This window comes from Seriola aureovittata, chromosome 3 (assembly GCF_021018895.1).
Source record: "Seriola aureovittata isolate HTS-2021-v1 ecotype China chromosome 3, ASM2101889v1, whole genome shotgun sequence".
NCBI lineage: Eukaryota > Metazoa > Chordata > Actinopteri > Carangiformes > Carangidae > Seriola > Seriola aureovittata.
Window position 1 is genome coordinate 18298187 of NC_079366.1, and position 144179 is coordinate 18442365.

The 144179-nt window shown below is 39.7% G+C and overlaps 5 protein-coding genes and 1 long non-coding RNA gene across 7 annotated transcripts in view; 4 read left to right on the plus strand and 2 right to left on the minus strand.

The window, feature by feature from the left end:
* Positions 1-1711: 1711 nt before the first annotated feature.
* On the plus strand, positions 1712-45060 carry ndst3 (N-deacetylase/N-sulfotransferase (heparan glucosaminyl) 3). Of its 2 annotated transcripts, none has more exons than XM_056372762.1 (15): positions 1712-2153; positions 4023-5318; positions 13621-13708; positions 15319-15473; positions 18695-18880; positions 24089-24217; positions 33472-33654; positions 34970-35066; positions 36052-36175; positions 36752-36926; positions 37357-37527; positions 38353-38462; positions 41625-41727; positions 42775-42885; positions 43795-45060. In XM_056372762.1, the coding sequence occupies exons 2-15, from the start codon at positions 4320-4322 to the stop codon at positions 43801-43803; spliced, it is 2640 nt and encodes an 879-aa protein (XP_056228737.1). In that variant the 5' UTR covers positions 1712-2153; positions 4023-4319; the 3' UTR covers positions 43804-45060. The 2 variants fall into 2 exon arrangements, with proteins under 2 accessions (XP_056228737.1, XP_056228736.1); XM_056372761.1 differs by having other exon boundaries at positions 43800-45060.
* A 3706-nt stretch (positions 45061-48766) lies between these two features.
* Positions 48767-69801, minus strand: prss12 (serine protease 12). Its single transcript, XM_056367420.1, has 13 exons — positions 69321-69801; positions 67884-68022; positions 66708-66880; positions 66387-66534; positions 65583-65761; positions 64589-64730; positions 64245-64465; positions 60806-60947; positions 57804-58009; positions 57036-57114; positions 56241-56363; positions 52782-53077; positions 48767-50612 (listed from the first exon to the last, which is right to left on the minus strand). The coding sequence occupies exons 1-13, from the start codon at positions 69640-69642 to the stop codon at positions 50290-50292; spliced, it is 2493 nt and encodes an 830-aa protein (XP_056223395.1). The 5' UTR covers positions 69643-69801; the 3' UTR covers positions 48767-50289.
* Positions 69802-70985: 1184 nt separating this feature from the next.
* On the plus strand, positions 70986-77565 carry mettl14 (methyltransferase 14, N6-adenosine-methyltransferase subunit). The gene is made up of 11 exons (XM_056371900.1): positions 70986-71197; positions 71710-71798; positions 72196-72283; positions 72963-73040; positions 74113-74200; positions 74354-74444; positions 74552-74693; positions 75252-75344; positions 76362-76478; positions 76665-76875; positions 77037-77565. The coding sequence occupies exons 1-11, from the start codon at positions 71132-71134 to the stop codon at positions 77342-77344; spliced, it is 1371 nt and encodes a 456-aa protein (XP_056227875.1). The 5' UTR covers positions 70986-71131; the 3' UTR covers positions 77345-77565.
* A 34301-nt stretch (positions 77566-111866) lies between these two features.
* LOC130166679 (5-hydroxytryptamine receptor 4) lies at positions 111867-112943 on the plus strand. The gene has a single exon (XM_056372385.1). It carries the CDS (start codon positions 111867-111869, stop codon positions 112941-112943), a length of 1077 nt encoding a protein of 358 aa, XP_056228360.1.
* A 1874-nt stretch (positions 112944-114817) lies between these two features.
* LOC130166946 (uncharacterized) overlaps positions 114818-144179 on the plus strand; it is a 33947-nt gene continuing 4585 nt past the window's right edge. Inside the window, exons 1-4 of the long non-coding RNA XR_008827212.1 lie at positions 114818-115028; positions 119825-119879; positions 120102-120319; positions 139162-139270. This is a non-coding gene — a long non-coding RNA (uncharacterized LOC130166946). The remainder of the gene's footprint in view (positions 115029-119824; positions 119880-120101; positions 120320-139161; positions 139271-144179) is intronic.
* On the minus strand, positions 118836-127652 carry adra1d (adrenoceptor alpha 1D). The gene is made up of 2 exons (XM_056372811.1): positions 125922-127652; positions 118836-120305 (listed from the first exon to the last, which is right to left on the minus strand). Exons 1-2 carry the CDS (start codon positions 126880-126882, stop codon positions 119755-119757), a joined length of 1512 nt encoding a protein of 503 aa, XP_056228786.1. The 5' UTR covers positions 126883-127652; the 3' UTR covers positions 118836-119754.

A 144179-nucleotide genomic window follows, 5' to 3' on the forward strand; every position in this document is an offset into this window, starting at 1 on the left:
TGTGTGTGAGTGACTGCATCCTTGTTGTGTGTACCACAGGATTGCATGTGTCTCTGCACTTGCTTGCCAATGTTTGTGCTTTGTGTACTTGCACCACAGCCTGTGTCAGTACATGCTGTATGTGTGTGTGTGTGTGTGTGTCAGAGTGAGTGTACACTGACGTGTGTGTGTGTGTGTGTGTGTGTGTGTGTGCGCGTGTACTCTTTCTCCGCTTTCTCAGGAGCTGTTGTTCTGTTTGCGGCGATGAGCGTCTCAGTAATTATCTTTAGCTTTAACACACACGCATGCATGGAAACACACACACACACACACACACACACATTACACATTGTAGCCTACACTGTAGCCTATGCACGGCTGTCTAGTTTTCATTTCTGGGTTATTGTCTCCAACTAGCACCATAGCAGAAGAGGTTCTTAGCTTGTAATGTGGAGGAAATGGGTGAACAGCCTCTCTAATTACACTTCACCCACTGACACTAATTTACATACAAACACAATCGCACTCCAATCCAAACCTTCATTATCTCTGGATTCCATTCTGTAGGGCATGATATTCTGGCTGTTATATTTCATTCAAGCTCTGTTTCTCAGCATCACTGCTTAGTCATTACACTAACTGAGAGTCACAAATGGGGAAGTTTCCAGTGAGAATATGACCAAAGAATGTTGAAATTTCTCAAACTAAGTAACTAAAACGAACGTACCAGTATGAAAATGAGTTCTTTCTCCAAGCTCCGTGTCCATTGTGTGTCTGTGTGCATACTTTTTGTGTGTGTTTTCGCTCGGGGCCTATGTGTGCTTAAAGTTGCACACGGTCTCGACAACACCCTCTGTGAACTGAGAGCACAACTGCGCGTCTGTCTTTTCTCTGGGGTTCATACATTTTCCTCACACTTCTGGCTTGCGTTCTCTCTCAAACACAACCACACGCACCACATGCACACACACTAAATAAGCTCTATTGTAAGGCCATTACAATGTGAATGAGGGGCCCACCAGCTCCATTGAGATGTGTGTGAGTGAGTGTGTGTCAGTGCAAATAGGTTAGGGAGATTGATGAACTAGTAGGAAGGGGAAAAGGAACACCTAATCAAGTTAAAAGCACTCTATGATTGACATGCTGTTCCTGCTTGACTGACACTCTACACAAGTGGGCATAATGGGGCTGACTCATATGTGTGTGCCTGATAAACATGCATGCACCAGTGTGTTTTCAATAGTGAATGTCAAAGATGTGCTCTAGTCATTCTCAAGGCTGATGCCATCCCTGATTGTGTGAAAATGTGTTTTTTTGTTTTTTTTATTTTGTTTTTACACCAGCTACAGATCAGATAGTCCTCCTTCTTTTCCTTCCTTTCCCTCTTTTTATCCTTGAGTACAACAACTTGTGCAAGGAGCAAGAGAGAATCAGCAAGGCGCGCCATTAACTTGCACCGGTGCGTATCCGTCTGTGACATCCCTTATCCGACTAACACCAACTAACGGGCCGTGAGCTTTTAACGGGCCCGTGATCGCTGATGCCCGAGAAAAAGGCTGTTTGTGTCAATCAAACCGAGACCCCTCCCCTTCTTTATCTTCTCTCTCTCTCTGTCTCTCTGTCTCTCTCTCTCTCTCTTTCAGACACACACACACACACACACACACACACACACACCCTCCCTCTCTCTCTCTCTCTTTCTTTCTCTCTCCCTCGATCGCCTCCACTTGTGTAGGCACTCTTAAACCGGAGCATTTACGCACGGCAGTCAGTCGTTAACGGGCACCCCGATATCGGCGCTCCTTCGTCCACTCCGCCGCCTAATCTCCACCTTAAAGAACACAGATAAAGGGACAAGTGGGCATAGCGGGAGAGAGGAGAAGACAGTGGGGGAGACGAGAGTAAGAGAAATAGAAGAATGATGAAAGGGGGGAGGAGAGCGGATCATTCCGCCTGGCCGCCCCTGCTGATCTAGTGAAGGGGGAGAGAGAGAGAGAGAGAGAGAGAGAGAGAGGGAGGGAGAGGGGAGATGGCACAACGCTTCAGCATCCAAAACACACGGGAGTGGTGCGCCACCGAGACCTCAGCCCCGGACCCACCCGAAGCAGCATCATATTCGCCGCTCTCCCGTCACGCCTCCTCCCCGCTCGGCAGCGCCTCAGCCTCGGCTAGAGGTAAGTGGGCGAGTCGGTGTGCTTTTAATTCTTAAGGTAAACTTCAGCGGCAGGAGGCAGGATTGGGGAAACTCTCCGGATTTATCTGCTGTTAGTTTGAGCTCATCCCTCTGCCTGTTTGGAGTCAGTCAGGGATGTTTATGCTGCGGGTTTCTTTCTTTTTAATTATATTTTCACCGGAGATTTAACGACACAAACAGAATAGCAGACTGGATTTATTAGCCTACCGCTTTTGAGTTTTCCTCCAGTTTTCACGGTTTATCCTGTTTAACACACTGGACTTCATTGTTAATCTAATATAGGCTATTTAAAATTGCATGCTTTCTGTGGTTCCCAGAAACTGTTGCTATTATAAATAACATTTAGGTTATTATGATGAAACATTAAAATGACAAAACACTGGTTTTACATATTTAGGCCTACTTTTCAGTTTAAATGTGAATTTTAAAATGCTTCAGTAACTTTTTCATGTAGCATTTCACAAAATAGCCTACTGCATGAAACAGGACTTGGAGGAAATGCATCTTGAGGTTTTTTTTTTCATATCACATGGTTTATAATACCATTGGGAATTATAGTTATTCAAATGACAGGCTAAAACTTCCATGTGAAGTCTCCTGTGTCAATCCAATTCCAGCGCCCTCCTGTGGCTCCTAGTGAGACACATGCATACCTATAGTAAGAGGTTCAACCAGCTCTCACCTACAGTTGAGACACAGATTTAGTGCTTTCCCTTTACTTTGAATATCAAAACACTAGTTTGAAAAACCCTTTTTTATGACTGAGTAAGTGGCACATGAGACAATTTCCTCCACATCTTTATGGTGTCTAATAAAACTAATAAAACCCCAACTAAGCTATTTAACAGTCAGTATTCTTACAGAATTCCCAATTAGGATGACACACATTTCATAAAAGCAATGAATACAACTGCATTGGAAAAGGTAGAAAGTTAGTTCAGAGTTATCGTCCTCCTCGTTTTCATTTTCTGGTATCATATTTAAAGAATGTGACTGGAGTCTCTTCTCCATGACCTTCTCTTCGCGTGTGTTCTCTAAAGGCAAGGAACAAGGAGAGAAGGAACGTGAGGAAAGACTATTGATATTCAAACAGACAGAAGCAGAGAAAGAGGGGGTGTAGATAGACAGAGAAAGAAAGAGAGAGAGAGAGAGAAGGGGAGAGTGAGGCGGAGAGAGAAAAGAGAGAGAAAAAGATGCTGTGGGATCTTTTCTTCTCCCTGGCTCCCGGCACATACATTAAGATGCTAATCCTGGTCTTTTTTGTCTCTTTCTATAATTCATTGCATTTTGTTCCTCTCTCTGCTCTTTCTCTCTGACTTTTCTCTCGCTCGCCATTTCCTCTGTTCTGTCATGGGCTCCCCCCAGATTAGTGCTCCTGGCAAAAGGATTCCAACTCTAATTTTGTGGTATTTCAGATGATTAGGTTCAGAAATAGGACAGAAGTGCACAGAGTATGGTGCAATTAGAGGAATTCTCTGTAGAGCTTTATAGGACTGATTAGTTGAGGTCCCATCCACCTCTCCTCACTGCCATATTAACGCACAACCAGCTGTTGTTTATTTGTGAGGACTGACTTTTGAGCTGTGTTTGTGCTTTTAACTGTGATGTCACTTTATGTGTGTGTGTGCCAGAGGTTGGATAAGCCCTAAGGATGTAAGTTGTTTTCAATCAGCTCTGTAGTTACCAGCTGTGCCCTCACATTCCCCAGGGTGGCACAACCTAGGTACACACACACACACACATACACACACACCCGTGAGCATGCAGCTAGAGAACTAATGCATACTATTCAACCTTGCCCAACAGATTCACTCTTCCTTCTTTTTCTCCTTGTCCCCTTTCTCTGCAGACATTAATCATCACTCGCTCCATATCTGCGCGTGATACCTCCATGAGGTTTGGAAGAAGAGTACGTTGACTGCATTTCCTCAATGAAGACCTTTGTTCCCCATCATCCGGCGCAGCTCCCCTCTCCATCTGCCATGGTGACATGACGCACCCCTGAGTGGCTTCGCTCCTTTCTCCCACACACACAGACAATCTCTTGGGCTTGTCAAACACCAAAGCTCGTGCAGACACTCTCTAGCCACCAGCAAACAAAAAAAGACATCTCCTCCTGCTACGCACAACACCTCCCCGGCTTGCAATGACGGTGGCTGTGCGATTCCGTCGCCACTTACGTAGGCTCCTGCTCCTGCTGGCCTCCTGCTGTCTCCTCTCCCTCCTTCTCTCTGCATACTTCCTCTTTACCAACTCCTCCCCTTCCATGCAGCTTGGACAATCTCCTGAACCTGCCTGCTCCCAGCCGCTCTCCATGTCTCCGTACCGCCAACTCCCATACCCGTACCCACCGAACCCCCCTCACACACATGTCCACACTGATCCAGTGGTGCTGGTGCTGGTGGAGTCCCAATACTCGCAGCTGGGTCAGGACATTGTGGCTATATTAGAGTCAGCACACTTCCAGTTCCGCATGGAGATTGCCTCAGGGAAGGGCGACCTTCCGCCGCTGACAGAAAAGGGCCGTGGACGATACTCTCTAATCATTTATGAGAATCTGTTAAAGTATGCACATGCAGACACATGGAACAGACAGCTGTTGCATCAATACTGTACTGAGTACAGAGTGGGCATCATAGGTTTCTACCGCTCCACCGAGAACTCCCCACCTCTTCTCAAACTCAGAGGCCTCCCGCTGGTGCTAAGGACCAACCAGGCCCTTTGGGACTGCTGCGTGGTATCTAGCTCTCCCCTTCTCCACCTTACCAAGCCCGGCACAGATCGAGGGGCTTTACCTGGGGAGGACTGGACCTCCTTCTCCTCCAATCACTCCACGTACCAGGCTGTGCTGCATGCACGGGCCAAGGAGGGAGCAGGGGCAGGTAGTGGTGATAATCCAGGGCCTGGCTTCAGTTCAGGCCTCCAAGCCACTGTGGTACAGGATATGGGACTGTATGACGGAGTGAGGAGGGTACTGTTTGGCCAGGGGCTGGGCTACTGGCTCCACAGACTCATCCTGGTGGATGCCATATCCTACCTCACGGACAGGAAGCTTACGTTGGGCCTGGACCGGCACATACTGGTGGATATAGATGACATTTTCGTCGGGAAGGAAGGGACACGCATGAATGCCAAGGATGTGAAGGTATTGGAGGCGATGGGTGTGTGATAATGTGCATTAGAGAGAGACAGAGTGCAATAGAGGGAATGAATTCATGTTGGGTCAGTGCTGTTGGATTAGATTTTTCATTCTCTTATCAACTTCTAAAAAAACCAGTAACTGATGGCAGTGCAGTGGTGAAGAGATAAGAGGTGTGTACTTATTGCACTGTAAGTCTGCAGCAAAAGATTTTTACCAGGAGTGTGTTTCAAAGGTTGTTAGCTCAGGCACGGGTGCATCGAGGGGGTACTTGGGAAAGCTCATGCGTGTCTGTGTGCAATGTCTCTGTGTGTTGTGTACCAAGTGCATATGTGTTGGGGTATAGCGAGAGGGTATTTATCTCAAATAGAGGTTTAGCCAGAAGTAAAGAGGCCATTTAAGTGAACAAAGAAGTGAAGTGAAAGAGAGAGAGAGGAGGGGTGAGAGGGAGAAAGAGAGGTAGTGAATGAGCCAGTGAAAAGATGAATGGCACTTATTCCTCTTTTCCCACGTTCCTCCTCTTAGGGAAACTAAAGGAGAGTCAGCCGTGCAGCCCGCCTCTCAAGACATCTATTGTTTCAACACACACGCTTGCATGAGCAAACACACACACACACACACAGACACACACACACACCCACATAAAGACTGACGTGCACCACCTCCATGCATGTATTTATGTAATACATACAGAAATACAGTATGTGCACACTCTCATATGTATATAAACCACTCATTTATGTGGTATTATAGTATTTCTATGAGATAAAAAGAAACATCTCAGGTTTGCTGGAGGGAGGAATAAAATGGTACCGCACAAGGAATTTTGTTTGAAATCTGTGGTCACATTCTCCCACTGCGACCTCACCAGTAAAGGGCCATTCAAGGGAAACAAATTGTGTTTGGTGGGTTTCCATGTGTGGGAGCGTGTCTGCAAGACAGGTGAGATTTATGCTGCTCTGCGGTGATGTGCACGAGCTAAGACCAGAGGTGTCTGCCTGTCTCACTGCAGTCACAGGATACACATGACGGGAAACTGTGCGTCTGTGTGTGTTTTTCTGAATCAGTACTTTAGATTAGAATGTCACTTTCTGCCAGTGGCTGACACCTGTCTCATCAGACAATGGAAAAAAAAGAAAAAGAGGAGCCACCTGTCTGTGGCTGAAACTCGGGGAGATGAGAGGAATGGGGGGAGGCTGAGAAAACAGAAGTGCAGTGGGTGGTCAAGTGGAGAGGAATTCCACCCTTGAATATAAAAAAGAAGCTTGTATCCAAAAAGGATAAAGGAGTGCATATTCACACACAGTCACACACACTTTGCGCACACACCCGTGCACGTACAGATTCCCAAAATGAGCACACAAGCGCTCTCTCGTTGGAGTTTTCATTTCAAGTCTGCCTGACTCTTCAGCTTTGTAGCATAAATATACATGAGGATGAACCAGTGCCATAACAGAGGGGCAGGGAGATGTGGATGGAGGAAGCAGTGGAGAGAGGGAGATGGAGAGATAGATAGAGAGAGGGGCAGGAAAAAGAGAGGGTGATGCCACTTGAAAGGCCCACACTCTTTCCATATTTCTACTCTACTTTCTCCTTCAGGATGGTTGGTAATCACAGAGAGGAAGAACTAGAATAAGAAAAAAACAAGAAGAAAAAGTTGGAGAGAGAGAGGAAGGGAGGGGAAGGTGAAGTGTGGTGCCGAGGGGAAGAGCTAGCAGCTAACTTAGCGATTTCTGAGAAACAAAATGCTGAAGGGAAATGAGGAAGCGGAGGAGGGGAGGTGCAGGAGCAGGAATATGGTGATTTGTAGCAGCCCTCCTCTTAGAGATGAAGAGCCTCAGGTAGAGTTGTCAAATTACAGTTGGAACAAGGCTTATTTTAAGTGACGAGTGTGTATGCACGTGTAAGCCATGTATATTCATAATCATGTGCATCAAGCAGTTTATTTTACTGTTACCTTTTCTTAACGTCTCTCATCTTTGTTGTGATGCAGGGGTTGTTTGATCAGTAAAGTTTAGTTTTCAGGAGTCTTTCCCTTCCAGCAAAATGTCAGTGAAAAGCTGCTGAAAGGATGACTCATATTAGATGACCGTATGGCAAATATAGATCTAACATACATCTGAGGTCAAGGTGTCCGCTGAAAGGATGTCTCCTCATGTCATTAAAAAGAAGAATGCTTGTGGAATTCAAGGAATTATTAAATCAGGAAAGAGAGATGTTTCCTCAAGGTACAATTGAACCTGTGCAAAACTGTTTGGCTCTGACGATAGCTTTATGGAGTAGAACAAGTAAACTGTCATGGGTTAAATTCTGGTCAGACCAGACTGAAATGACATGACGATGACATTACAGACAAGGTTTATCCTGAAAATCGACATCTGGAGTGTTTGATAGGTTCATCTCTAAAGCTGCTATCGTAAATGTTCTAAATATTATTTAAAGTGTTCTGGCACCGCAAAAATATTTTTCTTACATTTAAATAGCAGTAACAAAACACCACAACACAAACATCCCGACGAATAATTATGAACGACGCACAAACTATGTGAAAATGTAAATCCTGTAGATCAAGAAAAGCTTATGTGTAACACCGCATCAAAGTGTGTAACAGGATGTGTTATTGACCAATTAGTAGGACAAGGCGTTTGCAGTTCCAATGTTAGAAATCCCTCCTTACCTCTGTAAAGCCAACATTCAGTCTCCTGCTCTCCCCGAGAGAAGAGGAGAGAGGAGGAAGACAGAGAGAGAGAGGGAGGCCAATTAAAATGCCACCCTCCTTCTCTCTGCACTCTTCATTAGACTCACCCCACGAGTTCATCTGGTGACAAACAATACCTACACCCCCTCTTGTCTGCACACACACTCACACACACAGCTGTATTTCCTCTATTAAAATGATTCACAGGGAGGCACCCCGTGGCTGACATTTCTCAAAATGAGGGATGATGCCAGTCAAAAACTCCCATCAATGATCCGCTCGTGCCGGTGCTTGTGTTTTTTAATTCATGCGTGTCGGGTTTCTCCTCTCTTCTGCCTTGGGAGAGTGGTCGTTAGGGAGGTGTCCGATTCTCATCTTCAGATCCCTCTTTATCACCCCCCTCTCTCCCTTTCCTCCCCCTCCACTCACCTTCCTCCTCACCCCCTCCTCAGCCGAGTCATTGATCACTATCTCTGGCCTATTTGTATTCCTCCCTAAACCTCTTGTTCAACTCATTCTCACTCTTTTCCTTCCCATGGTGCTTTCTAAAGCGGTGCCATCTAAGTTGAGAGGGCACACATTCATGTGAACACGTGTGAACTTACAAGCCAAGACAAAAATCTCTGTGCACATATTTAACATTTTTATGTATCTAGATGAAGTGTATAGTGGCTCAGTAAAAAGTACAGTTACCTCATATCAACTCAGAACCTTTCGGTGTTATGTGCAAATTGTCGGAGGAGATCCCCTGCATTTAGCCTGTTTTATATTACAACAATCCATCCCTTGTACTCCCGGAAATTAATAACAGGGCAATTTTTTAAATTTCATAAATTTGTTTGGGAAGTCAAATAATTACAACTTTCATGTGGTCTCATAAACCATAAAGTGCTATTTCGCCTTTAAGACAGAACAGGAAACATGTTTTAACATCTTAGCCAGCCAGAAGGTAGTTATTTTATGCCTTTCTTCATTGCACCGCAGAATGTACTATAATGGATAATAGCATGATACGTTTGAAATGAAGAGTGTAAATGTCAAGGCTAAAGTGTTTCTCTTCATGTGCTGATGATCACTTTGGTCTGGCAATGACCTAAAATTGAAAACAAAACAAAAAAAGGAATTACACAAAATGAGCAAAATTTAGACTTCACTGAGGGTTTTTGGCTCAGCAGCCTGCAATTTACTGTGCAGTCCTACTTAGAGTTAATCTTTAGACCTAATTAAGTATGATCCATATTTGCCACTTAAGTCAATGGAACTGAGCTCATTCCATATCCGTTTATTACTTTGCCAAATGCTATTACAAAAGTAATGAAGAAAAGACAAACAGTGGAGAAAAGATTTGAAAACCAATGAAGAGACACAAAGAAATAGGAGAAAGGGAGAGGCATACACGATTCTTTTTCTTTTTTAAATCGGTCAGACGACATCAAGGGCTGGCACCTTTGATAAGAAATCTTAGGTATTAGATCTTCATGGTTTTTAAAATGACAAAGTTGCAGGTGGGAAGGGAAAAAAAGAGATGACATATAGGATGGCAGAGGAGGACAGGATATTGCTTCCAGCATGATGCTTCCTGACATCTGCTCTCATTCGCCCCCCTGATCTGGACAAGTAGAATTATCACAGTCAGCCCTGCAGGGAAGGAGAAGTTTTACAGTTACGCTATTAGAAGGGGAAAAAAAGGCTGTTACATATTTATGTATTAGACGTTTTCATTTTAATGTTTTTTTTTTTAACATATGGTAGAAAAAACACACATTCATCGCTGTGCCGCTGTCATGAATACTCTGAAGAAAGCATCTGTCAACAACAAAATTGTCTTAATAACTTTTTTTTTGTTAGTTTAATTAACTAATTTTGTCAGCGCTCTTGTTTTTACTTCAAATTAACTCTGAGAACGTGGCAGCGCGCCATGCATTTTCTTTCACAAAATGAGGCAGGTTTTGCGGTCACAGCAATCACTGAAACTCAAAATCCTTGAGGGGCTGCCAAGTAGAATTTAGTGTAAGTATAGCAATGCCAAAGCAATCACAAGTACCTTGGATCCATAAATGCAAGTGAATAGATGATTTTGTAAAATGCTCCAATATAAAATGCTACACTGACTCGAATCTGACAAGCGAGACTGGAAGTGAGACAGAGAGGGGGGAAGAGTAAGCAAAAGGAAGACTGGCATTAACTGGAAAAGTGCTCTTCCTGCTCATCAAATAGAGATGCCTGACCCAGTTAAATTTGCTGGTCTAGTGTTCATATTACATGCACTGATACACACACAGACGCAAACACATGCACTGATGTAGATGAATCGAGAACTTTGACCTGCTTTTGTGCGAGACTTAAAACCCGTAAAATGTGCCTAATTTTCTTGTTCCTTTCAACCCACCTTCCAATCTGTTTGCGCATAAAATCCCACGCGCAAATAAGTTCTTTTATAACTACTTTTGTTATTTTAGATCTCCCAGCCAGGCTTAAGGCTGTGAAAAGAAAAGAAAACAAACAGTGCAAACGCAAGAATGACAGAATGGGGATATGGAGGAGAGGTGGTTGGTGTAAAGGGTTTGTGAAAGGCAGTGAATGCCAGCTGTCCAGATGCCTGTCTCCCATCTGTTTGAACCCCAACATCTAGCTGGCACCTCTTCCAGTTCTTACCACATACACATGCAAGTACACACAAACACACGCATACAGGCAAACACACACACTGTCGCTTTCACATACACAGAAACAAACTGGCAGTGCTTCTGACACTAGCAGTGTTAGGCAGCTGTGGGATTGGGCACAGAAAAGAGGGCTATCGCTAACGGCTAATCCCAGCGTGTGTTTACCTTCATCACTAGGATTGTCAAGATCTCTCACATGCTACATAGTCCCACCTCCCGCTAATCCAAATCCCCCCGTCTTTCTTATGAAGTATCTCTTATGGCCCGTTTTAAAACCATCTTCAGCTTTGAGCTCGGTATCCAGTGGACAGATTGGCTCCATATTGCTTAAAGCCCCCCCTCGCCCGTTCTCCCGGATCTGCTGCCGTTACCCTCAGAAAAACAGCAGGAGGGGACTTCATTGTATCACAGAGCCAGAGTTAGAGTTTTGCCATATGTTTCTGTCCTAGATGTCTGCTCCTTTATATTGCTGGGTGCAGTTTTTATCCACAGTTCTTCCTTCTCATGATGAAATACAGTTGTGCTCTCAGGCCTCCAGTTTGATGACTACACCACAATTTGCTTGACACAGTGTTTACTCTGTGGTTGACTTAGGTGTTAACAAAACAGCCTGTTACCATTTCTGTGGCTGACGTCATTTTTATACTCAAACTGCTTGTCTGGATACGTTTTGATTTCCAAACACATATTACAAACTAGGTCTGCTTGAGCATAATCTGACCTTCATCATAGTACAATGAGGCTTGGGAGGAAATGCACTCATAAACACACTCTTGCAAACAAAGGCAATGGTGTGTTACCCTAAGAAAAGATACAGTATGATAAAGAAAACATGGATATGGTGGGCTATGTCGAAGTCAACCAAAATTGGTGACAGAAATGATAAGCTACATTTGAAATATTTTGAAATGCTTCAAAGTAAGGTCATAATTTAAGTCAAATCTCATGAACATTATATTAATGTACTGTGTTTGAAATTGGAAAGTAATTTAAGTGTCAAGAAACTTTTTTTTGCTTTTTGTTGGGTTGTTTTTTTAATTTCTCAAAAAACATGGCTTATCAGTGAGATCCTCTTCAGGAGCATCTATGAATTCATCATTGAAGAAAGTTTTTTAAATGGTTCTTTGCTCATAACTACCAGTCAGAAATAGAGATAAAAATGATGAGTGTGATAGTTAAAGGGCGAAAAGTTACAAATACAGCTGTTTGGCCTCACAAGATACTGCTTGCTCTTCTGTTTTCTGCTATGGATGTTAGGTAGCAGAATACAAATGAGGTGTTTAAGCTAATATACTGCACACTTGGACACACACCTACGCCGACTCCCACAGATAGCAACACACGTTAATAATGCATTTCGACCAAGTGCATCGGGGAGTGTATATTGAGTTATAAATGCAAAGCACTCAGCTACAAACTTAATTTAATTCTTAAGTCTTTGTATCCACACATTTACTGTGTGTGTGTGTGTGTGTGTGTGTGTGTGTGTGTGTGTGTGTGTAAGATGTAGAGGATGTCATAACAGAGGAGACAGGGGATCAGATTAGGGGGCTGTGCACATCTGTCAGCATGCAGCCATCTTCAACACCATTAGATTAGCGATAATGAAGACACTGTGCATGTGTCTGTATATTTGTTAGTTTGGGAGACACACGGGAGGAAAAGGGTGAAGAAAGAGAGAGAGAGAGAGGGAGAGAATGAGACTGCCTGGAACCTATTCCTTGCTCTGACATCAGCTTCTCAGGTCTTGTAAATCAGGGAAGGTTCCTGGGGATCGATTAAAAGCAGCATGACAAAGACCAGTAATAGAGATGTGGCTCGTAGCTCAACAGAAAGGCCCAGCAGATTGAAATATACAGAGGATATACGAATTTCATAAATAAATAAAATATCTGTGTGGGAGCAAACAGAGGGACTTGCAATCATAGCAATAAGATGGGGTGGGAGAGCGTGAGGTAAAGAGCAAGGGGAGGGAGTTGTAAAAAGAGAGAGCGATCTTTCCTCCATGCTGCTTCAGCTTTCCTTTCAAATTAGAACAGCCCCGTCTCCTGAGAATGTGACATTTTCACGGAACGAGCGAGGGAGAGATGGAGGTTCAGAGAAGGGGTGGGGTGGGCGGACGGGGTGGTAGACAAATGGGGAAGGGGGGCAGAGAGGCGACTGCAGGTTCTCAGAAGCGGGAAGATGGAAGTGTAGAGAGCGAATCAGATTTAGCAGAGAAGGGAGAGAGAAGGGTGAGGTGGTGGTGGTGGTGTTGGTGGAGGTGGGGTTACAAGGTTTCACGGGGTAGTGTTAGGGATGGATGGAGGGAATGATGAGGAGGGAGGATTGTATGTGTGTGTGTACGTGTGTGGGAGGGGGCTGGGGTAGGGGTGGTTATTAGTCCACCCTCCAGAGGCTACTAATGCACTGACCTTCATTAACTCGCATTACTGTCGGTGTGTGTGACTGTGTGTGCGACTGTGCAACTCTCTTTAGTTAACACTCATTACTGAGTCTTTGTTTAAAGGCCAGTAAACTAATGAAGTCATCAAATAAGTAGAGAAAATCCCGATTCAAGTATTGAAACCAGAGACTGAGGTAACTTTAAGGACAGGAATAGCTTCTGGAGCAAAGCAGAAAGCAGAATAACGGCAGACAGTACAATCAAGCACACTGTTGTACTAGCATGTTGGTGAGTGCTGCCATTGGATAAGCACTGATGAGTACACACAGCCATCATGATGGTTCTCAGAGGGTTCACTTAAATATACAACAGAGAGACATTAAGACCTGTGTCAGACAGGTCGGGTGTTTATCTGTATGAGTACAGGCTGGGGGGAGATGAACCTGATATACAGTGAATGTGTTGACTGCGATTCTGTCACTAATGTTCATTCTTATGTTCTGTCTGTCTATCTATCTATCTATCTATTGATCTATCTATCTATCTATCTATCTATAGGCTCTCCTTGACATTCAGAAACAGCTGCGTTCTCAGATCTCCAACTTTACCTTCAATCTTGGCTTCTCTGGGAAGTTTTACCACACAGGTGTGTTTTGTTTATATGCTCTCCATTTTACAGAATATATAAGTGACAACTCACTATAATAAATATAATATGATGACTGACACAATAAAACTGTAAAAAAAAAAAAGAAAAAAAAGAAGTATTGTTTTATCATTTAGACTGAATGATTCCTACCGTATACCATTAATTTACTACGTGGGTTTTTTTTGTGTAGAAACTCAAAAGGTTTTGGATAAAGTACTTTGCTTTGTTACTGTAAATAAGAGCTATCCATGTGTTTCAAACTAAGCATACCGTTTATGGCAGTTTCATGTTAAAATGTGCCTGTTTTCACTTTTTACTTTCACTTCTACTTTCACGAAAACATTTTATCTCAAAGGTCATGCAAGGACCTTGTGGAGCTAAACATCTTCAACTGTTATTTGGTCTCATGAAGAAATGCAAGGATGGAATTTTTCTAAATGGAAATTTTCACATTATAATAACATTTGTTGGCACCCATCACAATCCATCAATTGAAAAATGGAATGGCCAATTACACGGTATTAACTGATTTTTATAAGTTATATTACTGTAAGATGCGACTCAGCATTGATCTGAGTCAGTAAGAGCAGTTATTAGGTCTGAATAACACTATTCTTATAACTGTGAGTAGTTGTGATAGAACTTGTGTGCCTTATATACTTGCGGTTTGACAAGTGGTAGCTCGCACTATAAGCAGTTGGATCAAACCTACCATTTCACAGTTTGATATAAACCAATTATGTTTACAGTGATGATTTCTGTTGTGCATCTAAACATACAGTACATAGCACACAAGCAATTGTTAACTGACTATTTACACTTTGATATTAAATACAAAATAAGGTAGAGAGGCAATGCATGTATAAAAAATATTATATTATTATTTATATATATATTTATTATATATATGTTATTTAATTATTATCATTGTTGTAAATTTAATGAATTCTTTTAAAGTAGAAAAAGTATTTAGATAAACCACGTATGGAGTATTAGACTTTAAGGCAGCAGTACAGTAATTGCCAAATATGATTGACTAAAGAAAAGATGAATATGCAGCACAGTGGTCTTAGTGGGAATAATCAGTCCCACTCAGTTATAAAGCTTATAGTGTGTAAGTTATGCTATTTTTTAATCACCACCTCTAGATTTTGAGGTATAGAGTAATATTTATACAGGCATATTTGTGAGGCTGTGACATACTGCTGCACATTTCTAAGCTCTCTTGTGGTTCCAAGGACGGATTTTATTGATTTCCTAGTTAAAGTGTCTAAATCTGCCGCAAGAGAACAAAGAAGCAGGATACACTGCAAAAGGAAAATAGAGTTGAAACTGAACATGATTATAATTAGAAGAAATATGATATTGAATGGGAGATATTATCATAGCATCTGTTATTGCTATGGCATCACTTTTCATCACTATGGTATCAGACTGTGCTTTAAGACAACCAAGTCGCTTGATGATATACTGTATACTCTTACCTTATACCAGTGAGGAGCTGTGTATGACAAACATTTTTAATATGCTCTTAATCTCCATGATGCATGTCTCCTTCTTTGTCCTTTTGTCCTTGTTCACATGTGTGTGTTTTTGTGTGTGTGCAGGGACAGCAGAGGAGGATGAGGGAGACGACTTACTGTTGAAGTATGTGGATGAGTTCTGGTGGTTCCCCCACATGTGGAGCCACATGCAGCCTCACCTCTTCCACAACGAGTCCTCGCTGCTGGAGCAGATGGTCCTCAACAAGGAGTTCGCTCTGGTGAGATGGATGTGTGCGCGCACTAACACTCGAGCACACACACGCACACACATGCACAGACACGCACACACATTTCCTGCAGCTGTCTATTTTGTTGTTGCTTTCTTCTTGCGTGTCCTTTTAATCATGCTTGCTCCCCATGATTGCATTTTCTTCAAGGTTGTCTGTTGCTGTTTAGTAAATATAACTATTTATTTGTCACAGCACATTACAGACATGATGCACATGTGAACTCTGAGACTAGGAATTCACATCCTATGTCTTAAGTGTTGTTAGGTTTTTGTTTGAAATGTTTTAATTTACATGTTTTGCAGTTGTGTTCAATGTAAATAGTATGTTGATTAAAAAAACAAAATGAGGGATGCATTACACTTCCCTCTGGGAATATATTGCAAATTGAAATCAGCTGCATATATGCAATTTATTTGGATGGAACACAACAGCAGGGCCAACCCTATAATCAGGAATGTCCCTGACTAATTGGCTGACTGAGTGATCATAATTCCACCACTGGCCAGCTGAGTGCCTCGTCACTGACTTGGAGTTTCTGGTGCAAACAGGTTCTTTTTGGGGGGTGTTTACAGTCTAGAGTGTTGCCAACTACGCATTGTCGCTAGATTCTGAGACTGTGTATTTTAAAAAAAAAGACTAGGTATGAACCTGCTAAATGGCTGGACCATGTATGGATGTCAACCAGGGGTTGTTAAGGCCAGTCTATGGAGCCACTCTGGTTTCCCTGCTGCTGGAAAGCTGCACACTGAGCATAACCTCTATTACAAAAAACTAACTACCTCCATTACATGTATCATTATTAGTATGGGAGGCAGAGGAATAACTAAACATAAGACACATCAAGCAGAGAGAGAGATGGAGAGAGCTCATCTGTAACTTCTGAAGAAACTAGCAGATTGAATAGCATGTAAAAAACACCAGCAACCACAAATGACACAATACGCTTACTGCAGCACAGCAATAAAAGCCCTGTTAAGAAATAAAGGGTTTATGTCCACTCAAACACCGGAGGGCTTTTAATCTGAAACGATTACAGGAAGTGTTGAGTTTGTATTATGCACATTGAGCAGTAAATTTAACACAACAGACAGGAGTCTGTTATGTTATGTTTGTTATAAATATTGCTGAAATCACAGCACAGTCTTTGTCTTTAATTTATGTGTTTGGTAATTTTGTCAGACGCCGTTGGGGTAATAAAATTAGGATTGGACCATTGCCAATATATAGTGTGTTTTGACCATGGTTTTGACCTAGATTTGGGGCTAGGAGCTATTTTTAATTTTAGCTTGCGGCTTCGTACCTAAGACCGAATCAGCGCTGTGCTGATATTCAGTACACCATCACAACCTAGAGTGTGATATTGCTTTTATACAACAGTTCTACGAGTGCCATATTAGTTAAATAAGCAACAACAGATTATGGTTTGTTTATTTCATCATTTCTTTGGCGACCCCAATACAAATAGTTTCGCAACTGGACTGTTGCTAGACTGTTGCTAAGTAACACATAAACATTTTCCTGACCTACACAGTGCACTCTAACTTTCTACTTTGTCTACACGTATCCAAGTACAAGTATCCTTTCCTTCCCTTCATCCTCCTTTGACGACCTTATATCATTTAATTCATATGTTATTTGTGGAAATATATATCTTTGCAAAGTTTGTTACAATCTAAGATAGATAACGACCGTTAACGCTGATTAATCGTTAATAGAACACCTGTGAAGCGGAGTGATACATACGTCCAACCAAAGTACTTTGTCGGAACTAGTTGTTGTGTAATGCTACATAGCCAACGTCAGGACGAACAGTTGTTTACTTACCAGTCTAGACGAAACGTAGTGAATTCAGCATCAAACTTCATTCCTTTACTCCCTAAGAGCTGTTTCCAGCAATGGAAAGCAACGTCAATGTTAACTTTTGTCTCTATCACGTCTTTTCTTCTACTGAAGTTAGCATGCTAATCTGCTAACCCCAGCCAATCTCGCCACTTTCCGGTAGCGGCTCACTGTAGCCTCCAGTCTGCCCGGAAGATGTAGCGCTGCTCACAGCGTGTAGTATTGTAACCACTCGTAGGCTATCATAAAGACAAAAATTGGCTGAAGCTCTTGTAACCAAGTCCGGCGGCAGAGAAAACTTAAAAATATCCCCTGAGCCAGAATACAGTAGGATAATAATTTTACTTGAAATGCATTTCATAGTGTACTGCTCATTTAATGCGCATGAGAGAGTTGCAAGTTTAATCTGTTGTTTATAGCTAATATAACTGTTTTGACATATGTACACAGTACCATATATTGGCTTGCTTTGTCTTGGGTCTTTAGGTAATGTAAGTATTGTGTTGTAAGCACATGTGGGCTGGGCAGGTGTTCAGGTGTTTGACATTTGACTAATGAAACAAACAACAACATTCACACTTCTGTCAGCACAAACAGTGAGAATGCTTTTACAAATTGTAGTGTCATGTACTCATTTTCTATAACAAAACAAACAAAGAAAAATATCCCAGTTGGGAATGATGCACTTTATTTTGATGGGCACATCTGAGCCCTTTTTAATCTGAAGTCCACAAGGTCGAGTGCTTTTGTTGCTCTGCTCTGCTTGGTTTTCCTCTGCATTGCTGGTATGTGTGTGTGAGTGGGTGGCAATGATTTGTATGACCGTGCTGTGTCGCACGTACAATACAGTGAAGTGTGGAGGGGTCGGTTCATGTTGTTGAAGGTGAATGTGATCATAAAGTGTGATCCCTAACCTCTATTGTAGACACACATACATATGCCACTCCCTCATCCCCTGGCCACTGATGCTTAGCTTTGACAGTGTGTGTAGGTGTGTGTCAGAGCCAAGGACAACACCATCAGTCTGTGAGATGCACCCAGCAACCATCCACCCTCACACTCACACACATACACATACACATGCTCACACAAACCATGTATTTTTTTAAATTTCTAACCTGAAGGCCAGCATCGTAACAAACAAAACACAAACCAAGTGCTTCTTATAGAAGGTCAGGCTGTCGGGCTCTGTGTGTTTATGTGCTGTCATGTCTTTTGCCGTAGTTGTAAATGTACTGTAACTTTTGTGTTTATGTAAATAACCTTCATGTATGTGTCCTTGTGTGTGTGTGTGTGTGTGTGTGTGTGTGTGTGTGTGTGTGTGTGTGTGTGTGTGTGTGTGTGTGTGTGTGTGTATATGCCCCCCCCAGGAGCACAACATCCCAGTGGACATGGGCTACGCTGTGGCCCCTCACCACTCAGGTGTATACCCGGTGCACTTGCAGCTGTATGAGGCATGGAGACGTGTGTGGAACATCCGGGTGACCAGCACCGAAGAGTACCCCCACCTCAAGCCTGCTCGCTATCGCAAGGGCTTCATCCACAGCAACATCATGGTGAGGAGACATAGCCGTTAATTACACGTCTGTGAAAAGCCTTGGGAGTGCACCCGCATCGCCGCAAGCTCACACACGCAAATATGCTCATCCATATTCACATCCATGTATACACTTTGATCAGCTGACATGTTTCTGCACATACATGAACCTTAATAACTACCTGTTTGTTGGATTTTATTTAATGGGCAAATATCTTTATGATTATTTCGTATTTTCTCTACTGTGAGGCGAAGTTCATCTTTTACAGGGTTAGAGGTAAATTTCATTAAGCTTGTTGTTCCACAGCTGTTGATTGTCATTGTCACTAGATACAAGCCAGTGATGTTGCTGTGTGTAGACACATTTTTATAAAATATCTTGGCCTGGCAGACGGAGGACAGATGTGTGTGTTTGGAAAAAAAAAAGAGGTGAGTCGGGTTGGTCAGATAAACATGATAGATATCACAGCCAAGTGTTTTTTTTTTTTTAAGTTATCATGTGTGTTTCATAACATAACATCATTGATCGTGCATGGGTCATGAATCAAACCTAACACTCAATGCACATTACGTAGTGTCCTTGCCCGCCAGGGGGAAAAATTGTTTGCGTAATTCATCTGACTGAAATTAAAACAATGAATTATAAATTGTTATAAATCAATGCAGAGTCATTTAGTCACAAGAGTCGGTTTGGATATGTTGCTTCACTGCTCTGCTCTCTTATCTTACTTTGAAAAACATTTTTTATCTGCTGTCTCTTTGTGCAAATAGGTGTTTGTGGAATAGTAAATTGCATGCTGATTGTTTCTTGCAGTCTTAAACAAAAAAATCAATGATGCTGTTCGTGGTGTGTAACCTCTGCGTATAAGTGTGATATGAATTCTATGACCTCGTCTCACCACGGCATGCTCAGCTCCACGTTGATTCAATATTTAATGGCTTCCCTATGTGGCTGAAGGGGTGAACTTATTTTTTTTTCTCTTCCGTGTGTATGCGAGTGTGCATTTGTATATGTGCAGGATGTGTATAACAGAATGCCCATTTCTCTTAAGTAAGTTGTCTTCATCCCTCCCTCTTTCTGTCCTCCTCCTCCACTTCATTCACTTGTCAGTCAGGCTCTTTGTCAGTGTGCACAATTGCTCCCTTATTGACAAAAGAACCAATCACATCTGACACCAAAATTACCAGTCCACATTGTTCTGCTGTATTTGGGTCTTGAGCAAACAATTTGCACAGACAGCTACGTCAATTTCCTAATCAGTCCTAGAAGTCTGCTTTTATTTCTTGTCATCTTGTCACAGAGTCATAAAAGAAAGCCACTTCCTTCCAATACAATGCCAAGCTTACAGTTTGACAGGCTATAATGTAATATTATACATTATCAATACAAAGGTATTGAGAAGCATCAGTGAATCACTGGATTAAGTAAGAAGCCACTAAACAAAAATACACATCTAACATTTTAGTACACAATATATCACAGAGATAGACAGAAAAAAAACAACAAAGAAAAACTTTCAGAAAACAACTTATTTTCCATCAGGAGAATAGAGGAAGTGGAAGTAGAGAGGAAGTAGAGACTGAAATGAAATCCCCAACAATAATTACTGTCAAGTTACCATCAACCTCAGCGATGGATGCAGCTTGTTCTATGAAGCCTCTTTTCCTATCATCTTTCAAAAAGAGCTATCAATACATTTTCTTTTGGCTGGAATAAACTTCTTTTCTCTTTTTCCTGTTGGGAATTTTGCTCATGAACTGAAATCACACTGATAGAGGAGCAAGAATACATGCAAATCAGATTCATTGTTGAAAGCTGGTGATCACTTAGCATGAGCTGAACTGTCCTCATGTCTCAGGTCTGTCACGAAAGGAAGTAATGGCTTGTTGATCATGTCGCTTTACTATAAAGACTCCAGAGTCTCAGACTCTTCAGTCTGGGGCCATCCTGCACTTGTGTCAGATATTTAGGTCAGAGGTCTGCTAAAGGAGTCACATGTAACGTGTTATGAAATTAGTGGAGGTTTTGATTTTATCACATAATCTTCAACAGCATGTGGAGTCCTCAAATTAAGATCATGTGAAGTGACCAGAAGTTGAGGTGACATTATGCTGTCAACAGCTGTTTCTAAGGTTGAGAATGACATGGTTGAGCATGACATGATGGAAAAGTCCTCTAAGTCTTCAGACTAAAGTAACAGAAATGAAAACATCTGCAATTCCGTAACAACTAAGCAATCATCCATCTGCAAACAAAGATCATGTGATCTGATCAAAAGATACAGTTACTAAATAGACCTTCAGATCACATTGTTCTGTCTAATGCTATTTACAAAACTGTATATATGCAAAAATATGTATTAGTAGCCATTATTAAATATTTAAAACTGAGGAGCAATGTGAAAGCGGTGCAGGAAAATAGAGAAAGGCCCATCTCTTGCTCCAAGACATTGCATGCTGCACTGACTAAATAGCAAAGGGAGGCTAGGAAAAAGGAAAAACAAACTCGAAGCTTAGCTCATGGAGGCGGAACATTTTTCTGAGAGGCAGTTTTTGTGTGATGATTTGTTCATGTGTCTGTATGTGCACCTCAGTCCATGCTGAATTTAAATTTTAAATGACTTCATCATAAACCGGCTGGGGAGCTTTCAGGTTCTGATAATTCATCTAGCCTCCTGACCTCTCGTAAAGTTACTGAGACATTCATTCACATCCTCCCTGTTTTCTCTGGCTTTCCCGTTTTTTCACTTCCAATTTTTCTTGCAATTTCTGTCTATTAATCTCTTTCTCCTCTGCCTCTCACTCCATCTTTGTTTGCTCCAAGGAGGACAGGACGTTGTCTTAAGGCTGTAAAATTGGCGTTTGTGTGTCTCTGTCAGCAGATTGAGAGCCACCCACTGGACCCACAGTATCAGAACAAATCAGACTGAGATATGGGATTGTGCCATGTGTGTGCGTGCATGCATGCGCGTGTGTGCATGCACTTGCGCAAACATGCATACTTGTGTGTGTGTATTTCTTTTTAAAATGTACTATATCAGTTTGAGCTATAGCTCTGTGGATAATTGGTTTGGTGAAATAGTGCTGAGTGTCTGTGGCTCTGGTGGCCTTCTCTCTCGCTCTTGCTCTCTCTCTCTCTCTCTCTCGCTCTCTCTCCCTCTCTCTCTCCCTCCCTCTCTCCCTCTTTCCCTCTCTCCCTCTCTCCCCTCTCTCTCTGTCCTTCTCCCTCGTGTGTGTGTGAGTGTGAACGAGTCTGGGGTGTTTTATAGATAAACCAATATCTACGCTTCCAGCCTTTACTCTCTATTTCACACAGAGAAGTGCTCCACAAGGAGTTCACAATAAAGACTTCTCTTCTCTTCTCTTCTCTTCTCTTCTCTTCTCTTCTCTTCTCTTCTCTTCTCTTCTCTTCTCTTCTCTTCTCTTCTCTTCTCTTCTCTTAATGATCCAATGAAAAAGCAATTTATTCATCAGCTATTGGACACTTGATCCTGCACCCTACTGGTCTTTTATGGTTGTTTATATATCATTTGTGGGTTTAAGCATAAAATAATTAAATATTTATATATTTATATTGGCCTTGACTTGTTTGGAGCATGCTATATTACAGTTGAAGTAAGCTATGAAGTCTCCCTGATAGTTCATTCAACATTAGATCTTAGAGTTAAAGCCAAAAACAATGATACTAGTGTTGACTCAGTTGTTGCTGTCGCTTATCCAGCCATAACATTGTTAGATTCACTTGTAGCGATAAAGAGAATCTGAGAAATTGACATCTGGGAACCTGCTTTCGTCAATCAAGATACAGAGTATGCAACTCACAGAGAAGGCGTGCCAGTGTACTTTAAGTATTTTCATGGCCAAGAGTGCGCAGTGCACCTGTTCGAGGAGGGATTAGAAGTAATCCATTATCATCTCCTCCTGCTTCGGTAAACAGTGAGTCACTAAAATACCAAACAGGTGTAGGTGAGGAAAAAAAAAAATTAACAGTGCCCTAGGAAGATTGAACTTCACCAGTGCAAATCAATGCGTTGTGCTATGCACCTGCATGAAAATAGGGTCTCTGCTGCTGTAGTGAAGTAATCTCAGCTGGGCAGCTCTTCAGGACTAATGCTATAGCTCAAGCACACTGGAGGCAGGAAATGGTGCGTCCTTTGACAACCCTAATTTGACACTTACAGGCCTTTTTCACAGCAGACATGTTGACTTGTCATAAGAGGAAAGCACAGGTGGAACTAATGACATTTAATGACAGCTCCTTTCTATTTAAGTGTCCCAGTAAGCTGTGTCAGTGAGCCACATGCACAATAGAAGAGTCCTAGAACTGGAACACCTAAATGGAACAGAGCCATCAATTGTGTTATTAATTACACTCATGCTTTTTATCCTATGACAAGTCCAAATGCCAGCTGTGAAAAAGGTCTGTTACACGCTGCAAGAATGTGACTTGAACCATCTGCAGAACTGACACCTGTGCTTCTTCACTGTGATAATTAACATTACCATATGCTGTATGACATGACACATCACAGTACCCCTGACCTGCTCTGCTGCCCGCTTCTCATATTTATTAACTGCCGTGTAGAAGAGCTTAACTCTACAGATGTATGCTTCAGCCATACATCTGTCATATTTTAAGCGGCTAGCTAAATTACTTTTGTTGTTTTACATCTTTGTAGCTGGTTTGTTTGTACTTTGGCCTTGAAATAGGTGATTGATCAGGAACCACCTGCTTTAGTTTCCTTTTTAATCTAAAATCGTTGTTTCATGGTGATTTCATATGCCACTTAAAGGGAAACACCACTTATTTTACATATTAAAGTCTGCTTACAGGTCTTTGCAGTACTCGTGCATAACTGGGAAAAGCTGTATGAAGTTTTTTGTGGCTCCAGAGGGAGCTGAGTGAAGTCTGATTAAAATGCCAGTGTTATAGTGTTATAGGAGTGCAATACAAAATCAGTGGAGTACTCTTTGATGGGTCATTGAAAACAACAGATTCTCATTTTGTCCTAGAAATTAGTACCTGCTGTTATCATAAGCTATTTGTTTGTCAGCACCTGTAAACTGAAGATGTGAAAGATATTAACAACTCCTCCCTTTGGTGTGTGTGTGTGTGTGTGTGTGTGTGTGTGTGTGTGTGTGTGTGTGTGTGTGTGTGTGTGTGTGTGTGTGTGTGTGTGTGTGTGTGTGTGTGTGTGTGTGTGTGTGTGTGTGTGTGTGTGTGTAGGTGCTGCCTCGCCAGACATGCGGCTTGTTTACTCACACCATCTACTATAAGGAATACCCTGGTGGACCTAAGGAACTGGACAAAAGCATCCATGGGGGAGAACTGTTTCTCACCGTGCTGCTCAACCCAGTGAGTCACAGAAACCACATACACAGTCAAACACACACTCTTACACATGCAAGCGGATATACAGAGAGGGAGGACTGTTGCTTTCTATTTTGATTTTTGCACCTTAAAGAGGCACCAACTGGGTTCCCCGCTCTCTCTCTCTGTAAAGGTAACTTCTTCTCTGTCTGGTTCATTCTTTTTCATTTTTACTTTGTGTGTGTATGTATGTGCGTGCGTGTGTGTGCGCATCTGTCTCTTTTCCTGTCAGGGGCTGCTTCTCACTGTGGAGCTGTGTTCATCTCCCCACTTTAAATTAGGTCTCACCACAGGGGGGTTGCTGTCACACACACATGCACACACACACACACACAAACACTGACACACACCCTTCCGCTCGTGCTTACCCCCGCTGTGTATGTCAGCTCAACTTGATTCTGCTTTGAATTAAGGAACAGAATTAGGGTTTGGTGGCGGTTAAGATGCTCGTCCACGTGCACATGCTCACAAGCGCATTATCCCCAAACAATCTCTCTCTGAGTTGAACCACACTCGTTCCATGCACATGCACAAACACACACAAAAATGCTCCTGGAGCAGCAGTAGGCTGTATTGAAGTGTCAGGTAGGGGAGTGCTGAACTAGAGGAGCTGTCAGAACTCAGGGAACATCATAGAGTCGTGCAGCTTCGCACAACAACCCAATCCAACCCTTTCTTCTCTCTCTGCACCACTTTGTCTCTGTCTGTCTTTCTTTTTGTTACTACATTTTATTTCTTTCTTATTTTGGCTCTTTTTCCTGATGCCTTTCTTTTGTTTCTTTCTTTGATTCATTCTTTCTTTGCTTTTTTCGTTGTGTTTTTCTTTCTGTGTTTATTTTGTCTTCCATTCTTTTGTTTCTGTTCATTTGATTTATTTAAATGTTTTTTTTTCTTTTTTTCATTCTGTCTGTTTCTGTGTCTCTGCCTGTATCCCTGTGTTTACTCTTTCAAAATGATAATAATATATAACATTTGCATAGAAACACAGTATACGCTTGCACTCCTCTCAAATGACAGTTGATATCACAAATTAGGAATCAGTTTATATTCGGTTCAAAATAACTCTAAAATTGCGCTGTTCCTAACTTCTCTGAATTAGGTAACACGAAAAGTGTTTTTGCATTTCCCCTAACAGCAGTAATTGTTTTCTAATAATAGGCAAAGAACTAGGTGGTTGGTATAGAGTAAAAATTAGAGCGAGTTTAATTTACCGTTTCCTGTCTAACGGGTGGAGTGATTTTGGGGGCTGAATTGCTTGTTATGTATTGTTACACTAAGTGAGACAAATTGTATGAATACAAGGAGTCAGCAGGGAGATTTTTGCAAACAAACAGTCACCTGTTCATATAAAGTCCTATTCGCAGCCAATTTGACCATGCTCCATTGAATGAATATTAGTAGGGAGTGATAATTATGTGGCCCTTAGCAATTAAATCTCTGTTGCACTTAGCATGAGCAGCACAAGCCAGCATACTTTTAGGAAGACCAGCAGTTTTATATTTGTATTTATATTTATATTTAAGGGTTTAATTTCCAATAGGGCTCTATAACCTGATTTTTTTTGTAATTTTATTTTAACCATTTAAAAGGAGGTAAATGATTCTTTACAGGTATGCAAGCAAGTAGTCTGTAAAAATGACTGACATGGCCAGTTTGAATGGTATTATCAAGCTTGCTCTTACAAAATTTACATTAACCCACCTCGAACTTTAAAACTACAAATAATAACACAGTACACACAGGCTGCCTTTTGGTTCCTAAAATCACCTGAATGGACCCAGAAGATGGCTGGACTGAGTAAACATTCCTTGCCCATAAACTCGAGGTAACTCCAGCCTATTTATTTGGCTTTTATTTTGATGTTTCTAAAATTTTGTCAAGTTTTTTCATTTCAGTTTGGAGATGTATAAATATATCCCAATATCTTACCAAGGAAGTACCACTTGAGAATAAAAAGCGTTATTGCAAAACATATATAGACCTTAATTATGATGTGGTACTTTCTCACATAAAGCCCCAGCAGACAGGAATGCATGACTGATGATGTACTAATCTATCCTGGCAGTGTTAACAATTATCTGACATGCTGTGTTTTTCAGTGCAGCTACTATAATGTTAAAGAATGACAATTATAATTATAATAGTGTAATGCTATAACAGCATTATACAGTATAACAATATAAACACAGTTTTCGTAACTGGGTTATAAAATGCAATTAAAACAACAACAAAGCGGCTTTAGAAAAATTAGAGTGAATTAAATTAATTGGAAAACATTGCTTTTTAATAATAATATTAATGCTCAGTTTCCTAACTGTTATCTGGGCTTCGGTTAGAAAGAGTCTATTTTTTGTGTGGTGCTCATTTTCTTTGAAAAATCTCATGATGTTTTTTTGTTATCATTATGTTTCTGGTGTGACTTAGCTGTGTGTTCCTGAGGTGGCGATTAGTGCCAGAAACATTTCTACAGATAATTTAATGTGTGTGTGTGTGCTTGTGTACCTATGCAACAGGGGACCTGTTAGCCATCAGGGGACAGACCACTGTTGATTGTGCTGTAAATCATGCTACAACTCTATTTTGAATTTAATCATAGCCAAGAGTTGACCTGAAGGTATTTGAATTGTGAAGTTCACACTCTCCACATTGGACATTTGAATTCCCGAATTTAGTGAGCATCTCAATAATTGAATCCTTAACCTCAAAACCTCTTAGTAGGCCTCTGAGTCCTTGAGCCAGTTGGTCAGGGCCATTTCAGCAGTGTTTCTTAAAGCTTTTGTGTCTGTTCTTTGGAAGTCAGACATCAAAATTCAATAAGTTACCGGAGAATTGAACCCATAGCCTCAAAATTTCAGACAGATTTCAGTAACACCCTGAACTCTTTGGTCCAACACATAACTGTATTTCTTAGAGCCTTTGCTTCTTCACTTTGGGTGTTGGACTTATAATCTCATAAAAACTGAACATCAGAACTTCCAAGCAGTCCAACACTTGTCTGAGGAGACATCCAAAGGCTCAGGGAAACAAAGGTCAAATGTCTGACCAGAAAGCTCATGCTGTTGGAGGACTGCATGGAAGGTTTGAGGTTGTGAGTTCAATCCTTATGATACTTATGAATTTTGAAGTGCACCAACCAAAGTAAAGGCTGAAAAGCACTCGGAGAAAAGCTCCCAGTATGAAGGGGATTCAGAGGCGTGATGGGTTTGTTCATGACCATGTGTCTGGTTTTAATCCTGTCTGTTGTCAGTACCTGGACCATCAGATCCAATCCTGCTGGAAAAGGTGGGTGGGGGGCTTTAAATGAAAACTACCTTTATCTTCATATGACCCTTTTAATTCCAACTTTATCCTCATTGTTTTTCTTATTATTAGATTCTAAAAATAATTTTATTCCCCTGCCTCCTTCATTTTAATACACTGAAGCTTGAAACTGTTTTTTTGTTTGTTTTTTTTACAGAAAGATACCAAAAAATAGTGTTGAAGGAGACTTATTCTTTCAGTATGCAGTCTGTTAAACAGCCAGCCTGTCTTCTGAAAGCCTGCCTGGGGCTACAAACCATTCACACTGTGGAGGTGTGTGTGAATGAGTCGTTAAAATCCCTGCTTCAGCCTGAAGACGCAGTGCTGAGTGTGAACTTTAACACTCAAACACCTGCAGGTCAATTCTTTGCTATGATTAAAATAAATTCAAAATGGAGTTTTAGACTTAATTTTAGCATGATTTATGGCATGACCAACAGTGGACCTCCAAATTGTCCTCTGATGGACAACAACTGGAAGATCCACTGTTGGATATACATACACAGACACATACACACACACAGGCATACCGGTACATATATATTACATAAAGGTTTGACATTCTTCTTGAGAGCCAGAAACACACGGAGGCTAATTACATTTTCCCACTTTTTCTGCAATCTTTTGTCTTTCTCTCTCACTCCATCCCTTTCTTAATCAGTTTAACAAAAGATGAAACTCTCCTCTCGTTGTATCTCTTAATGAAGAGACCTATTAAACATAAAAGCAATTTAAACACTAAATGAGAGCTATCTGCCATGACGTACCTCCACACACACACACAAACACACACACAAACACACATGCTTACGCATTCATACAGGCGGATGATTCATTTTCACTTCTGCCTGCTGTTTCCATTTGCAGACACACAAGCTTTCATTAGTGTGTGCACTTTGTGTGTGTAATCAATAGTGCTCTGTAGCTCACTGCTTTAGTCCCCTGGGGATTTCCTATTGTTTGATGATCTGCACATTGGTAACATTGTCACTTCCCATTCAGTGACTTTAAATCACATTTGGCCTGTGGGGCCAGTTTACCATTGACAGCAACCCACATACTAGATGTGTGTGGTGCATGTGCTATATGTGTGTGTGCATGCATGTGTGCATGTGTCTATGTGCATTTGGATACTTTCACAGTATTCTGGGCTGCATCAGCAGTCACTGAGCTCCCCAACTCACACATAAGCTCGACAATCGATTGGACGACCTAGACTCTGCAAACAGCCAATAGGGCACAAGTCATTCCCCAATAAATGGCCAGGGAGATGGTGAGAGAGAGGGAGAGGGGGAGGGGGTGCTGGGTGAGAAGGTGGCAGACAGATTGAGATTTAATTTTCAGGTCACGGCATCTTGTGTCACTTGTGAATCCAGACACATTCAGAGAGGAAGTGATGCACATACGGACCCGCGCACATAGATACACACATACACAAACACATGCACTGGCGTGTGATTGTGTGTCAGAATCCAAGTATCTGCATAGGTGTGCATGTGTATGTTTGTATAAATGTGTGTCCAGCTGACATAAGCAGAGCTGTAGACATATATCAGGGCTGACATTTAGCGCTTAGCTCTGCCACTAAGCTTATTAGCCAAACACCAAATATCAGCACAATCTCCCTCCTTCAGCCTTCTGTTTTACCCAGTACGCACCCTCACATCCCTCACCCTTCCTCTCCTTTCCGTGTGTTCTATCTTTCTCTGTCATCTTTTCTGTTTTTTTTTTAATATATATACTTTTCAACTTGTGCATGTTGACTGTGCTCACACGTGAATCTTTCAACACTTCTTTTTGTCTCATTTCCACTCCTTCCTTCCCTTTCTTGGTAGTCCTGCTGATTGCTACTGAAGGCTTTGGCAGCTCATCAACACATACAGATTCTCAAACACACACACACACACACTCTCAGTCACACACACACACACACACACACACACACACACACACACACACACACACACACACACACATACTTGCACACAATAAGCTACAATCCAAACAGGAGGAGAAATTAGAAAGTGAGAGTAAAGCAATGAAAGACAGCAGAAAGGACAGGGCTAGTGGATGCTGACTGGAGCTGGCAAAATAAATTGAATCGAAATCATTTGCTTTATTGACGTTCAGCTTTCAATTATCCACTGATGAGACAGAGACAGCGAGATGGACTGTAAGAAAGAAAGAGAGAAGAGAGCCGAGACAGGGGGAGAGGACAATGAAGGTAGGAGGGAGGAGGAAGAATGAAAATGGAGAGTGGGGGGGTGTGTGTAGGCTTCTCTTTAGTAGTAATAACAATCAGGAGAAATGTATGTGGAACTAAGTGGTCTGTAATGGGAAACAGGCAGCTACAGCTACACATTCAAGGAGAGGAAGCAGCAGAGAAGGCAGGGACAGACAGGGTGAGGTAGAAGAAGGGGGGCTATAGATAGATAGATAGATAGATAGATAGATAGCAATTAACATACTCCCACTTATTGTTAATATAAACAGAGCAAAATGTGGTTTATTTAAGAGAGTTTCTGTAGCTGTTTCACCACGATCCGTAGTTAGTTTTAATTTCCAGCTGTGAGCAGCTTCTGCATTTTCTGTTTTAGCAGTTGGCATACAAAAAAGTCAACACACTCAACTGTTATTCTGGCAGGAAATTATGCCATATATGCAACATCAGACATCGATCAAACTATGACTCTGGAGTGCAACAGTCAATTAAATTTCACATAGTAAAAGAAAAATGTCTTCCTCAACACCCACAATTAGTTTTATTTTTTTCAAGCTGTGACCAGCTCCTCCATATCATTTGTGCACTGCATTGTGGCAGAAAAATCATTGACCATATTTAGTATGTATATTGTCTTCTGAGACTTTTGATTCCCCAATGTCAAAGGTACTGCCACAATTAATATGTACTGGGAAAAAAAACGATATAATATAACACTAATAGCAATGCAATCATTTCAAATTGCTTTTAGAAAATAACTCTTTGAAATGACTCTTTGTATTCAGTATTAGACAAGAACAAAAATTTAAGACAGATCTTTTGCAATAAACCATATAGACAGACAGACAGAGAGAGAGAGACTGACAAACAGACAGACCGAGAGAGAGACAGACAGACAAGTGGAAAAAAAACATCCTCAACCAAAAGCCAGTAAAACAAGTAATTTCTTTTAAAATTAAATCATGTTCAAGGGGATTGGAACATGTCACAAACTCAAATACATGACTGATGTTCTCTTAATCTTCCAAGACATGGCATTTGTGTTTTTATGTGAGTGTTTGTGTGCCTGTGTGTTCATGTGTGTATGTATTTTGAAGAACATCACTCCATGTTGGACTGACATGCTTCATCAGAGCATCTAGGTCAGCATGAGATTGGAGAGAGGAGGAAAAAAAAAAACATGAAGTGACTTTTTGAAGCAGACGAGAGAGTGAGAGCAAGACATTAAAAGCAAAGAATAAGAAGGAGGAAATGAAGCTGAATAGGAGCAAAGAGAGAAAGACAAGGGACAAAGATTAGAAGAGGGAGGCTGTGGGGTTGGATTTATTTCTCTTATTTCTACATTTCTCTCCCAGTCCAGTTCCAAGTATGATTTGAGCCCAATTCTGGTGTTAAATTATTAGCGCAGTATTCTTTATTAAAGGCACATAGGGGACTCAGAGCAATCCAATATTCAGGGAATGAGACGTGGCACTAGATGCTGAGAAAAGGTTTATATGGTTCAGTTAATTGAATCCTTAGCCACCAAAAGTGTTTGGGGCTTGCACATAGTCTGGAGATTAACACTCTCTCTTTTTGTTTTTTCATTCAGACTCACCTGCCAAGGTTACTCTCTCATCTTCCCCTTTGTTAACCCACTCTCTGTGATTTTTTCCCTTTCTTTTCTGCAGTTCTCCAATTACAAACACAAATCATCTTCCCACTCTGCCTTTGTTTAATTTGGCAGCCAGTGCTTAAGCTCCATAATGAATGTTTCCATGTTCAATAACACTCAGATTTTCTCTCTCAATCTCTCTCCCTCTCTCTCCTTTTCTCTCTGTCTTTCCTGCACACACATCTGAAAAAATACACCACGCACATACCTACAGTATACCCTGTCTCCTCACAGCCTCACAGTCAGACATCATAGGGTATTGAGTGGTTTGAAGGGAACATAAATCACTTTTTGATCACTTTGCCTGCTTTCAAAGAAAGCACAAAACAACACAAAAAGGGAGAGGTGGGAGACTTGAACGTAGTTTATAGCATCTTATTTACTCAGGTCAGATTTGTCTGCATTCACTGTATTTCACTACAAGAGCTTTTAATTTTGTAATATTCACATCAGACCCTATCTCCTCAGTCCCAAATGTGAATAGTTGTTTCCAGTGAAACGCTGTCAAATTTAATTTGACACTTCTCTAAGAATAGTGCTTCAAGTTCTCCATTCATGCTTCGAAGAGGGAGCTTTTGGGTTTTTTGACATTACGATTCATTGGACAGGAGGAGCACGCCAACAGTTTTCACTGCCATGTATTTCTGTTGCTCCTGGTTGAGTGCTTGTTGATGCCTCGACAGTGGTTCCACATTGTTGCTCTAACATCAGCTAGATTGATATGAAGCAGGCAAGGCTGGATGGTGCGCTGCTGGTTTGCTTAGAGTGAGCACAAGATAAGAAGGCAGTGGCAGATGCACGCAATTGCGCTGGCATACACAAACGCACAAATGCATAAACAATTACGCTGACATGCACAGACACTCGCATACACATAAAAAATCACTCAGACATGCATACCCCTGCTCCCCTCTCCTCTTTCACTGTTGCTTTCTTTGTGACAAAGACACACACAAGTGGCGACACACATGTCTGTTCCTCTTTCTCCCTCCCACAGTGTCTCTCTCACACACACACACACACACACACATTCTTCCCATCAGTATTCGGAGGTGATCAGTATTCTGAACAGCTTTCCAGGTCGGCCGGACGCTGATCCATCAAACCCCGACACTGAGTCGCTTTGTATCTACGGCAACCTTCAGCGTTAAAGAGGAGCACCGACAGTCCTCTGTCACCAGGAAATTCACTGTGTTTGTCTGTGTTCGTACATTCATGGGCATGCTACCAAATATACTGACACACAATCGTTCATGCACATACAGACACACACATGCTCACATCCACCAAATAATTCATATCTTAATGGCTGGTGTTACCCTTTCATCCAGACTCTTCACGTTCCCAAGCTCCCTCCAATCACAAAAGAAGCATGTGCGTATATGTGTGTGTGGTGTGTGTGTGTGCGCATTTGGTTGTAGCAGCTATCTTGGCTTGTCTCTTTGATCAGCCTATAAAAGCACTGAGGCGTAGACAGATAGCCTGGACCAACACTCTATCGCTCCTTCACTCCTTCCGAGTCTCTCCTTCTCCCTCACACACATTAACCATCATGAACACACTCCGACACACTCTGAAACCCCCCCCCCCCCCCCCCCCTTGTGTGTAAGCTGCATCTCTCCCATCACCCAGTGGCTATGAGGAGTATTGTGCTGCCTCCTCAACTTTATCTGTTAGGAGTGGTGAATACATCGGTTTCAGTTTATCTGTTTTCCTCTTTATACTTGAAACTGTAATGCCCTGAAAGTTAATTTACAATCTTACATAACAAAAGTGAGTGTGTCACTTTGCAAAGTGATAGCAAATATTGATACCCGGTGGACAGCTGCTCTGTTAGTGACTTTAAAACCATCACACACTGAGAAATAATCTGTTTGCTTTCCACTGCAGCCACAACAACAGTAATTAGATTTACTGCGCTGCCTCCGTTTTTCACAAACATTGGAACTTGGGAAATGAGATTTTGACTTTATCACAATTTTGCACAATACAATAAGTATGTATTTCCTTCTCCCCATTCCTTTCCCCTTCCATCCCCCACTCCTTCTCTGTTCTCCACTCTAGATCAGTATATTCATGACCCACCTGTCTAACTACGGCAATGATCGACTAGGTCTGTACACGTTCGTCCACCTGGCCTCTTTTCTTCGCTCATGGACAAACCTGAGACTCCACACACTCCCTCCCCTGCAGCTCGCACACAAGTACTTCCAGCTTTTCCCTGAACAAAGGAACCCTCTCTGGCAGGTGTGTTTGTGTGGGTATTTATCCACATGTATGGGCTTGTGTGTTTCATGTCTGTACATATTTTACTGTGCACTTGTATGCAGTAAGATAATTTATTTCTCACTGTAAAATATTAAGGCGATAAACAGACATGTCGGATTTAGCTGAGGAGGAGAAAAAATAATTCATTTTCCATGAAATGACTCAGCAAAACCCTGAAATATATTGATGCACAGATGATCAAAAATTGGATTGGTACTTAAAGTTTGCCAACTTTGTTTCAAAAACCTGGAAGAGCAGATGGATTATGTAACCAGAATTTACTCTGAATTGTTAAAGAAATTGTTTTTGGTTGGGATTTGTAAATTTTGTCATAAACAACAAAAATATGAAGTCAAGTCAACTCTATTGTCACTCATACAAATCCACATACAAAGTATACAGCTGAACAAAATGTCATTCCTCGCAGATCAAAGTGCTAAAAACAATGCACCATAACATACAGTTTAAACACAGAACAGAACTACGAAGGCAGCTGTGTTGTATATGACTACTGGTTTAAGGTGTTGTGTGAACACCCAAATGTAACCACAGTAAAAAGTAGCCATGATTGAGATAATAAATAATAGATACTAAGCAGATTAAAAGCGGCAGAAGCAAAATAAAACAGTTGCTCACAATGTAGTTATCCCAATATGGTTATATTGAATAATTATAGAATATAAATAAAATATATAATATACAAATAATGCTTTGCCACCGTGGTTGTTACTATGCCACTATATAAAAACTGTAAGAGTATATGAATAAAAATAATTGTATATTATTATTATTATTATTATTTTTATTATTATTATAATAGTAGTAATACATAATACAAGTATATATTATAATAGTATAATATAACAATAGTGATACTATAAAAGTAATAATGATATAGATAAAAAAAAGTGCCTAAGAATATGTAGCCAATGGTAATTATACATAGCATAAATAAATAAATAATAGGAGGCACAGCAATGATGATAGGCCGGTATAATATATATGTGACAGTGCAGGGTTATTCATTGAAATGAAGATTTGACCGTGATAGATTTGAAGTTGGTTTTTATATTTTTTTTACCTTTTTTATTGTTTGAAAATGTGTATGCTGGCTTTTAAGGCTTTGTTGTGTCTTGTTAGCCCATGCACGCTGGGAATGGTGGTATGCATGACACAATAACAAAACCTTAGTTCAGTCATTCTATGTAGTAAATCTTATGTGCACTTAATGTCTTTGTATGCTTTACTTTGCATCATTACTTTAACCTCTAATTCTTTGCCTCTGCTCCTGCAGAACCCATGTGATGACAAACGACATAAAGACATCTGGTCTAAAGAGAAAACCTGTGACAGGTTACCCAAGTTCATGGTCATAGGACCACAGAAAACAGGTAAGCTGCAAATAAACACGCACATGCACATCCACATGCAACAAAGAGGCTCCTTCTGTGTGCCCAGGTGCTTAGATACTCCACATCAGAGCCCATTCATTTAATCCCCCTCATTCCTTTGGTCCTGTCAGAGGGAGACAAAGGAGGAGGCTCTCACTTCCTTTCTTCCACCCACATACAATCTACTTTAAATGCACAGATATACAGTACTGAGCTACCACCCCTTTCCCTCTTTCTTTTTCTTACTCTTGTCTCTGTTAGAGGGACAAAAAAAAGGGGAGATTATTAACAATCTGTATACGTATATGGCTCCCGAGTGTTGCCTTGTGTGATTTCAGGAATTCTAATTACTGGTGTTTGGTGTGAGAGGTGAGGAGAGTCGGTAGTGCTGCTAATTAACCAGGTGATAATTTTCTAAATGGGAGGAAGGGTCATTATAGTTACATTAGCAGCCCAACAACAATTACAGTAAAATAATTTCTCATTTTATTGAAGGGTGTGCCTCGCATGTCAGAGATATTGAAGCAAATAGGCAACATAGTAAGGGGAGATGTAACATGTAGGATGTGTGGGAGTAAGTGTTCGGGGAACAGGGCAACAAGACAGCTGCTGAGGGTGAAACAGAGGGCACAACCAAAGCCCCAGTGCTGATTGGTGTCAAACGGTTTTCAATCATTTGACAGGGAGGACTGTGATCATTGCACACCACAACTCTCTCTCCCCCCCCCCCCCCCCCCCCCCACACACACACACACACACACACACACACACACACACACATTGTATTCTCAACAAGATATAAATCTTGTGGAGGGAAAAGTCATCCAGAATGGATCAGTGGGTGACAGCTCTCGCACATACCGACACACACAAGCACATACTGACACACAGACACACACACTTACACACACATACACACACCACTCTACTACTCTCTGCTGAGCTGAATTAACGAGCCAGTTATGAATTATGCCCTTTCTTCCAGGAACGACAGCACTTTATCTTTTCCTACTCATGCATCCCTCCATCTCCAGTAACTTCCCCAGTCCAAAGACTTATGAGGAGGTCCAGTTCTTCAACACCAACAACTACCACAAAGGAATTGACTGGTGAGAATACACACATTTACCTCTGTCTTTCGTTCTTCTCCATGCCTTTTATTAGTTAGAACATAAAGTGAAATGACGGATTATAAAAAACCCTAATTTATTTTGTGAGGTTCTTACAGGCTGTCATGTGTCCTGCAGACATCAGTGATACATTACGCAGTTCAAAACAGTTCAACAATGTCTTTTAAATGATCTTTTAAGCCTGGGAATGTAAGCCAACAGACATATGGCTGCCTAAATTGACCCATAAATGGGTTACTTAGCTGACAGATACACAGCTGGTGCATTCTCCGAAGTCATCCAGAAAAGACTTGTCACTGAAATTCTTCATTAAACACTGTTCAAATTATGTCATCAAGTTTATTTTGGGGTCATTGTCAACGCACAGATAAGAGGCTATAACTTTCTGACTTTAGAAGTTGTCTGTGACTTTGAAAAGAATGTGTAAGAATGTAGTAAATTTTTGACTTAGTCTCCAGTAAAGCTGTTGTGTGTCTTGTGTATGAGGCGTACATCGTGAGTGTACCCATGTGTATATATATTTTCTCTTACTTTTCTGTGTGTCTTTTGCCTCAGGTACATGGAGTTTTTCCCTGTGCCCTCTAATGTTAGCACGGACTTCCTGTTTGAGAAGAGCGCTAACTATTTCCCCTCAGAGGAGTCCCCGAGGCGAGCTGCTGCCCTGCTGCCCAAGGCCAAGATCATCACCCTGCTCATCAACCCCTCTGACAGGGCCTACAGCTGGTATCAGGTACGAGCACAAACACACGCAGAATATATTAGATGCCAGCGTATGTATTTAACTCTCTACAGCGGCCTACTTCATTATATGACGTGCTTCATCTCTGTATTGATTAGAATTGAGTTCTTTTACAAGATTGTGTTTGGAGTCTTATTTCGCATTGTGCGTGGGAAGTTAATGAGCATGATTTATCTATACATCTCAGTATGTGAAATGTGACACAAGCTTCAAATCTTCTGCTTAAGCCTGTTTGATTAATGAGACATGAATGTCAGCAACATGCCAGCTTAAATGTTATGTCGTCGTCCATAATATAAAGTCTGTCTCATGCGAGGTTGTGAATAATATCGCTTGATGTTTAAGAGATTGAATGAGAGCAATTGTACCATCAGAGCGAGTTCTTTGAAGCTCATCTGGCTGTATCTGTTAACCTCCCCAGCATCAAAGAGCTCATGAGGACCACGCTGCCCTGCGGTTCACCTTTTATGATGTCATCAGTGCAAAACCAGGAGCACCAGCCGAGCTGCGCTCCCTACAGAGCCGCTGTCTCATCCCCGGTCTCTATTCCACACACCTAGAGAGATGGCTCACCTACTACCCTGCTAACCAGGTATGCACAGGCACAGATACAGGATTATAGGTACATGTACACAGATAATTGCAATATATTGCACTGTAATCCCAAACACCTGCACAGACCAGTAATGGTCAGTATGCTCAAAGCTTTTGAAGATGTTTGAAGATTTATTGCTGAGATTAACTTCTTTTATTTTATTGTTAACTGCGATAAGGGACACAACTGAAGGAATGGTAACTATGTATACTCTCAGTGCCCACTTTATTAGGTACTCCTGTGCAGTCTAATGTAATCCAATACAACTGTTATGCCATAAAGTCTATTGTATTATATTCAGAGATGTTTGTTATATTCTGCTCCCCTCATATATATAAATAGGGAGAACATACCGTTGAGTATAATGTAGTGCAGTATTAAACCACCTTTAACCATGACTTCAATAATTAAGATCTAATTGAATTTATACTCAACAAAAACCGAACATTAAGAACTCAGAGAAGGTTAAATTCACAACAGAACTGAATTGCTAAAGATTGTATAGGTGACCCTAATCGAGTGGCCACTGAGTGTATTTTGGATTGTTTAAACTACATACAGTAACACCTCCCTGCACATAGCCTGCAGGAACTGCTAACTGTTCAGCCTGGCAGGGCACTACACCATAAAAGGAACCAGAGTGAAGTGATATATTACATCTGCTTCCAGCTTTTGTGGCAGCCGTTAAAGTGGATCAAGTTGCACTGAAGAAGCTGTCTCTGCGCTTTTATTTTTACCCAACACCTGAACGGGTTGTAATGCACTAACCAGTTAGGTAAATAGTGGGAGCCAGTGTTACAGTGTGAATGTAACTGTGTGTAGGTGATGATCATAGATGGCCATCAGCTGAGAACTGACCCTGCAGCAGTGATGGATGAAGTGCAGAAGTTCCTGGGCGTCACTCCTCATTTCAACTACTCCCAGGCCCTGACGTAAGTCTCTCACGCAGAATGACGATCTCTGCTTCTCTCTCTTGCTTTCTGTCTTTGATACCTGGCGTCCTGGGGTACGGGGACCTTTCACCTGGTGCACACTGTAACAGAAATGATTGTACAGATTCAAGCAGTAACAGGACCCCAAAACCCAAATCTGTGTGAAGCCTGACATCTACTGGTGAACAGCAGGGAACTAAACTGGCCATCTCCTGTTTCCCAGTCTGTGGTGCCAGGTGGTGTCACTCTCTGAATAACACAACAGACAGTGACATCACCTGGCACCAAAGATCAGCCAATAGCAGATGGTCAGTTCGCTACTTGCTTTGAGCCATGAAATGTCCAGCTTTACACAGATTTAGCTTTGAGGTTTTGTCAGTACTTTTAGGAAAGGAAAAAAGGATGTCTGTGCAGGATGGCCAAAAAATTATGAGACAGAAAAAGCCAAAATTAACAGCAAAGAAGAAAGAAAGTATAGGCAATTGTTTCACTTGCAATTTGCCACATATAAGTAAAGACATCGTGGCATAAATTCTTGGGTATAATGGCAAATTAATGAAAAAAAGGCAGTGTCAAGTTAATGTTTGTAATGCATTATTTAGTTGAGGAATGACTTGATGAATCTTATTTATTCTGATTGCAATTACATTTGCCTCACACTCACATTTTAGTCATCACAACCAAACGTTTCATAAATATGTATCATTTTCACAAATGATATTTGTATTATGTAATGAGGACATCGAGACACATAAAGACACAAAGTCTCAGCCTCCTGAGCTGCTGGCCTGGGATCAAATCCCAACAGAGAGTGGACTGTCCTCTCGCTTACACATCCTGCCTGTCGGTGTCACAGCTGTCTAAAACAAAAAATAAGAAAAGGTTAGTGCACTGCACAGTGTCAATCCAGAAGAAGTAAAACTGCAAAGACATCACTGCCAGAAGAAAAGTCACTAATGCAACTTTTATGAACTAAACTTATTCTTTGCTGTTTGTTCACAGTAGACAAAAGGGCATAGAGTGTAAGCCATATTCCTTGTTTGCAACCACAAATGGAGCATGTGCTGTTAGTGAACTCCAAATTTACCTTAAGAAGTTATGTGGAAATACAGTTGCTTTAAACATTCTTATGTCACTTAAAGCAAATGGCATTGACCAATACTTATTGACCATTGTCCTCAATAGTGATTAATACAACTCAAAAACAAGATTATATGCTTAGTGTGTAATTCAGATATTAATATTTGTAATATATTGAAAGGGATTCCTAAAATATGCATATCAACCAAATTATTATTTTTTTAATAGTACAACTCAAGAGAATTAGCTTTCGCCTCGTGACGGTCTGTTTCAACTCATTCTTCATTAGAGATGTTGCATGTGACCTTTAAGTTTGGGAGAAGTGGTATAGTGTTTATTTCTCAAGCACCACTCATCAAAATGCAATCTGCCTGCGAGCCCTCAAATCTCCAGACAGGGACATCTAGAATTTGTAGCTCCGATTGGGACAGAGAGCGCCTCTGTCTTGAATCACGAGCCCACTTGCATACAAATAATTTGTAAAGAGATGCATTTTGACAGAATAATAAGGAGGCTGTGTGTGTGTGTGCGCGCGTGTGTGTGTGTGTGTGTGTGTGTGTGCTAGTGGTGTGTCATTGTGAGTGTGTGTTTTTGAGTGAAGAACGAGTTATACAAAAGCCTAATCTTTCTTTTCTCCTTCTCATTCTTTTGACGTTGCAGCAGTCTGACAGATCCTCAACACTGGAGCCTATTTATTTAATCCCCCCCTCTCCTTTCGTCCTCCTGTCCTGTCAGAGAAAAACTGAAGGAGAACCACTTAACTCTTTTTTTCACTTTTATTCACCCACTGATGCATGCAGATAAAGAACAATATTTGCATCTTTCAGTCACATCCACATTAACACAAATGGCATTTAATGGATATCTTTGTATATCTTTGCTAATACTGCAAAAGGAAGGGGCATAAATGTGTACATACAATCATATTATTAAAAAAAATAATAATTATATATGAAGTAGATAAACATAAATGTACACTTGGTTAAATATAGATTATGCATGCATACTGTATACACACATAACATGCTGCTATTTTTTACAGTTAGTCATGAATTTAAACTCATCCTCAGGTACAATTACTCCCCTGTAATCATACTTCTTTTCAGGGCCACATTTTCTGATATCTGCTCTCTCTAATGGGGAGGTTGTCATCATTCTCATTAACTGGTCATGTGCAGTCCCTTTCACTTTTTTTGTCTTTCCCAAACACCATAGAAAGTCTTGATCATGAAACATACTGCATACATTGTATTTGTATTTCATGTCTAGATAAAATAGAATACAGTACATGAATAAAAATGAAAACATGTATGTATAAAAATGTAATGTAGTGTAGACACAGAAAAAGGCCAGTGAATAAGTGCTTCTGGTTTCCCCTGCACCCACTGCTGCTCTTAGAGGGGGAAAATGACATTTAAAAAAAGGACATAATATGCTCTCATTCATTGGTATAAAGAATCCAATTCCAGGCACTTGACTGGACAGACAGTTGCCTTCCTCAGGGTGTCTTTATACACAATGAACCCATACCAATAAAAGTAAAGTAGGCACATTTTTAAATTAGATTTGAATAGAGTGGAGTAAACAAAACAAACTATAGTCTATGCATATTTCATCTCATCTCAAGAACTACCAGTGCGAGTGGTTAACTGTACTAACACAGAAATAAACTATACTCATGTGTGCAGTCATTGTGGGTCTGCATTGAAATAAAGAGAGAGAGAGAGGCAGCACAATGGAGGGGAGGGACACGGAGAGGGAGGGCGAGAGGTAGAGACAGAGAGAGATGAACCAGGACAGCGCGACAGTCAGAGAGACACCGATAGCAAAAGAGTAAGAGACAAACAGAGAGTGTTGAATGCGTAGTGACATTTATGTCTGGTTTAAGATGGCCCACTTTTTCAGGCCTATTTTTCAAAAGAAGAAATGCTTCCAAATATTATGGCCAATGTGGCAGCACTGAGGTTTATTTTCAAAGCCAGCTATTAAACTTTCTTTTTTCTTTTCTTTTTTTTTTTTTATTAATACTCTCCCCCTGTCTCTGTCTTTCTGACTATATTTTCTTCTATTCTCTTCTGTCAGGTTTGACCCTCAGAAGGGCTTTTGGTGCCAGCTCCTTGAGGGAGGAAAGACAAAATGTTTGGGAAAGAGCAAAGGGAGGAAGTACCCTCCTATGGAGCCAGAGGTAAACTCACACATTTTAATTAAAACAGCTTTATGCTCAGGGAAAAAATATTTATATGTGCATTGAATTAAAATTTTGAGGAGGAGACAAACAAAAAAGAAAACACAGCAGCCTGACTGACAGTGACAGCCCCACAATCCCTTCCATCGCAGTGGCAAAATTTCCCACAGGACCCAGCATAGGGGTGGAAACTGTCAGCCAATCAGATCCAGCCAGAAAGTTACAACCTAATTATGAGGACTCAATAGTGACAGAACACCCATGAGAGAGAGGATGGAGGGAGGGGGAAGGGTAGAAGGAGAAAATCCAGTCCATAAATCTTTGTCCTGGCTGCTGATTCCACAGAGGAGATAGCAGAACTGCAGACAACGATTCACACATTTGCTCTCACATGAAGACAAACACACATATCTACAAATTGTCTTCCCTCATGTGCTCACACATGGCTAATGGCAGTGTCACCTGTAATTAAACTGCATTTGAGTTTCCACCAGGGGAAAGAGGGAGACGACAGACGAGGAGGGCGGAGAGCACCAGGGAGGAGAGAGAGGGATGCACACAGGGAGGGAGAGGGATAATGGAGCTCATGCATCCTTCATGTAATTTTTCCTGTCCCTCTAACCTCTCTTTTCTTAGCTCTGTTCATAACACTCTGCACCTATTGGCCCTAAAGTCCTATTGAGGAGAAATAAACCAATCTGGCACATCATTAATACAGTCTATTTCTTATTTGCCCCCCTTTCTCCCATGATGTCTTTCTTATTTTCCTTTTTTTAATATCCCTTTTTTCCCCCACTCCTTGCATTTCTATCCTTCCCTTTTTGCCCATTTGCTCATGCCTCTCCCCCCTTTCTTGCCTTTACCCACATGCCCTTATATACTTCCTTACTTCCCTGTTTACCACCTCTAATTCTCACTCACTACCTTTTATTCTCTCTCTACTTGTTTTTTTTTTCTCTCCTCATTCCATTTCCGTCACTCCCCCATCTATGTCTTGTCATCACACTTCTACTTCTTCCATCCTTTCTTCCCTCCTTCTCTCCTCAGGCACGTGCATATCTCTCCAGGTACTATAGGGAGCACAACGTGGAGCTGTCAAAGCTGCTGCATCGCCTCGGACAGCCCCTTCCCTCCTGGCTAAGAGAGGAGCTGCAGAAGGTCAGCAGCTTTAAACTCCCTGACACTCATCTCACTAGCTCAGTAGCATGGAACTGCAAGTTAAAATCTGTAAAACAATTTTCACCAGTGGATTGGGTTGGACTGAATAGTTGAAAAAAAATTTTCTTGAAGCCCCAGGAAGTAGCTCTTTGTAACATTAAATTTCCATTCCTAAATAAACAACAATTAAAGTTAAAGTATAAGGGAAAAAATGTACTTATTATTTATTAGGACTATCTAGCTGTTTCTGTAGCTGAAGTTAATCTGCTACATCAGGACTGCATGGTTGTGGTTTGGTTGGATTTGATTAGCTGTGCGGGCAACATAAGCAAACAGCCCCTTAAATCATTAAATTTCTGAAGTTCTGATTGGTGCATGGAAATATATGACATAACCTTTTCAGCAAATGTAATTTAAGGATACTTTACGCAAAGCAACCAACAGAAGCAGAAATGTGCATCAATGGATGATGCAACACACAAAAGAAACACAAATATCAATGGCTTACAATAAAGAAGATACTTTCTGAAGTTGATTAAATCTTGTCAAGGTTTTCAAAGTATGCACATCATACTATGACGTTTCATAGTGTAAGTGCTTTTTCTAGCATCAGTCTCACCTTGATCTCTGATATCTTTTTATTCTGCAGTGCTCAACAATGTCTTCTTGTCTCTGGATTTGTCTTTGCTGCTGTGTCACTGTGTATGAATCAGAGGGAGTCACTTGACAAGTCCGCTTAGGTTTTCCAGTCCATTCACAGCCCCACCATGTTTTCTTTCTTATTTTCACGGTTGGCATTTGAATCAGTAAACAAACAAAATGTAATTAAATTACTTCTCCCCCTCTCTTTTCCCTCCTCTCTGTGTTTCCCTCTCAAACCCCTTCCTCTCTCTCCACATCTTTCTTAAGGTTAGATAACCTTTGCATCCATGAGCCAGGGTTAAAGGTCAAGGGGTCAAAGACCAGGAAGCGACCGGGAGCACCTGACCTTCAGAAGCACTGTCTGTGGCCTTTTAGTGAACCCTGAGGTGAAGGCGAGGACAGGGTGCCTTGTTTCTCCTAAGGACTGTGACACTGCTGAAGGGAGCAGAAGTCATGAAGTGCTTAGAAGCTCTGTGGGCTGAAACTGAACTCATGGATGGATGGATGGATGCATGAATGAACGAATGGATGGATGGATGGATACATGAATGAATGAATGAACGAATGGATGGATGGATGGATGGATGGATGGATGGATGGATGGATGGATGGACGCACGAACAGTTTCAGGGGACTCAGACAGCTCAGAGGAAAGTGGGACTAAAAAGGAAAATCCACATTATGACTGAACTATAGGAGACAAGGAATATTTGGCAAGTCTTTGATGCCTAAACCCTGTCCTGAACTGTGGTGAACTCTTGTGCAGACCTGCAGTGACTTTGATGGTTATTTCTTTTTGTTTTATTTTCACCTTTTAATTTATAATGCCAGAACAGCGCTGGTCAGCTGTGCGTGGTTCCCATAGAGATGACTTTGCACTAAGTTCTGTTCCTTGTATCTCCAAGACAAAAAAAAATGCACCCTATGTGATTTGGTTTTACTTTTTATAGGTTTTTCTTGGCACACTGAGAAAAAAATAAGCAGGGAGGATGAGTGCATAGACTCAGGGTGAGTGACAGCCTGTTACTTCCCATGATAGGTTCTCATTGTTTTTCGTGAGTTTTTTTTGTTTGTTTGTTTTTTTAAGAGAAGCTAGTTTCTGGTAGATCTGGTAGCTTTGTTCACCCTTGGAGATGTCATTTTGAGGCTTTCACCGGAAAGTGTGGACTGGAAATGAGTCACTGAACCAAGATGCATTGCCTGCTCATTATTTTCCTGTGACAAGCCATGCAGAAGAATGCTGTGTCCATTTAGCAGAGCATGAGCGCTGATGATTTCAGCGCTAAGGACCGAGGAGACATGAGTTTGTGGGAAGAAAACCGACCAAACTGAGCCTAATAGATGGGACACTTAATTCCAAGACTCTTTAAGTAGCTACTGTAACTGCTTTTGTTTTGTCAATGTCTCATTTAAGTCTCAACCTCCTTTTATTTCCTTTTTAATACCTGTGGCCTAAATTGTTTAGCTTCAATTTGAATGCAAAAACCCCCTAAATGTCAAACACAAAAACCAAAATTAAAGAAATGGATATGACTGACAGTATAAGATGTTTTTTTTTTAAATGAGGTTACACACATGAACTGCACTGAGCAGTGAAGTTTGTGAAGTCACGCAGTCTTTGGTTTGAACGGTTGACTGTTTGTCCTCTAAGGTAAGTGAAAATTAAATGCATTACAGTTTGCTGTTCAAAGAATTTGTGCCTGTCAGTTGCTGTTTCAATCACTGCTAAGTCACCTGCAATACAATAATGTTCGGTTCAAAACACAATGATGCAGAGCTGCAGTAGTGGAAACTTAAGTGCAATAACTCAAGTACTGTACATAAGTACAACTTTGAGGTACTTTACTTAAGTATTTCCATTTTCTACTACATTCTATTTTTCCCCCACTACAACTCAGAAGCAAGAATTGAACTTTGTATTTCTGTATTTATATGATAAACTGCAGTGACAAGTTATTTTGCAGATTCACATTAATAATACAAAATGTAATCTATAATAAAGTTAATCATATTGATATATAATATTGTATTATTATCAGCTAGGGTAAGACTTTATTGATTGATCAGGGGGTAAATTTATAAGCTGCCCAGCGGTATATAAAGTGACTTAAGTAGCCCCTCACCAGCTGCAGTATTAAAGTGATTTACACATTAATGGATCAGTAATTATAATCCATTAATATAAGATACTGAAATGCTCCGTTATGCCAACACTACAGTACTTTTACATAAGTAAAGTTTTGAATGCATGACTATTAACCTATTTGTAACAATATTTTTATGTTGTGGTATTTCTGCTTTTAATTAAATAAGAGTGTTTCTACCTTCTTCTCTACTCCACAGTAGAGCAGGCACCATCATGTCAGACTGCAACGTGTAGACATTATTTATTTTTTGTAAATTCCAGTTATTAGCTGCATCCTATTTACTTTAAATATTGATTAAACTTTTGGGAACCACACTGTGTTTCTGCTTGTTAAAAATGATACATTATACCGGGATGCATATGATTCAGAAAAAAAGCAGAATAATAGAATAGAATAAAAATCTACCACACTGTGTTAATGTTAATGGATAGGTTCACAGTGTTCCAAGTCTGTCTCGGATCATTCCAGCACAACAGAGAAACACAAACAGGGTATTTTGCACTAAAAGGGCTGTAACTTTGGAAGATATCCACTTGACTAACTGCTGAAATCTCATATCAGCTTCAGACAAACATTTCATATGGGCACCTGACTATTGTTGATAGACTCAAAGAAAAATGTGCACCTGTCCTTGAAGGCAGAACATGGTAATCATATCAGTCAAGTCAGTTCGTTTTTGTCCATCTGTTGTTGAGCTATTTTTTATTCTCATCGTACGACACAGAACATTTGTAATAAACCTTGAATACGATGGAGGACTTTGAGATGATCGAATCGATTAGATTAAATGTTTAGCCCTGACATCACAAAAGGAAGCCACCATCAGACTTCTGTCTTGTGAAGCTAAACATTGTCAGTAAGGCAGGAATGAAAGATGAATCCACAGAATGTGAGAGAGAAAAAAAACAATTGCTTGTTCACTCTTTCTGGTGACCCTTTAACAAATTTTACACTCATAGAACCCCTTTTTGGCGAAAATTGAAGCATACAGAATACAATATCACTTCCCAAATATCATTATCTGTATCTACAGTAGCTGTATTTGCCCACTGTGTTTGTAAGGAGCCACAGCTGACAGAGAAAAATAAATAAATAATTTCAGGTAACTCAGTTAAGGCTCATTTACACTAGGTAACAGCAGCAAAGCAGTCTATGTTTTTCCTAATTAAGTGTATAGTGCAATTATTTGAAAAAGTATATTTTTTGGAGATGATATTATATGGTTGTAATGTTGACATGTTTGTTCCAATATATGTGTAGATCTGTTGTCCCAAACAATGTTTTCAGATTATATTATGGCCCTGTTAAAAAAAAAAAAGCCATGCTTCAGATAAAAGAAGTACACCCAAACATTGCAGATATAGACAATCTAAAAATAACACAAATCCCAAATCTATGAAGGTATTTTCAGCCACTTTCAAAAGCAGCTGGTTGAGCAGGGAGTTTCTAGGAGCCAATTTGATGTGCATGAGATCACTCTTATTCAGGTTTAATCACTATCCTTAGATCTTTCCCTGCTGGTTTTCCCAAGTGTTGCCAGGGTTTAAGGAATGGAAACAGATATGAGTAGAAAGAAATTATCCATGTATAATGAGACCTTCTGTTTCTGCACCACCCCTGGTGACATCTAATATAAACTCATTAGTGCTTCTGTAAAGCTAGAGGTTCAGTGGGAATAACAAAAAGTGAAAGGAAAAAAAAGCTGCCTGGTTCCTCTATTTATCATTTTACTTGAATGGTTATGCACAATATTTTGATTTTGATCAGTAAAAGTAAAAATTGTTTTGAAAAATAAAATAATCAGGCATTATAACAGTACATTGATGACATGTAACATCAAAGCCAAGACAGGAACCAAAAAATTAGAAAAAAGGAAAAGGTTTCTATATTCAGTCTACAGAGAAATTCAATGAAAACTTACATTCAGTTCAACCACGTGTTCATTTATATTTGTGTTTTAATTGTTCTATCACTTTATTTTTTCATATTTTATGTTTCATTTTGTATGATTTATCCTAGGCCTAGGAATAAAAGAAAACCCCTATGACTAGTGAAAATTTTTAATGTTTAATAATGATTTAGCTTAGTGTCTGTACACTGTACACTGAATATATGAAAAGTTGTGATTTTCTATATTTACCATAGAAAAAAAATAGTTCCAATGTCTGTTTTGCAATGTGTGATAATGACCACAGGGTGGTGCTTTCAGACAATAAGGACAACTACAGTATGTTGTAGCTGAGAGCAGTTCTTCATTTAACAAATGTAAAACAAAATAGATTATGATAGTGTTGCATATTTACTCCCATAAACACCCAACTGCAGCATGTGGAGCCTTCTGGGCTCATTATTTCAACAAACTATCTGCCTCTGTGTTCATCTGTGTGCAAAATACCTTTACATAACGACCATTGTGGAACGGTCGAGTCTGGTTGACACACATGAGATCATTGATCAAAAACTATTGTATAACTCTATTAGGCTCTAGCAGAGGCAGAGGGCAGGTTCGGTGATAATGTATGATGACATTTTGTTTTCAGCATGTCCCATAAATTGCTCATAAATTAAACATTTCAAAAATCGAGGAAAAGATCCTCTAAAAAGCAGAGCCAGGGCAGGAATCACATCAATCTCTGCGTCCTAGGCCAGACAACTCCATTCTTTTATATGATGGATGTCAACAACCTTTGAAACTAAATCTTGATATATTGTGGACAATGCGATTTAGTTTTCAAATGTATTTGACAGCAAATAAGAACTTACAGTTGTTTTCACTGTGTCTTTAAAAATTATTTCAGTAGAAAAGTTTTTTTTTAATCCTAAGCTTTTTAAGTAGATGAGAAGTAAATACAATTTATCATAATCATTCAAAGGAAAATAACATTTGGAGACGGCTCCAGCTGCTCTGCATCATGGGAAAACCAGCTCTTCTGTTAGATACAAAAACACAATATATGTACTGACAAGACTATTTGTCTTATGAAGAAACCAAACTATACCACAATTACATAAAAAAATAAGCTTTCGAAAATTTAATAATTCCACTTAACATATTTGTGGAGCACTTCAAGATTAAAAACAAACAAAAAGTACCAAGTTCTGGACATATTTTTATTTGTGTTGCCAAGAATCCATGCAGCTTCTCACTGGAACAGTTGGTCCCAGTCCTTGAATAATGCACGTTAACTCAACACGTGTTTAACTTGTAAATGAGGACAAGTCAGAAAATGGGTGCCATTCCTGTAGACACTGTGTGACATACCAGCGACACTGTGTGTGGGTGTGTGTGCATACACATTGTCTGACATGGTGGTGCTCACTTTGACAGTTTGCGGTCAGAAAAAAAAAAAAACCCTGAAAGAACTCTGTTGTTCCAACTGATGTTCAACTTTCAGGCTTCGTGGGAATGACAGAAAACGTTGTCACAACCACTCAGACCTAAACAGATTATGGTCACTGTCACTCAAGTATTTAAAGTTTCTGATTAAACACAATACACTCAGACTTTTCTTTTTTTTTTTTTTTACAAAACCTTAGTTTATGAAGAAATGTTACAGTACATTAAAACATAACACACAGTCAGTAAACACCCAAAACGAGAAGGCAGTGTAGTGTCTGTTTTTGTTTTTCAAGTGTACCAGATTGTCTTCCCTCAGTGTCATCAAAACCATGACGACACTCAACTATCCCACCAGGATAAAAGAACACGAAATTGTCAATATAACACATCAACGCTTAGAAACACTGTTTTGTGATTTGACTCAGAAACACTTTAGTCTGTTCCTTTCTCTGCAAACATTAAGCAGCACTGAGACAAGGACAAATACTGATTGGATACAAATGATAAATGCCCGAGTCATTACTAAGACCTGAAATCTGCTTTTTACACAAAGGAAAAACAAAGAGCACAATGGAGAAACTTTACATATCAAGATGGAAGTGAGGTTTAAAGACGTAATTCACTTTGGCAAATATGGCCAATATGACTGGTGTGCTAAACGCAAAAGCACTGAATATCATGCTTTAAGTACCTAATGAGAGTTCTTCGTGCAAGTCTGCAAATTCATGCCATGCCATAACTTACTGTGTATGCATGAGGGCATGCTTGTATATTGTGTGTACATGGTCCCTTATCGACATTTATACTCACATAATTTATATCATAAATTACAATAAAACTTTGTAACAAAAGCAAGAAAAGAAAACATGGGGGAAGAAAACAGAACAAAGCATTATAGTGTGGTATGCAATGTCGCAAGTAATAACAAAAAGATATTTAAGTTACGGCATATTCTTGAGTTGAGATTTAATACCATCCAAAATCTTGCAGCTCATGAGAATATTAAATCATTAAAATAAGTGCTAATGACTTAGATGAGAGAAAATATATGCCCTCCTCTCTCCAAAATAAAAAAAGCCCAGCGTTGCCTTCTTTTCCTCTCCATTTGAAAGTCAAGTTATAACTTACATCACTGGATAATCAGGCCATAACATCATGACATCAATTATTCATGACTGATAATGTCGTATCAGCTGTCACCTGACCAATCGAGTGAGTCTCGAGAGTCATTCATTCTGATCGAGAGGTCAGCTGTTTCAGTTTGATGTTCTCCTTTCACCTTTTTTTCTCATCATGTCCGATGACTTTGCGTATCCAGGAGCTGAAGGCAGAGACTTTGGTGTAGACACCAGGCGACTGTTGTGTCCTGCAGGCATGACCCCAGGACGTGACCCCATAAACCACCCAACCCCCTCCCGGACGCTCGCACACCAGCGGACCTCCACTGTCACCACGGCAACTGTCCACACGCCTGTCCGACTGGATGCTGCCGGCGCAGAGCATGCGGCTCGTGAAGGCGCCGTGGAAATGCTGCTGGCAGTGGCGGCGGGGCAGCAGGGAGAGGGGGGCCTGCTGAAGGGTCTTGGAGTATGAGCGACCTGAGAGAAATGAAGAGGTTAGAGTTTAATGTGAGAGGTTTGGAAGAGTGTGTGTGAGCATCTGTGTTTATTAGTGTCAAGGTCAGATACTGGAAGTGAAGACCAGAGGGAATGGCAATGGTTCAAGTGGCAGAAGCCTCAAATCTTATTTTTTTCTGCTGACCTTTATAGTGTCTGCTGCCTTTCAGTCATTGAATATTTGTCTTTTATCTATGCTAGCAGATTGAAATGTCTCCACAAGTGCTGGATGAATTGCCATAATAAAATTTTATGCAGCTATTTAGAGTCCATAAATTGTAATAATTTTAGTGATCCTCTGACTTCTCATATAGCGCCACCATCTGATCAAAATGTTCAATTATTCAGTGAAAAATCTACATCTACATCTACAGTACTCCCTGGACTGGCACCGAATTTTGTTTCAATTTTTATACTGTTTTCAAATTGTCGTGAGATTTGTGGATGTGAAGCACGCAGCTTTCCACATGGGCATGACCTGTTTTGTTCTAAAGTCTGCCTTGCCAGTGGTCAGCAGACTCCACTTGACTCGAGCTTATTTATCACATTCTTACCAAAGGCTCTCTGACGTTCTTCAGGCATTAATGGGCTCTAATTTAGAGATAAATCAATTTCAAGGTTTCTGGCAGAGCATAAGAGAAATCATTTTCTCATTCCATATCTTTTTCTGTGTCTCTTAAAGAAATACTTTCTCTGTATGCTTACTTGGCCTGGGGAGGTTGTAAACAGCAGTTTGCGTCCTCTGATATACACACTGCAGCCGGATGCTTTTTTTAAACAAGGAGCTTCACCCTGTGGCCAAAATATTCAAACTACTAACCAGTAGTGACAAGGACATGATGCTTCCATGGTTTTCCACTCATGAGCACTGCCAGTTGTGTTTGCAGGAACATGCAACCAAGCTGGAGAGAGCCGCTGCTGAAAACTGAACTCAAGCCTCCACGGTGGTGTTTTTTTTTTTTCCTTCCCCTGACTCTCTCCATGACCACACAGTGTTATTTACTATCCATGGCAGCTTAGCAGTGGCATGCATGTGTAAAATTTGCTTGCATGTGCGTGTGTTTGATATCAAAGTGGCAGATAGCCAAGTGCAAACAGCTGTGCAAAGCAGACATTTATCCTCAAGTCAAACAGCCTTTACCCAACATCAGACCCTGTAAACAGTCTGTGTTGTCACCGCGCTTAAGTAAACTAATAAAAACACTCTCTCCCACCCACGAAAACAGATTTCATCCCACATGGATTCCACTGATATTACGGCAGAAAAGACACACAGCCCTCAGTAGGGAGCGCATGTTTCTGCATTAAGTGTGTACTGTGACCTTTCGTAGCCCTTTGTGACTATGTTGCTATGATTAATGACATCAGTATGTAATTTAAAGATCACTAACAGATGTGTGTCTGTGAACGCAGGCGAGTCTATGGACAGATGCAGAGCATGAACTCAAACAAGTGTAATCACGGGTGGAGGATTCTCTTCTATTTTATCTGCAATTTTCAGTTCACGTACAAAATGAGTTACATATGACAGGAATTATATAGTGGTTATGGCGTGTGACTGTTTCATTGTCTGTCAAAATGTACAGTTCACATCACCACAAATAGACCCAGGGTGATATTATTTACTTTTTTACTTCATTACCCTACTGATTTACACTACTGCAAGGTTTATTGATTGTCAAGTGTTTTTACACTTTCAGACACCTGATTTTATCTCATTATTTATTATAGTTATGATTTTTAAAAAACAATCTTTATTTTTCATTTTATTTGATGGACTTTATTCAGTCTGCATTGACTGAAGCCTGACTGGCCCAGGACAAATTGAACATCATGAAAAATATCCCCAGTCATGGAACATATTGGTAAAAACTGTTAATTAACATTAAACTGATGGAAAAGGTGTAAATAGTCCAGTCAACAAATCATCATATATCTGTCTTTTAAATCATCATTTGTTTCTGTATTGCCCTTTATTTAAGGGAATTTAAAGGTGTGAAGGCCCGACATGTTAAAATCATTCTGCATTTATTCATTTTGTGTTGTGATATTATGTTATGTTTTGCACCTCAAGGCCTCCGTATACAGCCCCCCTCTCTCCACACTCACACACACACACACACACACACACACACACACACACACACCCACCTGTGTCACCCCAGCCGGTAATGTGACAGTTGCTGGCTTGTTTGAGCACTCTCTCTTTCCTCACGGGCAGACAGGCGGGAAGGACATGACGGCTGAATGACACACACTCTCCCGGCACCTGGCCCACTGCCCCCGGTGACAGACGAACCAGGGCCAGGTCGTAGTCGTTGCTATGAGAGTGGTAGCTTGGATGGAGGACAATTTGATCAACGCCATACTCCTCTTCGTATTCCTCAGGGACTAGGGAGTGGTAGTCACCCACTCTGACTTTATACTGCTTGGTGCTGTTTCCATACCTGCAGAGAGAAATGGAGGGAAGAATTGAGAGAGGCCACTAGAGAAAGAGGGTGTGTGTGTGTATATAAGCAATCCCACTGCTAATACATAAACCATGAACAATAAAATTACGAGCTCTGGCAGTGGTTACCTCAGCAGTAGATTATGTAGAGCTGGAAAAAGTACAAGTGTGTTACGCTGAGCACACATAAAATCTGCACTAGATGCATATGATTAGTAGAATACATTAAAACCTTATTTCTAAATGTTTAAGGCTTCATAGTGTTATTATCTCAGCAATATTTTTGATATTTGAAGCGTAACCCTTACTTAGACACAGCACAGCATGGGGCAGGGGTTTCATGGGGTTGCCTTATTATGAAGGGTGATAGGTTTTTTCAGTCTTTCAGGCTTTCTTCAGTAATCAGTTGGTATTTTCATTTGACTATTTTTTCCCGAGTTTTCTTGTTGATTTTTGCTCAATCTTGTATTTCCTTTTGTGTCTGTGTTGATGCTTATGAATATTTTATGTTCTTAGTCAGACAGTCCGTCCTGAAAGCTTTTCTCAAGTAACTGATCAGCCATGTGGTCTTTTTTTCTCCACTGTGCCTCCTATCCACCCCCCGCAACATTCTTTAATGCTTTTATACATTCTATCAATTCACTATAAATTATAGCTAAGAAAGGATTTCACACTTCTAGGGGCTAAACACATGAAAACCTGGACACAAGAATGAGAAGGCAGGAATGATAACAGTAAATTTGTCATTGTCTCTGTGTTTATGCATTTAGCTGACTCATAGGCTGACATAATGAAGTGTTTTCTACACTTTCTGTTTACTTGTTGGAGATGTTTGGCCTTTTTGAAATGGAGGAGTGTAAGGCAGGGACAGAGACAGGAGCAAGGTAGAGGGAGGGATGGAATAGGAGGAAGAAGAGAAGAGTGAGAGAGGGAGGCCCTGCCACTGAGCCAAGTCTGTGTGTCCAGTTACAACTGGTAGAGCGTTTCCGGAAAGATCTCCTGACGTGGGAATGCCACAGCGTTCCTGGCAGAGCAGAGACAGTGCTGACCAGTCATCTATGTACAGTACACACACACACACAGGCACACGTTTTGATCTACACTAACTCACCATGTCCGCACAAAGCTAATGAGGATTGGTAGAAAACTAACAGGCTTGATCCTGTCCTTAAGCCATGGAAAAGATCTTGAATGTGACACCTGAGTTACCTTTCACACATTATTGTTGTTGCTAAAAGCAGTTAAAATGTGCTGGAGTTATATTACTGCTGGCAAGCCCCCAGCTGTTCAGCTACAAGGTATAAATAGGTTTAATATGTTGACGACATGTGACCACTGACCTGAGGTCAATTTTTATGAACCCACTAATCAGTAATGGAAGTGTAAGGGATCAGGTAATATGACCGTGTTAGTTACATTTGGTAATTGTACCTTGACATGACATTATAAAATTATCTATGCAAATTAGTACAGGCAGTAGTGCAGAAGCCAACTGGTTGAGGTATTTTTTGTGTATTGTATTAGCATAATACAATATGTGCATGGGTATTTGTTACTTACTGTGTGTGTAAGTGTGTATGTGTATGTGTGTGTGTGTGTGTCACACTCTATTTTCGTTACCATACATGAAAAATGACACTGTGAAGTCGGAAGTCCCTATCTTGGTCTCTGACTTGCATGCAGCAAATTACTTTTCAAAGCTGCCATAGCTGAAGCTCACATCTTGGAGCACGGAGGACGGATATGTGATCATGCAGGTGAGGTAAGCACTTGGTAGGGTGTGACCTTTCTTGTCAGCTTACACTGTTTATGATAACAAGAGTAAAGCTAAAAATATCTTTAATACGTTCTGTCGTTTCCTATGTGTGCTTTTTAGGTATGCACTTTTGTTCACCAGTAAGTAACTGTTATACTAGGTAGAAGTGCGGTGCCAATTTACAGCAGACAGCAGAGTGTTACTATGGTAGGATTGTCTGGCATATCATCAGGATTTCAGCCTGAGACAGTAGGTGAGCATGAACCTCTGTCATCAAGAACACACTAACATATAATTACTTTATTTATATTACTCTATGATTTATTTTCTTTTGTCTATCTGTTAAAGACAGTTTTGGCAACTATAATCCCGAGCATCAGTCATCAGTGAAGCACTGTATGAAAAGTGCTATATAAATGAAGTTTGATTGATTGATTGATACTGTACACTTTTTAAGTGACACTGTTCGTAGATCGTCAGAGTCAAAATCATCATTTCAGTCTGTGAATACACTGGTGGTCAACTGTTTACACTAATCAAGCCAAGAAGTCTTGATTTCAGCAGCACAGCTGTGTGCTTCCTGTGTGTGCCACTTTAAAGTAGAGGATGGAAAAGTCACATGGAAGAGTAGAGGTAACTTTATAAGGAGTACAACTCTGACAGGGAATTGGGCCTGGGAATGGTTTAAGAAATGGAACTGGAAAGGATTTTGCAAATAATGTCTATCTCTTTAATGTGGAAACATCAGGATTTACAGTGGTGGAGCTGCAGGGGCCAACACAGAGTTCTGGTTTTCCTACCAAACCCAAACACTGGAACCTGGTAACACAACCAAAAGATATTGCCCTTACAATTCAGTCTGACAACCTTGATGTACTGTAAAAGTATTAAATGCAGACCCTATGGTTAGTGCCGTCTCAACCCTCAACTTTCTAAGCCCTACACAGAAGTCTCTCTCTGGTCTATTCATTTTCTGTCTTGCTTCAGTCTTTCCGCTGCCCCTCTCTGCTGTATGCATTAGGTGATGGATATCAAGCTTGTGGCGCCATGTGGAGGCCCCCCAGACCAGATGTAGTGAACATGAAGTAACTCTGGCTGCCCCCCCACCACCACCTGCACCACAAACACAGCCAAACCACCATTGATTACAGCTCACTTTGTTGAGGTTCTCAGGCTTCTGTCAGATTTGAATATATTGAGGAAATGAGGAAATTGTGTGGCGGATGTAGTTGAGTTTGGGTCGAGTTCAAACAACAACATTTATAAGTCTGTCTGCAAATGTATGTATACGCACAACCTCATTTCCACAAATAAAGATAAGCGCAAGCGCACAATTCACATAGCGGATGTGCTTGTGTATATATGCATGAGTGTGAGTGGATGTGGGTGTGTGTGTGTGTTTGACCTCTTGAAGCAGTGTGCCGAGGTAAGGACCCAGCAGGAGTCAATGAGAGTCGCTCCACACACCAATCTCCCATCTCCTCGAGAGCCTCGCAAACGAATCGCGGCCTGCCATGGCCATCCACCTCTATGGACATGAACACACGGCCAAGCATGCACACACACACACACACACACACACACACACACACACACACACACACACACACGCACACATAAACACACAGAAGCAATTAGGAAAAGGCACAAATAACTTAAGATGTAAAAACAGACATAAAATCCACACTACAGCATTTTAAGAGGAGCAAATTGCTAAAAAAGGAATGACACTTAACTGTAAAGTCAGCACATGTAGTTATTTCACCTTGATTTGGGAAAAAAAAGAGCCTTAAACAGCCAACATAGCAACAATGTGCATATTCTATCAGAATATGATTTATGAGATTTTTTAGAGGACATTAATCATTAGAATATCTAGCAGAATTAGTTTACTTGCTGTTACGTGAAGTGCAAACTTATGGGAAGCCATCTAGACACTGTACACACACACACACACACACACACAGAAACACACAAACACACATACACACACACAAACAAACACACACACAATACCGAGTATGAAAAACATTTGCAAGCATGTACAGACATGCTGGACATTTCTTTGCTCGTAGCTTCAGATCAGCTGTTTTCTATCTAAGACGTTGACTGGAAAATGTGTCCAAAATTCTTTACTCTATATGTCTCTGGCAGGATTTCTCTGTGCTGTAATTAATCCCTCCTGTCCCTTCCAGCTTACCTCAGAGAGTTTTCTCCTCCTATGATCCGGCGCTGGCGAGTGTGTATGAGCCGCAGACCGCAAATTGAGTTGACAGGATCTGACAGAGACAAAAGAGGAGCCACTTGGATGTGTGTATATGTGAGTATGTGGGATGGTGATGATTGTTAAACCATACATTTAGTCTCAGATGTTGCTCTTATTAAATATTTAGACTGACTGAAAACATAATAATGTTTGAAATTCATCCTTTACTACTATATATGAACCTGAAATAAAGAAAATTAAATCAGATCATTTTGCGTAGCGTGTGTGTGTGTGTGTGTGTATGTATGTATGTATGTATGTTAAAATCTATAAACATAGCTTAAGTTCATTTTCGGAGGATGTCATTTATCACACTGAAGAGGCAAAACACCTTCCTGCACTGGGTAGACTTTCCACAGTATAGTGCATGTGCAGGTAACAGATAGCATCATGCGAGTCTGCCTTGATGTGTGACAGACAGGGTGAAGCAATAACATAGCTCTTACCATTTTACCATCTGGATATATATATATACACACCCACACACACACACACGTACTCACTGAAGTCCTCCTTGCTTTCCTTTCAAAATATCACCTGTTGACTTTTCGTTAGACATTTGTTCCTCATTATTTCTTCTGTGTATACGACATATTGGAACTGTTTGCTAAACACGTTACCTTAATGCTCCCAATAAGTCACAGAAGCGCCACTTGTTTTGAAAGCAACATGAAGTAAAACAGTCCTGACTAACTGACTGACCTTTGACCTCTTTGTAGCTGGGCTGTGAGTCACCATAGTCACAGATGACCCCAGCATCCTCACTGTGGCGACAGTTATGTGTGCCGGGCGCCTGTTTGATGCAGTCAGCTAACGAACGCTCCTCGCCGCTGCACTTCACGTTGTCCACATGGATGGGTCCTGTCCCTTCCCCGAAGTACGCCATCACACGGGCCTTCGCCGAGCCACTGAAGAGGACACACAGATACGAGACAGACACCGACGTTTCATTATTACCATCGCCTTCTAAATGACATTAAACTGAAAAAGAAGTGTCTAAAAATAAGGTCATGTAATTATGTAAGTATGTGTTGCGATTTATTTCTGATATAGCACTTCTCAAAACAAGATGCTCCGAGTGGAGTAATCTGCCCCCTGTGCATTGTTTTTCTAGAGTCTGATTATGAATGTGTAGGATGTGTAGGCCAGATTTAATTATATATTTTTGTTTTGTTGGATTTCGACGTGTCATTCTGTCTTAAATTTTCAACTACTTTGATGATAAAGTATTAGAAAGCGAGATAAATAGCCTTTAATCATTTCACAAATCAAAAATATTCAAGAGTTGAATGTTTGACTGTTTCATCTTGTGTGTGCGCAAGCATATAGGCATTGATGACATGTGAGTGTAGATGTTATGGTTTGACATTCTCAGGCTGTGACGCGAGCCAGGTCACACCACTGTTACCATCTGATAACAACCGTATTTGTATGACCATCTCACCTCTGACTTTAATTAGCACACAGCTAACACACAGAGGCCGGTAGGTGCTGGTTGTGTATGTTGTAACTGTGATTTTAATTAAGATTGATAGATAACAGAGAGTGAGGATCTCATGTTGCGTCCCTGAGGTTTGGTTGATAGCAGGTCTTGTATCCCCGCTCATCCATAGGGAATCTCATGTCTCTTATTGAGACATCTAGTGTTGTATCTGTGTCTCCAATAGCTCCCTGAGCTGTACTTAGCATGCAGAGGGTGAACCTCCAACCTTTGTGCAAATGCAAAGCAGTCTGCTTTGGATACTAACGGCTCCAGGTAGAAATTGAAGCCAGGCATGTTTGCAGGCATCATGTTTCATGTGCTGCCCATTTACCGTGAATAATCTGTAACTTTTTGGATACCTACTTTTCAAAGGATATTTTTGTTGGTGGATCAGTTTTAAATATTGCGACGGAGAAATGGAAAGCCAAGGTGAATGGGGTTGAATAAAGAGGGGCAGGCACAGGTGCTTTTTGGAAAAAAGAGTTTCCAACATGTCTTCGAGCTAAGAACCATCTCTTGCTGTGCCAGCTCTGTAACAGACACACAAGTGTGCTGACATTACAGGTTCTGAATACATTTGCTCATGGTGCAGCACTGTGGAAACAACATAACAAACGACTGGAGGTGGACTAAAAAGTTCTCTCTACCTTCAATTTAATTTTACTTATTATTTTTTTTAAGCTATTATAAATGGTTACTTGGAGGTGAAGTATGAAATAGTCGTACAACCTTCACTTCACATGTTCATTTAGACCATTAGCATTAAATTGTTGCCCAGTTATATTTTGCACTCAGTGTGTCCGTGTTTGTGTGTGAAATTTTGAGTTCTTCTGTTTCTGTCTAACTGTCTGACACTGAATATAATTTCCGTGAAAGTGTGTGTGTGTGTGTATGCAGACATATATGCAGTATATATATTTTCTCATCACCAGAGCAACCTCCAACCCTTAGGGACCTGCTGTGTATGTAATGAGCTCTCATCACACCCTGTGTGAGACACAATGATGATCCTAACATGGCTTTTACACGCCTCCACCACGCTTCGCCTCTCTCTCACGCTTATGCGCTCCAGATGTGGCTTTCATCTACAAACAGATGTGTCAGAGAAATTGGGTGGCTATGGGATGAGTATCCCTTGCCGAGGAGTGATGAGCGAGAAAATGAAGGCAGTTTGTTACGGTACAGTTTTCCCTCGCCATCTCATAGCCATTGTTTTGGAAAACGGGACAATGTCTCAGAGGGAAAACATAATGGGACACAGAGAGGGTGAGATGAGGTAGTTTGCTTCGCCTCGACATGTCTGTCACTGTGAATGTGTCTTTTGCACAATTGGCCTGCCCTTTAATTGGATGTTTATCTTGGCTCTGTGAAAAGGGCACAGCTAAACCCTCTATTAAAAGTAGTTGGCAGTACACCAGAGGCTCATACAAAGTGCTCAGGAACTTGTGCTCAACAATTTTTAAAGATTAATTAATGAAACATTGCTATTTTACTGTAGATTAACCCGAAACTCAAGACGTGTGTGATGAAGTGCAAAGTGGAAACAGAGAAGGACCGAAAGATGGACAGATGAAAGACAGACAGAGAAGGACGGAGGGGATTGTAAGACAGATGCCAAGTCGAAGTGGTGATTGATTTTGCACATGGAGCTGGCAGTCTGGAGTCACTCAAGTGAATATAATGTATAGAGCGATCACATTTCAATAGTACTGAGATTTTTTTTTTCCAAAATTTTACCTCCATTCCAACATCCTGACGTGTTGAAAAGGAAAGGATAAGAAGAAAAGATTTGTAACAGACTCCAAGAAAATATGTAAATACACAAGAGCTGAAACAATTAGTCTATTAATTAATAGGTCAGCTATTTTATTGGTTAATCATTTCTGTAATTTCTGGATGAAAAATGCCAAAAATTCATTGGTACCACTTTCTCAAAAGTGAATATCGGCTGCCTCTCATGACAGTAAACTGAGTATCTTTAGGTTGTTGGACTGTTAGTTGGACAAAAAACAAGGGTGTGTGTGGAATGAGCCACTTCCAACAGCTTTGTCTGCTCATGAGGGGAGCAAAAATTTCATCCTGCACATACTCCATGGAAGTCATCAATGCATCAATGTTTTCAGCATGTTACCCAGAAAAGCAAGTCTGTCAAAGAGACTGCTCCAACACACATGCACATTCATACATACATACATACATACATACATACATACATACATACCTGTATCCCAGCTGTCGACACACCACTTCTGCATCACGGTCAGTCCACCCATCATCGCACACTGTCCCCCACAGACCTGACAGATACAGCTCCACCCGGCCTTCCCTTGGGCTCTCTCCTCCCACAAGCCTTACTGGCAGACCTGAAGATCACACACACACACACAAACAAACACACACACACACACACACACACACACACACACACACACACACACAAACACACAAAATTTAGACCGACAATGCACAGACACACCTTAGTGCCACAGATTTATTTCTCTCTGTAGTTAACCAAAAACCTTTAAGTCTAGAATTACTTGAAGATGCTACACACACACATTCCCTAACAAACCTGATCCTGCAGGCTAACTTGTCTGGTGAATGGGGCATGTGTGCTCATGTTTTCTGCAAAGGAAGTAGCTGCAACACCTGTGAGTTTTCATGCGCGTAACCACTTGTGTGTCCAGAGGGGAGAAATTGTTAAGACTCCTATCACTATGAAAAGCTCATTTATTTTCATTGGCTCTGTTTTTCACACGGTGCCTTCCTTGCTCTTTGTCAAGTGGTATTCAACTCACGATGATAATCAAATCAGTCTGAACAATCCATCATCGTTTGTCTGCACACAGATACCTTTACATGCAAACACACACACGCACACACACTGATCTTGTTTAAGTTAATACTAATGTCTTTTCCACGTGTGGATGTTTTCGGGATCAGGTTACACTCTTGCCAAGTGTCAGGTCAATCTGTGTCTTTATTTGCCTTTGCTTAAGCTGCCAAAGACAGAGAGGGGTTTTAAGAATGACCAAATTTGTTTAAAGTTACATCTTTAAGCTATTGAGTATCCTCTCTGTTGACTGGTTGTTAGGTGAAATGTTTCACGTAAGCAGGAATCCTAGAATAAATCAGCAACAAGTTAGTTAAGCCTGAAATCATTTTCTGCGGCTGAGTTGAGTGACATGCCACATTCAAACATTGTGTGTGGGACATAAGAACTGCAGGAGGGGAAGATTGAGTTAAGTGGAGTTAATTGTGGGAATGTTTACCTCTTACTCTGTCTGCTATCGAGGAAATGCTCATCTTTATCCGTGTTCTTAGAAACACAAATTGTTTTCGTTTTTTTTCCTTCTGTCAAAACACACACATTACATTACTGTTCTGACACAAGCCTAATGTGACAGTCCCTGACAACAGAGAGTGAAAGAGAGGGAGAGAGTTCAAAGCACAGCCTGGCTTATCTGCTTTTGCTCCTTCTCCAAAAACAACACAGACCAATCTGCCTGTGGCATGTTACGGGGGGGGAAAGGGGGGATTTACACACTCACATAAACACTCAAATGGAAGCACACAATGTGCACACAAACTAACACACACAAACATACAAATGCTATGTAGTAATGACATCATTCTCTAGTGGGTGTTTGTGGGGTGAGAGTGTCCCTCAGGCTTTTGCCAAACAATATAATCTACCTAAACCAAAAAAAATGAAAGATTTATTTCGGTCTGCAGTATGTGCTCTCCGCCCAAAACAGCCACACTCCTCTAAACTTACATCACTTAGTATATAAAAAGCATGATGTATCCTTTCTGTGACTTATCAAGCTTATATCTGTTAACTTCAGCTTCAAAACAAATGGCAGAGAAATTGAACATGTTTGCTGCGAAATCTGCGACACAACTGGTACCATCCAGCTCTATCCTTACACATCTTTATTGGTGTCTGGAGGCTATAGACATAAGCTTGATAAATGGTGCTAGCATTCAACCCTTCCTCCCTCTGTCAGTGGTATTAACACCACTCAACCCATACCTGTCTTGTCATATAAAAATGCAGTTTTGGAGAAATGCCAGTCATGTGTTATGTGATGGTGTGACAACATGTTAGCCCACTGATGCCTGGTATTCACGATTTTGTAGTTAGTAACAGGGAAGAAGAGTGGCATGAGGGAGATTTACTTCAGTTTGTTGCAGTAGGTCCATATAATCATGATGAATTTACAAGCGACCCAGTTATTAAGACAGGACAATCCAACCGACAGCTGTGCCTATTAGAGTTAACATGACTTACATCACCCTCTATCCGTCTCTTGGAGAAGGATTTCCTTTTCTAAGAAAGATGAGATCTAATTGACTGCAGGTTCTCTTTGGCAGAGATCGTAGAAACAGATTTCAGATCAGCTGGTTTTATGAAGTGACGGAAATTACATAGAGATTTTCATCATTTGCTTTCTTGCTCCTCTGTGCCTGTAAAGAACTTGTGCAAAGCGGGGCTTCCTCTGGGTTAGATTAAATCAATGACATTTAATCTAACTAATAACACTACTACGAACTTTTCTAATAATAATAATAATGACAACGATAAATTCTCATTCTTATAAAGCACTTTACAAAATAAAAAAATACATATTGCTAATTGGCTAAATACACAGCCCAAACAGAGGTGAAATAAAATATTACTAACAAATGAATAGAAAGAACAATCAGAAATAAAACAGTAAGTAAGTCTAAAATAAAGTGTTATTAAGATTTAGCATAACATGAAGAAGTTGTTTGCCTGATGTAATACAGTTAGTCATTCCAGAGTCAAGGGGCCCAGATGGCGAAGCCTGATAGTTTATATTCTCCATCTAAAGGCCTAAAAGGAACTGCCAGAGGATCGGAGGCGGGACTCAGCTAATATGGGGTTGAAAGGTCAGTAGTAGTCTGGAGCTAATCCCATATGGGCTGGAAAAGTGATTAAAACTCACAACAAAGTCAGCTCTGAAATGCGAGTGCAAACAGTGTCGAGATGCTTAAGTAACGGTTTTATGCACTCTTCTGTTGGCTCTTGAAAGAAATTGGGCATCCTCACGTAATTAAATCTTATGAAGACGACATTGTCTTAAACAGGTCAAAATGACAGCGTCAGTAAGTAGTACTACTGGTAATATGTGTGCGATAATATTGGACAACAGTAAACCAATAAGAGATGAGATTCTAGCGAGAGATCAACTCGGACCTATGATAATGATTTCAGATTTATTGGAATTAACTACAATAACTTTTCAGACATCAACATTTTCAACTTCAAGGTACTGTATGTAAACTGAGGTCGGTGGAATCAAAAGAGAAATCTTGGTAAAATCTGCTCATAAAAATTGAAAACACAGCATGTTTGAGGACTGAACCCTGAGGCACCCCATGAAGCAAAGTGACTGGATGATTTGTATTCAGCAATGAGAGATAGCTAGGAGTGAAACCAATCTAAAACAGCAGCACAGATGCCCAGTTAAAAAATATCAAATAATATCAAAAGTCTTAATATGGACTAAAATAAATGATGGGTACCAGTATTTTAAACCATGTGCTATGGGACCTCTCTCACCCATTTGTGGTTTCTGTGTTATCTGCAACCTTTCAAGTAGGTCTTACAATAAGATAAGATTCTGTCTTACTAGTTGGAAGATTCTCTCCATTGCGCTCAGGGCTGCATGCGATATTAACATCTTCATGGTGTGTGCAGTCATGACTGAGCCACTCCCTCCTGTTGCACAGCAATAGGCTAGGCTCTTTCCCTGTGCAGCTCACATCATCCAAAAGAATGGGACCTGACCCCACCCCAAAGCGTGGGACTGGGGTGATGTCGAGCCCTTCAGAGAGCAGAGTCTCGCCTAACCTGCAAGGCAGACATGTACATGCACATCCACACACAAACAGTTAGGCTGTAATGTGACTTATAAATAAGAAATAAGTGTGTATGTGTATGTGCCTGTCTGGCGGCGTGCACACTTCACATTACCTGTAACCAAGCTGTTGACACACTACTTGTGTGTTAGAGTCTGTCCAGCCGTCATCACACACTGTCCCCCACTGACCACGGTAGAAGACTTCTAAACGTCCCTCGTGGCTCCCAATACCCCCTACCAACCTAACAGCACCGTCTGGAGATACAGACAGACAGACAGACAGACAGACAGACAGAGAGTTAGGTAATGTCCTCGCTCATGAAGATACGTGTGTATTTTATTTTCAAAGCTTTCCATCTGCATTAAACCAGCATTTTCTTTTTTTAAATTAAAGCTAGCAAATTTTCTTACGGCCTTGCATGTTTTAAATGATTGTAACTGATTTGTAATTATTCAGAAAACTACTATGCCTGTTTCTGTACCCACAGTTCAACTCTAAGACTTCTGCCTTTTCACATTGGTCGCCTGACAACACACTAGACTGCTATTCTTGTTTGTGGTGAAACTACACAGAACCTGTCTCCCATTGTTTGCACAGGCTGATCAATAGTTGAACTCTATATTTCCAGTATGCAGTCATCAAAAAGCAGCCTTCCAATGCTTCACAGGTTCCAGGGTGGAGCTCATGTGGAGATAGTGGCATTCTGGCATTTCTTCTCACTTGAAACCAATTTGCCCTACCTTTCTCAAAGCAGATATTTTGACAGGAAATTAACACATGTAACTGATGATGCTAATGAAAGACCTGTTCCATTTAGGTGTACCAGTAAACACAACAACAGCAACTAACTTAAATGGAATGCAGCCATTATTAATGTTATCAGTTACACCTGTGTTTGACTGGTCAAAATGTCTGCTTTGTGAAAGCCCTATTGTCTGCAGCAGCAAAGCCGGAGGGTGCAATGGGTACATGCAAACCACTCCACCATGATAAGGGAGGAATTCCGGGAAGGCCTTCCATATCTCTATATGTAAAATATACGTGCATTTCACTTGCATGTTTTTGTGACTGTTATGGAATACTGATGCTGGGAAGTGTTGGCCTACCTATAAGAGGGTTGCAGGATACTCCTGCATCCTCAGTGTGCAGACAGTTGTGTTCCCCCCATGCACTTTTTGGACACTGCTCCAGCGTGAGCTCATTGCCTGTGCAACGCACCTCATCCAGCCACACGCGGCCCGAACCCTTGCCAAAATATGCCTGGCCCCATGCCTTTGCTACACCGCTACAAAGAGAAGACAAGGCACAGAAGAATAGAAGGTTTGGTTCGCAGTAATACTTATATGATGAAAAACAGATGTACTGACTTACAGATTGCAGGGTGTAGGATGCTGTAGTTGTTTTATTTGAAAATTGAATGGAATAAACCTATTGTTTTTCAAATCTATTATTGAAAATTTTGTTTGCCATGCACATCCCTGCATATGTAAACATTGCAACACCAACAGTGGCATACACCAAAAATGCACACACGAACATTTGCAGAGAGTGTAGTGTTGCTAAATATGCATATCTCTGTGGTGCTAGAATTCATGCAGGAACAATGAGCCTGATTCACTATCTGACCCCCAGATGTTCTTTACTGCTCGCTCCTCTCTCTCTGTGTGTCCAAATGGAAAGAATACTTCTCATACTTTTGGAGACAGAGAGACAGACAGACAACTGGACACCCACATTTACGCATCTCAGCTTCCTACTCTATCTTTTTGTCATGTTTTTTCCCCACTTTCTCATACTCACAATGTACTTCCTTTATGGTAATTATTGGTTTGAATGAATGTGAATACAAACATTAATATCTGTGTGTGCGTGTGTGTGTGTGTGCGTGCGTGGTGCGTGTGCCCCTTCACCTCAGTCCCAGCTGTCGACAAACCACCTCTGCGTCACTGTCATCCCATTGGTCGTCACATATGGAACCCCACTGCCCTGCATGGAAGACCTCAACTGTGCCCTCCGACCCTGACTGACCTCCCACCAGCCGTATAGGGAGCGACACCACTGCACAAGCACAAACACACACATTTACACATTATCTACTAAATGTGGGAACTTTTTTCATTTTAACATATATACTGGGGACACCTGTTTGTACAGTAATAAAATGTCATTAGATTCATGCAAATCTCTGTCTGTCTATAACAGACCTGTGATTCCCCATTCAGTGGGCCTACCTTGCTGTTGGGTGCAGGTAACGGCTGCAACTAGAGAGCACTCCCCTCCATTCCAGGTAGCCTTGGGACACTGGAGGAGGTCTGGCTCTTCTCCCTGGCAATGGACCGCCCTCCAATGGAGTTTGGCCATGCCTGGACGAAACAGGGAAACTGCACGTGCACGACCTGAGGTCCTGGAAGGGGAAGGGGATTAATAAGCAGACAAGTTTGTTTTATTAATTTGAAATACTTTTGATTTGGTCAGACAACTGACATCAAACAGCAAACCCAGTCCAATCTGATACGAGATGTTAAGATGTTTAAAAACGATTTTTAATAACTGTCGCATGGTACTTATTTTATCTAAGTTAATACAGAGCAGCCCATCTCAGAGCAAAAAATTCAGTCAGCCATATTAGCCTGGCAGCAGTAACGTTGAGCCATCTGTATGTTCATGCTCTGCTATTCAGGGGCCAATACGGTCAGCAGTTTTACACCCAACAGCTTTCAGTAACTGGCCGCGTGAAAGTCATCACCAACGATTCCAGCTGACATATGGCTGACATTTGCCCTCTTTCCTTTCCGCTGTGGAGATTCATTGACTCCTGTGTGAATATGCACACACAGACATGCGTTTATGTCAGTGTGCGTGCCATCGCTGTTGTTAGTGTCAACATGTGTAGTAAGTGCACAGAGAGTCTCTGTTCTCCAGGGAAATCAGGCAACACCCCGACTTATGAACACTTTCGATATGTATGATCTGTCCACAGGCTCCCAGCAAATCAGTGGCTCTTCTAGCATGACAGCATCTCATAGTTATAGTGTGTGAGGGGGAGAGAGAGAGAGAGAGAGAGAGAGAGAGAGAGAGAGAAAGAAAGAGAGAGAGCTGGTAACAAGGTAAATAGCTGAGCACTAAAGGTATTTAAATACCACTGGGGAATGGGGGGGTTGGAATGCAAGGGCAACTCAAGAAAGGTACAAAGGCTGTGAAGAGAACAGAATACACAAATGTGTATGTGTTGTGAAACTCTCATACATTCCCAGCAATTTTCCACTTTATACACTTTTACACTTTATACGGTAGACGGCGATGGTAGTTGCGCATGTGTCGGAATACGTGTGTGAGAGGGAGAGGCAGACAGAGAGCACCATATAGTGCATATCTGAGCACATGTGTGCGCAAGTGTGCTCTCTCACCCTTTGCCCAGCTGTCTGCAAACCACTGCAGCGTCTTCGTCCCCCCAGTCATCGCCACAGACAGACCCCCACACTCCTCCCAGATAGACTTCCACCCTGCCATCTAGCTTGGAGCGACCTCCTTGCAGACGCACAGAGCCTAGGATGGAGAAAAGGGTGGGAGAACAATAGGTATATAAAAAATACAGCACATATTAAAAAGGGTGGTGGGGGAGAGTATTGCTATAATGCCCAGTTCCTATCTGCCATACAAATGATTGTATCATTGATTTCAATATTTTGATTCTAGGATCAAAATAGGATTTAGAACTGTGTTTTGAAGATGTTTCCCAGACCTAGATAGACACATAGATAGATACTTTATTAATCCCCTAGGGGAAATTCATGTAAATAATGTTGTTTGTCGCTTGGATAACCTGACTGATTTTTGTGAATCTATTTGAGGAGTTTTAAGGGTGCAAGCCCATCCTGACACACACACACACACACACACACACACACACACACACACACACAAACAAACAAACAAACAAACATATGTACAGGTGGATATTTATGTCATATCATAACTTGCATTAGGGAGAATATCTCATGTGTGGCTATCTTCTTTTAAAAAAGGTGATAAACACAGACGAACACAAACACAGATTGTGTCACTTCCTAAAGGCATGTTGTTGTCCAAATATCTTTATAAACTGGATCAAAGAATGTCAATTCAAAGTATAAATTACCAGAAGATAATTTACCAGTGCTGTGCCAACACACTCCAAGACTAAAAATACCAGGCCCTGCCTGTCTTGTGCCAGATGGAAATCCCACACTCTATTCCTTTCACCACCCTCTGTCTCTCTCTCTCATCAGTCCGAAGATGTAGGACCCACTTTGTCTCCAGTTCTTCATATTAGCAACACTTAGTAGTTCAAGCCCATGTGTATTTGGTGGGTCTTAACAATGTCATGTTCCTCATGTCGAACTATTTTAATATGAAAAGAGAGATATTATTTAGCCTACTCACTTTAATCATGCTGTCAAATCGCTTACACTGTTATTGCCACACACCTGCGCACTCATTACACAGTAAATGTGCTTCGACTTGCCAACTGCACACACAGTCACACCTGGGACACTGAAGGTGTGTCTTGTCTAATTACTGGATTATGGGCCTCCTGAGTTGAACAAAATTTGAGCTAAGTAATTGTTGACACAAATGCACACCGCTGCACAGTTCTCTGCTCCTCATCAGCCCAAATGAAAATGGATACAGCGTAGATAACATGCAACTGTATGTGGCTGAATGATTATATTAGCAACAAATTCGTTCTGGGATTTCAGCTTATACCAGGCTTATTATGTTTTCCTCACATTCCACAGATTCTAAGATTATGAATCCCTACAAAAATACAATATTGCTGCTGGTCAATAGGCCTGCGTGTTTACCTTGTTTACAGTCGCAGTACCCCCAGTCCACTCTGCCTCTGTGGTTCTTGAAAAAGCACCAGGGTCGGATCCTGCCGTCCGGGTTGCGACAGTGGTTGTGCTCTCCTATTCCTTTGCCCGGGTAGCGCTCCTTGAAGCCGGCCACCTCGGTCCAGTTCATGCACCGGGCGCCGGACTCGGTGACGTCTATCGCTCCCCGGTAAAAACCGTCTTTCCCACGGCTCTGGACGCAGTCGGTGAACGGCAGGATGAATGAAGGCACGCTGCTGGAATAACAGCAGCCGCTAATCGCGACTGTTAGAGCAAGAAATGCCAAATTCATGTTAGGTCTCTGACTGTAAGCAGTCGATGACGGGAGAGATTTCAGTAGCTTCTATCATCAGCTGAGGAGACGGTTTCCAGTCAGCCTCATCGCCCTGCTGTGGGACGAGAGTGAGAACCGAGAAAGGAACAACGAGGATCAATGAAAGTCCTATGTGCGTCGGACAGGCAGCCCCCTAACGAAAATTCAATATCATGAGCTATAAGTGCGGAGTACTTCCCCCCAATTTTACACCATTTAATTTTATAGTTTATGGTAATTTTATATCAATAATATCAATGCATTTCTATGTAGATTACGGCTAATTTACAAGGACAAGAATTATATATATATATATATATATATATATATATATATATAATATTACTATATAATGAAATAGTAGGCTATAATTCCAGATATATAGGTAGCTAGTAATCCCTATCCTTACCATACCTTTGAAATATGGCTTATTCCTGAGACATGGCCATAACCAAAACGCTTTGACTAGACTTATACTGTTGGTTTTTCTCAAAAGTTGTTTTTTATTAAGGCTTTTACTTTGCTTTATTTAAAATGACGGTGGTCATCATTTTACACACTTTCCTTACCCATCCTCCCTTACCCACGCAACTTCTTCGACTTATTCTTATCATACTCTTATGGTGATTGATAATTATACAACATAGTAGGTCTTAGTATGAGTGGAGATCTTAACAGGATCTTCCGTTTGGCGTCACATAAGTGAAGTTTAAAAGGATGCTGCAGTTTGTTACAGAACAGTAGCCTAGTGTATGTATGATTAAATATCAATGCACTCGCTCTCTCCATCTCATTCTTCCTAAGTATGTATGTGACGACAGACAGACTAAAATATGTTAAGAGATGATTATTATTGTGTGTGTGTGTGTGTGTGTGTGTGTGTGTGTGTGTGTGTGTGTGTGTGTTTCTGTGCACAAAAGAGAGGGCTCGTGGATACAGATGGACTACACAGCGCTTCTAGTGGCTACAATATAGTAGTCTCTGATTGGACAAGGAAAAATGGAAACGTCAAACTAAAGTGTCCTATCTGGTGACATCATCACGCGGCGCCCATTTAATCACAAACGTGTTTGTTTAACTTTAATACCCGTGTGCGCCAATACACACCGATTAGGCGGTGTCAGCACTCGATAAATCGATCCCTACGCTCGGTGAACGGCTCCAGGCGGGCTACCAAGACCGTCGCGCCTCAGTTTAGATGGAAATGACAAAGGCAGTTGAACAGTTGCAACTAAGTGTCTTAAACACTCTACTTTAGTAGCTACCCCCGCATTCACCAAGCGCCAAATCCAGACCGACCGCCCCGGTATTCAAAACGAGTGCATCCATTAGTTTTTTTTAGCGGCTGTTACACATTAGCGAATTGTTGGCTACCGTTATAGTAAGCTAATCATACCTATATGGACGGTTTTGTTAATAACGACCGACGGCATTTAATACTTACTTAGTAAACATTACGAGAGAAGAAATGAACAGTCGACTGCAAGAGATCCGAGAGCGACAAAAACTTAGGCGGCAGCTTTTAGCTCAACAGGCAAGTTGTGTTATTGTTGTTAGCAAGTAGCTAATCTACTAGCAGTTAAGCAGTACTAATCAACTGCTAGATAACAAAATGTTATTGTTGTGTAGAAAATGCGTTTTCGACTGTGTAGTGAACAAGGACAAAGAGTCAACGAGTCACGTAAATGTTGATATCTCGGTGATAACTTCGTTTACAGACCTCTTTCAAACATTTACATTGGTCGCCCTCGAGTGGACCCAAAACGCAAATAACTTAACTGGAAATGCAAATGAATCAAATCAACATGTTGAAGCTGTTTTAGACAGTTTGGTGCACAGAAATTGAAAATATACCACGGCTAAGTGAGTATATGCAAAAGATGTGCTAAACAGAAAATGTTGAGCATGATTAAATGCATATACTCTGTCATGAACCTCATGATTAAATAAATATGCACGACATGCTTTATATAATTAATTGAGAAAAAATTCCAGAAGTAGAAAATAAGAGTCTACAGTTATGTGCTCATTCATGTCTATCCACAGTTGGGAGCTGAAAGTGCAGACAGCATTGGCGCTGTCCTAAACAGTAAGGATGAACTAAAGGAGATCGAGGAGACAAGAGAAACATGCAGGTGAGCTGTCTTGGAGGGCTCTTCAAACAAGTCACAAATAACAGAGAAGAAATGAGGTGTGCAGCTGAAAGCAAAATAGTAAGAGCATTTGATATGCTCAATGTATGCACAAATACAGGGGGCTTAATGTCATGAAGAACACAAAATGACAGTCGAAGCCTTTTATGAGTTTTATACCTTTTAAGCTGCGTCTTTCATATTTAGCATTTTAAATTCGCAGATTTTTCCATGGTCCATAGCTTCCCTCCTTTCTTTTCTTTAACATCTTTTCTGCAAACATTTAGTCCATCATGCTTCCCAGTTTTGTCTCATCATTGTCAGTGCCAAAATATTGATCTTGTGCTTTAAGAGAAACATCAAATCTAGAAAATGTGTTCAGCTAATTTGTATTTTGCAGGGCTTCATTTGATAGTTCAGCCCTGCCTTCTAAAAGGAAGGCACAGACAGAAGGAGAGGACACAGAGGAAGATGTGGAGGAACAAAAGGTGAGTGTAATTATACCATAGTATTATGAATCTACATCTGTTAAAGATGCCCCCGTCCCATTGAATGTAATAATCAATCTGATTTACATAGCCCATGTTGAGTAAGTATGTATGAGGAAGTATTGAACACATAACACTGACTGAACAAACCGCATCTTCTCAGGCAGGTTGTTCCTGATCCTCAGGCCGCTCAAAGCAAAGGCGTGGTCCCTCCTGGTCTGGCCATTTAAAATGCCCCTTGCCTGAGGATCTTATACTATTAGTTGACTCTTTTCAAAGTAGTCTTAAGAGTATTGAGTTATGTATTGTTTTTAATTATTAGTTCCAAAGATTAATCAAAGAATGAGATGAATCTATAGGATATTGCCCTTAAATATTTTAGTATAGCGTGTGAAATATGAGGTCTACTTGTGGATGACTTTGTGGTCAATATGACACATCGGCAGAATAATGTGGTTCACAATGTGCCTGCTTACTCTTTGTTTTCTGGGTGACTGATTTAAAAATGAAAATGATACGCTGGTGTATTTCCTTAATTTACCTTATTTTATTTGTTATCCTAACTTCTCCTTTTATTCATTATTGTGATTTCACTCACCCCTCACATGCAGGTAAAGGTTCTGTTCATAGACAAAAATATGAATCTCATTGTGGTTGTTTTTGGGTGTATGTGTATTAGGATGAGGTGGAGGTGCAGCAGCCGGAAGAAAGCAACCCATATGAGGAAGTGTACAAGGACTCAAGTACTTTCCTTAAGGTTGGTCAAAGTTTCTTTTATACCTTGCCTCACAAATTATGTTTCTGTAGCCTGACAAACAGTGTTTTATTTTGAAGTGTTAATTAGAAAGCAACTTAAGTTGGTTTTCATTGCTTCACTGAGGTAAATAAACTAGTTTCCTGAGTGCAGAAAGCAGCTGTATGGTATTGTTTTATTTTACCAGTTGTTTGCCAAGACCTTATAGGCAGTCTACAGTAGCAGGGGTAACACTGGTGACATTTGTAGGAGAGTAGCAGGAAGAAGAGCCTGATTAATAGATACATTTCACAGGCAGGTTGAGCTGTAGTGCCTGGAAACTCAAAGCATTTCTTCAACAGGAACTAAATGAAACAGTGATTTATCTGATGTGCAATGTACATGCAATTCTTGATTGTGGCATAACTGCCAACTGTCACAAGCATTACCAAATCAACTGAAGTCTAGGTTTATCCACATTTTTAAAATGTTTTGAAAGTACTTGATGGCCAGATGCCATAAGGGCACCTGTAACATTTGGCTCACATAAAAAACAGTCCAAGTTGTTAGATAAAAATGCTTCTGTGTTATTATCAGGTGATCAACAGTGTAACAGTGAGGCAAACAAGTCATCCTTTAAACTTATGCAATGTCAGTGTATTGAGTTTCACAGCCTGTAATTACAGGTTAGAACCAGTTAAGTGATGCACAAACAGCAGGGTCTTTGATTTCACTATAAGGGAACAATTCATTGTAACAAACGGCAATGGCTAAAACTAAACATTTCAGTCACAAAGCACACACAGACATGTAATTACAATAAACACACTCTACTTTTATCAATGGAAAGTGTGTGTATAGAATGCAAATTAGTGATTAGATTTAAAAGCCCTGGTGTCATTATTTATTTAAGCAGAGGGATTACCATCCTTTATTTGACATTTATTTAGAAAACAATTTACTAGAACTTGCAGTTTCTATGAGGCGATTCCAATTTCATGCATCAGATGTATTTAAAAATACACAGACATCCGATTTTTGTCTCTTTTTATGCAAATATCATCTTATTAATCTTCATTCATTCATTTATTCTCAGGGTACCCAGAGTTTGAACCCTCACAATGACTACTGTCAGCACTTTGTGGACACAGGTCACAGACCACAAAACTTCATTAGAGATGTTGGTAAGTGTGTGCGTGTGTGTGTGTGTGTGTGTGTGTGTGTGTGTGTGTGTGTGTGTGTGTGTGTGTGTGTGTGTGTGTGTGTGTGTGTGTGTGTCTTAATGTACACGTGCATTCTTGTGTGTGGGTTTCACCTCTGTGTCTTATCTGGTTAAGGTTTGGCTGACCGATTCGAAGAATACCCAAAACTCAGAGAGCTGATCAGACTAAAGGATGAACTCATCTCCACCACCAACACCCCTCCCATGTATGTTAAATAATTATGTGTATGGAATACACTGGCCATTTCAAGTTGGCCGAGTCTGTTTTGAAAAGATTTGGCTCTATTAAAGTTGTGTGTGTCTGTCTGTGTAGGTATCTCCAGGCTGACCCAGAGCACTTTGACCTGCAGGATTTGAAGTGCAAGTTTGATGTTATTCTGCTTGAACCTCCCTTGGAAGAGTACTACAGAGAATCAGGCATCAGTCACACTGAACGTTTCTGGACCTGGGACGATGTATGTACACATCTTTTAGTATTTAGCAGTTTATGCTGGTAGGCAAATAAATACAGAATATTTTTATGACTTGATCACAGGCCACAAGTGAGACACACTCTAAACTTAACAATGATGAAGTAAGTTATAAATAAAAAACGCAGAGAGGAATGGAAGTCAAGTTGTGGGAGGATATCTTAATTTAGCCTGCATAATTTTACACTTGACCAGTGCTTAATTCTGATCATTAATATTTTGATCAAGTGGTCACACTGGAAGACCTCTAACAAAAAATTTGTGTGAGGTGTTTGATATTGATTTGGAAATCCCAAACAGTATTAGGAACTTGCCAGTGCAAATGAACAGTAGTGGGCTCCCAGAAGGGGGTGACAAAAGTCCAGAATGACCCCGCTCATGTAAAGATGGTAATCAAGTCAGCTGTGCTGTCTATAATGGCAGGACAGCCTAAGGACTGAAGAAGAGTGAAACAGTTTAATGAATGGTATATTCACTTGGCATGGATCATGCATTTGACATCATCTCACCCCCCTTTCCCTTCTCTACCCTCTGCTATTGTAGATCATGAAACTTGAAATTGAGGAGATATCAGCTCTACGTTCCTTTGTCTTTCTCTGGTGTGGCTCTGGTGAAGGCCTGGACTTGGGCAGAATGGTAACACGATCCCTCACACAGTCTAACGCACACATTAAATTATAGGCACACTTAGCTTTTGTCCAAACTTACCTTTTTTTTTTTTTTTTTTTTTTTTTTTTTTTACTGGTTATAGAAGGTTTTGTAAGGCATATGTGTTATTTATACTACTTGTTAGACAACACTGCACTCTTTGAGGCATTCAGAAGCTTGCTGGTTCAGTGCACATCTGACAGATGACTGTTATGTCAATACACTGAAATGTCTTCAGCTACCTTGAAGTATGTGTGTGTTCACATTCTGGAGTATTGAAGCCTTAAGCCCCTCTTCAGAGACACACTGGTTCATGTCCAGAGAGCTGTCAGACAAACAATTTTGTTTTCTTTGTTAAATGCTTGTTTGCTGGTGGTGACGCATATCCTTTAAGCTTGACAGTAACACTGAGTCACAGCTATCTCTGTTCGAAAATAGATGTTATTGTTGCCTTTACCAGAGCAGGTATGTTTATATTGCTGTTTTAAAAAAAACAAATTCAAGCAAACAAATGTCAACTTTAACATTTATCTTTTTATATATATTTTTATATGTATATGTGTGTGTGTGTGTGTATGTTTGACTGCAGATTGGGTGGTAGCAGAAGTTTGGTATATAAAAAGTTTTTCCAATTGCTTTGAACTTTTTTACTGATGCCATTATTAAACCCACTAAAAAGCTAAGTGTGGACAAACTTTAAGAAAGGACAGACAGATCTTGTCTATTGTAAGGTAACAATGTGTAACCTAGATGAGATTCTTTTTCAGAATTTACAGAATTTTGTAAATTTGAATTTACATTATTTATACTTGCTTATTTGATATAACACACAGTGGATGGATAGGGGAAGCCGTACTGTGTTAATGTTTTATTAATGCATTAATCATCTTAGATTAATCAAAGAAAAAAAAAACTGTGAATATCAGCAGCCCTAAATTGAGTGCTTGTTATCCCATGCAGTACGTAATCAGCATAAAACTTATTACACCTTATTACACATTTCAGTGTTTGAGGAAGTGGGGCTTTAGGCGGTGTGAAGATATCTGTTGGATCAAGACCAACAAGAATAACCCAGGGAAGACCAAGGCACTGGACCCAAAAGCAGTGTTCCAGCGGACCAAGGTACAGTATTATTCACACACACACACACATGCAATTACTCTGGGATTCATTTACTTTGAAAATCCGTAGATATAATGTTAGATACTCAATTTACAGTTTACAAGACCCATCCACACATGGTAAAGTTAAACCAGTGTAAATTGTATATTGTAATGAGCAGAGACAAATGCAACACTTTCCTTCCAGGAACACTGCCTAATGGGAATCAAGGGAACAGTGCGCAGGAGTACTGATGGTGACTTCATCCATGCCAACGTGGACATTGACCTGATCATCACTGAGGAGCCTGAGATGGGAAATGTAGAGAAGCCTGTAGAGATCTTCCACATCATTGAGCACTTCTGTCTGGGCCGCAGGAGGTTGCACCTGTTTGGGCGAGACTCAACCATCAGACCAGGTGAGGTGGACACATGCTTTCCATGGAAAAATAGATTCAGCGGGTGAATTTAGGTGATACCTGTATGTTGTATGTTTGGGTTTTAGCTAGCTTCTCTTCCTCTCTCTCTGCTTGTTTCTGAACACCCGTGCTGTTACTAACTTGCGGTCTTCTCCTTCTAGGCTGGTTGACAGTGGGTCCTACTTTGACAAACAGTAACTTTAACCCAGAGACCTACGCCTCACACTTTGCTTTGCCTAACTCCCACCTTTCTGGCTGCACCGAGGAGATAGAGAGGCTGCGGCCCAAATCTCCCCCTGCTAAGCTCAAGTCGGACCGTGGTGGTGGAGCACCCAGAGGTGGACGTGGTGGGCCAAATGCAGGAAGAGGTGGAGACAGAGGCCGTGAAAGAAACCGACCAAATTTCCGTGGGGACAGAGGAGGGTTCAGGGGCAGGGGAGGTCCGCACAGGGGTTTTCAACCTCGCTAGAACACAGACATGAAGCCAAGCAGACTGATGCTGGGAATTTTTTATCTGCATTAATTCATTAACATGATTGTTTGTAATGCAGTTTGTATGGTTAGTATGTGACAGCTGAGAAGTTAGCGAGTGTGTGATCACTGTGAATCTTTTTGGTTTGTTTATATTTTTTCATGGATATTCTTTTCTTTCCATTGAATGGGTTTTCTCTAAATAAACCGTTTTCACTATTTGTGTTTATGTATTGATTTACATAGTACATCTTGTTCCTGAATATCTATGCAATTGAATCTCAAACACATTCTGTATTGCTGTACAGAGATACAGCAACACATTTTGTATTGTCATTTTAAATAATGGTTGATTTTAATTCCTTGTCAAATGCTGATTACCAGAGTTCTTTTATAGGACAAAGTATTTGACATTTTGGTTAATGCGGCATCAGCATCAGTTCTCTGAAAGCTGACTGGCTGTTCTCTTCTGTGCGTGCTTTTCCTGCATGTTGTAAAGCATGTATGGAGACTGTCAACCGGACAGAGTTGAGGAGAAGTACATCAGTATATCTTCCTAAATGCAAGCGTACACTCCTTTTGAAGTAATCCTAGCGTGGGGTCTGGTATTGTTGCTTAACAGTTATCTATTTAATAATCTGAGAGGACAGAAGTCTATCATTTAGTTGATTTTCATTTTCTTTGGTTTCAAGGAACTACCTTATCTCTATGAGATGGATTGCCAAGAAATTTGGTACAGACATTGATGCCCACCTCAGGGCTAACTTTGAGGATCCTTTTGTCTGACTCTTTGTCTAGCGCCATCACCAGGTCAAATGTCCAATACTACTGTCTTGACCTCAGCTGAACTTTGTGAGTAATAATTAGCTTATGTTAGTATTCCAACACACTAAACTAAGATGGCAAAATATACCTGCTGAACAGTATGTTAAAATTGTCATTGTCATTAAGCATTTTGCTGCTTTAGATATCAGGAAGAGGCAAAATTAGGTGATCATGTGACTGTTTGACCAGATATTATTTACAGCAGCTTCACTATGCATTATTAATGTTAGTCAACACACCTCTGATCTAACTTCTTCATCAGTCAGTATACCTTTACTACTTTTTAATGCATCTTCATCCACTGAAAATGTCATAGTACACATATATTGAGTACAATCTCAAAAACAGCCAATGTGTACATCAATACAATGTGTACATCAATCAAAATTAATTCACCACTGTTCAAATTTACCTCGTTAATGAAACTGCACCAACAAACGATTACCTTGCTGCCAGTCAAGACATTTTCATTGCCAATTGCACATTTTTTCAAAAATGCTTGAGCATGTGATGTTCTCAAAAGGTTAAATACAAAACACACATCTATGTCATGAGTAACTTCAACAATAGTTGAATAGTTAGTATAATTCAGTGCAACATCCGTTGCAAAACTTTTAAACTCATCCAAACACTACAGTTAAAAAATGTCACAGATTCCAATTCACTTGTAGGAATGAATAAAAAGCACCCAGGTGAATGGATCATCAGCAGCACCAACAATTGCAACAACAGCTGCTGCTTTGGAAACAACTTCAACAGCTGCTCCACCACCAGAGGCAAAGATCAAGTTAGAATTTAAAATGCAGCAAAATTTTACAGAAGAACTTGGAAACAAATCTTCTTCACAATTCAAGAGTTTATCAGACAAAGTAACAACAGTGGTAAGTACATTGACAGTTCTTCCAAATAAGACTTTGAATTTCACATCAAAATGATTTCACAGTTATTATATACAGTATAAAAACTACAGGTCATAGATATATCTCACTTAAGCATGCGCCATATTATCAGGATGTTCCCTTCTTCCAGGATAATTTTTGGATAATATCTGAATTATTTTTGTTCTCCAGCTGGATCATGTCTACACAAGGGGATATGGTTTACACTTCATTAAATCTGTTGTCAACTCTTTCAGGTATACAGCATTGCTCTTTATTTTGCATTTAAAACAAAGTTTATATGTCATTTCTATACCAGCTGGTTTGAAAAACATCACACCAATTCAACCATCACATATTTTACATTTCTCAAGTAATCCAAGATAAGATGCTGCTGTATGCTTATTACATTTTCATCTCTTTTTCTACAGCAATTAAAAGATGCATTCAGTTTCTTGCATTCAGACATAACACATAATTAGAAATAACAATAATTCTAATACTATTTTATCTTACAGGGAAGGTTCAATTGCGGTAGATGCTGAACTGATATTTAATAATGCAAGCTCAGTGCCTGAACCTAGTGTTGTGGCAAAGGTTCTGGTGGACGACTGCATCCAACAGTTCCAACTTCTCTCTCCCAGTGAATGTGTCAAGCGCTGTTGCAAGAAGTAAGAGTTTTCTTAAATACATGGAACTCAAATCAACTGCTGCAACAGGGTTATTGTGTGATATAATGTTATGTATTTTATTATTACAGGCTTTCGTACGGCAACAATTGCACCAACAACTCTTCCTGCTACACCTCTTATTGCGGCTGCTGCCACTAATGCTACTACTGCTGCTCCGACTGGTCCTCCCAATGGTACAGCTGTTTCAACTGCTACACCTGCCCCCAGTACAACAGCTGCTTCCACTGATGCTACGGCTACTTCAATTATAAAAACCGCCACCACTGCATCAACAAATCCTCCTTCAGCGAGTGAGGGAACACTGGGTCTTCAGTTTACACTCAACCAAACATTTATATCAGATCTCTCCGACTCATCGTCTACAGCATTTCAGACTTTGTGGCAGTGGTCTCAGAGGTAAGATGGCCTTGTTTTGTAATTAGCTGAGATCTTTCAAACATATTTCAGAAATTAAAAGTGAACCAATTTTATTTTACTGAACAAATCGTCCCTGCAGACCAAAAAGTGCCATCCACTTTAAATGTAACACTAACTCATGTCACTCAACATGACAAAACAACAAAACCAACAGTTACAGCAAATTTATTCACCCAAGTGTATCACTAACAGTTTTGCTACAGTATGCATGCACAGTTCCCTTAAATCCAGTAGTGTCTGTGCATTAACCTAACATAACAGAGGGAAAAGTCCATCTAATGCGTTGCTATATAGTGAGCAGAGAATTTGGACTCCTGTACAGATGGAGATATTTGCCTAAATCCCAATCCCTAGATACAGAGTGGCAGATTCAGTTTTTTTACTTTTCAGTCTTTCCGATTGGCCTCCTTAAAAAAAAAGAAAATAAAAGGAAGATACCCAAATTTAGATTGGCACCAACTATGAGTAAAACTTAATTTATCTTAGCTACATCGTTCTTTCGGTGTTGCAGATAATTTAAAGTTAGTACATTCAAAGAAAGTGCCGTTAATTAAAAGTGAGTTATTTATGTTTGCCAGGTATTTGAGTCTTAAATCTGGTATTTCATCTTTATTTGATTAATATTATATTATGCAAAATTTAAGACTCTATTTTCACAGTCCAAAGCACATGGTCTAAAGCGCATGGCGTATGTCCATATTACTTTCGCTATTTTAATGACAGAAAAAACTTTCTCTGCGGCAGCCGCACGGTTCAAAAGGCTTGTACTTAGTTTTTACATAAATCATGGGTGTGTTTTGTGCAGGGTGCACGCACGCCTGGCGGATTGCCAGAGGTGCAGAGTGGCAGAGAAACAGAGTGGCAGATTCAGCTTTGCTGCCAGTCTTTTCCTTTGGCCAAATGAAGTACTGAAATAAAATAACTCATGAATTAAAAGAAAAACGTGAACAACAAATTTATAGTTTGTGACAGTGCATGTGTCCAAATCCCGATGCAAGCAGTCTTTGCCTGTGCTTAACGCTGGGTCATCATGTTTTGGGCTTATTCCCTGGCGGACTGCCAGCGGACTGTCATCTCTGGCAGATTGCCATGGTGCAAGCACGCCTGGCAGACGTGCTTGCACCTTAGCGGATTGCTGTTATAACGGTGCAGTCTTTCCAACAGAATTAGATTCTGTTTGTGGTGAGTTCATTACATATTGTGACTGGCCAGTGAGTCCAGGCCCAGCACACACACACACACACACACAGCAGCTCTGTGCAACCTGAGCACAAATCACAGCATTAGACATATATAATACAGTACTGTATAATATGCAGAGACAAAAAAACAAAAATACACAGGTTTAAGTTATACTATGAAAAATGTAAATAAACTTTTGGTTCATTATGAACTGTTGTGGGAAAAATGTACTCTCTGTGATGAATGTAGCAGATTTACCAGGTAGTAAGAAAGAACACTAAAATGCAGAGACTCGTTTACATCTAAAAGACATCCATGATGCATGGCAATGTTATGCAACGCACAATATGCCACAAATAATGCTCCAACCTTCTGATGGCTGTATTTTAATGTTCCACCTGACTTATCCAAAACATCTGTGTGCTGAAGTGCATTTTCAGCACACTGCTTGTGCTAACAGGCAGAGTGTATGCACATTGTGCACCTGCCTAAGCGGGCACTTATTACTATCTTAATAATGTGCTCTTAAAATAACAGTGAAATGTGCCTGACTACACCTCATTTAAAGACCACCACACCCATCGGCGCTCAAATGGGACACAAGTGTATTTGCTATTTAAACAAGTTAGGCGCTTACAATGTGTAAGATATGACCTTTGAGTTTATTCTTCTCATATTTATTTTTGACACTTCGCAGCATCTGCAATGATATGTTTTGAATTATTTAAAAGATTTTCTCGATTGTGGTGGTGCAGCAACTGAAACATTTTTAAACCCATACTGTATCTCTGCCAGGACTAAATTGCTAACTTAAGAGTTTAGTCACTTTTTTATGGCTGAAACTATAATGATTATATACATTTAACTAACACTCTTATCACTATCATCATTATCATTATTATTATTTATCTATTTAGTTATTAATTTATGAATAATTTGGAAGTAGTTTTTGATTGGTTTTGTAGACGAGGCAGCCTTTGACTCCATAACCTGTTGGGTTTCTATTGTAAGGTTTCGATTTATTATTTATTTATTTACATATTATGTGCAAAATCCTTTTGAGTCTAGAGGAGTTAACTTACTAATCCATTTACTTCTCTACTATTTTAGATCCATCAACATCAAGTAGTCCTCCTCGTCCTATACAGTGCTCTCACCGGCAGTCTTGTCCTTTACACTGCTGGCTGTAGCACAGGCTTATAAAGGATCCCAACACTTTCCCTGACTAAATAAATAGCTTCTGCTACAGTACATCAAAAGCAGACATGGATGAGCAAAATAATTTACAAATAGTGTCATAAGATATTACCTGCATAAAAAGTTAAACGTATTTTATTTTTCATTGTTGTATGGTTTTACAATACATTCTTTTGCATTTGTGAATCTCTTTGCAAAACACACAATGTATGAGCTCCTTCAACCACTGTAGCGCCAAAAAATTGCTGTTGTTATAGACTATGTTCTGACTTTTAACAAGCTTTGTTAAAAGTGCAATGCTTGATAATTGTTGTTTTTTTGTTTGTTTGTTTGTTTGTTTTTAACTTTTTAAGCATTTGCTGCTGAGTTGCCTTGAAAGATTATGTACCAGCTCCTATCATAAAGCAGCTATAAATACAGGTGATTAGGTGGATAAGTGAGGCAGGATGTGGGATTGAAAGTGTCCAGTAATTTAATTTTCTTTCCATGAAGTTTCTTGGTTCAAAACTGGTTATTAGAGGTTTAGTTCTGAAGGCCTGGCACCTCAACACCTGATGAAATCATCTTGGTTATCAACCTATTAATTCCTGGCATACACCATTTTATTATTGTATTTAAAATTTACTATACTTTTTGCTGCTATCATTTATATGGAATTTTATAGTCTGTGTTTCATTGTTTTTATATTGTTTTCCTTTTTTTGTTTTTTGACAATACCAATTTTTTTTTGTCTTTTTCAAATTTAACAAGTTGCAGACATTTTGTTTGTTTCTCCTGATGCGTGAACTGATAAAATGTCAAATTAGATATATTCTATCATTTACACTGAGAACTAAATACTATATATACAGTATATGTAGTTTTCAAATAAAAGCATTTTCTTTTCATAAGCTGTTGACTATTATTTTTAAAATGCCCCGTGCCCCATGTCAACAAGATTACAATGCATAGATGAAGTAATTGACCCAATATAAATGTGTAAAACTGTAATTTAGAGTACTGAACTATTTTAAAAGTTTTTTTTTTTTTTTTTTTTTTAATTTAAACCTTGTATCAATGAATGATATTTGTAACCTACCAGAATATGAGCAGTAGCACATGTCATAAAGATGTCATTTGGTCATCAAATTACCATTTCAGCTTTAAAAATAACTATAAATACATATAGGCCTACTGTAGAATTTGAAAAATAAGGTATGGAAATGTAAAAAGTGGCATTCTGTCCAAATTAAGTTAATCATAATAATTTGATCATGTACGCTCTATATTTTCTTAACTTAAAAGGAATAGTAAAAAGATGATTTGAGAAGATGAAGTGTGTGAACGTGTGTATCACGGCCAGAACATTATGAAGCCTCCACCTTTCACCATAAAAGTGCTACTATATGCAGTCGTCACTTTGAAGGCGCTGTTTCTCACTTTTGCTGTCTGGGAAAAGATGTCTTTCATAAACAAGGAGAGGAAGGGGACAGTTCTGAGACAGACAGACAGCGCTTACAATGTCTGCAGAGCTTCATATTTTTTTCAAAATAATACTGCTGACATGTTTTGGCCAGAGGCCCTCCTCAGAGCACTTGAGGCAATGACAATTCAACACAGGCAGACTGTAGACTACACCCAAAAGGAGAGCAAGCTCTAAGATAGCCAGAGACCCAGGACCAATAACGTGAATAATACATGGCTATCATAGAGTTGGGGCACCAAGCTAAGACCAAATGGTGCTTGTTTAAAATAATAAGCACGCTTTGATTACTGACTGTGCAATATTCTTTATATCTTTTAACTCACTCAATTCAATCAAACCCTTGTTTTACACAATACCTGAGGATCAGAGCTGCATCTGGATTTGTGAGCCGTGGATTGACCTTTAGACATGGGAATTCATGTACATCAATAGAGGAGGTCCTGCTAACTGTATAACAAGGTTGGCTTTGAGAAATGACAGCAAATCTTAACATTGGTGCAGTGATTTTGTTTTGTAATTTTAATAACAATTTTTGAAATAAAAGCTTTCTTTTTGTTTTTAGTTCAGCTTTAAAAGTGACCATTGTTCTCCTAACACCACAACTTCTAACTGACAAAATGTCTTATGTGAAAAACACAATAATGACAGGAATGCCTAAAATTCTCAAGGGCGTACCATTCACGGTGTGTATGTTGACACTCATAAATGACTGCCTTGCTTTTCAGGGCTCTAATAATGTGTTAGCTAGATACAAGTGTATAACTTTCTAAGCAGCTATGGTTGTCCTTTATGTATTTAAATGAATGTATCACTTGTAGAGACAAAACATTCATTTGACATATACAAATCAACAACATTTGCTACAAGAAAACATTAAAGTGGCCTCTAATTTGAAACTGTAATGGATAAAAAGCATAGAATAATTGTTTAGTTTAACTTTAATTTATTCAAAAGTCAGGTTGCTAATATATTAGGTAGATTGAAAAGGCCTACTTTATGAGCAACTTTCGGAGTATACAGAGGCTTGTACTTTTTATGGCTGCCATAAATATACATAAAACGTTGCTCAGCTTTTGACAGTCAACAGCAAGAACTAGCACACAGAAGTAGCCACCAAAATATCATTATAAGAAGAACTCATTCAATCTCATCCTGTTCCTCATTGTGCAGCAGATGGACTGCATTTGTGATGTGCATAACTGCTGAGCATCTGAAAAACAAAAGAAATGGTGAAATTCTCAACTATTCATGTGGGTGGATCATACGCAGGTACCTTTAGTTGGAATGTCTAAAAGTCCCTGAAGCTGTGAAACTGTCCCGGTAACCCAGACTTGTCTCCAGAATGTTGGCAAACCTGATTCAGTGTGGAGATAGCCTCCTGCACCTTTTGTGGCTGCCAAACTATGAGCATGTGTCGTGTGTGTGGTGCATCATATGGATGAAGAGGAGGACTGAAAAATATTAAGATGCTATGATGTGATATTAAGGACATCACTGCATGTTTTCTCACCCAAAAAAAAAAAACAACAGTGTAGTGTGTTTCTTCTTTTGCATAAATATGTTTACATTTTCATGACAACTGAGCTCTCGCTCGTAATCTCCCACGATCTTTCTACCTCACTCTTTCTCACTTTCAGAACAGTGGTATCTCTCAATTGGAAATTCTGCCGTCTAGGGACAACTCATTGTGTCCCCTCCCTTTTTCTCTCTATCTTTCTCTCTCACCCTGTCTAATTTGCAGGGTTGTGTATTGATTTGATTCTTGAGTTTAATTGTGTTTTAACACGTCCTGCCAGAACAATATTTTGCATGAATTGTGAATGGTTTTTCAAAGATGCATATATACTATTTTAAAAGTATTGCAGTTACCATGAATTCCTTAGTATATTACTTGACTCGTAGCTCACAACGATGGAAAGTTTGCAACAGTGAGCACATTACCATCAGTAATGTGATCAAATAATGCTAGATATCAGTGATAGAAAAATCAGGTAACCTGATTATTATTATTTATTGAATCCTTTTTTAAAACAGGTAGACTCATTGAGATTGGGATCTCTTTTTCAAAATAGCAAAATAGTATAGCATGCTCGCTAACATTTAGGCAACATAAGGAAAAGGTTTTTACATTTTACATTAGCATTATGCTGTGGCTATGCTTAATACAATCAAATTTAAATCATTATGAACATTTTTTTATTTCAGAGCAATATCCTTAAAATATTTGAACAGAAATAATAATTAAAATAAATAACAAATAGAAACAATAGCAAGAGATCATAAGGTTTTTCTTATATCATTATGATAATATTCTGAAGTATTTCTATACTTATCAAGAGTATCTGTTAATAAATATTGTAGATTAACTGATTTTATGACACTTAGTTTATCATATCTATCACACCAAGTAACTTTCTGTTGTGATTATATGTTGCCCACCACACACCCCGTTAAGTGGCACTCAAAAAAGATTTGTTTACCATTAGCTGTCAGAGGTTCAACAATGTAGTCAAACCTGTTTCACTCAACAGGAACACCTCATCTTACATACCGGAATAATGCTGCACAGCCCCCATGCTAATGTGACATTACATTACTTACTTGCCAACTTTCATCTTCATATAATAGACCAGAGCTTCAGTGAAAACATATCTTATCCATGAATAAATGCCTTTAAATCACATCCAGTATATTGCACACAAGGGTCCTTTTCTGAAGTAGCGCAAGGAAACAAAGTCTGAGTCACAGTCAGAGTGAGGTACAGCTCATGCGTCAGGGGGGCGAGTGAATTCAAAAAAAAAAAAAAAAAAAAGAGCTATCAATAATGCTAATAGCTGTAATTTTCCTGGTATGGCGTTCATAACAATTTTTGGCCTTCATTTCACTTCAAAATGTTTGGGGATCACTAGGTACATTGAAGGCAGGTTATCTTTATGTATTCTCTATGAATTCTAATCAGCCTTTTGCAAACATTGTGGCTGTCCATATGTACCCATATCTATTATATACTGAAAAATATACTGTATACTTCACTCAGTATACAACAATACATCACTACAACAGTCCTGTTTCAACACAAACTGAACATTATAACCATCATGAAGGTAGGATTTATTGCAGGATTACCTGCATAAAAGTAGTAGCTACTCTTTAAAGAAAAATTGAAATTTTCAGTGATGTTAGTGTAGCATACGGAATATCATTGATTAACATGACTGTGCTCAATGGTGTAGTTTTACAGTGAATTGCCACGGAAGCTAGGCTGCCTGTTAAACCTCAGTGTCTCATTTTCTCCTTCTACATGTGTTAAATACTGAAGATGTTTGTGAAGAAACATATCAATCGTTCTTTCAGAGTTAAATAATCTTCAAATCTTATCTGCTGCAGATACTTTTTTGTGTTAACTTTGAATTGCTAGTCAAACTCGTAATGTTAAACAAACAAATTTCACGTGCATGGAAACACGAGACAAACACTGTAACACTTTAAGTACAGCCAACATAGAAAATTTTTCCTGAAGATGCTTTTTACCATTTGGACAAAGGTTAGACGACCTATTATTAAGTACATCAGTACAAACCTTGTGTGTATGTTCAATAATTCCATGTGTGCTGGACAGATATAGTCTATAGTATATTAGGCTTACAGTATAGTGTGCAGAGCTTTGTCAGTCACGGACGTATCAGTCACACATGCTGCTGGAAGAAGAAGTCAGCTGCATGCTCTGAAACATGATCAGGCATATGTAGGACTTATTATGTTATGAAAACACCATATCTTATCATAAACAGCTTTATAATCCATAATATATTAAGTTACTGATGCTATGCACAGATAATAAATAAAAGTCTTTTACTTTCAATCTGGCTGTACCATAAGGAGAAAGTAAACAACCTGCAACATCTGCATATAAAACAGTTAATAATAATGATTGGCTTCAGTGTGCACATGTAAGCTCACAAGATGATCTAAACCAAGACAATGTTGCTTTTGAATATTAGATCTAGATTTACAGAAGTAAATCCATTAAATGAGTGGTAAGGAATGAAACAGTCTTCCTGACTGAACTTGTCCTTTTGCAAGAAGCAGCTGATAGTTTATGTGACAATGTCTAAGTGAATACAGACAAATCATCTTTGCAGCATTGCTCTTTGAAAGTACTAATTATACACTTGAATTTTGGCACCAGAGGCTGAGACTTTATTGTGATGCCTCATGCATGTTTGAAATTACAAGGATGTTTTCATCATTCACACATCATTGGCATTTACACCACATCAACAAGTCCCCCCACCTATGATCCCACCCCCTAGTCCACCAAGACAAGTCCTGCAACATCTGTCAGATATTTCAAAAAGCAAGAATTTCTTGTTTCTCAAACAAAAACCTCACTCACCAACAACTCCTCACTTCTATTTGTCTGATGCCATCTTACTGTCAGCTTGTACCATTCATTGAACCACTGCTCTGAACGGAACAATATTGCCGCACAATTGGACTTGGGACTCGACTGGGGTAAGAAAGCAAATATTTCTGTTAATATTGTCTATAACTGATTATACAATTGAACACTGAAAATATCAGCCATATAATAACTGCATCACCAGTGTCTATTTGATGTTTACATCTACCCATTTTTAATATATAGATGCTTACATACTGCATTTTAAAATGTGGATTTCTGTACCATTTTTGTAACTGTAAATTGAATTGTGTGATTTTGTATGAATGGCTTCCATTTGAGCTCAGAGGAAAGCTATCAATCTAATCATAATAAGTTTTTCCATTGTGTTATCATACATTTTGGTAAATAACACAAAAATGCCTGAAGAACAAAGCATTAATAATAGAAATGCATATAACTCTGAAGGTTGTAAAAGTGAAAATTGCCGATGGATTGCACTGTGTGGCTTGTCAGGGTGTGGCTGCTGCATGAGCATCTTATTGCTCTGTCACCTGGGTATAATGAATGTAAAGAGCAATGATTCTTGTGCTGTAGCAGCTAAAATCGTCTAACAGGAATGTCAGTTAATTTGATCCTTGTAAAAGTAATTGTTTTATCTGATAAATACATACCAGTCTTTATTACTAGAAAATTGAAACAATGGCTTCTAATTGGAGAAAAAATATGTAAAGCACAGATGTATTTTGATACATATTACTTCAAATACACTAATTCAGTTTGTTACAGAAACTCATAACTTAAATCAGTACTGGTTTAGGGAGTCTAAATGATTGTAACATTTTTTATGTGAAAACTGCATCATTATCAGATAATAAATAAAATGCTGTTGCCTTTAAGTGGCAGAATAAGAGTCCAAACTGCAATCTAAATGAGACAAGATAATTTCTCTTAATAATTATCGTGCCTCTTGAAAATTGTATTGAGTCTTGCCTCTGCATTACCATTACCATTCATTACTGAGCTGAACATCAGCTTAGTGTCACAAATCAAGAGTCTGCTAGACACCCAGAAGATTCTTCCTTCTGATTTCAGCTTATATTTAAAAAGTGGGAAAGTCTGTGAATATAGGTTTAGCTGGTGACATATCTTATGTATGCTCTTTAAGTGATGCCAATGAAGTAAACATAACATAACAACATTTTGTTGGAGTCTAGTTAGCCAAAGAGTTGTTATTAGAATGTTATTGAAAATGCAATTTGATAATTTTCTCATGACTTATAAATGAAATGTTCAGATGTCAGTGTGAATAGAATCCACAAGAGCAGAAAAGTATGCCTCCTAACTGGTCAGTAGTAACACAAATGATTCGAATGATCTTGTAGGCAAAGTATACACCTGTGATTGGAATCTTGAACAGTCCCAGAGGTGTGACGCTACTTTGTCAGATAAGACAAAGTAACCCAAACTTGTCTCTCCAGAATGTTGGCATACCCAGTTCAGAATATCTTACACTTAGAGTGTGTGTTGAATCTCTTTTAAGGTGTTTTATATATTACTATATAGTTATATATTTTAATGATTTTAGTCTTTATTTATTTTAACATATCTATCTATCTATCTATCTATCTATCTATCTATCTATCTATCTATCTATCTATCTATCTATCTATCTATCTATCTATCTATCTATCTATCTATCTATCTAACTATCCATATTAGTTCTAGGGATCATTTTAGCACTGGGTCAAATCAGTTTCATTCTGTTACTACATTTGAGTTCGTATATCATATATCTGGTTGTTGGTTTATTAGGTACATCTAGTTAAAGTTAATGCAGTCTAATACAGCAGCCCTGCTATAAGGTCCTACCTTCCCAATGATTATAAAATTCAGTTTTTGTTGAAACAGTTTTAGATAGACGTTGAATCAACTTTATGGTCATGGAGAATAGAGTTAAATGTTAAATTGTATTGCGTGTGATACTGACCGGCTTTACTCATATTTAGCACCCTCACCTCGCAGAATATTAATAAATTATATAAGAATGACATCAGTGTGCATATTTGTTCTGCATACTAAAATGTATTAAAAATATATTTATAATGAGTTATATTTCACAGGAACCAGAGAGAGCGAGGATGGATCCTCGCATATTCATGCTCCTATTAGCAGGTATTTGCTTGAGAGTGATTCTCTCTTCCTCTTTCTCTCTCTATCTGTATGTGTGTGTGTGTGTGTGTGGGTGGGTGTGTGTGAAAAAGAGAGAAAGAGCGAGAGAGAGAGTGACAGAGAGAGATACTAATATGGTTATAATATTTACAAAAATAACATTATTTTTAACTGGACAAAATTTCGATTTGATCTTTGTGACATTTTTCCCAACAGGACTAGTGGGAACGTCAGCAACCACTAACATGACAACAGGTAACATACACAAATGCTTTAATGTCAAGATATTGAATACACTACTAAAAGCAATGTATTCACATGTTGTCACAGGTGACCTGTTGGTTGTCTTAATTGACCTGTTATCAGTTTTTGCCAAGCCAAACTAAACACTTTGATTATTACATAGTTTATATAATTTTTAGCCAGTAGGATTAATTAATGGAGACATACTTTTGTTTGGTTTGATCTAAATCTCGTAAAAACTATGATTGCTTAGCTCATGTGTTAGTCTGCTATACATTGAAAATTTTACAAAATACATTTAAAATGTTTTTTCCTATCAAAATATTTTTGACAGATGTTCTTTATTACTGCAAAAAATTGTATTGTTGCTTGTTGCTTGTGAAAATGTTTTGTGTAATAAACTAAATCAAACAATTGCACCACCAGTGAACACGACGTCACCACCAGTCAACATGACCTCACCACCAGTCAACACGACTTCACCACCAGCCAACACGACCTCACCGCCAGTCAACACAACCTCACCGGCAGTCAACACGACATCACCACCAGCCAACACCACCTCACCGCAAGTCAACACAACCTCACCGCCAGTCAACACAACCTCACCGCCAGTCAACACGACCTCACAACCAGTCAATACGACCTCACCATCAGCCAACACGACCTCTCCGCCAGTCAACACGACATCACCACCAGTCAACACAACGTCACCACCAGCCAACACGACCTCAACACCAGCCAACATGACCTCGCCACAAGCCAACACGACATCACCGCCAGTAAACACGACCTCACCAACAGCCAACACGACCTCACCGCCAGTCAACACAACCTCACAACCAGTCAACATGACCTCACCTCCAGCCAACATGACCTCACCGCCAGTCAACACGACCTCACCACCAGCCAACACGACCTCACAACCAACCAACACGACCTCACCACCAGCCAACACGACCTCACCGCCAATCAACATGACCTCACCGCCAGTCAACACAACCTCACAACCAGCCAACACGACCTCACCGCCAGTCAACACGACCTCACCTCCAGCCAACATGACCTCACCGTCAGTCAACATGACCTCACCCCCAGTCAACACGACCTCACAACCAGCCAACATGACCTCACCGCCAGTCAACACAACCTCACCTCCAGCCAACACAACCTCACCGCCAGTCAACATGACCTCACCGCCAGTCAACACAACCTCACAACCAGCCAACACGACCTCACCGCCAGTCAACACGACCTCACCTCCAGCCAACATGACCTCACCGTCAGTCAACATGACCTCACCCCCAGTCAACACGACCTCACAACCAGCCAACATGACCTCACCGCCAGTCAACACAACCTCACCTCCAGCCAACACAACCTCACCTCCAGCCAACACAACCTCACCGCCAGTCAACATGACCTCACCGCCAGTCAACACAACCTCACCACCAGCAAACACGACCTCACCTCCAGCCAACACAACCTCACCGCCAGTCAACATGACCTCACGGCCAGTCAACACAACCTCACCGCCAGTCAACATGACCTCACCGCCAGTCAACACAACCTCACCTCCAGCCAACACAACCTCACCGCCAGTCAACATGACCTCACCGCCAGTCAACACAACCTCACCACCAGCAAACACGACCTTACCGCCAGTCAACATGACCTCACCGCCAGTCAACACAACCTCACCACCAGCCAACATGACCTCACCGCCAGTCAACACGACCTCACCTCCAGCCAACATGACCTCACCACCAGTCAACACAACCTCACAACCAGCCAACATGACCTCACAACCAGTCAACACGACCTCACAACCAGCCAACATGACCTCACCACCAGTCAACACAACCTCACCACCAGCAAACACGACCTCACCGCCAGTCAACATGACCTCACCGCCAGTCAACACAACCTCACCTCCAGCCAACATGACCTCACCACCAGTCAACACAACCTCTACACCAGCAAACATGACCTCACCACCAGTCAACATGACCTCACCTCCAGCCAACATGACCTCACCTCCAGCAAACACGACCTCACCGCCAGTCAACACAACCTCACCTCCAGCCAACATGACCTCACCGCCAGTCAACACAACCTCTACACCAGCAAACACGACCTCACCGCCAGTCAACATGACCTCACCGCCAGTCAACACAACCTCACCACCAGCAAACACGACCTCACCGCCAGTCAACATGACCTCACCGCCAGTCAACACAACCTCACAACCAGCCAACATGACCTCACCGCCAGTCAACACGACCTCACCTCCAGCCAACATGACCTCACCGTCAGTCAACATCACCTCACCCCCAGTCAACACGACCTTACAACCAGCCAACATGACCTCACCGCCAGTCAACACAACCTCACCTCCAGCCAACACAACCTCACCGCCAATCAACATGACCTCACCGCCAGTCAACACAACCTCACCACCAGCAAACACGACCTCACCGCCAGTCAACATGACCTCACTGCCAGTCAACACAACCTCACAACCAGCCAACATGACCTCACCGCCAGTCAACACAACCTCACAACCAGCCAACATGACCTCACCACCAGTCAACACGACCTCACAACCAGCCAACATGACCTCACCACCAGTCAACATGACCTCACCTCCAGCCAACACGACCTCACCGCCAGTCAACACAACCTCACCACCAGCAAACACGACCTCACCGCCAGTCAACATGATCTCACCGCCAGTCAACACAACCTCACAACCAGCCAACATGACCTCACCGCCAGTCAACACAACCTCACAACCAGCCAACATGACCTCACCGCCAGTCAACATGACCTCACCACCTCCAGTCACCACAATGTCATTGCCAGGTACGTCTCCCACAGTCTATCACAATCTTTCAATTCCACTGTCATTAAATGTTCTTACACAACAATCTAACGACAAGTCAAGGAAAAAATAATCGTCTTCAAGGTATCAGTGAAATTTAACTCTATTCAACTTAAAGGACATGATATTGTCATTTAAATATTACTCAACACAAATACAATGTTATATCACAATTCAGTGTAACTTTCTGTCATGACAACCTGGTTGTCATGACATGCCTAAACATGCCTGTTTTATTTAATTGCCTTAAGCAATTGCACCACCAGTCAATGCATCCTGACTACAACTCAACATGACCTCAGCACCACTCCAAAATGTGCAAAATATCGCATAAACATTTGATAATTCTCTGCCTACAACTTCTCTATTACCTATTTATTATTTCAATATTATACATCATAATCAATTGTAATAAAAATTATGTGTTAAACGTTCCTAAAGCAACTGTCATTTGAAGTGAAGACAACCAAAAACTCTGAAAGTGAAATTAATGTATATGAAATCACCACCAGGAAATGCAACTTCTCTACCACTCAACATGACCTCACCACCAGTCAATATAACCTCACCACCAGTCAATGCAACCTCAACACAAACCAACTTTACCTCACCACCAGGCAACATCACCACACCGCCAGTCAATGTAACCTCAACCCCAGCCAACATGACCTCACCTACAGTCAATGCAACCTCACCACCAGTCAATGCAACCTCACTAAAAGCCAACATGACCTCACCACCAGTCAATGCAACCTCACCCTCAGCCAACATCACCTCACCTACAGTCAATGCAACCTCAACACTAGTCAATGCAACCTCACCCCCAGTCAATGCAACCTCAATTCCAGTCAGTGTAACCTCACCCCCAGCTAACATGACCTCACCACCAGTCAATGCAACCTCACCCTCAGCCAACATGACCTCACCACCAGGCAACATGACCACACCACCAGCCAACATGACCTCACCTACAGTCAATATAACCTCACCACCAGTCAATGTAACCTCACCCCCAGTCAATGCAACTTCACCCTCAGCCAACATCACCTCACCTACAGTCGAGGCAACCTCAACACCAGTCAATGCAACCTCACCCCCAGTCAATGCAACCTCACCTCCAGGCAATGTAACTTCACCCCCAGCTAACATGACCTCACCACCAGTCAATGCAACCTCACCTTCAGCAAACATGACCTCACCACCAGTCAATGCAACCTCACCCCCAGTCAATGTAACCTCATCCCCAGTTAATGTAACCTCACCATCTGTCAACATGACCTCGCCACCACTCAATATAACCTCACCACCAGTCAATGCAACCTCACCACCAGTCAATGCAACCTCACCCCCAGTCAATGTAACCTCATCCCCAGTTAATGTAACCTCACCATCTGTCAACATGACCTCGCCACCACTCAATATAACCTCACCACCAGTCAATGTAACCTCACCACCAATCAATGCAACCTCACCCCCAGCCAACATGACCTCACCTACAGTCAATGAAACCTCACCACCAGTCAATGCAACCTTGCCAACAGCCAACATAACCTCACCTACAGTCAAGGCAACCTCAACACCAGTCAATGCAACCTCACCCCCAATCAATGCAACCTCACCTCCAGTCAATGTAACCTCACCCCCAGCTAACATGACCTCACCACCAGTCAATACAACCTCACCCCCAGCCAACATGACCTCACCACCAGTCAATGTAACCTCACCACCAGCCAACATGACCTCACCCCCACTCAATGTAACCTCACCACCAGTTAATGCAACCTCATCCCCAGCTAACATGACCTCACCACCAGTAGATACAACCTCACCCCCAGCCAACATGACCTCACCACCAGTCAAGGCAACCTCAACACCAGTCAATGCAACCTCACCCCCGATCAATGCAACCTCACCTCCAGTCAATGTAACCTCACCCCCAGCTAACATGACCTCACCACCAGTCAATACAACCTCACCCCCAGCCAACATGACCTCACCACCAGTCAATGTAACCTCACCACCAGCCAACATGACCTCACCCCCACTCAATGTAACCTCACCACCAGTTAATGCAACCTCATCCCCAGCTAACATGACTTCACCACCAGTAGATACAACCTCACCCCCAGCCAACATGACCTCACCACCAGTCAATGCAACCTCACCCCCAGCCAACATCACCTCACCTACAGTCAATGCAACCTCATCACCAGTCAATGTAACCTCACCCCCAGTTAATGTAACCTCACCATCTATCACCATGACCTCGCCACCACTCAATATAACCTCACCACCAGTCAATGTAACCTCACCCCCAGCCAACACGACCTCACCTACAGTCAATGCAACATCCCCAACAGCCAACATGACCTCACCTACAGTCAATGCAACCTCACCCCCAGTCAATGCAACCTCACTTCCAGTCAATATAACCTCACCCCCAGCTAACATGACCTCACCACCAGTCAATGCAACCTCACCTTCAGCAAACATGACCTCACCACCAGTCAATGCAACCTCACCACCAGTCAATGCAACCTCACCCCCAGTCAATGTAACCTCATCCCCAGTTAATGTAACCTCACCATCTGTCAACATGACCTCGCCACCACTCAATATAACCTCAACACCAGTCAATGCAACCTCACCCCCAGTCAATGCAACCTCACCTCCAGTCAATGTAACCTCATCCCCAGCTAACATGACCTCACCACCAGTCAATGCAACCTCACCACCAGTCAATGTAACCTCAACACAAATCACTTTTACCTCACCAACAGGCAACATGACCACACCACCAGTCAACATGACTACACTGCCAGTCAATGCAACCTCACCCCCAGCCAACATGACCTCACCTACAGTCACTGGAACTTCACCACCAATCAATGCAACCTCAACACAAATCAACTTTACCTCACCACCAGGCAACATGACCACACCACCAGTCAACATGACCACACTGCCAGTCAATGCAACCTCACCTCCAGTCAATGTAACCTCACCCCCAGCTAACATGACCTCACCACCAGTCAATACAACCTCACCTTCAGCCAACATGACCTCACCACCAGTCAATGCAACCTCACAACCAGTCAATGCAACCTCACCACCAGTCAATGCAACCTCAACACAAACCACTTTTACCACACCACCAGTCAACATGACTACACTGCCAGTCAATGTAACCTCACCTCCAGCCAACATGACCTCACCTAGTGTCAATGTAACCTCAACACCAGTCAATGCAACCTCAACCCCAGCCAACATGACCTCACCTACAGTCACTGGAACTTCCACACCAGTCAATGCAACCTCAACACAAACCAACTTTACCTCACCACCAGGCAACATGACCACACCACCAGTCAACATGACCACACTGCCAGTCAATGTAACCTCACCCCCAGCCAACATGACCTCACCTACAGTCAATGTAACCTCACCACCAGTCAATGTAACCTCACCCCCAGTCAATGTAACCTCAGCACCAGTCAATGTAAACTCACCCCCAGCCAACATGACCTCACCACCAGTCAATGCAACCTCAACCCCAGCCAACATCACCTCACCTACAGTCAATGCAACTTCAACACTAGTCAATGTTACCTCACCCCCAGTCAACATGACCTCGCCACCAATCAATATAACCTCACCACCAGTCAAAATTACCACATCACCAGTCAACATGACCTCACCACCAGTCAACATTACCACATCACCAGTCAACATGACCTCACCACCAATAAATATAACCTCACAACCAGTCAACATGACCTCACCACCAGTCAATGCAATCTCACCAACTCCAATCACCACAATGTTATTGCCAGGTAATGCGATCTCTCCCACAGTCTATATTTGCCACTGTCTCTAAATGTTCTTACAATCACAACAACATTGATTAATATTTTATTGTGTGATAGGTGTGCTTATACAAACTGATAATCATAAGCAAATTTCATTAAATTATTTAATAAAAATTGAAATGATTAATTTTGTATATTTTTTTGTATTATTTTCAGTTGCAGCAACTTATGTTGTGATGTAAAACACTGTCAGCAATCCTCCTCTTCTATCTTCATGTTTATTTTAAGTGCAATGCATGCACACATGCGCGTGCACACACACTTCACAATAACTTTCTGGTTCATGTTATTTCTGTGTCATAGTATTATGCGACAAACAGACAATATAACGTTAATCTGTCAATTTAAATACCTGGTTGCTAGCTAGCTTTCAAATTACAAAATTAATGCAACCTCTCTCCCAATCTATCATTGCCACTGGTTTTAACTTTCCTTAATGTCACAACGACTTAAAAACTAGTCAATGAAATACTATCATCTACTCAGTTAAATGTCAGGTACACTAAAGAAGGAAGCTACAATATGTGCATCACAAGCACTGAGACCAGTTTTTATATTTATAAATATAATTTGACTGCTACAATTTCACCACCACCTCCTTAAAATATTTTATATTTCTAGGTAATGCAAGTTCTCCACCTGCAAGTGGGACGTCAGCACCACCAATATTGACCATTACTGGCTCTCCCGCTGTAACCACAACACCTGCCCCACCACCAGAGCCAAAACTTAAGGTGGAATTCAAGTTGCAGAAAACTTTTACTCCACAATTGACCAACAAATCTTCACCAGAGTTCAACCAATTAAAGGACACAGTATCCACAGCGGTAAGTAATATATATGTATTTTATTGGTCTATTGCCTTTTGTTTTGTTCCTTCTTTTTTTTAAGATTCCATATAATACTTGGACATTTTAGATAACAGAATTTCAAAAGACACTGTTTCCTTAAGAAAGTTTTGCACAAGATTCTCAACATAGATATAATTTTGACCTTTGTAGTGGGAATTATTTGTCAAGACACTATAGAAGACGATGGGATATAAAAAGTCAATACTAATACTTTTATAAAATACATTTCCCTTAAAATATTGCTAACCAAAAATATTTAGAGATGTCAGATTTAACACATGACCTCCAAACATTTTTAAAAATGTAGTCAGAAAAAATGTATTGTCATGGTTTAATGTAACGGAAAAAAAAATCATCCTCTTTTAAAACAGTAATGAAATTTCATGAAAAATGTTTATACTATAAACAGACAATTAAAAAGGATCCTTTATGTTTATCTTGAAATTTTATATATATCTTTTTATATAATTCATTCACAGCTCAACGCAGTCTATTCACAAAAATTTGGACCCAGCTTCAATCGCACTGTCATCAACGGCTTCAGGTATACAACATGGCTTGGTGTATTTTTGCTAATGTATTAATTTGTCTTTGGTATTGTTGTAATGGAAATGGAAGAGATTGTTTTGATTAGTTTTTGTAATATAAAATTTAATTCACAATGCTATCATACATGGTTTATCATTACTATTAGAAATCAGATGTTCAGGTTTTTATGAATGGATATTGTTTTTCATTGACAAATATATAATTCCTCCTTATCATGGAGCCTTAGTCAAACAACGATGGCCACAATAGCCAAATAAGATACAACTCTAAAAAGTAACTTCAACAATATTTCTATTACAGTCAAGGATCCGTTGTTGTGGATGCTGAGCTGATATTCAATAATGCAACTACACTACCAAATGCCAGTTCTGCAACACAAACTTTGAAGACTGCTGCTTCCAGCTCTAATTTTTCCCTCAGTGTCAACACATCATCCATTGTTGCTGAAGGTAAGGCTTTAAATTGTTACCAAATGTCAAATTTTGTATATGTTTATCATAAGCACATACTGAATGTATGATGACAATAATGTATTAAGGACAACACTTATTTGATATTTGTTATTTTCAGTTGTGGTGGCAGCAACTGAAGCCCCAGCCACAGCTGCACCTTCAACACTGATGATTACAACTGCCTCAACAGGTATATGTTATATATTATAATGACACAATAAGTCCATGACATTTCATCTCTGTTGAGTTTAAACTTTCAGATAATGCAGTCACTTAATCATTATTCAACAATTAACTTAATCAAACAATTGCACCACCAGTCAACGCAACCTCAACACCAGTGAACACAACCTCACCACCAGTCAACATGACCTCACCACCAGCCAATGTAACCTCACCACCAGTCAACATGACCTCACCATCAGCCAATGTAACCTCACCACCAGTCAACATGACCTCACCACCAGTCAATTCAACCTCACCACCAGTCAACATGACCTCACCACCAGTCAATTCAACCTCACCACCAGTCAACATGACCTCACCATCAGCCAATGTAACCTCACCACCAGTCAACATGACCTCACCACCAGCCAATGTAACCTCACCACCAGTCAACATGACCTCACCACTACCCAATGTAACCTCACCACCAGTCAATGTAACCTCACCACCAGTCAATGCAACCTCACCAACTACAATCACCACAACGCTATTGCCAGGTAATGCAATCTGTTCCACTCTATCATTGTCACTTTCTTTAATTTTTCCTCACAATCACAAAAACGTGACCATCAGTCAATGAAATATTATCTTTTTGTAAGTAAAATGGCAGTAACACTAAAAAATCTAACTGCAGTATTAGTATCCATGACATTGCTTGCAGTGCAATGTCTGTATTTGTTAACCCATTTGTATCCACTATATAATTGCATAATTTGTTTTACAGCACTTAAAGTAGTAGCTGGGCTAAAATTTGTGAATGTTTGAGGCTACCGTGCAAGCTTTTCTTAACATTCTTTTTTTTCTAGTCATTAGTCACATGTGGTTACTCATTCTATTATTTTTTCACAAAAACACTTAATATAGTTTCCTCTGATCCATTTATCAAAATCATTCATGCGCTTAATGACCAGATAGAGTCATGAAAAAAAATTTCCAATTTACTTTTAAGGAGAAATTTAATTGCATTAGCACAAGCTTCCATGCATTTCTATGGGGTTTATGGGTATTACTTTGTTCCTTTTTGAGGTTTCCCAACCACTGACAAACACTCACACCCACACACACACATATCATCCTAAATATCGTATGATATTAATGGTAGTATCTCAAAATCTACAAGGAGCTACAATTGCTGGGTACCTTTGGATTCAAAATGACTTCAATTTCAATATTTATGCTTTGATCCAGTGTAAATCTGATATTTAGCATGTCAAATTAATGTTAAACTTATATATATATATATATTTATATATATGCATATGTATGTGGGGTTTTCCTTGACATACTAAATATAGTCGTTTGTCATTAATGGGTTTGCAACTTGAATTGTTCTGTCATCATATTTATTACCAATAAATATTTAATACATTTCTAGGTAATGCAAGTTCTCCTCCTGTTAATGGAACATCAGCAGCACCAGGAATCACAACTATTGGCACGCCAGCTGCAACCACAACAGCTGCCACAACATCAGACCCAAAAATTAAGTTGGGATTCAAGTTGCAGCAAACTTTTAATCCACAGCTGACAAACAAATCCTCATCAGAGTTTAACCAATTAGAAGACAAAGTAACCACAGCGGTAAGTTCATATACAGACAGTTGACAAATTAAAAGAAAAACTTGTATGAATAAGTAGAGAAACATAATGAATGCAGATGCTTTCAGACACGTGCACTGCATGGTACAATTAAACAATTAACAACCCATCATGCTCTGTGGCAGATATAAAAATACAGGCCCAGTTGATTCTGATTTTGTATCAAGATGACAAGAGATAAAGATCTAAGTAACTTTGAAAGAGCTTTCATTGTTGGGATACAGATGGCAGGTGCTTCAGTCACAAAGACTGCTCAACTGACTAGTGTTTCAATAAGAACAGTGACATCTGCATTTAGCTCTACGGAAAAGACGTTAGTAAACAGGGTCAGACATTGTGGTTGACAACACATTTGATGAGGGTGATGTCCATATATTAGCGCTATATACAAGGAAAAACAGAAGAGCAACTCTTCCTCAGGTGACTGAGAATGTCAATGCAGGACATTGTCAGACTGTGTCAGCAAGAACAATCCGTCGACAATTACATAGAGGGGGATGTTATATTAAGGTTGCAGCATATAAAGCCCCCATTACCAAGATGAATGCACATTTGAAAGTTCAGTGGTGCAAAAACCATAGACACTTGTATACAGAGATGTGGAAAATAGTGATATGGTCAGATGAGTTATCTGTTATCATATTGTTGACTAGTGGGTGAGAGCATATGTGGCGTACACCAGGAGAACAGTATGGGCCTGAATGCTTCAACCTTACAGTGAGGGGATCTGGTGGCTCTGTCATGCTGTGGAGGGATTTTACTGGTATGGTTTGGGTCCATTTGTCCCCTTAGAGGGAAGGGTCACTGTAAATCAATAAATACAAAGTTGTTCTGAGAGATCACCTTTATCCTATGATTAAAAATTTCTGTCCTGATGGGAGTGGTATCTTCCAGGATGGCAGCGCCACCATCCACAGAGCATGAGGGGTCACAGAGTGGTTTGAAGAGTATGAAAATGATGTGAGTCATGCTGTGGCCTTCACAGTCACCAAATCTCAACCCAGTTGAACACCTATGAGAGGTTTTGGACCGATGTGTTAGACGAAGCCAAATGAGGCATCCCTCCAGTATAGTCCAGAGGCTTGTAGAATTAATGCCGTATAGCATTGATACTGTCCTAGTGGCATGTGGTGGTATATTCATCTTTGTGGTGCAAAGTTTTGAACAATCCAAGATAGATAATCACCATTAATGTAATGCTAATTAACGGTTAATAGGATACCTATAAAGCGGCGTGATACATGTAGTTAAAAGTCCCAGTGCTGTTGCCGCTCGTCCAATCAAATTACTTGGTTGGAACTAACTGTTGTATAAAAAGGTAATATCAATTTTCTTGCCTCATATGTATTTTGACAATTTATAACTTTTTTTTAAATGTAATTCATTCACAGCTCAATGCAGTCTATTCACAAAAATTCGGACATAGCTTCAATCGAACTGTCATCAACGGCTTCAGGTATAAATCATTGCTAACTTTGTTATTTAAAAAAGTTATTTTTGCCTGTTTGCTATTGTATTGCTCTGTCTTTTGTTAATAATAGCAATGAAAAGAATGTTCTAATTTCTTTTTTGGTACTAGAAAACAGTGTTCAGTATTTTATGAATGGAATTAAATAATATTTTATTCATAAATATATCATATATCATCCTTGTCCTGGAGCTTTAGCTAAATGACAATGCCTACAATATTCAAATAAGGTTACAGCAGTAAAAAATAACTTCAACAATATTTCTGTTACAGTCAAGGATCCGTTGTTGTGGATGCTGAGCTGATATTCAATAATGCAACTACACTACCAAATGCCAGTTCTGCGGCTCAAACATTGAAGACTGCTGCTTCCAGCTCTAATTTTTCCCTCAGTGTCAACACATCAACTGTTGTTGCAGAAGGTAAGACTTTATATCAATACCAAATGTCATTATTATTGTAATACTGAATGTATGATGACAAGAATGTATTAAAAGACAACACCTATTTGATATTTGTTATTTTCAGTTGTGGTGGCACCAACTGAAGCCCCAGCCACAACTGCACCTTCAACACTGATGATTACAACTCCCTCAGCAGGTATTATCATGACACAACCAGGAACCATGAAATTTTATCTCTGTTCAGATTATACTGCCATAAATACTGTCACTTAATGATTACTCAACACAATATACCAAATACAATACACTTTTCACAACTCAGTGTAACTTCCAGTAAATGTGACAAAGGTATCTAATCACCAGTTCTAATCAATGGAACAACAGGACACAACAAGTTAAACACCGCTTGTGCAATCAATTAAATATTCTGCCTAAAAGCAATCAGTTGTTATAGACGTTGATCAGTTGTGATGAAAATGTTTTATTTTATTAACTTAATCAAAATCATTGCGCCACCAGTCAACACAACCTCATCCCCAGTAAACACAAGCTCACCACCAGTCAATTCAACCTCAACAGCAGTCAATGCAACCTCACAACCAGTCAATCCAACCTCACAACCAGTCAATCCAACCTCTTCACCAATTAACATAACCTCACCACCAATCTCCACCATACCACCTACTGGTAATGCAGTCTACCACAGTTACACATTATTCCTAACTGCAATTTATGTTTATATCAACAGCTCCAAATACTACAGCTGCTCCAACTGCGGCTCCTAATGCAACAGCCGCCCCTACTGCTGCTCCAACTGCTGCTCCCAATGTTACAGCTGCTCCAACTGCGGCTCCCAATGTTACTGCTGCTCCAACTGCTGCTGCCAATGTTACCGCGGCTCCAACTGCTGCTCCCAATGCAACAGCCGCCCCTACTGCTGCTCCAACTGCGGCTCCTAATGCAACAGCCGCCCCTACTGCTGCTCCAACTGCGGCTCCTAATGCAACAGCCGCCCCTACTGCTGCTCCAACTGCTGCTCCCAATGTTACAGCTGCTCCAACTGCGGCTCCCAATGTTACTGCTGCTCCAACTGCGGCTCCTAATGCAACAGCCGCCCCTACTGCTGCTCCAACTGCGGCTCCTAATGCAACAGCCGCCCCTACTGCTGCTCCAACTGCTGCTCCCAATGTTACAGCTGCTCCAACTGCGGCTCCCAATGTTACCGCTGCTCCAACTGCTGCTCCCAATGTTACAGCTGCTCCAACTGCGGCTCCCAATGTTACTGCTGCTCCAACTGCAGCTCCCAATGTTACTGCTGCTCCAACTGCTGCTCCCAATGTTACAGCTGCTCCAACTGCGGCTCCCAATGTTACAGCTGCTCCAACTGCGGCTCCTAATGCAACAGCCGCCCCTACTGCTGCTCCAACTGCGGCTCCCAATGTTACTGCTGCTCCAACTGCTGCTCCCAATGTTACCGCTGCTCCAACTGCTGCTCCCAATGTTACAGCTGCTCCAACTGCGGCTCCTAATGCAACAGCTGCCTCAACAAATTCTTCCACCGCTGCACCAGCTATTTCAACCACCTCTGCATCAACAGATCCTCCTACCTCCAGTGAGGGAACTCTGGGTCTTCAGTTCAGTCTCAACCAAACATTTACATCAGTTCTCTCCAACTCATCCTCAGCTGCATTTCAGTCTTTGGCTACAACAGTGGTCACAGAGGTAAGATGTTGCTGAAATCCTCAATGGGGTTTTTTGACTTAAGCCACAAAAGTGGTCAAAGAGTTTAGATGTTTAAATATACATCAGCCATATTTTAAGAATTATTATATGAATTTCCATAATTCACACTTCATACAATGACTATTTCATTGTATTAGAAGGTATTTTTTTCCGTTCTAATTGGCTTCAAGTTTCAAGTCCCCTAGTCAGACTGAGCCCACATACCATTTGTTTTATATTAAATTGATATGTTCTCTTTTAGGTAAATGAAGCGGCCAAAACGCTGTATGGATCATCTTTCCTTCGTTCCTTCATTAATGCTTTCAGGTAAGACCAAATTTCGATCACTAACTAATGTTTGCCAAACATGTGCTGGTCAGTTGCTGTTATAAAGTCTTACTCTCACTCTTTGTCACTGTAGAAGCGGATCAGTGGTTGTCGACATGACTCTTGTGTTCAAGGACAAAAATTCAATTCCTTCTGCAAGCAGTGCAACTACGCAATTCAGCACTCAACTTTCCAGCAACTCTTCTACCCTGAACCTTATACCAGGCAGTGTATCTGCACGTAAGTTATTAGTTTTATTTCAGACTTTTTGAATTCATGGTTTACATTTATTAATCTGTTAAATAATGAAATGCAAGTTAATATGTCATATATGTAATGCCTCGATTTTTCTAAATATAAAAGCAAAATCCGGGCTCAAGTTTGGGATGTAGCTTCCTTCTGAACATTCATTTTGAACTTGCAAAATTTGTTTCAATCCAGAGAATTTCACTGATTAATATTTATGTTTTTTTTAATATTTCAGAGACAACATCAAGCAGTCGTCCTCGACCCACGATGGGCTCATTGGCAGTCTTTTCACTAACACTGCTGGCTGTGGCACAGATGCTCATTGACTTATAGTATATTATAGTGTTATAGTACACTGACTTGACTAATAACTTTTACTGGCCTATCAAGTGTGGAAAAAAGCAAGTAGCAATGAACCAAAAAAACACATGAATGTACATTATGAAATTTACCAGTACAGTGTCATGTGGTAAAAAGATATGTGCTGTGTGTCAAACATTGAGAAAGTTTTTCAGTATTTTCCACATTTGATGTTGAAATTTCTTGTTTTAATTACATTTTTATTTACGTTTTATTTAAAGTACCAATCATAAAGATTTTAGGGTCAAGAGTGTCTCTATATGATTTGGCATTTTTGTTGCAGTTACCATTCAATGCATTTGTTTTGTAAAGGCTTCTTTATATGCTATATTCTTCATTGTGGCATTGTTAACATTTTCAAAATGTAAAACAATAATGTACCAAATATTTATTTCAAAGTAAAAGCATTGCATGATTCAGCAAGATATAGTAAATATCCAATGCCATTGTTCAGTGTGAATGAAGGAGCAAGTGTCAACATACTGTGGTGCCAAAAGCTAAAGGTATGGAGGTAACATGATCTTGATGCTGGAGAACAATGATTCATGTTCTGTCTGAGACCAACCATTAATGCTGGAGCTTTTAAACATTTTGAACTATGAAGATGATCTTCATAGTTAATAGATTTGAACATTCAGAATAATTGGTATGGATATGCTATATATTAGATTTGTGATGACTGAATGGAACTGAACCTTTTGAAAAAAATGTATTTGTAATTGTCAACAACAAGGTTTATGATTGTCACCAAGACTTTTAAGGGAATTCAAATGAATACATCATAATGTGGACATGAAAGTATCAGGAGAAAAACCTGGCTTTTGGACATCTGAGAACCTTACAAGAAACACATCCTGGCAAGATTCTGCACATCATGTGCAACTCTATCTTGTTCTGAAAATCACTTCATCAGAAAACAATGGTAAATTGATACCCACATTGGAAAAGAGGAGCTGTCCACAATCATCTGTATTGTTTGAATGGTGACACAGAATATATAAATCTTCTCACGTGTCATATCTTAAAGGTCTTTGATTTCTGATTGGACACTTTAACCAGTTTTTGATGTCATATCTATGCATTTTTCATAGTTTAACACACCTATTTAAGCTTTTGGTTATACACTCTAGCACATACAAACCTGTAATTATGAGATTGCCTTGCTGCCTTGGCCTGTGACTGCATAATCAGGTATGTAATATCTCGAATGGTGACCACATCCTGCATATGAGACTCCCAAAACAGGAGGGTTATGGTTTGGGGTTTTACATACATGATATTTCTAATAGTGAAAGTACAATCCATTGACTTCTATTGAGAGTGACTTGCCATTTTCTCATAATGTACATGCAATATGAATGACACACCAGAAGAGGGCTGCATTGCCCCGAGGATGTTTCAGACTTGTGTATGTGTGTAAACTACTTTCATCCCCGAAATGTTATATTTATAGTTTTGTGCACTCTTGTTAGTCAAGGTCGCACTGCTCTCACATTACCCCCAGCTATGACCATGACTTAGCTTTGATTTTTTTTTTTTTTAAATAGCCAGAGAGAACAATTTTAAATGAAAAAAAACATGAATCAGTGAGAAAAACAAGAGCAATAGAGAGAAAAAAATAATTTATCTGAAGTTGTTTGGCTCCAAGTTCATATGGGATTTTTGCAGCCCCAAAAATTTGAAACTGAAATTACTGTTATGCAGGTTATGCAGTTTTATTCTTGCCCTTCTAGCAGATATTTTATACCTAAAGAAACATTCAATCTATACACTATAATGGCCATAATAATTACTTAATTGATTAAAGTTAGTTAGAAGTCATTATCATATAACTAATGGTCAATTATGTAAGTATTAATTAATCAATATACTAATGGTCCAGTAAACTGCAAATTTTAATTATGCACTCTCTGTAAACACAGCAAAAATAGAGAGCATCACACAATGATGAATGCATTGATTGTGGTGACGTGCTAACAGAGTCTGGAAGAGGGTATTCTATACAGATTGTAAAGCAAATTTGTGATTTTGGGACATAAAAATAAAATAGACTTTACCTGACAGAAGATGGGGGGGTGGGGGGGTGGAAAGGAAGCAGAGAGTTAATATTGGCTTGCTAACCAGATGGGGTCAGCAGTGAGCATATGCAGCATCTTCTTCTGAGGGTAAGATGTGGTGCATAACTGAGCATTTTACAGACCTATCTTTTGAAAACAAGTAAGCTGGAATACATTAAAAACTAAGCGTTAGTGGTAGCTCATGGTACCTACAGTTAATAAAAACCTGGTGGCTATAGTCCTCATTTCAGCTGACAAAGTCCACAGTTGCAACTAGAGAAGCTCATTTTGTTTACCTTTGTGTGTCACTAAAGATCCACTGTTTAAAAAAATACAAATTTCTAGTGGTAAATCTGCCCCTGTTATCTCTGTAAAAAGCTGGACAAAAAGTGGCAAGGTGTGGCTAATTTAAAATGTCATACTTAAAATATTTACACATATGCAAGAGTAATACAAATGGAAGAAAGAAAAAGTCAAATTAAACTTTACAAAAAAAAAAGAAGTGAGGATTCAATAGTCAGGTGAAATCATCAAGTTAGAAAGTTAGATCATGGATCAGTGATTGATTGGTTGGATAACACAGCTCATTCTTTCCTTCTTGCCTGACTCAGAGGAGTCTTAAAAGTTGGCATACCCCAGATTGAGCAAGAAACCTGCAAAGTTGGAATAACGTTTGACAGATGAAGAAACACTAACTCCTTCATTGATTCAGCACATTTAAATGAAATATATGAAACAAAGTGTCACAGAACATTTTGCAGATACATACAGATACATTCAAAAATGTTTCAGTTTTGTTCATTAAAAATATCTCCTCATGTTGTTAAAAAAATCTGGACAGCATTATGTTTCTCTTAAAATATATTTTATGGATGCAATTTTTTAGTATATGAACATAAATTCAAGGAGAAAGTGTTGCAAATTCATACAAAGTCCACAATGATAGAAAAACTAATTTGAAGGATCATATACTACCATTAGTCAGTAGTACACTGCTGATAATGAAATGTGTAATCATACAAGATAGGTCACTCTATTTGTCCTCCAGCAAATGCAACAAAGCACGGGAATCAACCTCTGCTCACTCCTCTTTCGGAAACAAAAGAACAGATGTGCAGCCAGTCTACCCTGTCTATAAAGCACACTTGTATTACACATATGAATGACTGGTCTGAAAAAACACTAGTTATTGAGCCAATGTGCCTTTTATTGCACACTTCATTAAAAATCCCCCATGTTTAATTAGAACACATCCGCCACACTTGAGATACGTCTGTCACTGGCTGAGGCCCAAGGTATTCAAGCTCAGTAGGACTGGCTGTGCTCTACTGCACACTGAAACACATGAAAGGGATGATGAGCGCTGTTTCAGGGGTATGTAGAAAGTGAAGCTGCACCCCTGCTGGTTCATGCTACCTTTGGTTTTTTCCAAAATTATGCTCACTGTAAGTGTCCAAAAAGACACCTGTATTCAGATGCTTTTAAAATTGATACAATGTCCAAATGTGTTTTTCAGCAGTTAAAGATGGTCCTCACAGCATGTAATTTGTAAATTTCTGAGTTACACTGCTTCCAAACTCCCCATGCCTGGTGAAGGTATTACAATCCATCCTGAAGGGGACATAAATGTCTAAATCAAATATCATGGTAATCCATCCAACAGTTGTTGAGACATTTTACTAATAAACAAAAATGCCAACCTGCAGTAGGTGCTACAGGGAAAGTCAGAGGATAACCAAAATCAGTAGGATTAATCTTCTGAGGACTGATAATGTCTGCACAAAATGTCATGGCAATCCATCTAATTATAACCATTTAGTGTTTGCACTTTATTATATACCGTAGTCTATAGTCGTAATGACAGGGTTAGGTGCTTACATTAAGTTGGCGTCAAATATAATTTCCTCCAACATGATTTTCCATGCACTACTGTGCAAATGTACTAATTTCAAAGTCATTTCAACATACTGTACCATAATAAGAATGGCTGTGTCATCAAAAAAAATAGAAAATGTAAGCCTCCTGGTTGCTCTTTGTAGAGTCGTTTGAACTGAGTTGGCAGGGGAGTTGGCAGCAGACTGTATTTTTTACTGTGATTATTGTTGCATGTGTTCATTGCAGCCCACTTCCCACATCTCCCATCCCTCTCCTCTCCGTGTAGAACCAAGGTTGACAGACCTGTAGTATGACACAGACATGAGGACAGACGATCATCTCTCTTCTATACAGGTAAGTGACATTGTTTAAACATTTTTTTGGTACTGCCTAATATGAACCAGTGCAATAAACAAATCTTTGATTTTAAACTGAATTTAAAAGATCTTGTTTGAAATGCTAACATCTATAAATAAGTCATCTAGAGTCACAGTAACTGAGCGGCTCTTGGCAAAGATGGAAAGATGCGTATACTACTGAATTTATGGTACTTTAAATATGTCTTCTTCAGAATTGCAGGTATTATAGCCTCCAAATGAAAAAACAGTTAAACTTCCTGCTTCGATATTTTATATTACATTTTAATGTGAACACCAGCACCATACTAGGAGTATTGTTTTCTTCAGTATTTCATTGCAAAGGATGCAACCACAAGGAAACATATAAAGATATTTTTATTATTACCAAGCATCAAATATGACAAACATAAAAATAAATTTGTTTTCACTAAACTACAATTGGTAATATAAGCTTGACAGGAAGACATTATGTAAAGCTTTTGCACTGATAATGACTAACTATTGTCTATGATCACTGTAAATCACCAAATTGACTTTTAGAAGATGATTTTATAGATAATAGAGGATGGGAATATGTACTGTACAAAACAATAGACTTTATTATAATTGTGTGTTTCTTGCAGACATGGGGCTTCTAAAGATTAGAGGATGAAAGGGAACAGTGACATGTGTGTGTGTGTGTGTGTGTGTGTGTGTGTGTGTGTGTGTGTGTGTGTGTGTGTGTGTGTGTGTGTGTGTGTATATGGGGGATGGGGTGGAGGTGACTGCCCTTACCATTTTTGCTCAGTGCCAAAGTGCCCTCTACCTCCCTGAAGAGGGAAGTGTGGCAGAGTAAAGTGCACTTTCACCTGTTTTAACTGAATAGATGATTCATTTATGAACAGCTTTCAATTAAGAAATGAATATACACCTAAATAAAATTTTCAAAACTGGATGAGTAAGATATATACAGTATGTCGTGAGTTTAAATGAATACATTTATTTATTTTACCTTGACTTCACTGACACCAATGTGTGTCATTTCAACTCAACAGGTCTTCAAGCTCAAACAAGAACCTATATTTTCAATCAGCTTCGCTTTGCCATCACTGCATAGTCCCTGTGGTGTTCATTAAAATCTGTTCCAAATCAGCTGGAACATCTGCTCCTTGTTCACACCACTGGCACTTGGAATTTGTCATATGTGTTCAGCTGTGTGACATCCTCTAATGTGCAATGCCTGAATTCAGAGGTCTAAAATTGAACAAATACATAATTATTCCCAGAGGCAAACACACTTGGAAAATGAAATAAATGACTAATATTCTCACAAACCTCCAATTTATTTTGTGATAACATTGACCTGATGATGTTAATGTGGAGAATCCCATGCCTCCTCAAGCTACTTGGTGCTATCTGATGCTTTAGAGTATTTTTTTCTTTTTTGGATTAGAAAACAAGTGCTAAATGTAATAATGTATTATTCTCATCATAATATCATGACCTGTGTTGATGGAAAGAACATCTGGTTTTGCTCACTACACCAAGCAAATAGATAGCATTTTAGACAAGGCATGTCAACGGCTTTCCAACCCAACACTCTTTTGTGATTGGTACGACAAACTAAAGCTTACAGCTTAGAAATTAATTAATGACAAGTTGGAGCAGAAGTTCTGTCTGAAACAAATTTTTGTCACTGTTAATGAAGCACTAGAGTATAAGCAGAGCGCTTTGAAATGCCTCTCTTACTGCAATGTCAAACAAAAACACTCATTTCTTACAACTGTATCTGTGTGTTTTGACAGGTTTGATTAGACCATGGATAACGGCAGCTTGGGATTGCTTGGAGATGCTAACACATCTCTTCAGATTGAACTTCAGTCCTGTACTACAGTGAGGAACCAGGTTTCTCGCATTTTCCTGTATGCCTTCCTCTCTGTTGGCATCGCCTGCACAGTGGTGGGAAATTTCCTGGTGGTCTTGTCCATCGCCTACTTCAAGCAGTTGCAATCACCCACAAATTCCTTCGTCATGTCCTTGGCAGTGGCTGATTGCCTCGTTGGCCTGGTAGTGATGCCCTATAGTATGATTCGGACTGTGGAGGGATGCTGGTACTTTGGTGCCCTTTTTTGTCAACTTCACTCGAGCCTAGATGTGATGCTGTGCACTGCCTCCATATTCCATCTCAGCTGCATTGCCTTTGACCGCTACTATGCTGTCTGCAACCCGCTAGTTTACTCTTTAAAGATGTCTCGTAGTCGGGTAGCTCTCCTCATTGTTGTGTGTTGGGCTGTTCCCATGCTCATTTCCTTTGGCCCCATAATGCTAGATCTTCATATTGCTGGTGTGGACATCTTGCTCCCTAAAGATGTATGCGTATTCTTGGTCAATCGAATTTATGCTGTCATGGCTTCCATGGTAGCCTTCTACTTGCCAATGGCTATCATGCTAGTAGCCTACTGGAAGATCTTCAAAGCCGCCAAAAGGCAGGCCAAACAGATCAGCGCCATGGAAAGTCAGATGGCAGCTGGAGTGGGAAAAGACTCGAGCAAGAAACAAAGACACCGAAACACTATGAGGAGGGAGAGAAAGGCTGCAAAAACTTTGGGTATCATCATGGGAGTTTTCCTAATCTTCTGGATGCCCTTCTTTACAGTCAACATTGTGGACCCGTTTATTGAATACAGCACAGAAGTGGTTGTTTGGGATATATTTTTGTGGCTAGGCTATATCAACTCATCTCTAAATCCCTTCCTGTATGGTTTTTTCAACCGTTCCTTCCGCAGGGCATTCCTCATGTTCATTGGCTGCAGGGTATGCTTGCCTGGATCCTCCCCTGGGATGGAGCTATCTCACACTAGGAAAGATGCAAATGAGCGTGCAGATAAATCATGAAATACAGATAATATCTCTATATTTTGTGGAGGCATACAAACATCAATGAATAGTAAGGGCTATATAGTTTTGGGAATCAAAGGCACTGTTCAATGTGCTCCAACCAGTTTTTTATTAACAGCCAGGCAAGATAATGTTTCAAAATGTTTCAATTAGGAAGAATTCTTATTCTAAGAATTGGTAGTGAAGTGGGACTGCCATCGACTATGACTTCAACTGTGATGTCTGAAATAACTTCTTTAATTTCCTTGTAAAAGTAGTGTGCTCTGTTGCATAATATGTTTTTATCTTGTGACAGAAAAAAAAGGATCTGAATAGGCTCTGCCACAAAAGCGTTTTCCAGTATTAGCACTGTCAAGTAAATAAGCTTTGGATGACTTCCATGTGTTTCTATGGTACCCCAATGTAGAAAATGTGCTTGTGATATTAGATGAAAATCAAACCAGAAAGTAGTTGTGAACTGTGGGAATAATTTGCCTATACATGCCAGTCATCATCAGGCTAACATTTACCTGTATCCCTATAATATGTTTATGTCTATAGCAGACAGATGTCTATTGGTTGAACTTGACTAATTCAAATGATTGCCACATGTGTATATAGCTACATTACAGGGCCTAGAAACGGCTGAAAATGACTTAACAATGATTTGCTTTCATCAATACGAGTGAGGAGGAGGACCGACCTAGATCTTAACCACAGATAACAGGTTTTTTATGAAAGAAAACAATTTCCAATGTTTAAACAAAAAAAAAAAAAAAAAAGGAAAAGCAAAGAAAACGCATGGCATGGAAAGGCAACATCGACCTTCACTATGGGACACACGGAAGATTTACATCTGAAGTAAAGGACTTTCTCATAATGATAAACTTTATGATTCTTTTCTTCGGGACTTTGATGCACTGATTCCAAGCTAAAGTTGATTTATTATTATGTGAAGTAAATTTACAGTTTTAGTATCCACATCTACTGTATCATAGTGGTTGAACACTAATCTCTATTCAACCATATCACATGTATATTCAGAGTTATGAAAAAATACATAATACAAAATCATGATTAAAACACAGGCCTGTTTTATTCCTGTTTACAAACATTACTGACGTCAACAAACCTTGTGAGGTCACCAACATTGTCAGATAGAATTACTAACCTTGATTTTGTTGTTGTCAGTCTGTATATTCAGCTCTCTCAGTTTGAGAGAAATAGCTTATTGTAATTCTGTTTTTTATTATGTTGGTGGGGCAATGCTCCTGTTTACGTTTGGGTTGTTTTGCTTTTAACAGCGATAGATGTTCTCACTGCCATTACTGAAAAAAATATCACATGATGTGGAACTCTTTCAGAAGGACCAAAAACTGTAGAGCTCAAGCCTAACTAAGAGAACAAGGTATCCAGGTGATTGCATTGGGAAAGGCAAAGTCATCCTGGCATATCCTACAGATAAGGATAAAGGCACACACAGTTTTAAAGTGTGTAATGTGTGATGTCAAATTAAATGAAAGGCGCACATTTGACTGTGCCTCTCATTGTGTTTAGACTAGCAATCTGTGTAATTTTACTGTCTGGTTTGCTAGTTAATTACACAATCTCTCCCTTAGACTGCTTTGTTTGCTCATCGCAAGTGAAGGAGGAGAAGTAATGGGCACGGTTATTTAACAGGCTATAGCTTTGGAGAGGGATAAGGAGCCAAATTTGAATTCTGTGAATGAACATGAAAGTTGAACACAAATCCCTTATTTTACACCAGGGTAAATCAACACCTATTAAATACAAGGTGGTGGTGGTGGGGGGGGGGGGGGGGGGGGGGGGGTTGCTAGAGTCTGACACCCCCTGATTAAGATTAATATTAAGATTAAGACCAAAAAAAAAAGAAGTATAAACAACAGTTCAGAGGGGTTGAAACATTTATATATCCTTCTTACCTGTATTACATGTAAATCCCATATTCATGCCTCGAATAATCCTGTACTACAATTTCAGACACCCCTAAAGTGGACTATACCATTTCTCTACCTTGACGTTAGCTGCGCATCACATCTGCCTTCGTCACTCCCATCTGTGGCCAGCGTCTTTATTGTGCAGGTAAATATAAGTAGCAGTCGCTAACTATCCAGATTGTTTAATACATTTTACTTTCTTACCTTTTGAGTTTCTGAATCAGACTGTGTCAAGTATCTGGATGAAAGCTAATTTTAGCTAGTTTCTATCTTTTGCTTTAAGTTAGAGTTTAGCTAACCAATGTTAGCTAGCACCCTTTCATTTCATTACCAATATTAAATGTTTAGGTAGCGAAAAACTGGTGCTCAGTCACGAGCAGTGACACAATGGATTAGATGCTGTAGAGATCAATTTTGACATCAATATAGTGTTAATTATTTCATTTTAATAGTCTCGTGGCTGTGGTGGTTTAGTCTTTTACATTTTCGGTATTATCCCCTTTAAGAGGCACCCTCGTTGTTTTCAATCAGGAATTCAGTAGTTTTAATTGGATGAGTAACTGAACAATATGTGTACTAAAGGCTAAGTAATTGTATTAACAGTTTACTTTAAGTAATGTGCTTAAGTACAATTTTGGGGTACTTGCACTTAACTTGAGTATTTCCATTTTTTTGCTACTTTATACTTCCACTCCTACATTGTACATGCTACTCCACTACATTTATTTGACAGCTTTAGTTAAACAAGCAAGATACTGTATTCACTGTAACATCTCAGTTCACTGAAGCATGTGCCTGCACTGCACTGGGTTCCCTTTCACCCTGGAGAAAAAGTTGATCCCCTTATTATAATTAGCACTCTGCACAGTACCAGTGTAAACTGCATCTCCAAAGATGTCTGAAGCAACTTGTCCTTCTGGCAAAACCCCAGTAATTAAAGTAAGATTTGGTATTTTGACAGCTGTTAGCCAGCTGCTGATACAGCCAGTAATGTTGCATGATTGGAAAACCTACCCCATAGTTCGCAGTGCAACAGCAGTTTTCTGACTTGTGTGAGTTGTTGTGTTGCTTTAGCCTTTTGTTGTTTGAAAACTCCTGCTGTAAAAAAACAAAGGAATACATTGAAATCGACATATAAATACGTGGTCTCCTTCAGTGTGTTCCTGCCAGGGTTGGTTGAAAGTCGAATTATTTAAGTGGCACCCATCCAAATCTGCTTTTTGAGATGAAAATAAGCTGAAAACTAAGTATAATGTAGTGCATAAGCTTAAAATACCTCTCAGGACTAAAAAAAAGTGACTATATTAACTATGACTATAACTATTCACTGTAACTATTCACTATTGTATTTTGATATTTTAAATAAATAAAGTTATACAAACATTGAATTGATGTATCCAAAACATTCTGGACCTCTGAAATAACATGTTCACAACATTAAAATTATGCATATTTTACCCGAATTTTATTTATGTTTTAATCTTCTTTTATATTTCATGTCATCTAATTGTTTGTGGTGTGACAATGAATCACACTCCCAGCATAAATATTTTTATCTTTTGAATTAAATTTTGTGCCATTGAAAATGAGAGATAGACAGAGGGCCAATAATAATTACTTTGTAGCAAGATGACAATGTATTTGTCAGAGCTATCAATACTTCTGATAAGTGGGAACCAAAAGTATCATGTTTCACAATCCGCCAAACATTCTTCCATTATTGTGATTGATCAGTGTCTAATCATGCGGCAGTGTTACTTTCTAAACATGCTTGATGAAGTCTTTTGGTATAAATGGAAATATGAAATGAAGTTGTGTTTTGAATGTGCTCATGAAAACATTGCAGTCTTAGACAGGACACACTGAATGTAGGAGAATAGTAAAATTAGGCAGATGGTGGATAATTGTGCACGTGAAGGTGTTCTCTCACTTTTTGCATATTGACATTATTATTTTATTTTTATTTCATGATAACAAGTTTTTAAAAAGAGGCTCAATGCCTTTTTAAGGAGCAGTCTTACCCATAAACATTTCAGAATTAAAATATTAATTACCCTAGTAAAAGTTTATAGTTTGTTCACAGCTTAAAATGTTAATACACAGATTGAGTTAGAGGGGCAACATGCATGACATAGACAAAAAATGTTTAATACTCTGTTTAATTTCTGTGTCGTAGTTTTTCAAACTAAATGTTAAACATTCACAATTTTTTTAAATCTAAGCCTGTGTTGAGTTTGTAATTTAAAATTTGTGTTTTTAAACAGATATAACATACACACTGTGCACAGGTTTTGTGGCACATTGTAGCCAATGAAATATTAAGTAAAGCACAACTGATGAGGAAATATAAAATGTAAAATAAAATATATGTACATTTTTTCTTTTTCCAGTTTTAAACAGAGCTGTTAATCTGCTTCTTTTGTGATCTTGCTCATTTAAACAGCCACTTGTGCAGCAACATTGTGTTAGTATCAAGTCAGGTTTTGTCTAAATGTTTAATCCATTTCCATGGTGATATTCCATGGATGAGGTTTATTAGTCTTAATAGAGGTAAGATCTCTCTCTGTCTCTCTCTCTCTCTCTCTCTCTCTCTCTCTCTCTCTCTCCTTTTTTCTCTGTCTACTTAACTCACAGTGCTATTGTAGTTATTTCTCATTTATTTTGTGAATCAGCAGTGTGGTGAGTTGTACTAGACTTATACCAACAGTCAACCTAACAGGTTATCTCACACAGAGCAAAGGGCTGTGTTGCCATGGTAACAAACAATCACATCTGCTGACAATTGACCAAAAGAAGAAAACATGACTCAGTTTGTGGTTTAACATTGCTGTAAAGTGAGCTATGAGACTGGAAAGTGTTTCTGGAAACCCTGGTAACTTGAAACTATAGCTATTTTATTTGTTGCAATTGCCTCACTCTTCTTGTAACTTGTAACCTAATCCTGCAAGGCACTTAGATGCCCAGTGCATAGCAAATTAGCCTTATTCAAGATAATCAAGAACAATACATCCTTGTGCCAAAGATGCACTTAGATGTTCATCTGGAGTCTTTTTCTTGCTCTATGCTCTAGAGCATAGTCAAACTGTGTCTCTGTTAAACCAGCAGCATCACTATCACCAGCGCTAGTGCACTAGCAGTACACACTATGCAGTGACTTGTTACTTGAGTTAGGAAATAGCTTTGATGAAGTTATGTTGTTGTTTCAAGTCAGTTTTTTTGTGGGACAGAGGGGAGAGTGAAAATAATTGGAAATGGAGAATTAATGGTTTAAAGGACATTTGACCTTTGAAAAAGACCACAACAAACATCATCTGAACAGTGACAGCTATAGTTTTGTATATATTTTTTGAAATATATTTCTGCTATTAATGTCTGGATTTCGAGACTATCCCATACACTGGCAACAATTTGTGCTTTGATGTTTTAGTCCAAGATGAGCACTGTCTTCTGTTTCTCTTCATCCAATTCCTTCTCTTCATTGAGATTTTTTTAAATTATTACAAATGCAAAAAGTAAAGTTCTGTTGCCTGATTTTGGTGGAATGAAGCTAATAGCAGGAAGTCATTGAAATTTCTTAGTCTTCATAGAGTCTCTTTTTCTCTGTTTCTCTACAATGCCTAGTGTTACGTGAGTGTGTGTGTGTCTCTGTGTTACTCTCATTTTAAATTCCTAAATTCTTTATTTGTATTTGATTCTCAATCAACAGATTCTCACTCTGTTCACCTTGACAGGTTAAGATATTGATTTTTTTCCTCATTTGGTATTTTATTTAAAAACAAACCATTTTGCTTTACAACAGGCTAAGTCAAACTTGGCCTGAAAAAGGTGTGGTAGATAAAACAACCAAAACAATAGTGACATCTGCTGGTTGGGGCAGATGTTTTTTTAGAATTCATGAAATAAATTACAATACTTCACTGTAATTTAACTGAAAACCAGAGTTAGTCTCATCTTGTTCCCCTCCTTTTTATTTTACTTTTCATTTGACATTAACATAAAATCAAAAAATACAAAAAAAAGCATATTTATTTCACATTAGCACTCACTTGGCAGAGCAAATTACAGTTAGGTGGGCCAAGTAAACTCATGTCGACACAAGTCAATTCAATTTTATTTATATAGCGCCAATTCATAAAGTTATCTCATGGCACTGAGATAATGGTTGTTTATGCAAACAAGTGTGCATATCAATGCCAAGTGAACTTATAAATCCAACTTTTAAAATAAATACTGTGCAGCATCTCTGTTTTCAGCTGGCCTCTTATCTTTACAATGCTTTGTCAAAACAGAAAAATGGCACATGAAATACTGTAATTCATTCAACATTAAAAATTGCACTTATGACTCTAACTTTGCTCTGTTCGAGCTTAAAAGTTACATTTTGTAATAGTGGTTTTTTTTTTTTGGTTTTTTTTTTGTTCTTTTTTTGTTTCAAATCAGCTGAACATCAAACAAAGCAGTCACCATTCAATGGGAGTCATCACACAGTATCAGCTGGCTAATACTTAAAGACATGGAGACAGTAATAATGACACTGGTTTATGTTAAAGTCTTACCAAAAGTGCATACACCTGTCAGCTGTGAGCTGTGTAATGTCAATGAAAATAAAGTCCAAGGAGTTGGCTACTTTGGGTCCTTTAAGCAGTTCATGAGAATTTTCATCTAAATAAACATGATGGTCATGAGGGATTGAGATAAAATTTTAGTCTTGTTTGTGCTGGGGTCAAGCCATCATTCTCAGTCCATAGCTTCACTTAAGCTTTGATTCTCAGATAATCTGTGAACACAAAATTATGCCCTATCTTAGTCTTTCTTGCATGTTGGTCCAATATGGCCCTTTGTAAATAAATAAAAGATTCTGTGATGACCCTCTAAATGTCAGTCTCTTTCAGGCCATAGCAGTCTGCCAGATCATAGAACTGATAACTGTTCTGCTCACAGGAGTTGTAAATCCCCATGGAGACTGTGTCTACTATATCAATCCGGCCCACTGCAGGTGTGGTACCTTTTCCTGTCCCTCCTTTAATTTTATTTGACAGATTGTTCACTTTCTTTTTGAGCTGGACAGAAGACTTTTGCAGGGGTGGAAACAGACTCCATCCTTTGAAACCTAGCGAGTGCCCTTTCCCCTTGTGTAACAATGAGCTGCCACAGGATTCATGTACAGTGTAGCCAGGCTTATAATCTGCTCTCTGATCCCTTGTCTTTCCTTTGACAGCTGTCCGCCACCTCTGGTCATAGAAGCGGCGAAGGACCCTCTGTCTTTGGTGACACTGGCACCTGAGGAGCCGAGTGAAAGCCCTCTGGAACTCTTTGCTGGAGCACGGGTAGATCATGGGGTTGATGCAGCTGTTGAAGTAGCCCAGCCAAAAGACTACCTTGAACACAGTGTCAGATGGCTTCAGTGCCGGGAAGAAGGAACCTATGGAGAAGAAGGTAAGATTTGTGAGTAGCCAAAATGTATAGTATATACACAATACAGGATACTGCTGTCAATGTTCCATAAAGAATCAAAATAATTTTCACAATAAATGTCTTCAAAGTGCAGAACAGTTGAAGCAAAATGTAGGTACAGGGAATGTAACGCTAAATACAGTTTATGATTTTTGGAAATAAAATGGCAACCATTTTGTCAGACTGAACAGGTTAAAAATATATAACAAGTAAAAATTGTTAAAATGGTTTATCTCTTTTAGGAACTACATAGGAAAGCATTATTAAGGAGATCCTGAATCTGCTCCTCTACTGCTTGACTCATACACTACAAACAATGCACTACTGTGGGCACAGTTGTATTAAGCTATTATACTACGTACATATATTTCATCCCTTTGACAGTCAGATATTCACAGCATTATTTATGTAATGATCTATTGTGCAGCAGTAGCTATTTGTGTTTATTAATAGAAACAGAGGAGGTTCTGATAAATGTGTGGACTTTTATGAATGGAATGGATATTTACAGAGGAAGTATTAACCACAAGCCTGAGTGCACAAAGCTCTTTCTATGATGCCTTTGCTGGAGTAGAATATGTGATGATGAGACATTTTCTTTATTTCTGCCGAATGTTTCAATTTCTTGGTTTGAGTTGATGCAACATTGGCCCGACATTGACACATTAACCAGGCTGCTAACAACATAAAGGAGATTAAAATTTTCCTGTGGTATGTGCTTTCTCAAAGAGGATAAAGTAGAATGTGTCTTGTAAGGTGTTTGCCATGCTTGAATGAGATATCTGATGTTTGATTCATGATGCTTTGAAAATTCTACATGTAATACATTACCTTTGCTTGTGCACAGGTTTATAACAACCCTGTCTTTGCCATCTTTGTATGATGGAAAATCCTGCCATAGACAACCTTGAAATATTACATTTATCAGCTTTATCAGCTTTTGTAGGGTGGTTTCTTTTTTGGCATATGAAGAATGGTGATTCAACATAAACTGTCAGTTTCTTTTTGTTGTTTTTTTTTTTTTTTTTTGAAAATTGCTTCCTGTACAGTACACCAACACCCGGGCTCTCATTACCGTGCTCATGGTCTTTATACTTGCACTGGCAATTTTGATATGACATGCTGTTATTCATGGAATGTTACTTTTTCCTATTGCTTTCTAGTTGTTCTTGTCTCCCCGGGCTTGGATTTAACACAGTGTTGACCCTGGACACAGAGGCAACATATCACAGTGCTAATGTCAAATCTGCACTGCTTGGTCCCAAAAGTCCAATTTCATTTCAGTTCTGTTAGTACAAAGTGTTAATATCTGAAATGGCTTGTATGTGATTTTCAAAGTAATGGTTTCATTGTTTTGACATCAGCTACCAAACGACATCTGTGCACTAACAAATGCAAAACAGGAGACTTGTGCCATTTACTCGAGGACATAAACTGCATAATAAAACAGATTTTTCTAGCTTACTTGTAATGTTTTCTGCAGCATGTAGCAGCTCCTACCTGGCTCTGACTTTGCTTTCATTTCTGTTAAAAGACTTGTCTGTAAACCAGTTCTGATTCTGAATCTTTAAAGATTAAGATGAAAAAAAGTGATTAGGGGAAATGATGTTCTCCATTGATTCTTCTCACTGAAGTCACATCACCTTAAAGGCAGACAGCTAGTGATTCATCATTCTGACGCACAGCCACAACACCGTGACAACAGGTGATTTTTTTTCTTCTTCCTCTTTTTTGTTTTATTGCCTTTGAGATAACAGTATCTTTTAAGTCTGATGTCTGCATGATGATTGCCAACTTAAATCCCCTCTGAGGATGTAATTTTTTTTTAAGTTCACATAGGCTGATACCCCAGTACAAATCATAAAGTCAAGCAACAAATGATTGCTTTGGATACACCCTGAATCCTGTGGAGGAGTCTGGGGACGTGATGGCTCTTTTGTGTGAGCAGGCAGAATCCTGATTGGTCCTCAGTTAAAGAGCTTATGGCATTATCTCCTTGACATTTAATGTTCTGTGTGAAGGTCAATATTTGACACAGCTTTTTAAAAAATTCAACCTCAACATGTGACCACCAAGGATGGTGGTTCAGTGAATACTTGCATTATGGTATGCATTTATAGAAGGTCTTTGCCTTAACCATCATGACATATTGTAATGATTATAATAGCCATAGGGTTACTTATATTACCAGAGATTCTAAATATTACAGGATTTATTGGACTATTTTTGTAGTCCAATTTTGTTGTGTAAGGCTGGTGGTATATTATGATTTTATTATCAAATCCATCCATGAAAATCAACAATGAATTAGTCTCTCTCACAATTGCGGATGTGAGTCCTGTACAGCAGCAGGACAGTGTATGGGATTAACTCAAAATAAACTATGTTGCCCAAGCTCATACAAATGAAGGAAGGTGTGAATTTAACTTTTTTTTTTTCTTTTGACAACAATGGAAGCCATAGGAATAGGATATATCAGGCTTTGGCTGCACAGCCAATGTGTGCTAGTAGTATCAATTCATTGTTGGTTTTGGTTTTTTTTAATTGGATTTTTTGACAATAATAAAATATATAATATCAAAAGACTTAAACCTTAAATAGAGAAAACCTTGAGCTCTTGTTAAACAAACATAACACTCTAACAAATGTAAATTGTAGAGTTGAGGACCACATATATAACATTCCAGGCAAAAGTATCAATCTACCAAAGCATAGTGTTTAGAAATAAATAAAATGACACACTGGGTTTCCTCGTGCTATTAATCTCAATACATACATGTTAGACAGTGTTTTCTAATATATATTTGCTGCAAAACTATATCATTTCCAGTGTATTGTTTCTATATCCCTAATTTCAGAATTGAAAATATACATTCAAAACACAAAGAAGAACAACTGCAGAAAATAAAAGTTTGAAACTTGACACATGTAGTACTTTGTGCCTTCATGTCGCAAAGATTTGGATTTATGTGAGCATGGACAGCAGAGCTTGGAAAAAAACCTGCCAATTATAACATTGTCTGGTAATTAATACTAAAATGCTAATTCTACATTCCCTGTGCAATAGGTTGTGCTTGATATTTATCCATTATACTAGGAGAGAGACAGCATTCAAAGTAGCTCTCAAAGGCTATTTCTCTTTATTCCATCACTTCTCTGGCAATAGAAAAAATAGTACTCATGAGTCTAGTGCACTAATATAAGCAAATGGTGTTAGGGCACTCTAACTAGAGTTTCAGATGAGTCAGGCTACTCTGTCTAGATTTGCATCATCACAGAAAAAGGGGTCTGAGTGGCATAAGAGGTGGTAAAAATACATGTCTGCCTTTCAGCAAAAGCTTACTCATTAATGATGTCTTTCTACAAAGGACCAACATCAATCCGCCTGACTGACCAAGTGTGGAAAAGCAGGGCTTGTACTTGTGGGTTGTGGCTGTGCTACACTTGTCAATCCGCCATTTAGTAAACAAACTGCAACCCAGCCCATAGGGGTGAATCCATAAAAACAACATTGTAATACTTTATTGATCCCTGCGGGGACCTAATGTTTTAAACTACTTCCACCAGGGGCTTGAAATGTCCAGGGTGAAACTGGAGAACAGCATGTCTGAAGGGATTTAACAGGGCAGATGATTTCCATCAAGGAGCTGAAACTCCTGTAAAAGTTTTATTGGGCTTTAACAAACACAGATGACAAAGATGATAATGACGGCCTGACTTCCTCTATCATGCAAGTTTAGACTCCTCTACCATCTACTGGGAATCATAAATTTAAAACAACAATTTATGATAGAACATAATGATTCCTTCTGGCTGAGCTCCCCTTTGTTTTCTCTTGAATACTGATATTTCAGTGTCGTGCCACACTGAGAGTAACGTACTCAGCCTTGACATCTTGGTTGAGGTTTCCCAAGAGCAGGTTGTATAATGTGATCACAGAGACAAGTCAATATGATCAATATGATTATATAGATGAAAATTATTTGATTAGACATTGTTTTTTACAATCAACTCCAAACTTATGGTTCAGAATAGTCATAATGTGTAAATACAAGAACATGTGAATAAATGTTTGGATGATGAATGCAAAAACTCACTCATGTCTTCACTCATTTCCAGACAGAAGAAGGGATGAAGTCTCCAACTGTCTTTGATTTCTGGATACAAATAAACTTGCCCTTTTCACTCCCATTGAGTGAGTAAAGTGATTAGCAGCACCCATTTCATTCCTTGCACCCTCTCTCCCCCTCAGGCTTTTCTCTAATAATTTAATTGTGTAAATTTAGAGGGGCAGCAAGAGTGAGAGTGCTGTGAGTGCTATACCTGATAAGATACTGGCCATTTGTTCATAATAGATTTTTTACAATCAATTACTTCAAATAAATGCAAAATGAAAATTCATGAGGCCACCATTAGTGCGCATGTGTGTAAGTGCAGCTCCATATGCATGTAGCATTTTTCAGTTTGATTTATGTGTAGCCATATTGACTTGCTTTGGTCATCCCCACTAAAGGGGGTTTTCAAACATCTGCACAGATTAGAAAATAATTCTTTATTCGTGTTTTATCTTGCTGATCCTTTCAATATTGAATACCGTTTTAGACATATGCTCAACATTAACACCTAGAGCAAATTGTTTTGTGTTTCCTGGACTTCCTGGTGGCATTTGATGTAATGATTGTGCTGTGGCCTTTCCCTGCTACAAATATGGACCAGGCAACAAAACCCTTAACAAGCGAATACAATATCATTATTTTATATCAGTGTGTGAGACTAAAACAGATATTCCACAGGAGCTGACACAATGAGCAGCTGTGATGCTTTGCAAGGTACTGGGAGCATTTAGTTTGAGTGCTCATTACTGAAGAATGTCAGTGTACTATGACTGCTCTTTAAAAAATGTCTATATCAGCCAGCCCTCAGAGCTCTCAAAAAAATTACAGACATGAAACAAGCCCCAGTAATGGTCAGATTGCAGATTTGCCCCTTCCTGACCAAAGGATTTGTTTTTATAATATTATAACAATCTTAATTTGGATCCATTCCTGGCTCAGTTCCCAAAAGAAACAGCAAATGAAATCCTGCATATCCCTTTTTTCATGTTTCCTCTTATGCCCAAATGTTACTGTGCAGGTTTTTATGGTTGATGATGTATGTTTTCTTTAACTGTAGTGTATTTGGTGTAATACTGGCCTGCTCCTGCAGCCAATAGTTATTTTTATAGATACGTAGGCAGTTCTCTGGAGGAGCTGCCTGAAAAGGTTTAATCACCCCAAATGACGCACAGTTATTAATTATTCACATTAAACATAAATCAGTTAGAAAATATCTAATTTTGTTGCAAATGACGTACATCTACCATTTTAGGTGCAGGTTCAGTCAAGGAGTGAATTATAAACTCAAGTAGGCAACCAGTGAAGGCATTTAAGGTGATAGAATTTTTAAGAATTTGTTTAAGGGTTCTTGAGAAAAGCAAATTTGACTGTGAGGATACAGGCTTATATGAAGCTGTGATATCCCTCGGTACACCGAGACAGACGCACTGAAAGCTATAGGGAGAGAAATGTAAAGTTATAATACATACCCATTGGCAGAAAGAAGAAAAAGGGCAGCCAGCAGAGGATAAACATCCCCACAACGATCGCGAGGGTTTTAGCCGCCTTTTTCTCCCTGGAGAACTTCATCAGCCGCACCGAGAGCGAACTTCTGAACGGGTGGTTTTTGTTGCTCTTTGAACTGCTGGCCGGACGCGCTTCCTCCAGCACGCTGCGACAGTGTATCCGCAGGACCACTTCTATCGACTTGTTTCTCTCTCGCTTGACGCCCGCTTCCAGGCTCTTAGTAGTCCTGCGGGCCACCACATACACCCTAAAATACATGAAGAGGATGACCATGAGCGGGAGGTAGAATGAGAAGAGAGAGGAGAAGAGCGCGTAGCCCGGCTCCTCCGTGATCTTGCAGATGCTGTCGTCAACAGGCGGCGGTTCCTTCCATCCCAGGAGCGGTCCGACAGAGATGACCGTGGATGAGACCCACACTACAACTAAAATAGCTACCGCCTTCCTCTCTGTCATTATGCTCGGGTATTTGAGGCAGTATTTTACCCCTATGTACCGGTCTATGGAGATGATGCAGAGGCTGAGGATGGATGCGGTGCAGCAGAGCACATCCACCGCTGCCCAGATGTTGCAGAAAACTCGGCCAAACACCCAGCATCCCAGAACCTCTAAAGATGCAGAGAAAGGCAGCACAATAATGCTCAGCAGCAGGTCTGCCATGGCTAAGTTAACAATGAAGAAGTTTGTGACAGTCTGCAAATGTTTATTGCACACCACCGAGAGGATGACCAGAATGTTCCCAACAATTGCAACCAAAATAAAAACGGAGAGAAAGATCCCAACCCCGACAACCTGCGAGTCCAGTGTGAAGTTCCTACATGTCGAGATGCTGTCGTTTGGAAACGTTCGCTCCAAAACAGATCCATTGAAAGCGTCAGTAAAATAGATCCCATAGTTGCTTTCGTTCCTCAAGTTAGAGTCTGACATTTTGAAACGCCATAAAGAGAACTTTAAGGTAAGTTTACTAAAGAAAGCAGGGCACTGTCTTCAGTCTCATTTCAGTGTCTGTTTCCAGCAAGACAATTAAACGCTTGTCCTCGCAGGCAAAATTTGCCACAGCCCGAGCGAAGGATGTAAAAAAAAAAAAAAAAAAGAAAAAAAGAAAAGTCCATTTATCTTCAGGCATATGCATGCATGATAAGGAAAGTGATATCTTCAAAAACAAGTATTCAGCTCACTCAAAAATCAATTGCGGATTAGAATCTAGAGGAAGTAAAAGCAATGTTAGATGCAATAATAAAGAAAAAAATCAAATATGTTTAGGTCCATTTCAGCGCATTTCTTCCATGCGATGGTTTTCCACTGGTGGCATCCTTTGTAACAACTCCCTGATCACAGTCAGAGCTGGTACAGCAGGTCTGAACCTACAGCTCCACCCACACGTCACATATTTACTGTTGCGTTCAAAGTCTCCACAAGAGAGCGTCTCTTAAAATCTGGATACGAATTCTATGTGACACACTAATTGAAAGTGCCGCCACTTTTCATATCTTAATCTGACTTGTTTTCATAAAAAGGTGTTAAATGTTCTCTATGTGTATGCGTGTCTTACAGTCTTACAATGCCTACATGTGAAAATAAAGTATAGATTAAAAAAAAAGAGAAGTAAAAGGACAAAAGAGAAACCCTCAACCCTGAGACGACCTCTCCCCTCTACCACAAAGATAAGACAAAGTAACTTCTGTCAGCTCATCTGAACCTCCACCAGGCACCAACAAGCCAGCATTGACAACTTGAGTGAAAAACTATGCCTTCAGGCAAAGCTGTGAAGTCTCCAATGACACTGCAGCTGCCAGCCCCAGGCCTAGTGTGTATAGTTTAAGTAGAAGGACAGGCCTGCACAAACCGCCAGGGAGCCTGGAGGACAGGACAGGTCAGAAGGCAGAGTCATAGAGCGGACAAACAAATCATGCATGGGAAAACATCAGCCCAGGATGCTCAATTACCACTTGTCCAGCGTGTTGTGACATTGAGCTCCATCTTTTTAACAGCATATGATTCATTACATACATGCACTGGAGCCAGAAAGTCTGAGACCGCTGGCCAAGATACTTTTGTTTTGCATTTGCTTTGAACGTAACACTTTTTTTTCATTACACGTGATAATATCAGCTTAACAATGTGGGTAAAAGTTTATTCTTTGAAAAATCTACATGAGTTTGACACTATCTTAGTATTTGATATGTCCTGACCTTTTGCTTTAATGACAGTATGCACTGGAGTTGGCGTGGATGTGGAGGTTTGTGCAAAACCTGAGGATCCATGTTAGCATGATCTGACAACATGCCAAAGAGCTTCTTGTGATGTCACAGATTGCGTGGCTCTCTTAGTCTTCAGGTGCCCCCATAAATTTTCAATGAGGTTGAGGTCAGGTGACTATGGAGGAAAGTCTACGACAGTCAGGACTCCTTGGTCTTCTTAGGTCTTCCGGTAGTTCATGCAAAGATCTGAGGTGTTTGGGGTCATTATCCTGCTGCAGTACGAATCCTTCTCCACAAAGATTCAAACCGTGTCTCTGAGGAATGGAGTGATACTTATCCTTGGCCAGGGTGGAGTCAATTCAGTCAATTCAATGCATGCTTCAGTGGAAAGGATTAGCTTCAACTCGGAGAAATATGACCTTTTGTAAGTAATTGGTCAATGCCCTTAACTACCTTTAATCCGAAGCTTGACCTAGAAATAGAGCAGAATCTTAAATATGTCTACTCCATTTTTCATGACACAACTTCGTGTGCCTTTAAATGTTTCATGAATCCCCAAAGTTTCTGATTATTTCCAGGTTTTAATGAAAATATTAGAGATTTTTATTGTGGTCTTGGACCTTTGGACCCCACTTTTCAGGCTGCCATGTTGACCTAATATTAACGATACCCAATATATGTATCCAATTCCAGATTTACAGTTACTACTCTCACCAAACAGCCAATAACCAAAAACTTCCTGAGAGTGTCTCACAAAGGTTAAAGAGCATTAAATGTCACCACTTTGCATTTGTTGGTCTTAATCTATATCTTATTATTATTACTGCTTGAAATAATTCTAAAAGTTTAAAGCCTTGCTGGGGATACATGTTTGAGGATGTGTGTCTGGGCAGTCTCACCCCACAATGCGCGCCAGACAAACTTTTCTATCCTAAAAGCTATTTGTGATACCAATACTGATAATGAGATTGATACTTGAGTTAACAAAACTCCAGTTAAAATTCAATTGTGGTTTATGTATGGTGCCCTGCATGAAACTCATTACACATGACCATCCACCACCCAAACCTCAATCACCCTTACTTAACACATAAACGGCACAATACTTCATCCATAAGTCTTTGCACCTGAATCTGTGCTAATCCATCCAATAATTCTCAAGATGTCACTCTGGACCAACTGAGCAATGCACAGACAGACAGACAGACTGCTCATCAAACCAACCATTGCACATTGCGAAAAAGCACATATGATGCATTTGCAAACTAGGTCTAATAGGGAGTCAGGGCTCTGGCTGTGGGCAGTGGCACTTCTGTTTCTAGTCACAGGGAGTCTGCCCATCTGTCGGAGCACATCCTCATTACTGGATTTATTAAAAAAAAAGCTACAACCTCATCCAGCCCACCTGTTCCTCCTTATGAGAGGGCTAGATCCGCAGTCATGCAGAGCCAAGTTTAGACCACACCATACAGGAGAAATTTCTTTTTTTTTTTTTGATGGTACAGAGCCTGTCAACGATAAGTATAGTTTCAGATAATGGTATATGGAATGAATTGTAGTTTCAGGTTGCTAATGGTTCTTTATTAGAGCATTTATGATTTACTCATGACTGATTATTTTCTGAATGTATTACTTCAGCTAGTTAAAATGAAACCATGAGAGAGACTTATGTTCTGACTGTCTGCTTTAGGGGTATTTTAGGCGTTTACATCCATATTGGGTTAACTGTGCAGGAACTGTAGCCCATTTTATATATATATATATATATAGGGGGGGCAGAAGAGTAATTGACCACCTTCGTATTTGTTTCACTTTCTGAAAACCAGACTTAAGGCAAAAAGCCTCCAAAGCAAGCAGGATGTGTAGTTGGCTGCTGTACAAGTCTTGCAGCGCATCACCAGGGGAAAAAAAACTTTCTGCGGGACTGCATATGGTCATTGATTGCAAAGAATTGATTCTGATTAAATATTAAATGCTTACTTTAGATTACTTTACTTTACTTTCTCAAAAATTTGGGGAATACATGAAAAAGTGGTATGCTATTAATCTAATGTTTCTGTTTAACCCACAACTTAAAGATTAAAGTCACCACTTAAACCTTTTAGCCATTGTTTAGTTTTGAATCCATTGTGCTGAGAACCATAATAATAAGCTACTTAATGCGTCCTGAAGGTCTTTGATCTCTTTTTTTTTTGTTAATTTTCTGTGCGGCTGTTCACCCAAGCAGAGTGTATGAGCTTTACTGATGGGCTGATTTACACACAGGCTCATGTATGACAGGATTCAGTCTCTCAGTGTATCTTAGTATTGGACTCATAGTATGGCAACACAAGGTATAAATATATTCTGATTTGATGAGCTTTTGCAGTTTCTGCCCTGTGTGTCCATGATGCTATGCTCACTCTGTAGCGTAGGGGAATGAAATAGTTACTCAAAGTGTTGGGCACCAGACAGCAGAATAATAAGAACATCCCAATCCTGTCATTTTTTAGAAAATAAACGTAATTTAACTTAGCAAGATAACCCAGTTAGCCTATTAACCTAGCTACAACAGTTTACCACATGAGAGAAATAAACACCATTTACCGAAACATCTAAAAGTTATTGGAACCAAAGCATTGTCAAAACGATCAAACCACTCAAATCAAAATAAACATATAAGTCTAATTCTTAATTAATTCTAAGTCTAAGTCTTTCTTTCACACCTCCAAATCAAATCTTTTTTAGTTATTTTTTCTCCTTTTTAGTCAATTATATAGGTTAATCCAAACAGCGTACAGTATATACCCCATATCCATATAAGAAATTAAATCTCATTACAGTTCCTAAGCTAAATCAAAAGTCCTTTAAATACTTTCTGGTATAGTGATTTTTGTGTTAAATTCAGTTCAGTTCAATTGTGTTGAGTTCAGCTACATTAAACTTCTGGGTTATCTCCATTTCTGCCTGATCACAAAAGAAAAATCTGTATCGTACACAACCGTGTCTTCAGCTGTACTCACCCTAGAGGCTTTTGGCCTGTATCAAAACGCTTGGTATTTCCTGTGATAATGTACTGTATGTGTACAGTAGAAAAAAACATTTTCAGCTTTGTCGCATATATCTGTCTGCATAAGCTATTTCATCCTAAGTCAAAAAGCCTATCACTAGTGTAAAACGTATTTTGAGGGATTTATCTTTTTCTGTGTGCGATTTTAAATGTTTGAAATGAAGCTGGAGGCTGACAAAGGGGGGGGGGGCATTCTGTTGCCTACTCATATTGTGAGTCCTATTTGTTATGGTGCTAATCCAGATATTTGCACATGTACACATCACACACACACAACCACACACACATACACACATAAACACATTCTTCCTTCCCTCTCTCTTTCCTCAGACTCTCAATATGGTAATCTGCCCTAGACTTTGACTGTGTGCCATCTTATCAGTCCTCAGCAGAGCACTGTGATTCAGTCGGCCACAAGTCATGTCGTTCTTTGATATCACTTCATACAGACATACGACTGCTCAAAGGCTCAAATGTTTGAAAAGGTCAAATGGTCAGACATTTCCCATACTGCTACTTGGTTTGTCACATTTTGTAGCCATTAAGACAACAGACCGGCATGTTTGTGAGTTAAAGTAAACATTGAAACATGATGCATGTTCACAACATTTTTCACACACACTTTCACACTTTGTGGAAGGCTGTAAATTGAAGCGACTAAGCATCAAGGGAACATTTGTTGCATTCACTGCTTATTTTTAGCAGTGTGGAAATGGATCCATTCGAGAGACTTTGCCAATGTTCAATTAATGACATTACAGCAAAGTTTACTGTTTACTGGAAATTCAAATCTTGGTTGATTCTGGTTTAACTTTTTTTTCTTTTCTTTTTTTTTGTTTTTTAGCATAAAATATCGTTGACATTTTAATTTCTTTCAATTATGCACAATCCTGGATGCTTTCAATGACTTCATGAAATTATTAACACATACAGTTTTGATTTGCAGGCAGATAAAGGTATTTTTGTGATCCTATTAGCTCGTGAATTAAGATGTTTGGAAACAGTGTCAAATAAGGACTCAGTTTTTGTGGCATCTGTGGAATGCGAACTATATTATGATTGTCATTTTGCATTGGCATGTTATGAGACTGTTCTGTTTGTCTAAGAGTCCAAGAGGCCATGGCACTGGACCTGAGATAGACCAGAGTACTAGCACACAAACAGGGGAGACTCAGAATCACTTGGAATGATGTGTTTTAAGAATTAGTAAAGTGCTACACTGTCTAAGGAAAGCCACATTACAGATGTGATCATTTTCAGGCCAAATTTGGGGAACTGAATATGCATGATATTAGGAACAAGAAGAAATACATGTTGAAAGAATTCAAAACAAAATACTTGGAAATAACTTTGAATAATGATAACATCAGACTGGTTCGTTGCTCTGGAGTTATTCTGACGGTTCCAGTTCAGATGTTTTAAAGAAAAAAAAAAAAGGACGAACTCTTGTTGCATACCTAACTCTTCTTTTGCAATTTAATAGAAACCACACATATATTTTACACATTTGAACACATTGTAGACATTGAAACATATCTTTTTTTTTTTTTGATAATGGTAGTACAATTTTCAAAGGAATATTAAGTAAATGGCCTTAAACTCGCAACACAATAAGGAATAATAAACTGTAAATATTGTGATGTGGTAGACACACTAATACTTTTATTTATGTTCAATATACAAAGACCCTCAATACTAAACAGTTCACACTTTATGTTTGGACTTTTGTTTTGTCATGTTACACCACCACACCTGAGGGGGCAGATAACAGCACCTTTTCTGAATGTGGTCGCTGCATGGGGCTGTAAAGACAGAGCAGTGCTATTAGAGTACAGCACAGCAGATAAATTACACACATCCAAAAGAAACAAAGCATTTTCTCCTGAAGTCTCCTGGCAACTGGACCAAATCCGCAGGCTGTTTGTTTGTTGCTCACACAGGGAACGTATGGAACTGCAGAACGTCAGAGCCTGGTGGCAGTTTGCCCCTCAGAGATGGTCCAGGGTTGGGTTGGGTTGGGTTGTGAAGCTTCCTCTGCTTGAAAGCAAGCTTAGTGGTGACAAATAAACACACAAGGCGGCAGTGGCTCAGGTGGGAGAGGGAGTCATTAAATTGTACAGTTGGTGGTTTAAACCCCGCCTCCTGTTGTCCAAATGTCAAAGTGTCCTTGAGCAAGACACAGAACCCCAAATTGCTCCCAACTAGCAGGCCAGCACTTTCCATGGCAACCATCAGTGTGTGTGTGGGTAAATTAGAGGCTTTGTAAAATGCTTTGTACAACTCAGTTTCAAAAGCACAGAACCATTTACATGACTGACAAAAGTTTCCCAAACATCGCTTGCATCTCCGACTTTACCACTGGCAGATGCAACAGTTGTGTTTGTGTTAGATCACAGAATATCACCATCTGCCATGATACGCACGCAAACACTGCTACCACCACAGAGGTATTTTTCCGCTGGAGATCAGACTTGGGCCTGGAACTAAGAAAAACACACAGGTGGGAAACCATCTGTTTGCTGGAAACCAGCCATGTAACATAAATCAACTGGCCCAAACAATATAGAAAGAGGTAGTGAGGCAAAATGGCAAAATAACGACAGAAAATTGAAACACCAGCTTAACAACTAAGCTATGGGCAGTTAACACAAGCCCCCAGAGTATTTTGTTGTGTTGGTTTTAAGAAAGAAAAATTGGAAGGAAACAGTACTGAGGGAACTGCTGGGCAGAAAGTCATTTGAAATGCTGATTTACGTCCTCTTGTTAAGGATGATTTTGGTGTCTTGCTGGTAGCATGTTGATGCACCTACGGCAATGTGAGTTCTCATTGCATTTTAATGGTTTCTGAAAAATCTCAATTACAGTTTGTGCAAATTGATGTGGTTTTCCTAAAAGACCATTTTCCATGTTGTATGCCCATGTTTTTGAAGGCCAAGACATAAAAGTCTGTATTTTCTCATAGAGGCTTTAATATGTGCCCTGGAGTATTTCAAATTGACTAAGACTGCACAAAACATTTCTATTTCAAGGCCTGAATAATATCAAGGTTGTCTGGGTGATATGAAATTCATATTGATTTGAAATTTCCCCAGGATAAGGAGACCCATGGGAGTCAGACAGAATAAAATCGAAATAAAAAAGAAATGTTGACACACAGGGAACATGAATAACAGTAGCCCTGTGTTTCGCTACACAAATTACAGATGATAATGGAGGATGTGATTAAAGGACACTCCCATGCCCTTTTGCTAACAGGCTTCAGTAAACTGATTCTATTGGGTCCAAAAGAAACAGCTTGCTATCATGCTATCTCTGTTTGAGTTCACAAAAATGAAGCAGTCAAGATATATAAGTTTAAGCTGAACATCTCCCATTCTTCTTTGCCCTTTCTATTTTAAGTACAGATAATGAAAAGGAGAAGAAACATAAGGGGCGGAAATCTGATGAGAACAAAACACCAACGTAAAATGACACATACCGTGACTGCAGAGTTTAAATGACTAACAGGACAGATGAAAGAAACTCTTCTGGTGTAGTTCTATCATCTCTAATGCCAAAGTATAAGGTATGAGATTTTCCATCAATATTAGAGCAGTGCCTGCAGCTTCACAGGTGAAATAGTCCTTGAATTTTGGTGGAGACATGCAGAAAACTGTAAATTACAGTTCAGAGCATGTGTTGGCGATTCACTGCAACCTGAACTTTTTTAATCAAAAATGAGAAGTACAAGTTATAGTTAACTGTAACTGCCCCTTTGAAGCATTTAATGCACAAACAGTACATCCATTATAATGTTGTATAATGTTGCTGTAAGCACACAACAACATCTTTGTAGAAGTTTAAGTAGTAAAAATGAAAATTAATTTGGGGTCATATCTGCAGATATGCTGCTTTGTAACTATGAGTGCAATGCTACCACAGAGTTATTTATTGACACGTTACTGTGTATGCTTTAACAAAATAATGTCTTGACAAATGTGTTTTTTAAAGTAAGTTAATTTAGCAAATCAGATCAATACAAATATATAAAATACAAATCATCCCTATATCAAACTGCATACAGATCAGTCCATAAGTTAAAAAGTAATAGTCAGAAAAAATAAAGCTGGACACTGTACATTTTATAGAATTTAATGGCTGATAGAAAAGTCCTGGCATTATTCAGGTTTATTGCAATGTAATAACATTTTATATAATAAACAACTGAAAGATTTACACGTTATTCCCCTCTTTGGTTGAATAAATGCCCAGTGTGTTAACTATACAACCAACATTTACAAGTGCACGAATTAAGGTATTCATTGCCATATCAGAGTATATACTAATGTTTTCCATCACATATTTATTGCCTAATACCTGTAAGATGTCTCAACTTGACTGTGTATTTGTGCTGTCCATCCTGCAGTAACTCAGTATTCTGCACATCTTCTCCTGGCACTCTTCATCCTCTTCAGGACTAGGATGTGCCCAGATGCTTTTGAAGTGAGGGCTGCTCAGTCTGACCTATCATCGCTCTGTGTCCTGATTTCAAAGTGGCAGGATATAGTGACTGAATGTATAGTGAATGAATTGTGGCATACAGAGTATCTTACTTGCAGCATCTAACCTGGATGAGAAACATGACGGAGTTACAGCAGACTTATGCTTAAGGGAACAGCTGAACTAAGAAAAAATGCCATTAAGGGAAAGAATTGAAAATATTCTTATGGGGGTTTAAGCTCTATTAATGGCTTAGGCACCTCATACAGTTATGGAATTTACTCTAGCTGTGTTGTGTGTGAGGGAGCTGGTAATTGCCGTGAAGACTTAAAAGCAGAATAAAAAAAATAAATAAACAGGTTCAGAAAAAGGTAAGCAGTCAGTGATCCAAAAGACAAGAAGACAGGGAAAAAATAACTGAGAACATCCAGAGACAAAGACTGGAACGCTAGCACAGAGGCAAGCACAATATATGATCTTTCAAAGGGAGTTAGCTAGTGCGCAGGTGTATTTAGTAATGGAGTGATTAGGTGATGAGGAGCAGGTGACTGGGGAACAACAGGGAGGACTGAGGACAGATGAGCAATGGTGAAGAATTTTTTAAGCTAATTTAAATCAAATATACAGAGCAATCACCTTGTTTATTTATTTATATATTTCAAATTTTCATCTATGACAGGACCCACAAAGAAAAGGACCCTAAATTAAAATACCTTCCTATTAACAAGTGACTGAAACTGTCTTGACCTCTGTATTTGGTGGATAACTGTAGTAAAAACACTGATGACTTTTGCAAGTATTGCAAATCGTAGAATGTTCCTATGATTGTGTCTTCTATTCCTTGTGTGAGTAGAACTTCAATGGGCTTCGCATAGCGCAGCGCTTTAACAACAAACACAAGTCAGAAGTTACAATATTAGTTTGTAATAAAATGTCATAACAAAACAAAATGGTAAAATCCCTGGAAAGGGCCCCAAAGAGAGGAATCTCCCTCATAAACATGCAGAGAGAGAGAGAGAGAGAGAGAGAGAGAGAGAGAGAGAGAGAGATAAACAAACATCAGTGCAAGCTTTTCAAAAGTTCACGGTATGTGAATACTGAGACTGCAAGATGTGGAAGAGGGTCAATCAATACAAAACTCAACAAAGCTATAAAAAACAGAACATAGTCAGCTAGTTAGACAATCCTATAATCTTAGCATTGCCACAGAAAAAAAGTCTTATCCCTGCAATTTTTAGGGCTGAGACCTCGAGATGATTCACAGTCATTGTTAGCTGGACCTGAGGAGCCTAACAACGCTGAGGCAGGTCAGACGTTCTGAAATACAGACAAACAACAGAGAATTTAGAAATGGATTTTAGTTTGAGCCGTCTAATTAACCTGAGTATAGCCGGTCCTTACAACAGGCAGAAGTGCCTTTAATAATGTTTAAGAGATGATTTGAGGCTGAAGCTGAAACTAACACACAGCAGTGTGTCAGTGGAAATATCTGCTGCTTCCTGTCTTACACACTTACACTCAGTGTAATGAAATTTACATTGACATTAATTCACTGTACGTCCCAGAACACTCAACACTTTTTTTATCTGCGTGCTTGTTCTCTTGGCCTCTCTCTGACACTGTGCAAATCTCACTTAATTACGAGGCAGTGACTGAGTTTACTGAGACAACTCTCCTGAGATCTGTACTCTGAGTGTCCTCCAAAACACAGGGTCCCCTACAGCGCCTTTCTCACGCTACATGCACTTTGTTGAGTGTGTATGTGTGTGTATGTGAATGCCTGTGTGTGAACAGATGAAATCAACACTGCCCCCCCCACCCCCCACCCCATCTCCCCAAAATAAGATACTGTCAAATACAACACACACTCTCATCATTTTTGCCTGTAGTCAGTGTCGTGTAAATCTCGCTTGATTTCTGGATTTCTGTGAGAGAGAGAGAGAGAGAGAGAGAGAGAGAGAGAGAGAGAGAGAGAGAGAGAGAGAGAGAGAGAGAGAGAGAGAGAGAGAGAGAGAGAGAGAGAGAGAGAGAGAGAGAGAGAGAGAGAGAGAGAGAGAGAGAGAGAGAGAGAGAGAGAGAGAGAGAGAGAGAGAGAGAGAGAGAGATTTTTGCTGACGGAATGAACACTGCAATAATGGAGATTCTCCTTCCAACATCATCTCCTATTTACATCCATTACACTTCTGTCTGATTATTTAATCACTTCCTCCATAATTAAAATTCATGATTCCTTCCTAATTGCTAACACAGTCATGTTGCCCTGGGTCAATTTCTAGTCAACTCAGAAAATTAATTCCTTAAAGACCTTTTGGCTTGTAAATTTTTCAATCAATAATGTTCATTTAGCATGAACCCAGTACTATCCCTCCTCTGGGAAGTTGTGTTTTTCATTCTTCCCTTTATTACTCCACATTCTAAACTGCTCACTATTGTTTTGTCTATGATAAATGATCATGGTGTTCGTCACATTTGAGTGCACCAATATGACAATCAAGAACCTATTGTTTCACCACCACTCAAATGATCATTGATTTAAATGTCAGCTTTGCAACAAGAACGCTCAGCCCGGTCTGAGGCTGGGTTGGAAAGCTATTATAAAAATTTCTAAGTCATCTTGTCAGTTGTGATGGTGCCTACGCATTGTAGGTAGCTGCAGTATCGGTTTGACAATTAAATATATTACTGTCAAGGACATATAAAGAATTTTTGCCTGAGAAATTTCCTCTCGGATCACCCAATTAAAACAGAGCATTTCCTCCATTTCCCTCTACTCCATTTCAATGGGTAGCAGGACAAGCAAATTCAGATATACAGTACAATATAGATATTAGAAACTAGTCTATCACACTACAACTTGTGTTACCTATTGGAGAATTTAAACACACAGTAACTTCTGCCATTATGGGTCTCTCAATAAAAACAATAACAAAAGACAGTTTTTAGTAGCATCATGAAGTAGTGTTGTGTTCACCACCATTGCCGTCAGTTTGGATTCTTTCAGGTTTATACCAGGACTGAATTATTCAGACTTCTCCTCTCATAATAAATCAGGCCAGGTGATTATAGCTGGTAAAAACACTGAATAAAGTCAGTGTTTCAGCGATGCTGTAAGGCAGACACAGTGATGTTACATATTATAACTTAAAGGCTGCAAATAACAATTAGTTTCATTATCAACTAGACCTTATTACACCTTATTGAAACAATGCTCGGTTCTTCCCTATAAGTGATTAAATTAAAAGCTGTTTTGTCATGAATGCTTGCATACCTTTGGTTTGCCACAGAGTTAAACAAAGAAGCTATGAAAATGATCTTCTAAAATTTTCATGACAAAATAATTAGGGGTGATAAATAATTGGGTTGTAGTGATATTTCAGGTTTTTGTCGTCTATTAGTATCATGGGTGAATTCAATCTTACCATTCAGCCTATTTAAATGAAGGAAAGTCTTCATTATGCTGTGTTCCTGTGTCCACAGCTGCGAATATTATTAAGAAGTTTAAGGTCCATCGGGTCGTGACCCCGGATTTAACAGAAGGAATGTCCAAATGGTGGAAAAAGAACCAAGAACAACTTGCAAGCTCAAGGTAAGACACTGTCTGGTCAAACCTTACATCACTTTCTGATGTGACATTGCAACATAACATTACATTACATTAAACCTCAGTCTTCTGTCCCAGACTCTGCAAATGAAGTTTGCTTCAAAATATGTTGCCTTCTTAAAACACATTTTTGATAATCATCAACCAGAAGAACTCAAATTATGAATGTGACAAAAAAAATATGCAACAACATATTGATTTAGACTAGAAAAATGTTTATAGTTTAGAAAAACTGTATGCGTGTGTGAACTTCACAGTTTTACATACTGTCATCAGTCGTTTTCTGAACTCCCGCACAGCAACCAAGCAGGGACCAATGTGGAGTTGGGAGGGAAATGTTTTGCCCCTGTGCCACCCAGGTGACATGTCTGACAGGATCAACACTGATTTACATTTAACATTTAAAATCAGCACTTGTCCATTGTGTTATCACTGTGGTGAGATCATCAGCAGGGCTGGCTTTTATGAAAATAGCTGGTTGACATTTATCATATAATTTTGGACAATGCAGCTATTATGGGTAACACCTTCTTTCACAGTCCGCTTCCTTATTCCCTTTGCCCCCCGTCTCCAGTCCTTGCTCTCTTCCCTTAATCTCCATGCTCAGACGTGCCATTCTTCAACCGCCCACCAGATGTCCCTGGACTTTTTATTCCTGTTTACTATTTTCACTTACCTGTTCATCTGTCATCCGTAATCACCCGTAATCGCCACTATTTAAACCTGCCATTTTTCACCGGTTCTTTGTCAGATCATGTCCTTATGTTCCTGTTTGCTTGTCTTTCCCTGTTTACCTGCTCCCTGTGAGAGGAATCCTGTTTTCTGTACCTGCCTGTCAACCTGCCTGCCTGCTCACCAGTCTGCTTGTAAGCCTTATATCTTATATTAAACGCAAGTTCACTGAATCAGCCTGCCTTTGTGTCTGCGTTTGGATCTTCCCTACCTGTGCTGCTTCCATCAGCCGTGACACATTCATCTTGAAAACACATTTTTGCTGTCTGGGACAACGACAGCTACTACAGCTTTAACCTCTAATTGAGGCAATTTCCCTACCAACGATTGTGCACTGGCTCCCTTTGAGGACTCAGTGACACATTTGTTCCAGCAGCCAGCTTTAGTAATAAGAACTAAACCATTTTGCTGCCCCCCCCCAATATACTGAAACTGAATTTTGCTCTGACAGGATTCCAACACAAGTACCAGCACGCCGAAACAGTAGCTGAGCAGTTTAGCTGTGGGGCATGTAGCTGGTCAGTGTCATGACATGAGGGTCAGACAGCACAACAAACTTCGTGTTGGAGCTTGACTGTAACAAGAATACTGAAGCGCTCTAAAAAGAGAGGTCAGAGGGCAAGAGTGGGCAAAAATCAATGTCCAACAGTATGGAAAAAGTTGTGATTGAGCAGAAACTAAAATTGGGCAAAGGTGAGAAGAAGGCCAAGACAGGAAGTAAATCCTTCAGCAATGCCACACAGTCACTACAAAGGTAAACTTTTTAAAAGTAATTTTTTTATGATCCTATTAGACAGTGTTTTTTATTCAAGGAGAAACTTGATGGATGACTTTTGGTGCGGATATTTAGAATGTAGAGTTCCACTGACAAACCCAGCAAAGCAAAGTGGGTCTGCATATTCAGATTTTCTTTTTAACATACAAGGAGAGATTTAGACACCAAGACTTGTTGGGAAGGAAAAAAAAGCCATTATTTAATAGTCTGAATTACTTCTTCCCCTTTACATACCAGTACTCTGGTAAAAAATCCACAGTAATGAGGAAAAAAACAAAGAAGGTTCTGTCTAATCCAGGGTTGTGTAGCAACATGTCAGTCAGACGTATGCTGCAGCAGCCTAGTGATCTTTGGTGGGGATAACAGTGACAGACTGTGTGTGCATGCTTATATTCATCCTGGTTTAAACTGTACAGTTTGTCCTGCGGGATCAAGGAAACATTAAGCCTGGAGCAATACAGAGCTACATGAATGTGAATTCTATCGTGTCAACTTGTCTCTGAAGCTTATGGAAATGTTGATGAGTAAATCTGCACAGAGTGGGAGTTCATACCAAACAAATTCTGTATTCCTCAACTCCAACTCCTCTACCTCTTCTGAAGATTTTGTGCAAATAAGTCTTGTTTTATGCAACAAAAAAAACGGTAGATTGTTTCTCAAAAAGTGTACGCAAATCAACACTGTTGAACCAAAAGAAACAGAAATAAAAAGAGCTGCATTCATTATCGTTTGATACACAGCTAAACAGTATCACAAGTAAGAACTGCAAACGCAGGGCAGGTGACATTTAGCTTAGTTTATGTTTGACTGACACATAGATCAGTCTCAAAGGAATTCCCACATCTTATGATTTGGATTTGTATAATCCTATAAAGGCATGCATAGCCCAAGGCATAAGCAAACTAATCAGCTGCTTACCTGTTTGCCTGCAGTATTTGTAAGTCTGTGGTGGAATAATGGTAGAACGTTGATATATTAGGGATGAGGATGTAATGCTTCTGAAGAAACACAAACAACGTGGTTCAGTCTTCAGCTTCAAATAACATAATCTGACAACGACATTACGCCATAACCACAGTTATAGTAACTGTATTAGCCTCGTCTTTAACTATCAAGAAGACAAACTTTCCACTGTAGTGGAAGGTTTGTGTACAGAAAGGATATATGCAGTGACGTTAACAGGTGAGGCATGACGACAATGTCTCTGCCATCAATCTGCATGTAGGTGCACAGCTAAACAGCCAGCTAAACACAATTCCAATAAAGGTTAAAGACAGTATATGTTCTTCTTTGTGTTTACTGCCACTGCAGAAGAAATAAATCTTGTTTATGTAGTGTTGCTTTATTTGGTTGTGTTTCCTGTATTTGTGTTTTCTCACTTTCGCACCTGTGTTGTCAAACTAATGAAGAAGTTTTCCTCTTTGTTTTGTGCATTGTCTGTTTGCATGTGTTTTCTTAAGTTGCGGTGGTTGAGCTCTCAGGGCCAGCCAATCAAAAAGCACAATGTGTTCTATCACCTGTATTAACATCATATGCCAACAAGGATGTCCCCTTTAAACTGCAACTGTTATGGAGCTGTGCCAGCAGCGGTTGCTGCTAGCAACACAATGCCCAACTGACACCAATTGCTGGTGGCAGAATAAGGGGTGATCAGTCAAGGCAAACTATTTGCCATCAGTCCCCACCTGTGGGGTTTGAATGATGCACTGGTGAGACTAACAGGCAAATACGCAAGAGGGCTCCAGAACAGGCGTTTTAGATGGCCTTCACTGAAATTGAAATTTAGAAGCTATATAACCTGACTTAAACTCAAATTGACCTTGTTTGATTAGGGTATTCTCTTTTTTCTATAAACGAAAGGCATAAGCTACATTTTTTATCTTGACTATACAGCAGGATGAAAGAAAACACACAAAACCATACAAGCACAAGTCATTAACCTAAATTTAGTGAAGATGCCACTGTAATGAGACAAAGAACAATGTCTGATTTTTTCATAATTACTAGTTAGGAGAGAGGGAGGTGGGCAAATGTCTCTAAGCTCTCCAGTGTCTGTTCTTCCAAAAAACTTACTGATGACTGACAAGTCCACACAGTGACAGAGGAGCAACAAACTACAGACCAGCTACTGGTATGTTGTGTGGTCGAGAAAGATTAACTTAATAATCTGAATTTTAGGGTGGAAATGTATCTGTGCCTTTTTTGCACCTGTGGGTGGACAGGTGTATGTTTTCATCTTGATGATTAAATTTCTCCTCCTTGCTGACTGCTGCTTTGTTCTGGTGATTTGTGTTAATTACTGAAAATTATTTTCGCACTCCTTCCCTCATAGCTGACTGGGAGAGAGTGACAGGTGTGAGTGGCCATAGCAGTTATGTGATTTGAAGTGTATCGGCAAAGCTCTTAAATGTGTTTCATTAGAGCTCACACACTTCTCCAAAATGAGGGTCATGCTCTGAAAACAGATGTAAAAAAATAAAAAAAAATTAAAAAAAGACTGACAGGCCTGTTTCTTTTAAATAATATGAATTATAAAAACAAGTAAAATTCCACTGGTACAGATTGTAAATATAAATGAAATACAAATAAAACACATTATGAGAGCCTTTCTTTGTCTACATGTATGTTTGCGCATGAGTGACACTTTAACTTGACAAGAAACCTCATTTAAACAATAAAATAATGAATTAATAAAACAATTTAAAGAGAAAAGTTATGTTAGCAGGTTTAATAATAATATGCCTAATGTGACAAGAATAGACAACTGGATTAATGTCACTTCCAAAACAAAAGTATTTAAAAAGTGGTTGGTGCTATTCTACATTATTCCTGACAGCAAATCCTATGAAAAGATCAAAACTGTCCATCTCAGTACTTTCTGACTTTCTTACACTGTGTGTTGCTTTCAGGTCATTGGTTCCTACTGAAAATATAAATCCTAAAAGACTGCTCACAAATACATAGTTTCGTTTTCATAAAAGGTGAAATCTCTGTAGTTCTGTAGTGAAGCGCTGTAGTTTTTTTTTGTTTGTTTGTTTGTTTTTGTTTTAGCAAATATTACTCAAACAGTAGTAAATGGATTTGCAAGGGACTATTTTCAGCTGTGGATAAATACACATTTGGTATGCTAATGAGTATTTTTGGTTAGGATAGTGCATGTCAGATTGACTCTAAATAAACTATGCTGCCCGTGTTCAGTGTAATGAAGGAACATGTCAGTGTAATAGTTGCCTCACAGTGAGGTTCCAGTGTTATTTTCCTATGGTATACACAGAGTACAGAGATCTAAATGTACCAAGTATTTTGATAATTTCCTTTCAAGCCACAGAGTGCAGGTCATGCTAACATGATATGCCAGTACGGAGTGCACGTAGAACAGTGTGCATC

Excerpts from the sequence above, each read along its gene's own strand:
- LOC130166679 (XM_056372385.1), top strand. The coding sequence starts at position 111,867 with ATGGATAACGGCAGCTTGGGATTGCTTGGAGATGCTAACACATCTCTT.
- adra1d (XM_056372811.1), bottom strand. The coding sequence starts at position 126,882 with ATGTCAGACTCTAACTTGAGGAACGAAAGCAACTATGGGATCTATTTT. Across the intron at positions 120,306-125,921 it reads TTTCTTCTTTCTGCCAATGG|GTTCCTTCTTCCCGGCACTG; the intron begins GTATGTATTATA and ends TCTTCTCCATAG.
- mettl14 (XM_056371900.1), top strand. The coding sequence starts at position 71,132 with ATGAACAGTCGACTGCAAGAGATCCGAGAGCGACAAAAACTTAGGCGG. Across the intron at positions 72,284-72,962 it reads AAGATGTGGAGGAACAAAAG|GATGAGGTGGAGGTGCAGCA; the intron begins GTGAGTGTAATT and ends TATGTGTATTAG. Across the intron at positions 75,345-76,361 it reads GCCTGGACTTGGGCAGAATG|TGTTTGAGGAAGTGGGGCTT; the intron begins GTAACACGATCC and ends TACACATTTCAG.
- ndst3 (XM_056372761.1), top strand. The coding sequence starts at position 4,320 with ATGACGGTGGCTGTGCGATTCCGTCGCCACTTACGTAGGCTCCTGCTC. Across the intron at positions 15,474-18,694 it reads TCAACAAGGAGTTCGCTCTG|GAGCACAACATCCCAGTGGA; the intron begins GTGAGATGGATG and ends TGCCCCCCCCAG. Across the intron at positions 35,067-36,051 it reads CATAGGACCACAGAAAACAG|GAACGACAGCACTTTATCTT; the intron begins GTAAGCTGCAAA and ends CCTTTCTTCCAG.
- prss12 (XM_056367420.1), bottom strand. The coding sequence starts at position 69,642 with ATGAATTTGGCATTTCTTGCTCTAACAGTCGCGATTAGCGGCTGCTGT. Across the intron at positions 66,881-67,883 it reads TGCAGACAGCTGGGCAAAGG|GACCTCAGGTCGTGCACGTG; the intron begins GTGAGAGAGCAC and ends TTCCCCTTCCAG. Across the intron at positions 57,115-57,803 it reads CAGCTACAAAGAGGTCAAAG|ATCCTGTCAACTCAATTTGC; the intron begins GTCAGTCAGTTA and ends TGTCTCTGTCAG.